A 109,843-nucleotide genomic window follows, 5' to 3' on the forward strand; every position below is an offset into this window, starting at 1 on the left:
AGAGTATGTTAGTTTTATAAGAATATGCCAATGTCTTCCAAAGTGGCTGAAGCATTTTTCCCCAGCTTTATTGACGTATAATAGATAATTAATTGCTCATATTTACATTGTACAAGCCAATGAGTTTTTTCAATTATAGTTGGCACAGAAAAATATATTATTCTATATAATATCTTCCCCCTTACATAATTTTTACATTGTTGACTATTTTCCTATGCTACCCTTTATATCTCCATGACTATTTTGTATCTATCCCTTTGTACTTTTTAAGCCCTTCGCCCTTTTCACCATCCCCCCAACCCTTCTTGGGTCTAGTAGCTCTCAAAATATCCTCTGTATCTATGAGTTTGTTACCATTTTTGCTATTGTTGTTTATTTTGTTCTTTAGATTCCACATGTACGTGAAATTATGTGATATTTGTCTTTATCTGACTTGCTTCATTCAGCGCTATACCCTCTAGGTCCATCAAGACAATATCTTTTTCCAACCCTTCCTTTTAGTCTGTGTGTCTTTTAATCTGAAGTGAGTCTCTTGTAGACAGCATATGTAGGGGTTTTGTTTTCTTATCCATTCAGCTTCCCTATCTTTCGGTTGGAGCACTTAATTCTTTTCCATTCGAGGTACTTGTTGATAAATATGTAGTTATTACTATTCTTTATTCATGTTTTTGATACATGTTTTTTCTTCTTAAAGAAGTCCCTCCTATATTCCTGTAATACTGGCTTAGTGTTGATGAATTCCTTTAGCTTATTTTGTCTGGGAAGCTCTTTATCTGTTCTTCGACTGTAAATGATAACTTTGCTGGATAAAGTATTCTTGGTTGTAGATCCTGGGTTTTCAACACTTGACTATTTCTGCCAAGCCCTTCTGTCCTGCAATGTTTCTTTTGAGAAATCAAATTCCAGCCATATGGGAGCTCCCTTATAAGTAACTAACTGCTTTTCTCTTGCTGCTTTTAAGATTCCCTCTTTGTATTTAACCTTTGGCATTTTCATCATAATGTGTCTCAGTGTGGGTCTGTTCGGGTTCATTTTGGGGGGGACTCTGAGCTTCCTGGGGTTGTATGTCTATTTTCTTCACCAGGTAAGGGAAGTTTTCCATCATTATTTCTTCAAATATATATATTTAACTTCTTGTTCTCCCTCTTCAGGTACCCCTATGACACGGATGTTGTTACCCTTAATTTTGTACCATAGGCTTCTTAAATTATTATTGTATTCTTGGTTACTTTTTTCTTGCCATTCTGATTGGGTGTCCTTGGCTCCCCCATCCTCTATTGATGGTTTGATACTCTTCTTCATCCACCCTGTTGTTTCCTTCTAATATACTCCTCATCTCAGATAATGTATTCTTCATTTCTGATTGGTTCCCTTTTATAATTTCCATTTCCATTTTTGTGTTTTATATTTATTTATTTTTTATCTCTTTGTTAAAGTTCTCACTGAGTTCATCCTGAGAGGGGTTCACCTGCTGGCCAAGTTTAGCCCCTCTGGGCCAACCTGTTAAGATTCAGCAAGCAGTCTACAGAGGCCGTGCTTATAGTTGACTCAGTGGCTGCACCATTTTGCAATCCCATCAGCAATGAATAAGAGTTCCTGTTGCTCCACATCCTTGCCAGCATTTGGTATTGTCAGTGTTCTGGATTATTCCATTCAAATAAGTGTGTAGTGGTATCTCATTGTTTTTTAAAATTTGTATTTCCTTAATGACATATGATGTTGAGCATCTTTTCATATGTTTATTTCCTATCTGCATAGCTTCTTTTGTGAGGTGTCTATTCAGGTCTTTTGTCCTTTTTAAAATTGAGTCATTTGTTTTTTTATTGTTGAGTTTTAAGAGTTCTTTGTATATTTTGGATATCAGTCTTTTATCAGATCTGTGTTTTGCAAATATTTTTTCCCACATTGGAGCTTGTTTTTTTCATTTTCTTAATGCTATCTTTCTCAGAGCAGGGTTTTTAATTTTAACTGAGTCCAATTTATCATTTTTTTTTCTTTTGGATAATGCTTTTAGTGTTGTATCTACACCCATGTTTTCACCTCTCTTTCCTGTGACTAGAGGGCTAAATCAGAGTGTAGGGCAATGTAAACTGATAGATTGAGAGGACATAAATTAACTCTTTGATCTCGTTCACAAAGCAATAGGCTCCAACTCTTGATATCATGTCTCAGTCAGCTATTTCTGTAGTAATGCCATGTAACAAAACAACTCTTAAGCTCCAAGGCTTATAATGTTAAGCATTTACTCCTCTCTTACATATCCACAGGTCACTTGGGGTTCAGTTGATTGAGGCTGGGCTCAGCTAGATTTAACTCCAACCTGTGGGTTGGGTCTACATCTTCTCCACATGACACACATCTTTCTTGGACCATGCTATTTTCAGGGGAAAAAGCTGGAGGGCAAGCTGGCCTCACAAGCACATTTTAAGCCTCTGCTAGTGTCACATCTTCTAATATCCCATTGGCTAAAGTGTCTCATGGCCAAGCTCAACATCAACAAATGGGGCAGGGCAATATACTACTGCTATGGATTACTGAACAGCAATTGAATGTACCACAATCATGAATTCAGATTCCTTTCACAAGATCCTGGTTATTGCTTTCAGATACCCAAAGGTACATCCCAAACCAGAAAGCAAGAGAGAAATTCAATTACTAACTAGGTAAGTTGAAACACTGATAGCTTTATTTTCCACTGTTCTTATACTCAGTTCTTAAGGTTAGACTCTGTGCTACTCAGGGGTACAAAATCAATTTAGTATAGGGTTCCATGGGACCCTCGCGGGTGCTGTGAAATAAATCCTCCAGGGAATGCAATAATACATAAAGGTGTCATTTGCTCTCCATCCCACTGTCACATGTTCTCATTGCTCCTCTGACAGCAAGAGCTATCTGCCAGGGACTTTTAATTGAGACAAAGTGCAGAAAGGGCCCACCACCACCGTCTTCTCTGCTTCCTTCCCAGGTGTCCCTCCCCTCTACCAAGAGCTTCCCATGCAGGGTACCAGATACTTCTCAGCAGTCACATTTCCAAACCACAAGATTCCTGCAGTATGAATAATACAACTGGTGGATGCAATATGAGTAACTTTGATGGCTTGTTGGCCATGAGAAATACCCTTGGTGCTGGGGGAGATCCAGACCAACCAGCACAGGAGAGTCAGGGACCCTGATCGTGAAAAATCATTCTTGTCATCCTGGCAGACCCAGCTCCTCAGAGACAAAAACCCATCCAGCATCCCAGCGGCAGTGTGATAGGAAGAATGATGCCCCCTCCCCCACCAAAGATATCCACATCCTAATCCCCAGAACCTGTGAAGATGTTATCTTACACAGAAAAAGGGACTTTACAGATACAATTAAGGGTCTTGAGATAGAAGATTAGTCTGGATTATCCAGGTGGGTTCAGTGTAAGTAGAGGGGCCCTTACAAGTGAAAGAGGGAGGCAGCAGACTCAGAGAAGGACATGGAGATGCAATGACAGGAGCAGAGTTTGGAGTAAGGAGCAGAGAGAAACCACAAGTCAAGGAATGCGGCAGAGTCTAAAAGCTAGAAAAGAATCCATTTCCTTAAATGGATTCTCCCCTAGTGCCTGTGAAGCATGTAGCCCTGCCAACCCAGTTCAGAATTCTGATGAACTCTGGATCTGCAAGATAATAAATTTGTGTCATTTTAAACCACAGGTTTGTGGTAATTTGTTACCGCAGCAATAGGGAACTAACACAGTGAGCAACTTTTTGGCAGCTGTTAGAAAATTTTCAGTATTAAACCTTACTTTTCTGTACTACTACTCTTGGGGAAGGAAGGGCCTTCCCCAATTCTGACTTGTCATCCAGCAAAAAGGCAAATAGATATTCAGAGACTGGAAGAAAAGCCAACCTATCGGTAAAAGCTTTAGCATTTGTATCTTTTATTTAAATATTTATTTCATTATTTTTAAAATTTCCCATCTAAACCACAGCTGTAACTGGAATCCAGCTGTCCCAGGCAATAGAAATATCCAGCTGGGGTCTCTTGAGAATGGTGAATCGTCCAGTCCAACCCACCCACTTGACAGGTGAGGAACTGTTGCTGGAGTGAGGGTGGGTGTCTGGGAGTGGAAAGGGTGAACAGGCACCGGGAAGATGGTGCTGGAGCTACCTCAGAGGCATCACCTAAGTGCCTGGTCCCACCCGTCACGGCTGCTGTTGGTACTGGCTCTCGGTGGCCGTGTAGAAGTCTTCCAGCACACTCTGGATATATTCGAAGGTGGGCCGCTCCTCAGGGCGGTTCTTCCAGCAGCGACTCATGATGTTATAGAGCTCCTCAGGACAGTGATCTGGTCGGGGCATCCGGTATCCATGCTCCAGTGCCCGGATTACCTCGGGGTTTGACCTCCCTGAGAAAGAACCATGGCATCAAAAAGAGAAGGATTGGGGAAAGGAGTCCAGGGATGGCAGATGCTGTTGCCTCCTCAACAGCCATCACTCCCCACTTCCTCTTGAGAGGTAAGCCCCTCCCACTGCGAAAGCTAGATACTCCCTTCCCCAGCCTCCCCTGCAGTGAGAGCGGGGCCATGGCACCTAGTTTTGGCCAATGGGAGTTGAGGGAAGTCTCCTGGGAGACTTCCAGGAAAGGTTTTCCTCCATGATGAAAAGAGACTTCAGAGGACACACACTTCCTCCTTCCTTTAGATACTTAGACAATGTGACCCTTGGAGCTGCAGTAGCCATCTGACCACATGAGGAAGACGACCTCAGAGAAACTAACCCAGAGTCCTCAGATTTTTCAATTTAGTATAGGGTTCTTTGAGACCCTGGTGGGTGCTGTGATATAAATCCTTCAGGGAATGCAATACTGCTGAGCAGCTGAACTAACCAGTCGCCAATGCCTTACTATAGGGAATGATAACTTGCCTATCACTTCCACCACTCTGAGTCTGTAAGTTTGTTACTTGCAGCCTAATCCATCCAAACGGATACAGGGTTCCAAAAGCCACTGCCTGGTGTTTCCTGGTGTTCCCTCACAACAAAACAGTCAGGTAGCCAGACTTAATGTCGCCCTATGTATGAGTTGGACCATTTCCTTGTTCAATTAAAGTTTGTTAGTTATCCTCAAGAACAACCATTTAACTGTCTGTGATCCCCAATTTTATATCACCAGTCTTGAACTCCAAATTCAAATATCCAAGTGCTTCTTCAAACGTCTTTACTTGGATGTCTACAAGTCACCTCAAATTTAACTAGACTAAAACAGAACCCTTGAACTCCTGTCCCTAGACCATCACCTACCTAGTCGTTCAATCAAACCATGAGAACTATCCTTGATTCTTTGCTCTTCCTCACCTTCCACATCAGCAAGTCACATCTTTTCTTCTTTTAAAATGTAGCACCAACCCATCAACTTAACCTCTGTTACCATCACCACCTCTGCCTGTGCCACTTGTGTGGCTGCCACCATGTCCCCAGCCCCAAATCTACTCTCCCCAATGAACCAAAGCAACACCGACAGATGGAAATCAGATGATGCCATGTCCCTGCCTCAAACTCTCCAATGGTTTCCGCATATTTAAGAGTAACCTCCATTCACTCTTCACCATGACCCAGGGCCCTCCAGACATGGCCCCTGCCACCCTCGTCATCTACCATCGGCTTTCATTCCTTATCTCCAGCTCCCTGGCTTCCTTACAATTCTTCAGGCACACCTCAGGCCATAAGAGCTAGCAGTGCCTTCTACCTGAAATCCTTTTTCTAGATCCTCATTCAGCTTTCTTTCAACTTAAACATGACCTGCTCTGACAGGTGCCCCCTGTCCACAGGACCCCCATGTCACTTTCTCTTGCATGCCTCTGCTTCGTTTTTTTCTCAGCAGAGACCGCCGGCTGAGACTGTGTGTCTGTTTAGTGTGTGTTCCTCCAGGCTAGAGCAGGAACTCCTTACAAGCAGGGACCTCATCTTTTACTGTGTCCTCAAAGCCCAACACATGGTAGGAATTTGATAAGTACTGTTGAATGAACAGTGTCTATATCTTTTTTTGCTAATCTTCATATCCACCTCTGCAAGATAGATATCATTGCCATATTTTTTTGAAAGGTGAAGACACTGGGGTGGAAGGGAAGTGAATTTCTCAAAGTGTAATAGTTCATACAGACAGGATTCAAATTCGAGACTGTTTACATGAAAGTCAAGGACTCTTTATATCCTCTTCCCACCTCTTCCCAGTGTCGTTGCTACATATATCCCAGGAGATGTCTCAACCAAAAAGGAGCAGAGAACAACATTTACTAAGTCCCAGGCAATCTATATGTTGGTTGTATCTTTGTATATCCATGAGGTCTACTCAGTGTAGGGTGCTGCCGACAGGCATGTGGATAAATTCATCCATTCCACAAATAGTTACTAAGAACCCACTATGTGCCACGCACAGAGGTAGGCAGTGCAGATACACCAGTGAGGAATATACACACGATTTCTGGTGGAGCTCAGAGTCTAATGGGAAAATATGAAACAAATACATACTGATCAATCGTGATAAATGCTATGAAGGAAACAGTGCAGGGTGTTCTGAACATACAGGGACATGTACGGCACTGTAGGTGACTGGGTGGTGGGGTGCGGCATGAGGTGAAACTGGAGAAGTTGCAGGGGCTTGATCATGCACAACCTGCAGGCCATAATTAAGAGTTTGAGATTGTACCCTACTTATGGTGGGAGATCATGAAAGAGTTAGAGGTGGAGAGGGACAAGATATGATTTAAAATTTTAAGACAAGCCCTTGGGCTGCAAGTAGAGATTGACCTATAGGAGAGAAGGGAGAAAGCAGGGTAACTGGTTAGTTGGCTACTGTACCATCAAGGCGAGAGATGACACTGGCCTGGATATGGGTAGGGACTGTGGAGTTAGAAGTGGACAGACTTGGTATGTATTTTAGAGTCAAATACCCAGAATCTTGTGACTTCTTGCATGTGGTAAGGGGTGAAAGGGAAAGAAAGGAAAGGCAGATTTTAGGCTTAAGAAAGTGGGTGGAAAAGGTGAAGGGATTAAGAAGTACAAATTGGTAGTTACCAAATAGTCATGGAGATGGGAAGTACGGCATAGGGAATACAGTCGATAATGTTGTAATAACTATATATGGTGCCAGGTGGTACTAAACTGATCAAGGGGATCGCATCGTAAGTTATATAAATGTCTAACCACTATGCTGTACACGTGAAACCAATACAAAATAATATTGAATGTCAACTCTAATTGAAAAATAAAAATAAAAATAAAGGAAACTGGGCGGATAGTGGTACCTTAACCGAGATGGGGCAGCCAAGGAAAGGTGTGGGGTGAGAATCAAGAACTCGGCCTGCATGGACACACTGACAAGAGAGGGGAGCCGGGCTGGGCCCAGGAAGCAGCCCCAAGCTGATTGATGCCCCCTTCCCTACCTGGATACGGGGTCCGGCCGTAGGTGACGATCTCCATCAGGAGGATACCAAAGGACCAGACATCTGACTTGATGGTGAAGGAGCCAAAGTTGATGGCTTCAGGAGCTGTCCACTTGATGGGGAACTTGGCCCCTGTGGAGTTGGACAGAGCAGAGTCAGAGAGAGTCTGGGGAGCAGTCAGGACTAGGTCACTGCTAGGGTGAGGGAACAGGACAGGGCACAGCTGCCCACAACTACCCCCCCCCCCACACACACACCCCGCTCAGCCCTGTGAACTGTGATTTCCCTTAAACCTGGCCTCTGTGGGAGCAAGGAACATCCATGCTGAGGCAGATGGCTGAAGTGGGGAGCAGAGAGCATAGGGGCCTGGGGAGCGCTGGGGCACCTCTCTCTCCGGGACCACCTTGTGTATTGAGCTGGTGCCCCTGTGACCTCCAATTCCTGAAGAGCGGAGTCCTAGAGGTCACAAAATCTTTGGGAATGGCAGGACTGCAGGGGGCCTTGAGTACAGGTTGCAGCTGATGCCTCACCCCATCACCCCTGGCAACAGGGGAAGATTTCGGCCTTGGCCTTTGAGGTTTCCACTGGTCACTGGCTACCTCCCCCTCTACTCCCTTCCTTTCATCTAGTTTGGGATGGATTTAGTTAATCTTTGGTTACTGATTACTATCTTAATTACACTGTGTTTGGTGAACATGGTCTATAGCAACGGTCCCCAAACTTTTTGGCATCAAGGGCTAGTGCTCCTATAAGAATCTAATCCCTGACCATCTGAGGCGGAGCTGAGGTGATGATGCCAGTGCTGCGGAGTGGCTGCAAATACAGATGAAGCTTCACTCACCTGCCTGCTGCTAACCTGCTGCTGTGCAGCCAGTTCCTAACAGGCCACAGACAGATACTGGTCCATGGCCCAGGGATTGGGGACTCCTGGTCTGTGGGATACATGCTCTTTGGAGTTTGGTGAGACCTGCTCTATGACTGAGGACATGGTCAAGTTTTGATAATGCCCTATGTGTTTTTTTTCTCTGTCCATATTTTCCTTGGGATTCAGAAAGTTTTCTTTATTTCTGCTTATCCTCTCCTAGTTTAAAAATTATACATTCTACTCTCTTCTTTTGGTGGTTGCCCTTAGTTTTGATATTTTTTTATTGCATCATAACAAACATGAAAGAAAGTGCACAAATTTGTCATATACTATTTGATGCTTTTTTTATATATGTATATACTTGTAATCACCACTCAGATCAAAATACTGTACCCCTTTGGTACCTCAGAGGCTCCCTCCTGTCCCCCAGTCAGTACCCTACATTCCAGGTAAGCACTATTCTGACTTCTTTCATCATAATGAGTTTTACTTGTTTTTTTTCCTTTAAAAGTTTTATTGAGATATATTCCCAGGTCATACAATTCACCCATTTAAAGCATGTAGTTCAATGTTTTTTTGTATATTCATAAAGTTGTGAATTTTAGAAGATTTTCATATATTCCCCCTCCACCCCCATCAAATCCATAGCAGTCACTCCCTATTTCTTTCCAACTCCCAACCCCAGCCCTAGGCAACCATTAATCTACTTTTTGTCTATAAATTTGCCTGTTCTGGACATTTCATATAAATGAAATCATACAGGATGTGGTCTTTATGTCTGCTTTCTTTCACTAACATGATGTTTTGAAACTTTACCCATGTTTAGCATGTGTTAGTACTTCATTCCTTTGTGGCTGAATAATATTTCATTGTATGAATCGACCACATTTTGTTTATTTGATTATCAGTTAACAGATATTTGGGTTGCTTCCACTTTTTGGCTATTATGAATAATGCTGCTGTGAACATTTATACACAAGTTTGCTTGTTTCTGAATTTTATATAAACGAAACCATCCAGCTTCTATTTTTTTGGTCTGAGTCCTTTCGTTTTAATATTATGTCTGTGAGAATCAACCATTTTGGTGTATGTAGTGTTGGTTTGTAATTTTTCATTGCTTATATACATTATATTGTGTGAATATACCACAACTTATATATCCATTCTCCTATTTATAGACATTTGGATTCCTGTTTTTGTCTATTACACATGAAGTTGCTCTTACACCTAATTTCAACAAGCACTCACCTAACTCAATCTGAATTCAGAGTCACCGGTGACTTTGCAGGACAGGACCCTAAATCCAGAAGGCCTCCCTCAAACGTGATAATACACAGCTAATGCTCAAACGTGATAATACACAGCTAATGCTGGGACAGGTACCTTTGCATGTTCCCCAGCAGTTCCACATGTCTCAAGACTCAACACTCACGACCCATCCAAGCAGGGCCCGTGGGCCCCTCAGCAGCATCCTTACCTTCCCGAGCCGTGTACTCGTTGTCCTCGATGATCCGTGCCAGGCCGAAGTCGGCAATCTTACACACCAGGGACGCGGAGACCAAGATGTTGGCAGCCCGGAGGTCTCGGTGAATGTAGTTCCTCTGCTCGATGAAGGCCATGCCTTCCGCAATCTCCACCCAAAACAGAGACACCCTCATCCTCAGATCTGGCCCAGCCCAAGGTGGGTCCCCCAAAAAGCAGAACAGGAGTGTCCCAGTGTGAGGAAAGAGAAGAACGTGTGTGCCAGCTACCCCTTTTTTGTGGAAGTGTCCTGAGCTCAGGCTAGCATTTCTCTGTTGACCTATCCAGGTTAGGGGGATCCTCGGGGCCTGGGTCAGTGTGGGGGCTTCTCTAGATTTCTGAGACTTCTAGAGATCACGTTAAGGAAAAAGCAATGACATTTTCTCTAGGACCTACACACCTTCACCAGGAGATGATGAAAAGCTTTCGTCCCCCACTCCCTTTCTGGGGACAACCTAGGCTCCCATCAAATTCTGTTGTATCTCATACCTTTTTCATCCCTAAGCCTGGGTAGGAAAAATTTATTCATTCATTCAACAAATGCCTACTGAATGTCTTGTGGGTGCCAGACATGTTACTTGAACAGGTGGTGAGCTAGGCACAGACCCAGAAAGTGATAATAACTACCATAAAGAAAGGATAAAGAGGGCTAACAAGAAATGAAATCTAGAGGGCTTTTTGGATTGGGTCATCAGGGAAGGCTGCCTTGAGGAGATGAAATTTAAGCAAAGATCTCAGTGATGATAATAAGTGTGTCAAATAAGAACATTCCTGGCAGAGAGAACATCATGTACAAAGGCCCAGGTAGGAAAGAGGTTCATGGAGCAGGTGGCTGAGCAGAAGTTGCCACAGGGACAGTGGGGCAAGCTAAGAGGGAGGTGATGGATCATAAAGGACATTGTAGGCTGGGATAGGCAGTTGGAGTGTACCTGAGTGTGATGGGAAGAGAGTCGAAGGCTTTGAACAGGAGTATGACATGGTCTGATGTATAATGTCATCATGGCTGCTGAGTGAATAATAGACTGTGTAGGGAATTCTTATTCATAACATGGCCCTGGGCGCATCTGACAGAAAGATGTGGAATTTTCCTTTGAGACATTTTCTACTTACAAGGATTTGTACATTAACTCTCATAAGGAGGTTTATGATCAACCCTCAGACACCCAGCAAAAAGCGTTTATAATTTACAAACTTGTCTTCAAGCTCCTTGACGCAGGTGTTCTCACAATCTCTGTTTTATAGAGGGCCACATTTTCCCCATCACACCAAGAAAGTTATGAATGTCAGACTCAAACCAGTCTGCGAGGGTCCAGTTCCAGTGCTCCATGCTCTCTCTAATTATTGCAGAACTCTAGTGCTCTGGAGGACTGCAGCTGGGTACAATTTGGTGAGATTATTTGGAGGGGCGTATGTCTGCCCAGACAGACCAAAACCCAGGCAGGCACCAGCCAGCTCAAAGTCTGAGTAAAGCGGGTAGTGCACTTGCAGGAAGTGGCCAGCAAGGGGCACCCATGACCGTTGGAATTAAGGTCTGAGTCTCCATACTTTCCAACAAAAACCTGAAAGACTTCTGATTTTGTTTGGGGTAGTTAGCTGGCTAGGGTTGGGGTGAGACAGGATCTTTGTTTGGGGGATGTGGGAAATTTATAAGGAGTCTTTAGAGGAACAGTTAACCACAATTATTACTTTAATGGCAGACATTGTAGCTTCTTCATTTATAGTAAGATGATAAATAAATAACTGGCCCAAGTGGAGATCAGGATTGGAACTCCAACAGCCGTGCTCAGGGTCCATTCACCTATCCATTATTACATCTGAATTTTTGGCATAGTGTGATGCTGGCAGTTCCCATTTTTAGTAGCCACTGGCAGATACTCACATTACTGATTTTCAAATGAGCTCAGTGGGACAGGTGGGACTCACCCACCTAGAATAGTAGAGGATAATGCCTAAGTGACTCTGGACTTGGACCAGCTGAGCTTGAGCCCCTCAGGTCTGTGATCTCAAGCAAGCTGCTCTGCCCCTCTGTGCCTCATTTTCTTCTGTAAAATGGGGACAACTGTAAAACCTGCTTCTGAGGGGTTGTGTGAGGATTAATCCTCTAAGCCTACATCAAGGACTTAGAACAGTGTCTGGCACATAAATATTCACTTCAGTGGTGGCTATTAGTGCTCCCTGTTGAGGAAAGTGGCACTCAGAGAGGTTAAGCAATTTGCTCAAAGCTATACGGACAGAGCTGGGATATAAACCAAAATCCCATGCAGCTCCTAAGCACATGTATACCCGTATGCATACAGAGCGTTGCTTCTCAAGATTTTGTCAACTGAATGAACAACAGACAAGTTTACTGGGCTCAGCGTTGGTCTAAGAATTGGGGGTTGATCCGATAACAAGATTTCATGACTACCAAGTGCTTCCATGATGTCGGGCATTGGGTTTCTTTTGAAAGTATCAGGGAATCACAGAATCAGGCTGAAGAGAGCCTCTGGGGATATGCCAGCTCTTCAAACTGAATCCTACTGATACCTCAAGGTTGTCTGGGGGTGGGGGAACAAAAGAAAGGCCACGTTTGAGCCCCACTTTCAAACAGAGGAGCTCCATTTTGACCTATTTTAAGATAGTCAGCTACCGTATTAAGATTTCATTTGGCAAACAGAGTTGCGCCTAAAAACAGGCTTCCGAACTTGAAAACCACAGATGTGGTCCCATTCCCTCATTTGACAAATGGAGAGACTGAGACCCAGAGTGGATCCGAGGTGGTGCCAAAGCCAGGTGGTGGTAGGTCTGGGGTACCCAGCACTGTGCCAATCTGCCTCTAGGACTGGAGGCAAAGACGGGGTCCCCGGACTGGCTGCTTCATGTCCCTGGGCCCTGAGTCCTCCTGGATGCCCAAGGGCCTGGCATCTCTTTCCCTCCCTCGGTTTATGTTTCCCCATTTGTGAAAGGGAGAGGGCGGCTCTTGGTTTAGTTGACTCTTCCCCGAGCAAGGTTTCTGCCAGTTTGATGGCTATAAGTTATCAACAGGTCAGACTACTTTCTCTGGGGATAGGGACCATTAAAATCAAATTGCCAGGCCTTGATTTTCATATGTCTCTGGCGTTCCAAGTTCTGAAAGGTAAGGCCATTTATTATACCTCTGACCCCTGCCCCCAATTTGTGTACTCAGATGAGTTCTGCCATAGGCATCTCCAGAAGGGCAAGCCGTAGGCCAGGGTACAGGTCTCTTAATGCCCACCAGGCTTCTGGCCATATGCCCTTTCGGTCCCTGGCTCCGGAGAGCTGATTAAGCCCAGCTCTTTTGTTTTTCCCCTTTGGGCTGTTTCTTCTGTCTAGCATACCCTTTTCTCTCTTTATCTGCCTAACTTCTACTAATTCTTCAGGGCTCAGCCAAGAGGCTACTTCCTCAGGGAAGTCTTCTTTCCTTGCTTCTGGACCAGGTTCAGTGCTCCAGCCGTGTATTCCCATAGTACCCCTTTCCTCCCTGTTTTCTCACAAATAGGAGAGAATGAGAGAGGATAGGGGTAAAAAGCACTCAGGCTGAGAGTGAGAGTAGCTGCAGAGAATGAAGGGAAGGTAAGAAAGAAAATGGAGTTTGAAGAAGTGTTTCTGTGATTTGTGTACACTATTATTTTGCTGGGTACTACATTCACTAAGCCAGGACTCTTGGCCCATTGCTCTCTAAGACATTCAGTTGTTCAATATCTGTCTTCCCATCTGGACTATCAAGTCTGCGGGGACAGAAATACTTTTCATTTTGTTCACTGCTGTATCCCTCAGAATTGACATAGTAACTTAGGCAAGCTACTTAACCTCAACGGGCCTCTGTTTCCTCATTTGTATTTATCTTCTTCTCTGTGTCTCAATTTCCTATTCCGTAAAATGGGATGGCACTTGTCATGTGTCATGGGATGACACGTGGCCCCCAATGGACTCATGCCCTTGGGCAGTCCCCTCCCTCACTGACTCTGGGCTGGGCCATGTGACCTGTTTTGTTCAGTGAGACATCAGCAAGCGTGGTGCAAGCAGAGGCCTCATCAGCACTCGCATATTAGGGCTTGGCCCCTTCGTATACTCCCTCTTGGAACCTCACCACCAGGCTGTAAAGAAGCTCTGGCCACGTGGAGAGAGACCCTGGAGGCTGAGCCGCCGTCCCAGACATGCTAGGCCAGGCAAGCTCTCAGCAGAATGCAGTCACATGAGTGACCTCAGTTTCATCACGTAGAGCAGAAGAACCACCCAGCCAACCCATCAATCAACCTACAGAAATAATAAATTGTTCCTAAGCTTTGGGGTGGTTTGTTACATAATAGTAGATAAAAAAAAGAAAATCCCATCCTAGGAGGTTGATGTGAGGACTAAATGAATAAGTATACTTAAGGCACATACAAAAAGGATACTTTTATACTAACCACTCAATGAATGTTAGCTATTATTGTTATTCTTGTAGTCTGTGGTCAGTAAGTATGTGCTGCAAAGTAAATCACTGAATGCCCTTTCCACCTACTTCCCAAACTTCTGCAGTAGCCTCTCACCTGGGCTGAGAAGTCGATGAGTTTTGGCAATGGCTGCTTGCTGCCTTCTTCACTTTTCAGGAAATCCAGCAGGCTTCCTATGGGGGAGGGGAAGCAACGTGGCTACTTTTCTCTACTTGATGGTTAAAAATGTTCATAGTGACGGGTTCAAATAAAAGTATTTATTCACCATTCCTAGTGTTTGAGAAATAGAATTGGAGAGTTTTAAAATAACTTTGTGATTGCTAGACTGGTTCTTTCACTGAGGCAGCTTTCTGAGCCTGGATGACTAGGGCCATGGTTTTATAAAGCGGGCATAACTGTGTATTTAGAAAATGAAAACAGTTTTAGATTTCAAATCACACTACATGAGGTTGGGTGACATGTTTCTATTAGTCAGCAAATGGGCAGGGATTAAAAATAGTTGTGAAATGGTGGCCTAAAAAAAAAATCCCCAAGAAATTCTGGATCATGGGTAAGCAGGGTTGGGGCAGCCTGGAATCAATGCTTTGCTGAATCTGTTTTCCAGAGCATTGGGCCATGAAGGGGAGGTGGGCGAAGGGGAGAGCTGCCCTGGCTTCTAAGGCTCACAGTGAACTCATAGCCTCGTTTCCCATCGCCAGGGGGGTTCTGCCCTACTCCCCTCTCCTGGCAGCTTCGTGTGCTCCCCTTCCCCTTCCCCTGCCATCATCTTAACATGGTTTCATCCCCTTAACCGGGAGAGCTGGGCGACTGCATATTAAGTTGCTCCTGACCAGATTGGGGGCATCTTGAGGTCAAGAACCATGTCAGAGTCATCTCTGAGTCTGCAGCTGACTTGTATGAGCCCCAGCCTGCATCCCCAGCCCCTCCATCACAGTACCTTTGGCCATGAACTCTGTGATGATGTAGATGGGCTCCTCTGTGACCACTGCATGTAGCTTCACTAGCTTGTCATGCTGCAGAGTTTTCATCAGGTTGGCCTCTGCCAGGAAGGCTTCCACGGACATGCTCCCTGGCTTCATCGTCTTCACAGCCACCTTGGTGTGCTTGTTGTAGGTGGCTGGAGTGGGACAGAAAGCAGGACAGGTGGTCAGACCCCACTGCTCTTTCCCCACAGCCCAGGAAGGCCCAGCTGCAGACATGCCTTCTCCAGAAAGTCTTTCCTGCTCATCTCAGCCCTTAGAGAGGGAAGGAGAGACACGGGCTTTGGTTCAGACGGATATGGGTTGGAAGGCTGTGGGCCCTTGGGCAAGTCACTTAACCTCTCTGAGCTGTGGTTTCCTCATCTGTAAAGTGGAAATAGTAGCACTGTCTTTGAAGGGCTATTGTAGGGTTTAAAGAATAACCTCAAAACTTCACTCAAATTATGTCTCACACACACATGCACACACACACACACACCCCATCTTTGCTTTAAATGCTTTCATCTTAACATTGCTGTCAAAATGAACATGAGTCTCTTCATGGTCTACAAGGTCCTGAATGATCTGGCCTTGCCCACCTTGCCAGCCTCATCATCCATCAAACTGCTCAATGCCTTTTGTACACTAATCCACCTGCATATCGTTCAGCCCCTCAAGCACCCAATCCCCCTCCCACCACAGGAACTTTGCATATGCTGTTCCCTCACCCCACTCCACCCCTGTTTCCTCTTGCTGATGATCTTATAGATCTCATCATTGCTTGTGGTGGTCCCATTTTTGCCTTGGCTGCCAGGAACCACTAATCCTGATTTGAGGTCTTCCTATAGTAAGAGTCTAAAAGCCTTATATAATATTTTTGGTTTTCTAACCTAATTACTCAGATCTGTCTTACCTTCCTCTCCATACCTTCTCTGCCACATTCTCTTATCCAGTGCCTAGCAGATAACAGGTTCTCAATAAACGTAGTAGGAGTACGTGGACTCTAAACCTCTTTTCTCTGGCCGAATTGTTTACATCTCTGTGAGCTGTCTTCACTCTCATTCGGAATACAGTGGAGTGTTAAACACAATGGGGTGCACCAGGTACTGGGCCAAACACTGCGTCTACCCCGCAATTCTGCAGAGCAGGCATCGCTGTTCTCAAGTTACGAGGGGCAGGACGGCAGGGGTGGGACGTGACGTTTTGGTGTCCCATGATGCCCTGGCACGACGCTAGGTACACGGCGGGCGCCCAGAGCAGCTTGCTTAGCAGTTGCCAACACTGAACTCAGCTGGAAATTTCTAAGTTGTATTTCACCACTCTTAATTTTCATCCTCCTAAGAGGCCTCTGGTTATCTCAACCCCAAACTGATAGACTAGGAATACATGAGGGAGTGAATTCCTAGTCCATGGCTTCTGCTTCCCAGAAGGAAATTTTTGAGCCCAACAGGCCTAGCCTCAAAGGCAAATCAGTGTTTGCATGGTGAGACAATTTGGTTTGCTATCAGAGGAAATGCTCCTTTATGGTTATTATTCAAATCTCTCAGGCGCTGGGTGGCATTCCCACTCTGCCTCGGGCTATTCCTGAAAGCAATGATCTCCCTCCTCTCTCCCTCCCCGCCACCCCCTGGCCCTGGATCCTTACCCATCCAGACTTCCCCAAACTGCCCAGCTCCAAGCTTCTTCTCCAGCTTGAGGGATTCCCGGGGGATCTCCCAGGCATCTTTCTCCCACGGCTTCTGCGGCTTGGGTGACACGCAGGGCACTGTCAGCTTCTGGCAGAGTCCATCGCTCCCCTCTGGAACAGAGCCCCTGGTCAGTCGAGGGCAGCCAGCTCTGAGCCAGCCAGAGGCTTCCCCTTGGAGGCCCCCCTGCCTGGTTCACTGCATCCGGCCCATGTTCTATCAGGCTGCCATAATCAGGGACATTCCCAAGAGAGCAGGGCATAATAAGATGCCACCTCCACCCTTCTGCTCAATAGGCCTAAGATTTCAGGAAAATCCAAAGCAACCATGTTTGGGGAAGGTCAGAAGAGCTCAGCAAGCCTCGGAGGCTGCAACATACCCTTGACCAAGATTCTCAGGAGATAGGCCCATCCAGTTGGGGTGCGGTCCTGGTCAGGACTTACTCTTGTAGTGGGCCACGAGCTCCTGCAGGGTGTTGAAAGTGTTCCGTGGGGAGATGTAGAAGCCCCCGTTGTCCAGGGTCCGGATCTTATAATGTTTCACTGCATCCCTGTGCTGGGGGTCGTAGTCTCGCACGGACAAAGAGTAGCTCCCTGCATCGGTCAGAGAGACACTGCTCAGGAGCGAGACCTCAGAAGCCTGCCGTCTAATGTCAGCATGCCGACACCCCTTCCTGACACCCCTGTCAGGCCACCACTGGCACCGGCCTGGCACCTGGGCAGTGAAGGGTAAGAGTGGGCTGTGGAGTCAGGCTGCCTGGGTTCTCATCCAGGCACCTCCATGTCCAGCTCTGAGACAGTGGACAAGTGAGTACATCACTTCTCTGTACCTCAGTTTCCTCATCTACAAAATGGGATTGGTCATCATACCTCCCTATCTCATCACATTGCCTGATAATTAAAAGAAGTAATGATTATAAAGTAGCTGGGATGTAAACAGTAAATGTTGGCTGTCATCATCATCATCATCATCATCATCATCATTGCCATTATTATTATTATTATTATTATTATCTATCTGTTTATCTTCTGTCTATCATCTATCTATCATCCATCTATCTATCTATCTATCTATCTATCTATCTATCTATCTATTTATCTAGATAGTGTGAGGAAGGCTGGGTCACCTTTGGTGGTCTCGCTGTCTCTGATCATGAAGGAGCCCAGCACGTTGCCAGGGGCCAGGAGTTGGCGCTCTGCATCCTTCCGGCTGATGCCTTTGAAGAACCACCTGGTGGAAATGGGAGGAGACAGTGCGTGGAGGAGGAGACAGCGCATGGGGGAGGAGACGGCGGGGGGTTGATACAGCCTGTAAACCCCCAGGGGATTGGGGGCAGTCCTGTTCGGCTCACAAGGGAACCAGGATACCAACGCCCTGGTTTCCCACAGCATCGATTTTCCTCAAAGACTCTTTTTGGAAAAACGACAATTTCTTTTGATATTAAAACAGACATTTTACTAGGGTTGAATCCGGTTCGCCAAGACTAAAACGCTGGGGAGCTTTCTTTAAGAAAAGTAACACAGCATTACAAATACAAAATGCCCAGGGGTCGTTCCAGTGCCACTCAAATGGGAGAAGTAAGGTGATGGCCAGAAGGACAGAAAGGCTGAGTGGGAAGATACAGTAGTCTTAAGCAGCTGTGGTCAAAATCTCACTTGTGCAAATTTCACAAGGATGCAATATTCCTTTCAGGGCCTCAAGGGCCATATGAGTTAGAGTCTGATCTCTGTCAGCTTCACAGTTTATGCCCCTTTGTACATACAGTATCGAATATAAGTTGGCATCAATTTCTAAGTGAATATGTGAGATTTCAAATAATTTTATACTTGGATATTTTCTTCATTCTCCCAGATACTTGGGATATTTGGTGGGAAAGTTTAAGCAGCATCAACTGAATCTATTTCCACCCTCCGTAGGGGGAGGAGTAGTTCATGTTCTGTAATGGAGAAAGGCCCAGACCGGAGGTTAACATGCTTTGACCTTGCCATAAACCTGCTGTGGAGAAAGATAGCTAACAGTCATCTGCCCCCAACTTATGGAATAATTGTCCTTATAATCCCCATTTTATAGATGAGGAACCTGAGAAACAGAGCTAGTAGATTGTCTGGCATCATACAGCCGGGATGTGGTGGAGGCTGGATTCAAATCCAGGCAGCCTAGCTCTAGAGCCCAGGCTCTTAATCACTATGCCACACTGCCCACCTGCCTTATCTGCTTTCATTTTGTAAAGAGGTTTACGTGTGGTACAATAATCAAGCAATGCTATAGGTACACAGTAAGAACTGTCTCCCTGGAAATTCCACCCCTAGGAAGTTATCTCACAGATCTTGCACAAGGAAGAAATGCTAGTAAGAAGTATTCAGAAGGGAATAAAATAGGCTTCCATAAGAGAGAAAGTCACAGAGGGGACCCACTTTAGACAGGGTGGTCAGGGAAGACCTCTGAGACTCAAAGGATGAGAAGGAGCCAGCTGAAGAGTCCTAGGAAGAGTGCGCCAGGCAGGAGAGATAGTGAATGCAAAGGCCCTGAGGCAGGAACAAGGTTGGTTTTGCTTAGGTTTCCTTCTGAAGGGCAGGAAAATAGAATACTTACTCCTCTGTCTCCAGAGAGTCAACGCGGGCGACATAGTTGCTTGGGATGTAGCCTTCTTTCTGGGTGGTCAGGCACCGAGCCTTCCACCATTCCCCAGATCTAAGAGACATGAGGGATCAAAGGGGTCAGGGGCAGAAGGACTCCCTCTGGTTCTCTTGGGCCCCTCAGCCTCAGCCTAGGATACCCCTTTGCTTACACCCCATGATCGCCCTGGGGATCTTTACAGTAGTTCTCGCCATGCATCCGAAGGTCTGGCATCATGGCCAGTCCTTGTATTCTCAGACCAAGGTCTTTGGCCCTACCCTTTCCCCCTGGATTTGTGGCTTTGGCCTTCCTAGCCATACCCAAGATGAGGCCCTGTGCCAGTGGCAGACTCATAGAATTTCAGCTGGGACCGAGAGCCCGAGGGAGTGGGCGCAGGAGTCTCACCAAGCATGACCACTGCCATTCTTGGGCCCTCGCACAGTACTAAACATGACACACATAGGTGAAGACTGGAGGAAATTGGAGGTAGCAAACTCAGAGATCCAAGGATTTCTGAATGCAAAGTCACCTCAGCAGGGTCTGGCCCATAGGCAAGCCTGTAGCCTGATCACGGGAGGAAGGCTTCCCTGAGAAAGTGCTTTCACTGGTTCATCCTAGTCTGGACATGCACCATTAGTAAGTACACATGCCCCTTTATTTTGGCTTTCATCCAGGTGAATAGCAAGCCCTTCTTCCTCTATTATGTTCAGGTTCTCATCAGTCATTTACACCTTAGGATAAGATCGTCTATTGGGTTCTTTATTGAAGCACAAAAGGGAGAATAATTGTATATTATAGGTAAGTATGTCTTAGGAGGAGTGGGATGGGGACTTACTCCTCCAAGACCACCATCTTGTCCCCCTTCTGGAAACTAAGGTCTTCATGGTGAATGGCCTCGTAATCATACAGGGCAATCACGATGACATCCTCAGAACCTTCTGGGAAGAGAGACACACGGGATGGTGAGGCTTTATCCGAGCACCCCCACAGCCCTGGGTATTTCCCATACCGATACTGGCACCCAGCCCTAGACCAGTCGATATGTGTCTGTCTCCTGGTATAAGCAAGCATCTTGCCATGCTGGGTGCGATTTTACAGTTTAAAACTAACAGTGTTTTTTCATGTTATTAAACAGTGTGATAGACACAAAATATCCTGTAAGAAGTACTTTAGGGGCAATTTAGGGGATTTTCAAGGGTGTTTTTGACCGTTTGGGATTTTTGCCTTAAGCTCTTGCCCGGAACCTAACCCAGTCCCCGACATAACACAAGACTTCGCAGCATGTGTTTGCCAGATACTTACCCCCTGTGGACCCTGGTGGGTTGCTGTTGCTGTTGTCAGGTCGCTATAGGGGAGAAATGGGAGAAAGCGATGAACCTAATAGTGTACGTGGAGCCAGAGAAGGTCTGTATCAAAAAGGATACCCAAGGGCCTCTCGGCCCAGCCTGTGTGTCATGGGAGGAGGCCCAGAGAGTACAAGAGACATGCCTGAGGTCACACAGCACATTAGAGACACAGCCTCCACAAGGATCCGGGTCTCTTGGCAGGCTCTGTCCTTGGCCTTGGAGGCCACTGGCTTGTCCCGTCCCTTGACATACAGTGAAAGGGGTTGGTCCAGACCTGTGTTTTTCATGCCTGGAAAAGCAGGCTGACGAGAGGTCAGAAACCTATGTTATGAGCAAGATGATTTAGAAGAAATGAGTGGGTTGGGACAAGCTCTTTCTCTTCAATCTCTACAGGCTGTCATGAGGCAAACGGAGTGGAAGTGTTTGAGGGCAGGGCTAAGGGGTCGGTTTGGGAACAAGGAAAGGAGTAAGGGTTATGGGGTAACAGGCCTTCCTTCAGTACCAGGAAGAACTTTCTAAGGGGCATCAAGGAGTACACGCCTTGGAGGCAGCAAGCAGAGGCTGTGCTTCCCTGGACAGCTCCGGATTGGAGCATGGACTCAAGGCCCCCAGAGGGGAGAGAACCCAGTAGCCGGGTAGAAAGACCTGACTCCGCTGCTTCCCAGCTGTGTGACCCCAGGGAGCCGTTTAACCTCTTTGAGCCTTAGTCACCCTGGCTGGAAAGTGGCAGAACTCCTGCCTCACAGCTTTTGGTGAGGATTAATGATGTCGAAACACTTCACTCCAACACCCGGAACATAGTAGGTGTGCAGAGAATGGTAACAGTTATTACAACTGTTACTGCTGCCATTAGTACTGTCGTCACAATTACTGGTCCTATTATTGTTACCTCCACCGTTACTACTGTTACTGCTGTCCCGACTGCCACTGTCACAGCTACCATTACTAATGGCGCTGCTACCATGACTACCGCGGCCACCATTACCATCACTGTTACCACCATTACTGCCCTTCTGATTCCTGCGTTCGGCCCCTGCCTATTACTCTTGCTCCTGCCTCTGGTACTTTGGAACATGCCCTGCCCGAGTTCGAATCCTGGCTCTACTTCTTACTAACCATGTGGCCTTTGGCAAGTTATTTTATCTCTCTGCTTCTTAATGTATAATGGGTACAATAAGAATTATGACCAACGATAGGATTATTGTGAGGATTCAAGGTGTTGATAACCGTAAAGCACTTAGGAGAGCCCTTGGTAAGCTCTGTAGAAGTAAAGACAAGTAAGTAAACACGTCTACCAGTATTACCACTTCTCTTATTTACTGTTTCTGCTATGATTCCTGCTGCTGCTGTTGCAGTACTCCCCCTAGCATCGTTGTTACTGTTCTAACTACAATTGTAATTACAATTATTGCTATGATGCTGATACTATCCTCATTACTGTCATTTCTTCAACTACTGTTGTTACTCGTCTGGTCACCCATATCTCTCAGCACTGCTTCTGCTACTGCCGAGGCTGGAAACTTGCCGTGCTCACTGGGACTTGTTCACTGCAGCCCAGGCTGATGGGCCAAGGCCTGCCAAGGCCTGGGCAACAAGACAAGGAGAAGGGATGCCCTTTGCCCTGGGTACTCAGTTCAGATGCAGAGTTAAGGTGCTGCTGGTGGCTGGTCAGCTCCATTTTACTCCAAACACACCTGCTCACCCTTGGGAAAACAGGAGGCTGTTAGGGCAATTTAGGGCAGCAAGGGGCAGCTCCCCAACCCCTACCCCTGGCCTCAGGACTACCCACCCCTCTCATCTCCCACTCACCCGCTTTCCTGAAGATGTGGGATCTGGCACATACACAGGGCTGTGTGTGTTGGCACTGGGCTCGGTTTTTGAGACCTTGCCTCTGTCTCGAAGGAACTTGGACTTCACACAGCCCATCCTGTGGCAGAGAGAAGGGAGGTGAGCCTGGCTGGCCCTGAACCCCACGCAGGGGAGTCTTCGATGCTAGGTTCTAGGCCTCCTGCCCCAGGCTGCACTCCCTCTCTTTCCCCATCTCACCTTCCCTGCCAGCCCCATTCCTCTATCCTTAACATACGGAGCTCACCCTGCCCTTATCACCACTGGGTTTCCCCACGTCCCTGTCAGCCATGCACCGCACAGAGCTGACAAGTTGTTATAATCATATTGCTGAGGACTCTGCCATGGGGGAGTTTACTTAGAGAGCAAATAATGAGGATCATCGAAATTCAAAAGGTAGAGCCGGGGAGCAGATTGGGTGGTGGGCACAGCTGGCTCAGCACAGTCAGAAGCCTGAGCTGACACTTAGTTTCCCTCCCAGCACCTCACTCAACACTCCCCCTCCTCCTCGTCTCAGTTTCTCATCAGCAGAATGGTGGATAATCATCAACCTACTAGCAGGGTGTTGGAAGCATAAGGGAAAGCATGTAGGTAGGGAGATACTCAGCTCAGTGTCAGGCTCAGAGCAAATAGTCAAGTAAAACTGTAATACAAGAATAAATTACCACTTTATACTGAATGACAAAGATGAGGTCAAACAGTCTAGCTAAATAATAGTCAAGGCACCATATTCCTCCTATCGTTTCATAATTGCCTTATAACAGCTCTCTCTCTCTCTCTTTCTCCTTCCCTTCTTTCTCAGATTTATTTGGTCATTCATTCATTCATGTACTCAGCAAACATGTGTTGAGCACTTTTTTAAACCACAAATAAGACAAGCAAGTTCATGCCCTTACAGAGCATACACTGAAGACGAAAGGGAGACACAGCAATAAACAGGTAAGTTAATAAATAACAAAATATATTTAGATGCTGGAAAATATGAGGACAATAAGAGAATGTGATAGGGAACATCTCAGTGGGACCCCTATAGACAAGGTGGTTGGGGAAGGCCTCTCTGAAAAGGTGACATTAGACCCAGAGCCTGAATGATGCAAAAGAGCTGGTCATGTAACACTCTGAGGGAACAGTGTTCCAGGCAGATGGAACAGCAAGTCCAAAGGTCCTGAGGCTGGAATGTGCTTTGAGAGAATGAGGCACCGAAAGGAGGCCAGCGTGGCTAGAGATCATAGGCAGGGGAGAGGATGGCATGTGACAGAGGCTGCTACATCTTGTACAGCCAGTGGGGAGTTTGGATTTGATTCTAAGGATAATGGGAAACCATGGAAAGTTTTAGGCAGTGGAATGATGAGATTCAACTTAAATAATCCCACCGGCTGCTGGGTTGAGGATAGATGGTGAGGAGCAGGGCAGGGAACCCTGTCCACTGCAGTTGTCCAAGCATGGGATGATGGTGGCCTGACCCAGGGTGGTGGCTATTGAGATAAGACGCAGATAGCTTCAGGGGCCATTTTGGAGGTAGAGCTGACAGATCGTGCAGATGGATTAATTAAATTTAAAGATACTTAGAGAAAATACATTTACCTGATCAGAGTCGAAACTTAATTTTAAAAGTGGCAGAAATATTTCATTTATTTTCTCAAAATGTGTACATGTATTTGTGGAGGAGACAGAATGTGAGCAGCCACATAAGGAAGTAATTGTTTTCCTCATCTGCACAATTGAAATTTTCTTCTAAAACAGAGCTCATTTATACTTAGCTTGTTAAAATAAACATGTATTAGTGGTTTAAGAAAAAAAAATTCTTAGGCTTAAGGAAGTGATTAAAACAATTTAAAAAAAATTTTTATTTACAAGAATGTTTCTGTCCTGGAGGGAATTGGGAACTATTTACCATCTCAAGACCTAAGCAATTTCTGCCTCATTTGCCTTTTGTGAGGAACCAATTCAGATTCCTGAAGTTCTGGATCATTGATTTGAAAAATTATCACAATTAATCGCTGCTTTATAATGTACTTGTAGGCATTAAAATTTTTTTATAGGGTTTATTTGAACCAGACTGATGAACTATGTTGGGGAGCAAGATCTCAAATGCTCCACCTGTATTTGTATGCATTTAAAACAGAAACCAACACCTCTTTGCTTTGTGATAAATATGTATCACAGTTCTGGGAGAAAAAACAGCATATTATGTGGTTTTGTAGAGCATAACATATTACATTTCGTATCTTTTGATCAGTAAGAGGGTGTTCTGGGAAGAGCACTGCTGTGTGATATGAGGCCCCTCCCTCCACCTCTCTGAGCACCTATCCAGTATCATTTACATCACAATTTACATATTCAAGATGGCCACAAGGTCCTGAGGGGTGGGGCCTCTGAAGGCACTGTGTTCATGTGTGATCCAAAGCCGCCTCTGAGAAGGCATGGTGGGGTTTTACCTCAGAAAATGGTAAGGATGGTAGTGAGCACTGAGTTATAAGTGTAAAGGTATCTGGCGCACAGTAGGTGTTCAGAAACGTTAACCATAACCATCTCTGTTTACTAGCAAGTATGGCCCTACCCTGGAGCATAAAGCAAGCACAAATTGCAATTCCTTTAGCCCACAGGTTTAGAGATACCACAACACTAGAGAAGTTAACTTTTAAAAATAGGGAATTCTCATTGGCTCAATTTGTGTTTTTTTTTTAAAAAAAGTGATATACCTGCAGGAGTCCAATTTGCATAAAATGTGATTGTCCTCCTGAACCAAGAGAACCATTCCACCTCTATGGTGCATGACTGCTCAACCTAGAAATGTAATGTGGGCCACGTATACAGTTTAAAATTCTCTATAGCCACATTTTTCAAAGTAAAAAGAAACGAGTGAATTAATTTTCAGGTATACTTATTTTCCCCAATGTTTCAAATTTCTAATTAATGGGTAATCAATATAAACATAATCAGTGAAATAATTTCCTTCTTTTTTTTTTCATGCTAAGTCTTTGAATCCTAATATGTATTTTACACATACAGCACATCTCAGTAAGGACTCGCCATGCTTCAGGTGCTCAATTGCTATCTGTGGCTAAAGCTACTGTAATCAAGGTACAGATATAGAATATTTCCATCCTTGCACACAGCAGAGGCTGGTCTTTCCCATGTCTGTGTCCTTCAGCACTTAGCTCAGGGATTCCCTGGCACATAGCAGGAGCATAATGCATGGTTAGTAGAAAAATGCATGCCCAGAACTGTGCTCTATGTAGTTGCTCCAACACAAAGGTGTCAGGACGGGGGTCGTGCTCCAGGACAGAGCTGAGAAGGGAAGACTGGACATAGAGAATTACATTCCCAAGTCATATACAAAGAAGCTGGCAGGGATTGGCACAGCCAGAGCCGTGCGAAGATTGCTAAGATACTTAGTGAATGAAAAAAGCAAACTACAAAACATGTAATATTGAGCCATTTTTGTAAAACGAATTTATATCCTGGTTCTTCCACTAACATGTGTATGTTTAGTATATTCGTAGAAAAACAACCTGTTTATAATAACTGAGCAGCAGGATGATGAGTTGGGTTTTGAAGAATAGGGAGGATTTCAATAAAAATTTGGGGAAAGTCCAGAATGATCCAAAGAAGTACTGACTTCCAAAAAGGATTTGAGGGAGCTTATAATATTAAACCATGTACAGAGCACTTCAAGGCTCATGAGGGTTATGCTACACCATTCAGAAAGGAAAGATTTCTAAACTAGAAGCCTAGGGTGTGACCGCTATTGCCACTGGGTACTAGATTTATCTCTGAGCTTCCTAGTAACCAAGATAAATATGGGAACTTGTACATTGTCATCATAAAATGCCAGGAAGCATGGCAATTTTTCAACAGAAACAAGTATTTTTTAAGTATTCAATTAAAAAAGAGAATTTATGATGTGGATCCTCGTATAAAGGTCACTGGACACAGTGGACAGTTTCTCCAACTGTGATATGGGAACAGAATAGGCAATATGTTAATGAGTGGTTCCCAAATAGATGGGGCTGATGTTTGGGTGGGTTGGGGAACCATGGAATGGGACACGAGTAGAGATGGGATGAGGGAAGAGGTTTACACGGCCCAGGACCTCTTAGTATGGTGGGGACTGCAAAATCCCTGTGCCAGGGTGGCTGGAAGTGACATCAGAAATGTAACAGAGTGCCTGGCTACTCTGAGTGTGGCCAGCATGAGGACCAGCATCATCATCAGACAGGAGCTGATAGAAATGCAGAATCTTAGGCCCGACCTCCCAGATCAGAATGTGGGTTTTAATAAGGCCCAGGTGATTCTTGAGCTCATTCTAGCTGGGAAGCACCCATGCAGGGAACATTCTTTGTGCTTGCTTCCTCAGCATCCATCCCTCTTCTGGTAACAGCACATGGACTTTCCTGAGGAAACCAGCCTTCTCCCATTCAGCACATAGGGTTTCAGGGATTGACAACTTGGTACAGGCCCTGACATTAGAGAATTTCATGTCCCCCTGGCAACCAACAGTGGTTGGTTTAGCTGTTGGCATGTATGTGATTGTAGCTGAGGCAATCAGATTCTGCCCTGAAATTTTGCTGGGAAAACACATTCTCTTTGTTGTTGATATAGATGTAGCTGTAGATGTGGGAACCTGGAGCTTTTGAGAGTCATCCTGATGTCACGAAGGAAGGGGCTGCCTTAGAATGAAGCTCCCACAGAGGGCAGATTGGTGAGCAATGGAGACAAAGTGATTTCTGAACACTTGTTTGAACGCCTGGATCCAGCTATGCTTGAAGCTTTTCGACAGTAGGATTTTTCCAGTTAATGAGCAAATAAATTCTCGATTTTGCCTAAGCCAATTCGAATTGGATTTCTGCCACTTGCACTCAAATGGTCCTCTGATTCTTGCATAGTTCTGAGCCATACTCCAGAAAGAATGAACCAGAGTCTCTCGGGATGAGAGCCTACAATCTGCATTTCTAACAATTCAGGAGATTCTTATGCACTAAAATTTGTGACCCACTAATGTGGTGGAATGAGGACCTAGCTTGGGGTAATAATCGGATCTGAATCTTGCTTCTGCCACTGATTGGCTGTGTGATCTTGGTTAAGTCATTTCCCTTCTCTGAGCCTCATTTTCTTCTCTGAAAAATAGGAGGCATTGGCTTCTCAGCCTTGACCTGAGGTCCTGTGTGACAGGGATGTGAAAAACTTTTTAAAACCTCTGAGAGCAGAAGTGGCCCCCCTGGCTCCATACTAGCTTAGACGGCTGACCCCTGGCAAAGACACTTCCTCAAGTCACTGCTGAACTCCTGGAACATGAAACCGGCTTCTCACTCCCTCAGCGGCCGCAGACACTGCACGGGAGGGGAATAAGAAAGGTCAGCTTCCTTGCCCTGGCTGCTTCCTATAGTCACCATGCTGGCCGCGGAGACTCAGAGTCAAGTCCAAGATAGAGAGGCCAGGTCCCTGCCTGATAATCCTGTGGAGTGGGTGGGAGATGGTCTGCTGGGAGCTTTTAGGCTCAAGTAGAGGTCTGCAAGGGCTGGAGGGTGAGGAGCCTAGCTTATGGTTCTACCTCTGCCACAAACTCACTGTGTGACCTCAGGCAAGGCTCATCCTCTCTGTGGGCCTCAGTTTCTCCAAATATGAAGTGAAATGTTGGATGGTAAGTTCACTGAAGGGAACAATTGTAGTTCTTTCCTGCATAGCATCTGCTTCCCCTTCTCGTAACAGCTCCCCAATTTTCCTCTGGAAGCCACCTCTCCCCCATTTCTCAGTTTGTGAATTGGGGTAGAGCTGACTTCAACCTCTAGTTGTAGAGGTTAGTCTGTGACTAAGTCTGGCCAATCAAAATTGCAGTAGTAGAAGCAGAGATGGGCATGTGACTCAATTCTGGCCAAGGAAAGTCATCCATTGGGCTTTGGCTGGAAAAAAAATGCTTGCAGTTGCAAAGCAGAGCCAAGGAATGGAGAAATACAGATTCTCAAGCCCTTGGATGTAGCCCTGCCCAAAGCTGATGTGCTCATGGACTTTCCAGAAACCTTCTGCTTGAGCCAGTTTGAATCGGATTTCTGCCCCCTTAAACCTCCACGTCCTGCCTGGTGCAGAGGAAATTCTTACAAGGGATTGCACTTCATACTTAGGTGTAAATGGCGTATGGCAAAGACGTCTCTGACAGCAGGTTTTGATAGAAGAGGATACTAGAATCATTAGAGTAGGTGAGGATGTGTCAAATCTGGACCCCACAAAGCTAATGGCACTGAAGCCATGTCTAGAAAGTGTCTGGCATGAATTAGGCCTCCATATACATTTGTAGAGTAAATGCATTGTGTTCAAATCTCTACAGGCCTTATCTACTTGGCTGAAGTCAGCAGGACCAGAATTATGAACCCAGTTTTCAGATGGGGAAATAGAGGCCCATGGCAGAGAGAGTCCCCAATCGGTCAGTGGCAGGTAGGATGAGAATCTATCTCTCTTGCCTCTCATCTTCCATGGGGATCAGCATTAGAGGTTGCAGTGGGGGAAGGGGAAGGCAGGATGAAGCACCCAAACAGGAAGTTTAGGATGGCAGACCGCTGGGGGCCCAGGCTGTCCAGTTAGCGGAACTTTCCCTTCTCGGAACAGCTCAGCCCTGGGGGTGGGGGAAAAGTCTTCCCCGATCAGGGGCCAATTCTTAGAGCCCTACAGCTCCCTCTCCTCAGGCTCCCTGGCTGTCTTCTAAATGAACTAACTAACCAAATCCTCAAGTGACTGCTGTCCCTAATGGACATTTAGGGGTGAGGACCTCTCCCCTTTTCTGACTCTTAGCTTCTTTCTGATTAAAGAGCTCAAAACTTTTGACTTTGCAAACAGGAAGGGATTGGAGAGACCTTCACTGTACAGATAGGAGCAGCAGAGAGGGCAAGTGTTGTGCCCTGGTTTACATAACAGCAAGTGACAGAGCAACACACTGAAGAGGAACTTGGGGCCTTTGGTCATTTGCCTGATTGGGGGGGAGGGTTGGTTCTGAGATGTCTGTGTTCCAGCCACTCGTTCCAAACACGCAGGAAATTCTTCGCATGTTGAATGTTACCACCGGATCACCCTGGTCAACTCTCGAATCCAAGGGCAACTGTGACCCTCCTTAGAATAATTTTATCCCTAAGGTAGGCAGGGTGCAGGGAAGTTTAGAAAATATAGGCTGGGATTTGAAGTTGGAAAAGAACTGGGTTTGAATCCCCATTTCTCCCTTTTACAGATAAGCAAGCAAGCCTTTTAAAATATAAACCAGGTCACATCCATTTTCTGCTCAAAATCTCCCAGTGCTTCCGTCTCACTTGGGATAAAGCCCAAGCGCCCCCTGTGGCTGGCAAGGCTCCATGATCTGGGCCCCCTCAACCTTACAGTCCTACCACCCCTCCCTTGATTTTTCCATTCCAGCCACACTAGCCTCTTGCTATTCCTCCTCAATGCATCATCCATGCTTCTACCGCAGGGCCACTGCACAGGCTGCTTTCTGGAATGTTCTTCACCCAGAAAGCCTTTTTCACTTCACCTAGGTCTCTTCGCAGATCTTTTTTTTCTCAGAGAAGTCTTCCCTCCTTGCCCTCGCTAAGACAGGAACTTCCAGCACTGTCTAGCCCCTTCCCAGCTGTGTCTTTCATGGCTTTAACCACCACCTACTGTGGTGACCACGAGGACGGGCCTCTCAGATCTCACCTGCATAGAACGGAATTGACGAATGGCCCCAGCTGCTGTTCTTTGACATCCATCAGCTGTTGCCATGGGCTGTTCACAGCCAATGACTGAGCGTGGCAGGGCTACTAAGGGCTCCTTGACAGCCTTGCCAAGCCTTCCGTAGAACTGCATTGCAGTCAAAACCACTTCCACGTCTACTTCCCTTCCTTCTTTCCCTCCTTTCCTTTCTTCTTCATTTGGAGTCAAACATGCCTTGCCATCTGATGGCTCTCTTAGCCACTCCTAGTTTCTCCCAAGGGTACTTCATCTAATAAATTTTTTGTATATTTAATATTTCTGAGAGTCTGCTTCTCAAAGGACCTGAACTAATGCACCTAATACACTACCTGTGGATTTATCATCTGTCTCCCCATAGAGTTTGAGCTATGTGGGGGTAGTGACTTGTTTTGTTACACTGCTGTATCCAAGTCCTATTAGGATACAGTCTTATTAGGACACAGTAGGTGCTCAATAAATCCTTGAATTATTGAATGAAGTCTGCTTTAGCTCCCTGGGTGTACCAGTTTTCCCCATCTCAACAATAGTTACGAATGTATGTTTAAAACTGAGAAGTGCTGTGTTTATCTGCTTGGAGAAGAATAAAGTTGTTCCTTGACTAAATCTGAGTGGAGTTTTCCCCCTTCAGACAGTCCACAGTGGCCAGTTCACCCCAGGGACAACTTTCCACACTAAGCTCCCACCATGCTCTAAGGTCAGCTGCCCACAAATCTGTCATCTGCAAATGGAAACCTCAAAGCTGCAACAATGCCCACTCTGACCCTCTTACAGTTACTTTTTTATAGCTGACAGAGCCTCAGTTTTTTTTTATTTTTTGGAGGATATGTATTTTCTTTTTAAAATTACCTTTTATCACCTAGTAAAACAGTACATCGTCCTTGTTAAAAATGAAAATATTACAGATAAATCTAAGGTACCCTTGGATTTCTCCCTGTACAGGTCCTCAATGGCCACCCCTTCCCCCTTGGGTAGCCTCTGCGTCTGCACTCACATGCCCATACACTGAAGCAGATGCTGTCAGTGGCCAGCCCCATCACTTCGCCCTTCACTCTTTTGGACCACTCCTACTAGGCTTCCAAATGCCAGCACCTGCATCTCTTTGCCTGAGAGATTTCTCTGTGGCCACTGGTGCCTGCTCTGCCCATGAGCTTGGCAAATGGAAGTGCTACAGATATATGATCTCCCCAGGACAGCTCTCAAACAGTGACTGACAGGAGCAGGTGGGTACATGTCCCAGTTCCCTCACCTGCTGAGTGGGTTCATGGCCTCCCAGAACTCCTAGTGGAACTGAGCTCCAGGTACCCACAGGGTTGAATGGCTTGTTAACACACCTCCATGGGCTGCCTTCTCTTTCCAGTCTTGCATCTCCACTCTCCTACTAGAATTTTCTGGGATCAATTCCCCAAAAAACTAAATAGTAAATGCATTTGAAATCTTGTCTAGGATTTGCTTCTGGGGAAACTCCAGCTGAGACATATATACCCTTGAAAAATATAGAGTGAGTGTGTGTGTGTGTGTGTGTGTGTGTGTGTGTGTGTGTGTTAAAATCAAATGAATTGTCCTGCATGGATTATGAGGTAGTATCCTTCTATTTTCATTTTTTGGATGAAGGAATTGAGACTCAGAGTGAAAGAATTTTCCCAATGCATCACAACTTGTATGGGACAATGCTGGCATTCCAACTCAGGTCTCCTGTGCTCTGTCCACTGTTCTTTGTTTCTCTGGCAGAGAAGAAGGAGGGTCTCCTATTCTCTTGGCTGGACCTAAGTCTCCTGGGCCAAAGGATTTCAAGGTGATGATGGGAGCTCAGACAGTTGTTTTAGGCCAGAATTAGGAACGCAAGCCCCAGTACAGTGCCATCCAGAGGGTGCAGTGACATGCAGAGGATGCAGCATGTGTGGCCATTGACACTGGCCAAGAACAAAGGCACATTTTACATGCAAGCAAGGCTTTCTTCTGCATCATTACTCATGCCTCTGAAAGTACACTAAAACTCACAGTCCTGGGGCAGAGGAAACTAGAGAAATGGGGCAGCGATCAAAGTGCTATGGGGGTTTGTTGAGCAACACAGAGGCTAAGAGAGATTGAACCACAAACTAGCTGTGTGAGTTTGGGAAAGTTATTTACCCTTTCTGGGCCTGACATTCCTTTTCTATAAAAGAGAGGATCTTTTAAGATTGGAGGGCAGGGGTTGAAAACTCAAATGACTGGAGGGGCCCACAGGCCATCCACATGAGGAAGGTGGTCCCGACAAGGGTGGTGCTCGCTGGACAGCTTGGGCAGTATGCAGGGCAGCCCCTGCTTGGCTTCACCAGTGTCGCCATGAGTGAACAGCAGAGGAGCATGGGAGATGGAGGTTCCAGCCCCATGACTGATAACTCTTCCAGATTTTCAAGAGAATACAGAAATCTAGATTTATGTGAGCGTTCTTCTCTCTAAACATTAGCAACCACCGAAAAAGAATTGCCATTTGAAGCCAAGTGAAATGCATCTGTGTGCTGACATATATCAAGCAAGGGAGGGGAGAAGTCGTTCAACATTCTTACATTCCTCAAAAATATGGAATGTAAGAATGTGCCAGATGCCAGGTGTTAGAGATACAGTGGTTCAGGAGACAGACATATCTGTGCCTCTTGGGACTTACTTTCTAAAAGAATTTAAAATCCAAGCCCTGGCTTGTCCTCTGAATGCAGAGGGGTAAGGCCCCCAGACAGCAGCCTATTGGGGTGAGATTAAGATTTATGCTTTTCATACTCACTAAAAAGGAAAATAGCAAGTGCTGGTGAGGATGCGGAGAAATTGGAACCCTTATACAAGGCTGATGGGACTGTAAAATAGTAAAAGACAATGCGGCAAGTCTTCAAAAAGTTAAACACAGAATTACCATATGACCCAGCAGTTCCAGTCCTTAATATCTACTCAAGTTGCTCAAAACAAATACACGTCAATGCATGTTCATAGCAGCACTATTTACAATGGCCAAAAGGTGGAAACAATGCAAATCTCCATCTGTGGATGAATTGCGAAACAAATGGTGGTATACACACACAATGAAATATTATTCAGCCATAAAAAGGAATGAAATACTGATACATGCTACAATGTGTATGACCTTTGAACACATTATGTTAAATGAAATAAGCCAGACACCAAAGATCACATGTTGTGCTATTTGGTTGTTTTATATGAAATGATCAAAATAAATTGATCCATAGAGACAAAAAGCAGGTTGGTGGTTGCCAAGGGCTGAGGGAGGAAGGCATTGGGAATAACTGCTTAATGGGTATGGTGTTTCCTTTTGTGAGGTTGAAATGTCTTGGAACTACATAGGGGTAGTGGATGTGAATGTACTAAATGCCACATTGTTCACTTTTTAATTTTATAATGTTTTATGAATTTCACCACGAAAGATATTACTACATAAAAGTGCTTTGCTAGGATTTAACAAACTATGATATATCCATAAAAAAATTCAAGGACATGGAAAAATGCTTACAATGTAATGCTAAGTGAATAAGTGGGATAAAAATTGTATATGCAGCATTTTAACTAATTACATTAAATAAAAAGTGCACAAAAAAGAAGACTATACAAAAGTAAACTAAAATGTTTGTGATTCAAAATGTTTAAAAATGCTCCTTGGTTTGAGTATCTACCAAGTGTCAGGCACAGTGAACAAGGTGGATGATCTTTGCCCTCCCACAGCTGAGATCAGGAGACCTGGGACAGTGGCCCCGGGTCTAGAGAAAGCTGGGAGGTAACAGAACCATATTCTTCTCTCTTCACTATCCCAGAACCCCTGGGTGACCCCTCAAGATCTTAGCCCTCTTCTCCCACAAAAGGAGAGGGCCACAAGTACCCTTTCTGGAGAGCCATCCAAGAAACACCTGCCCATGTGCCCAAGGCCACACATCCAGGATGGTCCCAGCAGTACTGTTTGTTGTAGTGAACATTTGAAACTACCTGAATGTTCATCAAAAGAGGAATGAGAAATAAGGTAGGGTGGTCACCTGTGGGGACACTCCACTTAGAAGGAATAAAATAGACCTCTTTTTCTCATCCTGGCTGGACACTGACAACTTAACTATAAGAAAGTAGCGGGGAGAACTGCAGATAGTATTTACATAGATCTTAAAAGACACAGAAAAGGATTCTATGCATCGTTTATGCATCCATAGATATGTAATAAATTTATAAAGGCACAGGCTGGAAGGACTGTAATTCATGACAACGGTTGCCTCTGAGGAGAGAGAGAAACAACCGAGAGGGATACGATGTGGGGAGGCTTCGATTTTATCTCCTAGTCATTTTATTTTTTAAAAAATCTGAAGCAAACATGACAAAACACCATCATTTGTTAATTTTGGGTGGTGGATTCCTGGAATATTTAATATATAATTCTCTCTGCTTTCTGTATTTTAACCCCCCCCCCCCACCCCAAATAAAAGGACAGTGAAGAGGAAGCCTTGGGATAACGGAACTGTTATTTATTGAGGCCTTTCTCTGTGCCAGGCAAGGGTTACACCAGTGGTTCCCAAAGTGTGGTTCCTGGACCAGTAGCATCAGTTTCACCTGGGAATGCAAATCCTCCAGGTCCCGCTCCAGACCTACACAATCAGGCACTCTGGAGTCAGGGCCCAAATATCTTAACAAGCCTTCTACGTGGTTCTAATGTACCGCTCAAGTTTGAGAACCACTAGGCTAGACCATGATAGCTATGACCATAGTTAACATGTATTAAGCATGTATACCTGTCAGGTGGTGCTCTAAGACAGCGGTCCCCAACCTTTTTGGCACCAGAGACTGATGCTCCTATGAGAATCTAATGCCTGATGATCTGAGGTGGAGCTGAGGTGGCGATGCCAAGCACTGGGGAGCGGCTGCAAATACAGATGAAGTTTTTTGCTAGCTCACTAGCCTGCTGCTTACTTCCTGTCGTTCAGCTGGTTCCTAACAGGCCAGGGACGAGTACCCCTCCTGTAACCCAGAGATTGGGGACCTCTGCTCTAAGAGCTTTTCTTCAGTAACTCAACCTAAATAACCCTTGAGGGAGCTGCTACTACTACTACTACTATTATTATTATTATTATTATTATTATTATTATTATTATTATTACATTCATTCTGTAATTGTGGAAGCAGAGACACAGAAAGGCCAAACCCTGGCCCAAAGTCCCACAGGCAGATTGTTCCCAGAAGCCGGTTCCTTAACCAGGACACTCAACTGTCTCATATGCAGGCGCTCTAACATACTCTAGCTTACTGCAGCCTTGGAAGAAAGAAAAGCCGCATTTGACAGATGAAGAAACTGGAATTCAGAGAGGGAGAATGACTTCACAAGGTCTCAGGAGGAGGAAAGTGATGGGGCAGACATCCCACAGTCTATCCAGGAGGAATTGGGGTTTGACCTAGACCTGCTGGGGATCAGGGCCCAGCGGAGAAAGAAGAGGAGGAGGAGGAGAGTCCCCAGCTGCACCCCTGCCAGGATGTGGCTCGCAGGTCACGCCTACGACCAGCTGTCCCTTTCCCCACGGCCGCTGCCAAGCCGCCGTGACCCGTCACCCACTCCCACCAGGGAACCGTAAAGGCCTCATGAAGCCCCATCCCTTCCTTCTCGTTTTTCTTTTTTTATTTTTCAGAAGGGGAACCTGGACGGCCCAGAGAAGTGGCGGTTCCAGCATAAAGTCACTTGGCGGCCCGAGCTTCCCCTTCGCTCTAGCTTTGGTAGGTTTGCAGCTGGGCAGTTTCGCCCCTCATCTGTGCACCCTTCCGCCTGGGTCTGCCCAGTAGCTCACCACCTGTCTGCCGCTTCCCCGACGGCACCTTCCCCTTGTACCCCAGCCTGCCCTTCCCACCACCTGGGCTCCCCTGCAGCCGGAGGACCTTCAGATTGAGCTCACTGGCGGGTGACCCTGTCTCGGGTCTGCGGCACTCACCTGGGCGCCCGCTCCTCGTCCCGCGGGCAGCCCGGATCCTCGCAGCTCGAGCGCCCCCCCAGTTCAGCAGCCCCCGGAGTCCCGGGTAGCCCGTGCCCAAGTAAGGCGGACTGAATGAAGAAGAGGTTAGGACAGCCCTCCGAGAGCGGGTCTTTTCGGGCTCCTTTGGCGCCGGACTGCCCGGATCCACCTCCCACTTGCCTCTACGCCTCCGCGGTGAGTCGGTGCTGGAACCCGGGATACAGTGACGCCCACAGGCCATCTGGGCGCCTAAGCCGAGCCCCGAGCGATGCTAACCCCGCCCCAAATCATCCTAACCCCGCCCCCGGAAGATTCCAACCCCACCCGTGAGATCCCAAACTCCGCTTCCACTTGCAGAATTCTAATCCCGCCGCCTAAGGATTTGCTAACACCGCCCATCCGAGGCTTCTAACCTTGCCCTCCAGGATCCTAACCCAGCCCCCGATGGATAATACCCCGCCCCCAAAATTTTAACTTCTCCCAAATCCTGACTCCATCTCTCTCCCCCAAATATGCTAACACCTCTCCTCATGAATTCTAATCCCGCTTCCCAACATGCTAACCTTGTTCCCAGAGGTCTTGAATCCCACATTGGGGTTTTAAAACTGCCTCCCAAGAACCCCAACAACCCGTCTCCTCCTCCCAAGATCCTCACTCTGCTCGAACTGATTTTGAATCACATCTGAGGGATCTTTAACTTCTCCCACTGGAGGTTTCTAATTCTACAGCACGGATTCTAATCTAGTCAATCGAAGGATTCTACACCTCTCTTCAAAGGAGTCTATCCTAGCTCTCAAGATTTATATAACTCTAACACTCCAGGCTTCTAATCTCGCTCTTGGGTGATCCCAGGCTTGTTCCCAAAGGATTTGAATCCATCCCGCGAGATTCTAATCAGGTCCATCCAAAGATTTTAGTCCTGCGCTCCAGGGATCCTATCTCGCTACCCCTACCCCCAATCAAAGGATTCTAACCCCACCCTGTTCACTCTGACTGGGTTCTAATTGCCCCACCTCCAAACATTCTAATCCGTTTCCCCCACCATTCTAATTCCCTCTTTCTAGTCAGCCCTTCCCCCACGCCGAGTCCCAAACCTTCCCAGCAGTTCTGTGGTCCACCGTTTCCGCTCCACAGGCCTCCAGCTATTCAAACGCCATGCAAAGTTCCTGACCCGCGGGAACCACTCTGGCTCATTCTTGGCCAATTTCCTGTTGGTTCAGAGGACTTCAAAAACGAGGGCAGCGGTAAATCCGACCTCCGGGAAGAGAGATGCGGGTTCTGGGGACATGAGAGGGTCATTATCAGCATCAGCTACGTTTTTTTCCTTAAGTCTGCCATTGTGATGGCAAAGGACCACAGACACCTGAAACAGTCTCCTGTTAACCAATTCCCCCAACCCCGGCCTCCCCTTGCCCTTCTTATTTTTTCTTTTTTGCCATTAAAGTAATGGTGTAATATAAATCCTTGTATATGTTCCCAAAGCTCCTATCAATTGTATTGTCAAATACTTTTATAAATAAAACACACCGTTATAAATGCTCAGCTTGATGAATTTGGGCAAATGTATATCCCTGTATAACCACCATCCCAATCAAGATATAGAACACTTTCATTACTCCAAAAAGTTCCGTTATACCTTGTTGCAGTCAACTTCTTCCACCTATTGCCTTAGGTAACTTCTGAATGTCTTTTTGTCATTATAGATTAGCTTTGTCTTTTCTAGAATTTACATAAATACAATCATACAGTATATTTCTTTTATGTCTGTCTTCTTTTACTGACATTGCTTTTGAGATTTTCCATGTTGTTACATATGCCAGCATTTTGTTCCTTTTCACTGCTGAGTAGTATTCCACAGTGTAGATGTATCACTATTTGTTTATCCATTTACTTTTTGATGGACATTTGGGTTGTTTTGAGTTTGGGACTACATGAATAAAGCTGCTACGCACATTCATGTGCAGGGATTTGTGTGGACATGTTTTGATTTCTCTTGGGTAAATCCTTAGGACTGGAATTGCTGGGTCATATTGTAAGTGTATGTTTAACTCTATAATAAACTACTAAATTGGTTTTTAAAGTGATTAAACCATTTGCATTCCCACCAGCAATGAATGGTTTTCAGTTTCTATATCCTTGCCAGTTTGATATTGTCATTGTTTTTAACTAAAAAAATTTCCCATCTAACTCATATTAGCATCAAAGAACATTGATTACAACTACAAATTTTGTCCTAAAACACTGCCTTACCACTCAGTATTTGAGGTGGTAAACCTTTTGTCCGTTCATTCATTCATCCAGTCACTATTCATTGTCATGGGGAATATAGCTGACCACAAAAAGCGGCACTAAATACTGCATTTTTGGAGTCAGACTAGAGTTCAAACCCTGGCACAACCATTTATCAACTGAGTGATCTTGCATAAATCATGTCATCTTTCTGACCTCAGTTTCCTAATCTGTCAAGTGAGAATAATAATAGTATTTACTTCGTGAGTCATTGTGAGAATCAACTAGCATCTTACTTCCAAGGGTGATAAGGATTATAAGAAAAACAAAGCAGGGCAAGGGGAGAAGTAGCAGGGGTAGGAGGAGTAATGGTGTGACTTGACACCCAGTCAGGGAAGACTTCTCTGAAGTGGGGATATGTGAACAGAGACCAACTGAACTGGGAAAGTACATCATGTGATAATCTGGGGGAAGTGTGTTTCAAGCAGGAGGAATAATAATAGCAAAGGTCCTGAGATACAAATACACTTGGTATGGTAAGGAATACAAGGAGGCTAGTGTAGCTGAAACAGAGTGGGTGCAGAGGAGGGTGATGGAGATGATGTTGGAGAGGTAGTGGTGTCAACTTGTGAGGCCGTGAATGTCTTGGTACTGATAGTATACTTTAATGGACATGAGGTGAGAGCCTTTGGAGGTTTTGAGCAGAGTAAGCCAGACTGGCTTGTGTTTTAACAAGATCTCTCTGGCTGCTGGATAGAGAATGGATTGGAGGGGCAAAGGATAGCAGGAAACCCAGCCTGAGCAAGCTGAGGCAGCCATCGAAAGGCAAGATAATGGTGGCATGGGCTAGGGTGGTGGAAACTGGCAATTTTAGAAGCTCAAAGAAAGAAAAATCAAAATGTTTGAGATTTCATGGATATGTAGGAGAGTCATTGCAGCACTGCTTTTATCAGGAAAGGACTGGGAATACTTAAATATCCATCACTTGGGGACTGAGAAAATAAATGATAATACAATAATGGAGTACCAAGCAGTTGTCAAAAAATATAAAGATGTAGTCTACGGCCATGCCACCCTGAATAAGCCTGATCCCATCCGATCTTGGAAGCTAAGCAGGGTTGGGCCTGGTTAGTACTTGGATAGAAGACCACCAAGGAAGACCAGGTGCTGTAGGTGTAACAAATAAAAAAAATTTTAAGAAAGGGATTATAAACTGATGAGGTCTGCATCGCGAAAGAAAGGGAGAAAAGAAAGAAAGATGTATAAACACTAATTGTATTTCTATACACTAGCAATGAACATTATGAAAGTAAAGACAACAATTTCATTTATAATATCACCAAAAAGAATAAAATACTTGGGAATAAATTGAGCAAAAGAAGTGCAAGGTACTCTGAAAACTAAAAAAAAAAACATTCTTTAAAGAAATGTAAGAAGACTCAAATAAAGTCATTGCATGAGATGGGAAAGATAACTCATGAAAAGACATCCCTTCGTGAATTGGAAGACCTAATATTGTGAAGATGACAATACTCCCCAAATTGACATAATCTCTATCAAAACTTTGGGTGTCTTTTTTTTTTTTTTTGGTAAAAATAGACAAGCTCATCCTAAAATTCATATGGAAATGCAAGAAACCCAAAATAGCCAAAACAATCTTGAAAAAGTAAAATACAGCTAAAGGACTAACACTTTCCAATTTTAAAATTTACTTTAAAACTATAATAATGAAGATAGTGTGGTATTGGCATTAGGATAGATGGAACAGAATAATTGAGAGTCCAGAAATAAACCCTCACAGTTATGGTCAAGATAAGGGTCCCAAGACAATTTGATTGTGGAAAAAATAGTCTTTTCAATAAACGATGCCGGGACAACTGTATATTTCCATGCAAAATAATGAAATGGGACCCCTACCTCACAATACTCACAAAAATTAGCTCAAAATGGATCATAGACCTAAATGTGTGAGTTAAAACTATAAACTCTTAAAAATAAATCTTAATGATCTTGGGTCAGGCAAATCCTTCTTAGATGTGACACAAGTGACAAAAGAAAAATGGAGAAACTGGACTTCATGAAAACTTAAAACGTGTGCTGTGAATGATACAATCAAGAAGATGAAAAGACAACACACGGAATAAAAGAAAATATTTGCAAATTATGGATCTGATAAAGGACTGGTATCCCGAATATGTAAATAACACAGCTCAATAATAAAAAGATGACATAATTGAAAAGTGGGCAAAAGATCTGAATAGGTATTTCTCCGAAGAAGCTATATAAATAGCTAATAAGCACATGAAAAGATGCTTAATATCATTAGTCATTAGAAAGATACAAATAAAAGCCACAATGAGCTACCACTTTACATCCATTAGAATGGCTATAATTTAAAAAAAAGATGGATAATAATGAGTGTTGATAAGAATATGAAGAAATTAGTGGCCTCATACACTGCTGGTAGGACTGTAAAATGGTGCAGTACCTTTGGAAAACAGTTTGGCAATTCCTCAAAAGGTTAAACATAGGGTTATCACATGACGCAGCAATTCCACTCCTAGGTACATACCCAAGATAACGGAAAATGTATGTCTACTCAAAAATTTATATGTGAAATTTTCATAGCACCATTATTCATATTGGCAAAAAGTAAAAGCAACTCCAGTGTCCTTCAAAGAATAAATAAAATGTGGTACATATATACAATGGAAAGTTATTTGTCAATAAAGAGATAGAAAGTACTTACACATGCTACAACATGGATAAACTTCAAAAATATTGTGTTTTATGATACACGCTACAATATGGATGAACTTCGAAAATACTATGTTTGATGAAAGAAGCCAGTTACAAAAGACCACATATTGTATAATTCCATTTATATAAAATGTGCATAATAGGCAAGTTTACAGAAACGGAAAGTAGATTAGTGGTTGCCTAGGACTGGGGGTTGGGGAGAAATAAGAAGTAACTGCTGATGGGTAGGGATTTGGGGATGGGTAATAAAAATGACCTCAAATTGATTGTGGTAATGGTTGTATAACTCTGTGACTATACTAGAAATCATTGAATTGTACATTTTAAATGGACGAATGCATGCTATGTGTAAATTATAATTCAATAAAAATGATTTTTAAAAAGAACGAAGAAACGCCTTATATACTATTAGGGAATGCGCTGGTAAGGGGTGGGGCAAGGTATACAATAATTTCTATTGTATTTTACTATTTGCATAGAAAAGGAGAACAAATGTGTGGGAATTTACAGCGTGTCTGGGCTGAGTCAAGAAGGGCACACATAAGAAACTGTCCCAGTAGTTTTTTGCGGGGAGGGAAACTGTGTAGCTGGGTGACAGAGGAGAGAGGGAGGCTTTCTGCTTCCAGTGTACCCTCTGCACTCTTGAACTTTGAGCTGCTTGGATATATTAACTATTCAAAAATAAAGTCAATTTAAAAAACTCAGAGACTTCATGGACAAGATAGAATTGAGGCTGGCCAAGATTTTTAGAGAATGAAAATAGTCAAGAAAGTTTCCAGATGTGCACTTGGCAGTGGATCAGGGGTGGAGGAACGATGGAAGCAAAGGTATTGAGGCTGCACTGACTGCCTCTCGCTAGCTGAGACTTCATTTTCTCATTTGTAAAGAGTATCAACCTCACCAGGTTATTGAATTATTGCACAAAAAGCTCTTATTATTGTGCCCTAGCTTACGTCACCTCATTTAATCTCTTTGAGATAAGTATGACTATAAATGGATGGCTCAGAGAGGTAAAGACACTTGTCCAAGGTCACATCGCCAGCAAGCAGTGGATGAAGCTGGGATTCAAACCCGGGTCTCCGAGTCTTCGGTGTGCTTCCAAAGGCTGTTCTTGTAATGACTACACAAATTCAGTGTTCTCTGGACATTGAGAAGTAGAGAAAATGATGCTGACTAGAGGACATGATGCAGGATTCAGTCCTGGAGGGAGGGCAGGAGCTAGGGGACACACAAGCTTCACTTTACAGTGGATCCGACGCTGGCTCTTTCAAAAATATATTTTCTTATTTCCCGGGGCATTTGCATTTCATACTTCAAATTCTTTAGGACCACTGTTGATTGTTCTATATTCAAAACAGGATGGGGATGGGGAAGAGAGCCACAATCATCATTTCAGGGTTCAGATATTTCCCCTTTTATTTGCAAAGTAGCCAGTGTTCATTTCACAGCTACACCCTCTCAGGCAGGAGGTCACTGCTGCCCTCATTTTCCAAGAAAAGTAGGTGAAAATCTGAGAAGACTAGCCCTTGAGAAACTCACAGCTGCCCCCGACAGGTCTTTAAACTCCTTTCTAAAAAGCCTTTCCATCCTCTATCTTCTCTAGCCCCTCCTCCTTGCCTTATTTTTCTCCAGAGAACTTGTCACCTCCAAGCACTATAGTACATATTTATATATTAAACTGTTTATTGTCTCTCTCTTCTACATGTTTGCAAATTCCATGCAGGTACTATTCTTGTGCCCATTCTACAGATGAAAAAACTAAAGCCGAAGGTTTATTAACATCCAGTTAATGATAGTGCTGAGAGCCACGCCTGTCATTCTTTGATTAATTCTATTAATATTTATTAAGGGCTTACTAAGCACATCTCTGCCAAGGAATGGGGTACACACACATGAAAAATAGACAAGATAGTCTTGGCCTTCAGGCAACATTCAATTCACTTATGGAGACAAAAACTTAAACCAATAACTTAGATACAGAGTGGAAAATGCTATAGTAGAGAGAAAGGCCCATGATATCAGAGAACCAAGTAGGAGGAACATTGGTCCAGCATTAGGAATTTTTGAAGTAGGCGCTCAGTTGAAGTTTAAAGGTTACTAGTAGAAGATCATAGCAAAGGGTATTCCAGACAGAATGGACAAAGCTTGAAAGTCTTGAGGGAGAAAAAGCTAGGCCTGTTAGATTAGTCACGAACCTTCTGTGTTGTTATGCCTGAAGCCCTGGCCATGCACAGAAGGAAGATGAGGCTAGAGACGGCAACAGTTGATAAGGAGCTGGGGCTTTCTCCTGTAGGTGAACAGGGAGATTGCCCTATGTGTGTCTTGGAAGCTAAGGTAGGACAGATAGGGTCCTAAAGGTAGCTGACCTCCTGTTGAGGGATATGGCGAGTTTAGCCAGGGATGGGGATGGTGAGGGGTAGTAGTACCCCGTGAAGTTGTTTTTCTGCCCCCAGCTGCAAGGCCACCTCCAGCTGACTGGTCCCCCCAGGGGAGTGAGGAACAGTTTAGTTTCACAATCTCCCTCCTCCCTCCTCCCACTGTCCCAGGAGGCCAAGAAAAGAGGAAGCACTTAAAGAACTTCCTCTTGGGTCTGGGTGCGCTGAAGCTCAGGCAGGTGGGAGGGTGGGGGGAAGGAGGGGCAGAGCAGGACCTGGCCATCCCCGCATTCCCTGAAGTAAAAAGGCCTGGGCCCCAGTCCTGCCCCCATTCAGCGGTGGCCTTGCTCCTGCAGGGTGCACTCAAACCTGGGAACTAGGAGAATGGGTTCCCGTCCCAGCAATTTTAACTTACCGTCCGTTCTAGGGCAAGATATTGTTTCTGAGCCTGGCAACTTGAAGGCACAATCTTACTCAGCAATTTAAAACTGAGGTGATGTATATGAATTAACATGGAGTGATCCCCAAGACGTAGGTGCATAATAGTTTAGAGGGTACATTCATTTTTTTTAAAATAACATAGTTTTGTATTTAGCTATATGTGTATGTAAATGCACAGAGAAAGGTCTGGAAACTAAACAGTTGACAATAATAGAGGTTGCCACTGAAGAGGAAAGGAATATTGGGATCAGGGAAAAAGAGATGACGACTCGTTCTCTATTTGTTTAAAAAATTTTAAACTAGACTATATTTATTTTTATTTGTATAATTAAAATACTAATTAATATTATAAATGAGAAGATTGGTACATATGGTTATCGAGGGTCCTTTTCCCAAACATTTTATTATGAAAAACTTCAAACGTACAGCAAAATTGACAGTTTTACAACAAAACCCCCATAATCACTATCTACATTCTACCATTAACATATTACTTGTGTTATCACTGTCCTTCTATCCATTCATCAATTCATCTTTTAAAAATGTATTTCAAAGTAAATTATTTCAGCAGACATATTATTAACTAGAGTTCAATGATTGTTTTATAGTATTTTAATGTAAAATTTACATACAGAAGGTGCACAAGACTGTTCATTTGCTGAATTTTTACAAATGTATATTCAGCTATGTAATTTCAACCTCATTAAGATACACATTTCTATCACTCCAGAAAGTTCCCTTTGCCCTACAGTGTATTTTAATTGCCAGCATTCTGTGAATTGGCATTCAACGCAGGGCCAAGTATATGATAAGGGCTCAATAAATGTTTATTGAAGGAATAAATGAGTCTAAGAATAAATGTGTACATGAACTGCTTCCCTGAGGGCAGGACCATAAGTTTTTGTCTTATATTCTCCACTGAATTGATAGGCAATAAATGCTTAATAAAGGTTTATTGATTGTATTAGTTATACATTGCCATGTAACAAATTACCCAAAATTTAGCATCTTAAAACATTACAAAGTTATTATCTCACACAATTTCTGTGGGTTGGGAATCTGGGAGCGGCTTAGCTTAGTGGTTCTGGCTAAGAGCCTATCATGAGATTACAGTCAAGGTCAGCTTGGTCTGCAGTCAACTGAAGGATTGAATGGGGCTGGGGGGTCCATTTCCAAGATGATTCACTCATGTGACTGTTGGCAGGAGACCCCAGCTCCTCACCGTGTGAAGCTCTCTATATGGCTGCCTGAGTGTGCTCATGACATGGCTGCCCCCAGAAGTGAGTGATCCAGAAGAGCAAGGTGAGACGTCAAATGGGTTACACAGGTCTCCCCTATTCAAGGTTGGAAGGATCTACACGAGAGCATGGATACCAGGAGGTGAAACTAATTGGGGTCTTTGAGAAGGTAGTCATCATGAATATGTATTCAACTATTCTGAGCACTTACTTTGTGCTGGGTGCTGTGTTGGTCTCCTAGGAGTGTAGGGATGGGTCGGAACCAGCCCCCCTCCTGCCCCTAACAAGGTAGGGGTGTGTGTGTGTGTGTGTGTGTGTGTGTGTGTGTGTGTGTGAAGGTGGGGGTGGGGAGGTCAGACAGACATAAATGCAGAGGTGTTATAGAGTACAATGAACACTACAATAGTGGTTTTTTAAAAATTGCTTTTCTCTAATTTATATTCAGAGCACAACATCATGAAAAGAAAGTTTATTTTCCTCCTTATTGTACAACTATACACTCCTCCAGCTTAGAGGCGACAAGCATCACTTGTTTAGTATATCCTTCCAGAATTATTCCATGCATATACACAAAGTCATTCCCCTTCACCTTTCAAAAGAAAGACAGCACTATGCAAAGTGTATTGTTCTGCACCTTCTCTCTTTTTTCTCTTGCTCTATCTTGGAAATAATTTCGTAATAGTGCATAGAGAGTAACCTCATTCTTATTTATGGCCACACACTACTCTTCTATTGTCTGCATGAGCCACAGTTTATTTAACCAGTTCCCTGTCACTGAACATTTTGCTTATTTCTAATCTCTTGTTATTAGAAAGAAAGCCATGATTTTTTCTTGCACACCCACTGTTTCCACTTGTGTGAATATAAATGTAGACATTCCTGGCAGTGGAATCGTTTCATCAAAGGATCTGTGCATTTAAAATATTGGTAGATATTGTTAAATAGGATTTTTATCAACTTACCCTCCCACCTACAATGCATGAACATGCCAGTTTCCTCACACCTACAAACTTTCCAACCTTGCCAGTCTAATCATTGAAAAATGGTTTTTCGATGTAGTATAAATTTTCATTTTTCTTATTACGAGTGAGGCTGAACAATTTCTGATGATGTAGGCCTGACTGGGTGGTTACTGCATCTGGATGCACGAAGTAACATTATTTAATAGTTACATAAACTTAGAATATAAGCTCTATGAGCCCAGGGTTCAAGTGCTAAAAAATATAGTTGTGGAATAAATGAATGAATGAATGAGTCTAATTAAAGCATGTGAGAGGCTGCTCTTTTCTGAGCTAGGAGAGAGCCCTCTTCCCCTCCCTCCCCTCTGGAGCTTGCCCTCTCCTCTTTCTTCCTCTTATCCCAACTAAGTCAGGTCTTAGCATCTCTTTATTTGGTCTTCATCTCAGTCCCTTGCCCCATTCCCCAGCACCCAGACTCTCCTCTGCTCTCCAGTTAACCCTCCTCTCCAAGCAGCTATATTCACTTCTGGAAAATGCAAGCCCATTGGGTCACTCCCCATTGCCTATTTTTCTTAGCCTGCCTCTGTTTAAAAGGCCTCCTCAATCTGTCCACTTCTCTGGTTTCTCCTCTGATTTGCACACCCCTCCCCCACCTTGGCCCTCACCTCACAGACCCTATGGTCCTTCAGCAACACTTACTATATATACTTTTGTATGGATTATCTTGTTTAAGCCTCACAATAATCTATGAGATCTATGAGGGTGATGCTATTATTATCCTTATTTTATAAATGAGAAAACCAAGACCCAGAGACATTTAGGGGTTTACCCAAGATTACTCAACTAGCAGATGTCAGAGTTGGTATTCAAAACTCATTCAGTCTGACTCTGAGCCTCTAACCACTGCACTGGTGCAAATAGTCACCAGTCTTAGAGTATGTGATGCTCCTTCCAGCCCCCTGGACTTTGCTCATGTTGGCTTCTCCTGCAGGGCTCTTTCTTGTGTTGTCTACCTGCCAAAAATCTTGCTTGGCCTTCAAAATCTTGCTCATAAGTCACCTCCTCTGAAAAGCCTTTTCCATCTTCTCCAGAAAGAGCTTTTTCTTACTGATTTTACAATTGAGAACCTTCTGCTGTGATTATTTGGGGACCTGCCTTCCCCCTCAGGGCAGGAGCCCCCAGTGGGCAGGGACTGTTTTGTATTTTCCTCTAGTGTCTAACAGCATGTCTGGCATAATATTTTCCTCTACTGTCTAACTGGTGCTCTTTAAATGCTTGGTGACTGAATGACAGTGGCCCCAGGACTCCTCCCCAACACACAGTTGTGAAAGGACTGTTAGGAGTCTCCAGTTGGAAGCTGGGAGGGAGTAGGAAGTTGCCGTGTCTCAAAATGAGAGGGGCATAGTGTAAGGAGTTGGGGGGACTGAAGACAATTTCACTAATTTCACCACTTGTCAATGGGGCAGGACTGTGCCCAGGGGATCTAGCTGGTAGGGAACTTACATTCTTACCCCATCTCGAGAAGCTTTTGGGAATCTGCTATGCCACCAATAGGGGTTTCCCTCTTTTTGGGTGCCAGGAACGAAACCATGATAGGAAGCAATCGGTAGGGACTCTAGATGAAACAGGAGGAAGTGTGGACAGAGTTCTCATGCTCAGAGCCTGGGTTGCCCCAGCCCGGGCTTTCGGACCTCAGTAACTAAAGGTTACATGGCTTTGGTAACGGGGTAGTTCCGGGGCGGGTGGGGACTTCCTTGGGGCGTGAGGGAAATTGCTCCATTGCTAGAGCTGCAGGGTAATAACTGCTTCTCAAGCAGCCCTATCACTGTGCCCTGGCTAGTATTGTGGGCAATTTCTGAGTTTGATCTTCTTGCAAAGCCCTCAGGCCTTTAAGAGGAACCTCTAGCTCTTTGGCCCGCCCCTAGCCAACTGACTCCTCCCTCTTACAGTTGCCTCACTCAGGAATTTACTAGGGCTCCCTGTAGCCTCAGGTCCAAATGCCTCAGCCTGCAATCACTACATCCATCCCCAAACTGGCAGACAGAAAAGCAGAGCGGTTAGAAGCATGGGCTCTGGGATTAGCCAGATAGAAGTCCAAATCTCAGCTGTGTGAGCTTGGGGGATTCACTTCACTCATGAGCTCCAGTTCCCTCATCCATAAAATGAGAATAAATAGACCTGAAAACGCCAAAATTCAGAATTTGTTCAAAAGAAAAAGTTTGTTCCAAAGAAAGCACCCAAGACCAGTGATTCTCAAAATGTGGTCCCTGAACCATTACTATCACCTGAATACTTGTTAGAAATGCAAATACTTCTTAGAAATGCTCTATTGAGCCAGAACCTTGGGGTGGGGTTCAGCAATCTTTGTTTTTAGCAAGCCTTCCAGGAGATTCTGATGCATGCTAAAGTTTGAGAACATTTCCATAGATAAACTTAACAGATGGCCAACGTATTGAGAGAAAATACCTGAAAAATCAATAGCTAACAAGGGATTAATACCTAAAATTTATATGCTATTCCTGCAAATCGGCAAGAAAAAGGAACCCCAAAAGATGATGGGCAAAAGATCTGAATAGGCAATTCACTGAAAGGGAAGCCCAAATACCTGACGAGTATGGGAGGAGATTCTGAACCTCAGCATTAACAGAGAAATGCAAGTTAAAACAACAATGAGATGCCACTTTACCAATCCAAACTGTAGGCAAATATTACAAAGTCAGATAATATAAACGTTGATGGAAATGGTAGGAGAGGGCATTCTTCATGTGTTGCTAGTGGAGCCATTCTAGCAGAATTTAGTGAAATTTAAAACCTATATGCCTTGTGATCTAGTAATTCTACTCTTGGGTATAGAGCCTAAAGAAAATTTTACATAGCCCCATAAGGGTCATGCACAAAGACGTTCATCACAGTTCTGTTTGTGATGAGAGGGAGTTGGAAACAACTTGAGTGTCCACCACTGGTAGAATGGATATATAAAACAGTGGATGCTCAGCTTAGAATATTTTGCAGCCATTCAATGCAATAAGCTAGATTTTCCAATAGCAACATGGGTAGATCTTTAAAAACATATTATGAAGTGAAAAAAGCAAGGAAATGAGAGCCTTTCCCAATACCATTCAAGTGTAAATATGCACACAAAGAATTTTGAATTTTTTCCCTCTCTTTGATTCCCCACCCCCACCCACTTCCACCCCTGACCTATGGATGTTGCAGTTTCCCCTTAAGAACTGGATCTCTAAAGGTGGGCATCTCCTCCCACATGCTCGTAGTGTGCACCCAGGGCCAGGCGCCCCCGGGGCCTGGTGCCCCTGAAGCCTGGCACCCCTGGCACACTTGGGGGGCCTGGAATACCCGAGGTATGGTCCATGGCTCCACCTGGGGTGTGAACCCAGGACCTTCTGCCTGCAAAGCAGACGTGCTAACCATTAAACTATGGAGCTATGGAATTTTGAATTTTATATCCAGGGATATATACTAACACAAAGGTGTGGGTGCCCAAGGTGGGCAGGAAGAGTGTAGGGAATGTGTGAACAAGAGGGAAAATAAAACACAATGAAATATCGGAAGGGCCTTGCACAGACCATTATGATGGGATGATCATTTGCCACAAACTGAGTATGAATCATAGAACTCTCTGGACCTGAAACCCTAATAATAATAATGATTTAAAAAATGGTGATAATAGTGCCTGCCTCACAGTGCACACCATGTGTTTGGCCATAGAAGGCTCTGTAAAGTTTTACAAATAAATTTTAGCACTTCTATGTGAGTCTCTTGCCTCCTCTCAAAGCTCATTCCTTTTAGCCTCCAAGCTTTTACTTGGGCTGTGCCAAGTGCTGCTCTTATGCTGACTTATTCCCCTCTTCAATCCTGCCCTCAGATTCTGTTGACATCAGACCCCTGAGATGCCGGTCTGTGGAGTCTCAGGTACTTTTTGTTTGGGGCTAGCTCATGAAACCAGGCTGCAATGGGGCTATGAGGTTCTATTTCCTCTTCCCAAACAGTGCTGAGGGCTTTCTTACATCTCACCCCCAACCACAATGTCCACTTCATTGCACACAGGATAAAGACAGGTAAACCGAGTTAGAAAGTGTCAGACATGGAAGGAAACCACATTTATTAAGCATCTATCATGTGCCAGACCCAGCACTAAGGTCCCGACCTTCGTTAATTCCCTTGACCATTTCTGTGAGGTAGGTGGAACCCACCTCATCCGACAGACAAGGAGATAGGAGGCAAAGAGGCTAGGACACTAACCAGACAGCAGCCCTGGGTCTGTCTGGCTCCAAATTCAAGATCTGAACAAGAAGTTAGGAGTCTTAGGGCCTAGACTGAGATCCAGACCACTCTCCTCTGAGTCAACTCTCAGTAGAGGAAAACCTCTACTCCACACTGATGATCTGATTCCTAACGCGAGGTGGAAAGACCCTTCCATTTAGAGCCTTACAAAGGCCCTCTACATTGTTTAGTATGGTCAGTTTGAGGTAATCTAAGGAGAAGCAGGAGATTCCTTCAAGGCCCTTTTCCTCTGTTAAACCTCTTTCTCAATCTACAGAGTAGGAGGAAGGAGAGATCTCTGGGCTCTCTTTGGGGTCTAGAAATGCTTTTCTCAGTCGGCCAGCAGGTGGCACCCACTCATCATTCCTCCCCTAAGCCTCGAGAAAGCTGCGGAGTCAGGGGAGAAGGGTGTATCCGGGGGCCGAGCCTCCGGGATAGTGCGACCAAAGAGGACGCAGGCTCTTCTCTGCTGGCTTAGGGGCCGGCCAGGCGAGCCCGGGGCGACTGCCCAGGACTTTAGGATCTCGCCCCCTACAGGGCATTCTCGATACTGCATAGACTGGATCCCAGAGGGCAGGGTGCTTGTGCCCTACGTGTGAGAAAGGGCCCTAGGGTTGGAGGCCCCAGGCAAGAGTGACTGAAACTCGGAGGCGGAGTTGCGGGGCCATGCCTTCCCTGCTCTCAGCCTGGGCCTGCGGCTACAGGTAGTTGTCTTCAGCTGCCTCGCCCCCGCTCGGGGAGTCCAGGTCATCTTCGCCCGTGCTGTCGTCGTCAGGGGCCAATGCCTCGATGTCGTGCGTGATGTCGGCCAGCAGCCGGTGGAAGGCCTCTGCCTCGGGCCGCTGAGCCGCGCCGTCGTAGCTGCGCACGGCAGACGCCGACGTGGAGCTCATGCTGCGCTTGATGCGGCCGAAGCTGTCAGTCAGGATGCCGCCCTCGCGGATGCCCACGCCCTCCAGGAAGCCCTCGAAGTAGCCAATGTCCTGGTCCGGGATGAAGGGCCGCATTCCTGCGGGCCGAGGGCCAGGTGACTCCTCGGAGTTCATTCAATCCCTTCCCCTCCCACAGAGGCATCACCTTCTCTGGAGAGTTCAAATTCCAGCCCCACCATTCACTGGCTGTGTGGCCTAGCACAATTCCTTGATTCTCTGAGCCAGGGAATAAGGACATAATGCTAAGCACATAGTACATGCTCACTACGTATTAGCTTATTATTATTACAATTGTTACGTTCCCATTATTAGTTGTGTTACCCTCATGAAATAACTACCATGAGCCTTACTTTCCTCCCTTGTAAAAATGAGATAATTGTCCTTCTCCCCATAGGAATGTGAGGATCCCCTCCCTGCATGCTAGCTGTGACTTCAATATTTGACTTTGTTTCTCTGAGCCTCCTGAGCTTCAGTTCCCCAATCTGCAAAATGGGGGAAAAATAATAGTTTCTACTTCCTAAAACTGAGGATATTCAATGAGATGATGCTTGGCACACTGTAACTGCCAAATATATGTTAGCTTATTAATATTATTCCTGTTGTTTTTATTAGCTCCCCTTACTAGTCGTGTGATCTTGAACAAGTTCTTTAGCCTCCCTGAACCTCAGCTTCCTCATGGGATCAGATGAAAAGAATCAGTCTCTCTCCCAGCTTTGCTGTGAAGATGAAATGGCTATACCAGTGCTCTGTTATTGACTTGTAACTGCAGGCAAGTCCTTCCCCTCTCTGAACCTCAGTCTCCTCATATGTTCCGGGGAACTCATGATCTTGGCCTTATCAGAGGCGGAAGGATAAGGAATAAACACTCTAGCCTGGTGCCTGACCAGGAATGTAATGGTCTACGAAGGGATCTTGGTTGAACCTTGGGGGGTGGGGCCAGGGGCTCACCAAGGAGGAGGAACTTGCGCCGGTCCCCATAGAGCTTCAGCAGGCCTGAGCAATAGTCCTGAATGGGCAGCCCCAGCCGATACTCCCGTAGCAGCACTGCAAACTGCTGGATCTCAGGGGGCCCCAGCTTACTCCGCAACTGTGGGGCACAACTTGAGATCAATCCTAGGAAGTAACCCCCACCCGAGCCCTGACTAAAACTCCCAGAGCCCTCACTGAGAGCATATATGGCCCAGCCCTCCTCTAGAAATGCTAGCTGACATTAGTTTAGGTCTTTCAACAGGCTGGCCTCAGTTTACTCTCCTAACCTCATGTCTCACCCTCACCTCTGGGGTCTTATGCTTCGAGCATGCTTAGGGTTATTCATGATTCCTGAAATACTCTATTTTTTCTTCAGCCTCCAGGCCTTTGCTTGTGCTGTTTGTACTGGTGCCCCAGCTCACCGTGACCATGTAATCCTGCAACTGCTCTAAGCCCAGGCCACTGTGGTCGCTGCCGCTGCAGTGGGAGCCATGGAAAGAGGGTGTGGATGTGCCGCTGTAACACGCTTCAAATGTGTCCTGGGAGCCATTGCTGCAGAGACAGGCAGAAAGGGGCCCTCACTCACCTCCCTCCACCTCCTCTGCAGGTGGAAGGTGGGAGGGTACAGCTACCAGTGGTCTGGGCCTGAGGCCTCATCCTAGGTCCTATTTTTTCTTCAAGGCCCCACATGTCTGGCCCCTGGCTGCCTCTTAAGCCTCTTCTCATCCTTGCCCTGTGCTCCAGCCTCTCTGTCTTCTCTCTTTTCCTCTAATTCTCCAAGTATCTCTTTACTTCTGGGCCTTTGCACGTGCTCTTCACTCAGCCTAGAACATCTCTCTCCCACTATCTTTTGCTCAGCTAATTATTATTCATCATTAGATCTTAAATGTCACCTTCTCAGAAAAAATTTCCCTGATCTCCCCAGACTGGGTTAGACCCTCTGTCAAATGCAGTCACAAAGTCTTTAAGTCTGCTCATGACATGCAAGGACTTTCCGGAGCTCCCCACCAAACCTCCTCTCTGACAACTTTCTTCCTCACGCCCTTTGCCACAGCCCAGTGGCCTCAAGAAACCCTATTTATGCATGGGTGTGAAGGGCAAGAGTGGGGTCCCCACCCAGCAAGGGTAATACTTACAAGGAGCTGCAGCAGCTGAAGTCGGCATCATAGGCATAAGTCCCATCGGTTCGGCAGCTGTCACCTGGGACCAGCAGACAGAGGGGCTGTTAGAGGCGGCAAAGCAGTGGGCAGCATCCCCGGCTTCTGAGGCCCCAATCTCAGCCCTGAGGTTGGGATGGTGGCTGGAGCACAGATGGCCTTGTAAGTGATTGTAAGGATGTTAGCTTTTACTGAGTGAAATAGGCAGCTAGGAAGGTTCTGACCATGGTTCCTGCCCCTGCAGCTCACTGACAACACAGCCAACTTTGAACAACTCACCTCCCATCTCTTGGCCTTCAACTTCTCCAACATTGGGACAATGTCACCTTCCTGCCTACCTCATGGGGGTCTTGGGTATAGCAGATGAGGGAACAGGTGAGGGAGAATTTTGTAAACTGTATGTGTTTGGAGTGGGACAAAACAAGGACTTTGAGAGGGCAGGAACTCAAAATCTTGATAGGAAAGAAGCACCATTTACAGAGAGCATGCTCTGTATCTTGCCCTGGCATCTCACTGAATCCAGGTACCAGCCTCACCTTCTGATCTTGGCTCATTCAGCGTCACTTCCTCAGGACACTCCTGACTTCCCAGGGGAGGTGGGTTCCTCATTACATGTTCTCATAGCACAGAGCGTGTGGTTGCATTGTATCTGTGTAACTGTTTAATTACTGTCAGCCTTCCTCAGCAATGCAAGCCTCATGAGGGCAGGGCCACATCTAGTTTTGCTCACCAGTACAGCGTGGTGATTAGCAGGGTCCTCAATACATATATATTGAATGAATGAATTTTCTTGAAATATTTGTTGAATTATCTCATTTACTTGCCTATCATCCCTGTGATAGTTGATAAACTATCCCAGCTCCTTATTGCTAGAACTATGCAAACAGGGACCATGTTGAGGTAGCTGTGACTGAGAATGCTTACTTAGTAGCCTTGAAGGAAGCATGGGGGGTTAAGTTGTTGCAGAAAGAAACTTTAGAATCAGACACACCTGGGTTTGAATCCTGACTCTGCCACTTACTAGCTGTGTGAACTTGAGCAATTTATTGACTACTTTGAGCCTTAATGTTCTCATCTATAAAACTGGAATCATAAGTCCTCAGAGAATTCTTTTACCCATTTAAAAAATATTTCTTGAGCATCTATGATGTCCCTGGTCCTGTGCTAAGCACACGTGGTACAGTGGCAAACAGGACAGACAAGGTTGCTATAAGGATTAAATAAGACTTGGCACACTGGTACTGTGCTTGGCACACAGTCGATGCTCAGGAAATGTTTCTTCCCATTCCAGCCCTTGATTACATTCAAGGATTGGTCTGGAAGTCCTGGTTTTGATCTATTGCCTTAGTGGGGCTAGCCAGTTCAGTAAACCGACAACGCACGTGCTTAGGTTTCTGCAAAAGCAGTGACGCAAAAAACAAAAGAGAGAGAAAAGTTCAGCTTGGAGGGGTTCATCTGAATCTGACAACTGGAATATCTATGAAGAAGCTAGGTTTGAGGTCATCATGAAAACTGTTATTTTTTATTTAACTCCATATAGGGGTACACTGTAATTGCAGTAGAGATCGGACCCCTGAAGGCTTTCATTGGCCCTAAGTTCTGGGGCATCCCCCTTCTCTGGCCTTTTGGGATGTTTCACAGGAAGGGAAGCCAGGAGTTTGAGTACTCACTGCGGCTGCAGAGCCATGGGCGTTCGGGCGTGGATGTGTAGTGGTAGCCAGCCCGGTCCACACACTCAATACTCTGGTCCCCATAGATGATCTGGAAGACCTGACAGATGAGGGCGCAGGACTCCTCGGCAGCATCCTGGCCCAGGGAGGAAGATAGAGCTCAGGACCCCTCCAGTGACCAAGATACCCCTGCTTCCTAAAGCACAGTGTAAGGAGGCTCACAAAGGTGTTCGTGCGTGGACCCACAGGTCTCTTGCACTCTACAGGGAGACCAGTCCGGCTGGAGTGGAGTGAATAAAGTGGGAAACTAGAAAGAGATAAGGCCAGAGAAGGAATGGGGATGGTGGTTAGAGCCACTACTATAAGGTGGATGGCGTTATAAGCAGTTGGAAGGATATTAGCTTTTACTCTGAAATGGGGAGCCATTGAAACATTTTGAGCAGTGAGTGACACTATGTGACTTAAGTGTCAACAGAACTGCTCTGACTATGTGGGGGAACAGACTGTAAGTATGGGCTAAATCAGTGAGGGGTGACTGCATGATTCAGATGATAGAAGATGGGGCATGGGCATGGGTGGGGACACTGGGTGGGGAGGTGCAGATGGGTTTTGGTTATATTTTAAAAACAGGGCTAAGAGGATTTGTTGATGAAGTGGACATGGGTGTGTGAAAGAGGGGAACCGAGGATCACTGCGAGGTTTTGGTATGAGCAACAGAAGGACAGAGCTGCCAGTAATCAAGACAAGGAGACCAAGGGAGGAGCAGTTTGAAGGAGAAGATTGAGAGCTCAGCTTTTCATGTGCTGGGTTTAAGAAGACCTTTGAGTGGAGAAACATATCTGGAGATTTGGTGAGAAATAAGCTGTGGGAAATTCTCAGTGTTTTAAATGCTCTGAGACTAGAGGAGGTCACCCAGAAATGAGTGTAAAGGAAAAGAAGAGAATCAAAGACTAACCCTGGTGCTCTCTAAACTTTAAAGACTGGAGAGAAGAGAAGGAACCAACTCTGGCTGTTTTTTTGTTTGTTTGTTTGTTTTTGTTTGTTTGTTTTGGCTATTGGGCATCTATTGCAAACTGAACATCTGAGGTATGAGAAGCTGACCCAGACCCATGCCTGTCCCTGGCTGGGGGTAAGGCAGTCTCTCCTCACCCCATAGAGGAAAACCAGGAGAATGTGGAGAGTGGGAAGCCAAGTGAGAAAGTGTTTCAAGGGCAAGTGAGTTAGGCCTGGAGACCGAGTAAACGGGTTATTATCATCTCTCCTTCTGGACAGGTATCATGTCTGTTTTGTTCACCATAGTTTATATGCAGAGGGAGTCGGGGCTCCCCGGGTCAGAGGAAAAGCTTGGAAGGCTCCAGGCTTGAAGATATCTGCTAGACTGTGAGCTCCCTAAGAAAGGACACCAAATATGTCTTTCATCTCTGTATCCACAGCACCTATGGATGTCTCAATGCATCCACAGCCCAATGTCCAGCACAAATTGGCGCTCAATAAACATGGCAAAATGAATAAAAGCAAGGGTGAATGTGGAGGGCGGGGAAGGAGGAGTAGGCAAGGCAAGAATGGCAGAAAGGCTTTTCTGCCTTGGGTGACTGACAGTCACCAAGAGTACAAGCTCTGAACTTCCTGGGTCCCAGTGTTGAAATCATCACCGGCTTCATGTGTGACCTTGCACAAGTTACTTAGCCTCTGGGTCGTGGTTTCCTTCTCTATAGAATGGGGATGGTTGAAATATTTTCCTCTATGGGCTCCTGTGAGAATGAAATAAGTTAGTGGTGGTTCTGTGTCTGGCACCTGCTGGCACTCAGTTCATGCTGGTGATGAGTGAGTGTCCTCATGATTATTTCTGTGATAGCGCGGATAGTGACGAAATTGGAGAAGGAGCAGGGATGAAGAAGGGGTTACATCAAGTTTGTTTTGGCCATTTTGAGTTTTCATCCCATTGGGACAACAAGGGGGAAGTGTCCTAGAGGGATCCAGGGCTTGAGTTTAGAAGCCTTTTGGCGTCATGGGCACACAGGTTAGTACCTGAAGCGCTAGGTAGGGCTGAAGGAGGGAGAAGGAAGGAGGGCAGGGTAGGCACCAGGAACCTCTTAAATGGGGCAGGGTCGGGGGTGAGGAGCGCAGGCACCCTCCCACCCCCTCAACGGGTGGGTGGGGCACAGCGTAGGGCCCGGGATGCGCTCAGGCTCACCCTGTTGGCCACAGCCAGGATAACGAGGTTGCAGTAGGCGTCCGGGCTGGGGTTCTGCGGGTCGAGAGGGTTGGGGCCCGGGTGGCGCCGCTCCCAGCTGCCGCCTCCGCCCGCCTGCCTCCGCTCCCAGCTGCCACCCGGCTTGCCCGCGCCGCCGCCGCCGCCGCCGTGCCGCCGCTCCCAGCTGCCACTGAACGTCTGCCGCCGCTCCCAGCTGCCCGACGCCCGCGCCCCTGCGCGCTGGCGCTCCAGGCTGCCGCCGCCGCCGCCCCCGGTCCGGGCCTCCGCGCCTGCGCCCCCGCCCCACCCCATCCGCCAGTCCAGGCTGCAGATGGTGTGGCGCCGCTCCGTGGTGCCCACCCGCCGCTTCTCCGGAGCCACGCCCGGCGGGCCGGGGTCACGTCCCGCGCCCCCGGGGCTGGCGTCTACACCGGCCGGCACCGGGTCCACGCCCAGACCTAGGAGAGGCCGGGGAGCCGTCAGCAGGAGATGGGGCTATCAGCCCCCTCCTGAGGCCAGCTGCGGGACCTCACGGCTCAGCCCGGGGGTCTCGCCGCGCCTGGCCGCGCCCCCGGCCTCAAGCCCCATGCCTGGCTTCAGAGATCTGAGGCCAGACCCGCCCCCACACAGCGTCCTTACTATCCCGCCTCGTCCCCGACTCCAGCCCTGGTTTTGGCTCAGCACACTGTTCCTACCTGCCCCACCATACCTCGGCGCACCTGCGGTCTGCGGGTGGTGGTCAGGCTGTCCCCTCCCTCTACGCCGGGTTCCCCTCAACTCAGCCTCTGACCTCAGGCCCAGCTTCTCGTTTGGCGTGATCTAACATCTTCCACCAGCTACCGCAGCGGCTTATGCTTATGGCCCTGTCCCCAGATCCGGCTCTGCGGGTCGCCGGACTTCCACTCTACCTTTGGAGCGCTGCGGCCACGCTTCACTACACCTTCCCTCACCACGTCCTTTAACTTTGCAACCTGCGGTGGCCTCAGGATTCTCAAGCTTCTCCACCCTTTCCCAGGCTTCCTTAGGACAGTGGGTCAGGCCACTCGCTCTTCAACCTCAACCTTGGGCTTGGTCTTGTCACCTATGGCCCTGGCCTACTCCTAGTTTCAGGGTATGGTGGTCAGGCCTTTCCATCACCCCATCACCCAGCCTCAAGCCCCAACCTTGCCCCAGGCCATGTCCATTCCGAAGACAAGACTTGGAACCCTTTCTCTCCCCCTTCACCTCCTGGTCCTGTCCCTCGGTAGGCCTCGCCCGCTGTACCTGTCTTAAGCACCAGCAGGTGCAGCGCGTCGTCCTGCAGGTAGGAGGCGGCAGCGATCTCGTGAGTGGGGATACGCAGGATGAGTTCCTCGTTGTCTCGCCAGGTGAGAAGCAGGCAGCGGGCTGACAAGCTCAGGATGCTGTCCTGCTCCGCCGTTGTCTTCAGCGGCAGCTCCTTCAGCTGCTGCGGGATGAGTCGAATCTCCTGAGTCCCTGGGGCCCTCGGGTGGGAGAGGGAGAAGGGGACAAGATCCTGCCCTCTCCCTTCCCCAGAGCCTCACCCTGGCCGTGTCCAGCAGCTGCAGGAGCTCATCTCGGCTGGAGGGGTTCAGTGAGGACGTCACCCAGGTAAGGTGGCCCAGGAACTGGTTGGGAAACGGGTGAGGTGGAGAGAGTGGTGGGAGAAGGGCAGAGAGAGTCACCCTGAAGACTTGGGGACCCTAACCTCACTGAGATAGAAATATCTGAATTAACAATAAGAACCTGACAAATAAACAAACAAAAAATATAAAAGATAAAAAAAGTTAAAAGAAACAGTAATAAAAACCTGGTAATAACCTATTGAGCTGGTCATAGAAGCCAGACACAGTCCTGAGCGCTTTATGTACATTCACTCATTCATCCTCACTATAAGGACGAGAAAACAAGGGCCCAGCAAAGGTAAACAACATGCCCAACATCATATTCCTAGAAAGGGCAAAATTGGCATGATCTGACATCTTCCACCAGCTACTCCAGCTGCTAGCTCCACACACGAGTCCACATTCTCACTGCTAGTTTATATTGCATTAATACATGGCTATTTAGATAGGACAGAAACAAAAGCTCGAAAGAGCTGACTACTCGTGAATTTCTGCTTGGCCTGAGGGGCTCTGTTCACCCCAAGCACCAGAGTCAACTGACTGTGCAAGTCACTTACCCTCTCTATGATCTTGTTGCAGAAGTCTAATGGAAAGGGACGAATGTTTTATGGAATTAGTATATAATTTTGTCAGAAAAACTATGTCCCACATTAATAAATTAATTCTTAATTTAGTCTTAATAACTTAATATTATCACTAAATTTAAGTGTTATTCCATCAATATAAGAATTAACTTTTTTCATTACTTTTATTCTTTTAGGTGAATTCTACTAATTAAACCTTTTCTCTCTTTTTTTTTATTCTCTATGAAATTTCAGTCCTCAGTTTTCAAGTGGATTTATTTGTTAGCTTTTCTTTCCACAGAGGGTTGCCAGATAAAATACGAAATGTCAGACAAATTTGAATGTCACATAAGTAACAAATACTTTTTTAGTTTGTTCTTTTAGTATTTTTAGTCTCATGCAGTATTGGGACCTATATTAATACTAAAAAAATACTCATTGTTTATCCGACATTCAAATTTAACTGGGTGGCAAATTTTGCTAAATTTGGCACTCCTACCCCCATATCAATCTTCCTTGGGTAATGAGAATCCTTCATTGCTCCTTCATGATGTTCATGAAATAGGAGTAAAGCCCTTGAGTGGCCTAAGTCCCCTGTGACTTGCTAAACTGGGTTCCTTTAACCTGGACCCTATTTGAGTAGCAACAATGTCACTGCAGTAAAGTCTCACAGGAAAGTAGGACTCTTCAGTTCACCAAGCACCCTCCCTGAGCACTCCCCTGGGGGTAGGTTTTGAGCCCTGTGTTGAGGTGTGAACACTGAGGCTGAGCAGACGAAAGTCACGTGCTGAGGGTCCACAGCACAAGGCAAAGTACAGGCTGCCCAGTCCTCTTTCACCTGAGGCTCCCTTACATGAGACAAGGCTGATCAGGGGTCGACGAGAGGGAGATGTAAGATCTCTCCTGATGGGATCCAGGACGCGCTACCCCAAAAGATGACACGTTGGCATACTGAATATCTTAAGCTGAAGGAGTTTGAGAAAATAGCAGATGCACGAAGATCACTCTGGCCTCCCCACTCACCCTTCTCTGAAAGTAGGAGATCAGTCTCCCATGTGAAATATCCCCTCTCTGTACCAGGAGGAGGAGACAGGATTTAGGCCAGAGAAGGCTATGGAAGCAAACCTTGTTACTTCACCACTCACTACCCCTGGCCCAAACCCCTCGTGCCTTGTTAATTCTTCACAAATTCATTGTTTCTTTGTCCAAAAGGTATAAATACTTTCTGCTCTGGTCACTTGTTGGGGTCTTTGTTTTCTTGTGAAGGCTCCCATGGATATGTAAAACTTTAATAAAATGTATATGCTTTTCTCCTGTGACTCTGTCTTTGTCAGTTCAATTTTTAGACCCTGAGACGGTTGAGGAGAACCTTTTCTTCCCCCAAGACTGTGTCCACCCCTTCTCATCCCGCACGCACCTTGACCTCTTTCTCCAGGTAGTCACACAGCAGAATCTGGGGGTCGATGAGGTAGTCAGGGGGATAAAGGGGCATGGAATGCAGGGGCCTGCGGCTCACACTGCTCCGAAAGGCTGCTCTGCGTGCGGCCTTGGGAAACACCAGCCTCCTGATGGGGGAAACGAAGCCCTGAGGAGGGTGGGGGAATAACATTGATAACTGTGACTGACTTTGTGGAGCACTTACTATTCTCGGATTTTACTTACATTACCTAATTTAATTCTCACAAAAACTACAGATGATCCTCGTTTTACAGATGAAGAGACTAAGCCTCAGAGAGGGAACTAGCTGATAAGGTCTCCAGCTTGTCATGGTAAAACCGGTAGTCTACCCTGGGCAGTCTGGCTCCAAAACCTCCATTCTAAACACCCAGGTGAGGGCGGATGCCCTGTCAAGGCTCAGGTTGGGGCTAATGCAGAAAAATATTAAGAATCCTTGTAGCTGAGTGGTGGGAACCTAGATATTTGTGAAGCTCTTCTCTGTGCTTTCCTAAAAATTAGAAATAGTTAAAAAATATATTTAAGTATAATTCAGTAGGCATCTGCATAAAAATGGCCTGGAATGAGGTTAAAGGTGTAAATCCCAGGGCTCCAGCCCAGCCCAACAGAATCTAATTCTCACAGAAGAGTTTGAGCACTACTCTAGAGCAGCTCTTGTCAGTGTGTAGTTTCTGGATGACGAGCAGCAGCAGCATCTTGAGAGAAGTACACATTCTCGCACTCCATCTCGGTCATAGTGGATCAGAACCCCAGGTAAGACCCAACGATCTGTGTTTTAACAAGTGATTAGGTGATTATGATGCATGCCTAGCTCAAGTTTTAAAACCAATATCATGGATCCTGGATGGGGTATATGGAAAGTCTGAGAAATGAGAACAAATAATCTCATTGGAAAGGCATTCCAGTCAGAGGGCACACAGCATGTGCAAAACCCTGGAGGCTTTAAGGACCAGATGAACATGAGCCTGGAGAAGCTGTGTGTAGTCTTGTGGCTGAATTATGAGATGAACATGTCATAGAGACCTTGACTGCCAGCTATGGAGCTGTGTATGTGAGTGTGTTTATATGTGTGATGGAGTAGGGAGGTAACTGTATTGTCTGTGGCCCTGAATGGTCCAGCCCTGCTCACCTCTCCAGCCTCATCTCATGCCACAGTGTTTCACTCCTTCCCTCCAGCTACGGGGACATCTTTCAGTCCTTCTTCCTTGCTATTCATTCCCACCATGGAGCTTTTGCACATGCTGTTCCTCTGCCTGAAACAGTCTTCCCTACCCCCTTTCCTTCCATCTGTCAGATTTCAGCTCAAAATGACCAGTCTACGCTGGGTCCCCTACTATCCAGTACTGAGTATGGAGCATTTTTGCAATATTGCATTAATTGCTTTGTTAAAAAAAAATTAGTAGTACCTCCCCCCCTAAACTGTGAGCTCCGGGGAGGGAGCAGGGACCTTGTCTGACTTTGTTCACCACTGCAACAACACCAGCATCTGGCATACTGCCTGGCACATAATAGGCACTCAATATTTATCTATAGAAGGAATGAATCCAGAGAAAACAAGCACATCCATCTCGACTCCCTACTGAGCCCTCACGATTCGCATGGGAGCTTTTTGGAACAGCCTGACCTAGGTATCCCTGGAGAAGAGGGCTCGGTAGGGATGAGGGTGGGAGTTGGAATTCGAGAGGGTCCCTGAACTGCAAAGACAATCAGAGAACCAGAGAACCATGGGAGCACACATCTTAGTGTTGGGAAGGGGTGGGGATCTAAGGGGTGGTGGAGATGACTCCTAGGCTGAGGCCTGAGGAGTGGGCCCTGGTATAAGGATGGGGAGGGGCAGACCAGATGGGAACCCAGTAGGGGAGCAAGTATGTGTCTGAAGCCTGAATAGGCAGCCCCATAGCTGAGCTCCTTCTGTCTGGGAAGGTAGGGAGCAGGGGGATGGATCTGTTGGATGTCCGCTCCTTCATCTGAGAAGCTACAGGAAGGAACCCCCAGGAACCCCAGGGAGGGAGGTGGAGACTATCTCTCAAACAAATCTGTTCGGCTGAGTTTCCCTGGAAGGTTCCTGTCTGTCTGTACATTCTGGTGGCCGCGGATGGGGGAGTGGGGAGGTGGGTTGGGGGGAGAAGGGATGTTAGGGTTAGACAGAGGCCGCTGAGAGCAGGGAGGACAGGTTAGTAAGTTTGGAGCCTAAATGTCTGGCTGCCCAAGGATAGGCAGGAAGGACTTTCCAAATGAGAAGACAGGCTATATTTACATCCCTCACTACCCATCGCCCCCACCCCAAGTTTCCCGCTTCCCCAGCACCGGGGACATTTCTGTGCCATGCTTCCCTCCCAACCTCCCACGTACCTTTTTCCCTTTCTTGACTTCATATTCCATGGTGAATCGTCCCTTCTACTCCTGCCACCCTACTGGCCGCCCTCTCCACCCTCTCCACCCTCTCGGTCCTCTCCCCCAAAGCAGTTCCTTTGTTCTTTTTCCTGCCTGATCGCCTGATCGGAAACTCCACCAGCCCTGGAGTTCCTGCCCCTCCTGTCTGATAGTGAGCAGAGGTGGAGAGGGCTGGACACAGCCTTGGAACCCTAACTTAGCCAGAGCAACTGACCTGGAGAGGAACCAGCCAGAGGCTTGCTGTTGAGAGGGCTTGGGAGGTGAGCAAGGTTGGGGTCAGAAAATTTGGAGTCACAAAATTCCAAATTCCACCTCTACTTCTGCCACCGACCTTACTGTGTGACTTTGGCAAGGCAAGTCAGCTAGTCAGTTACCCCTTTCACAGCCTCGGTTCCTTGTCCCCCGCACACTCTAAATCGGAAGTAAACATTGCTTCCCTCTCTGGGTTGCTGTGGTGAGAACTAAATGAAAGAGTGGGTGAGAAGGTGCTTCATAAACTATATAATACTGCGTCCAAGCAAGTTGTGATTTAAAAAATTAATCATTACTATTAAGGGTGGCAGTATGTATGGGCTTTGGAGATAGGCTGCCTGAGATCGAATCTTGACTTCGCCACTTACTAGGGTTATGACCTTGGGCAAGTCCCTTAATCTCTTGTGCCTCGATTTCCTCATCTATAAAATGGACATAATACCAATCTGACCTCATAGTGACCTTGTAAGGATTAAATGCACTTAGAAGAGTTCCTGGCACATATGAAGTGCTCAGTGAATACTAACTATTTACTTAGTTATGCATCTGTGTCCTGAGCAGTTTTACTGTCTCTTGGGAGAATATTAGGGCAGCAAGGCTCCCTTGGCAGTTCTGTGCTTCACACTTGATATATTTCATCTCACTTAGTCCTCATAACATTGAGGTGCCGTTATTATACCCATTATACAGATTTTAAAAACAGGCTCAGCTGCAGAGGCTGACCCAAGGGGGTCACACTGTGAATAAGAGGAGCACCTGGGATTTCTGCCGGGGCTGGATCTGCAGCCTAGTTCTTAGCTATAGGGCCATGGCCCCTTTGCATGGTCCACCCAGGACAATTGGAAAGGTTCTGATTGACCCAACCTCCCCTTGCCATAACACCTGGTTCCGGAGACACAAACTCTGGAATTGATTTGCTGTATGATCCAGGGCAGGTTATTTATTATAACCTCTTTGGGCTTCAGCCTTCTCCATCTCTCCAATGGAAGCAATAACCCTAAAGCTCTGCCCTACAGTTAGAGGTACGGCAAGAGAGATATCAGGTATCCAGGCGAGAAAGTGGTTGGAAATGGTGAAATGCAGGGGCCAATGCATAAGACTGTATTTTCTGAACTTATGGATGTGCCAGGTCAATGCTCACTGGAGCAAGGGTCAGAGCTCCCACTGCCTCTGGATGTGAAGGCCACAGGAGAATCCTAACCACCAGCTTTCCCTTCTTACCTCCTTCCCTTTTTCTGGGGGAGGGGAAATTGTCCAGCCTGCTTAGTATAAGCCCACACAGCCACTCCCTCCTGTTCCTCTACATCCTGCCAGTCACATCCTAGCAGCAGGAAGGGAGATCTCCATCAACCATCCAGCCAACAGGAAGAGGCCAGGATGTGTGACCCAATCTCTGACTGCTCCTGACATTAATACTCCCATTTAACCCCTTGAGCAAGCCCCGAATTCTCACCCTTGGGGAATTTCATTCCCTGGCAGCAGGGAATGAAAGGTGCTCTCTTGCTCTGGCACCTCCATGACTAGCTTTTGCAAGTCTCTTTCTCTTTCTGAGCCTCAATTTCCCTATCTGTAAAATGCAGACATCTATTATTCCTGGACTAACTCCAAACATCACTGAATGGCTAAGAATCTCAAAGAGGACAAGAAATGTTCTGAGTGTCACTAGAAACACAAAACTATCTGTATCCTCTGCAGTGCCCACCCCAGGGCCATGAACAGAACAAATGGTTAATAAATGTCCGTGGAAGTGGGTGGAGACTGGTAGACCTAGGTTCAAAAGTGTATGGCCTTGAAGAGTAGCTCCTCTCTTGGAGCCCAGAGTTCTTATGTGTCAAAAGTAGAATAATAATGGTGCTTGCCTCTGAATGCTGCTGCAGGGATTAAATGAAAAGAGAAGCATATGATGGTAGCATTTATTATTAAAATTAGCTTGTGAATCATAAAAGAGATGAATAAAACAAAGTCTCTGCTCTCAAACACTTAACAGTTGTGGCAAATAGGATTCATTTCTTTTGAGCTATCTCCAGTTGATTGGCAGGGGCTGCTTGGAGCTCTGTGTAGAGGATTATAAACACCAGACCAACTCTCAGCATGCAAAAGGGATTGATTGTCAATGCCTGCCATGGGACAGGAGGGGGAAATGTGGCAGCTGGTATACAGTGCATATGCTGACCCTGACCTGGTTAGAGAGAGAGACACATAGGCAAAGAACTCTGATGTAAAGCAAGTGACTAGTTTAGGAAAGGTAGAATCAGGAGCCGCTCACCAAGCTCATAGAATTCAAATCAAACTTTAAAGAGCACATGGAAGGAAGGTCACTCTAGGCAGAGGAAACAGCTCAACCGAACACACAGAATACCTGACTTGCGATGATTTTGGCTGCAAAGAATAGACTACCCGATCAAAGTTGGTTTAGACAATAAGAAAAATTTATTATCTCTTAAGACAAGAAGGCGAATAGTAAGTGATTTTAGGGCTTGTTAATTAAGCAGCTCAAAAATGGCATCGGCTTTCTTACATTTTCTGCTTTGCTGGCGTTATGGGCTGAATGGTGTCTCCCAAAAATTATATGTCAAAGCACTAACACTCAGTGCCTCAGAATGTGGCTGTTTTTGGAGATAAGTTAAAATGAGGCTGAAGAATGGCTGATAATCTAATCTGAGTGATGTCATTATAAGAAGAGGAAATTCAGACACACAGAGAGACACCGGGGTGCGCACACACACAGAAGAAAGACCACGTGAGGACACTGTGAGAAGGCAGCCATCTGCAAGCCAAGGGGAGAGGCATCGGAACAAACCAATCCTGCTGACACCTTGATCTTGAATTTCTAGCCTCTGGAATTGTGAGAAAATAAATTTCTGTTGTTTAAGTCACCCAATCTGTGGTATTTTGCTACAGCAGCCCTAGAAAATTCATACAGCTGGCGAGATGGCTGTCGCAGCTTCAGGAGTAATACACACATCATTATCCTGCTTTTGATGCCATCAACCCTTGATGAAGCCAAGGGTTTCCCCTTCTCGTGTATCTTTTTATTATGAAGGGAAACCTTTCCCAGAGAATCTTCGGAAGACTTCTCTTAGGAATCTAGGGGCCAAATATATTAGCCAGAATATAGTTTGGCTGTAACTAAGACCTAAATAATAGCGACTTAGACATAAAGAAGTTTATCTCGTCTATCATGTAAGTAGTCCAGGGCAGGTATTGGAGCTCCGTATATGCAGGGCCCAGGGGCTTCCTATCCACCATACTAGGGTTTTGCTTTCATCTTCAAGATGGCTCTCTACACAGCAGTAGTCCAGCCAGCAGGAACAGCCAGAGGAGAGCACATCCTTTCATTTTAAAGGGACGTCTGAAGTAGAACAAAGTTCTACTGCTCATATCCCATTGGCCAGAACTTGTTTCCATGGCAATACTTATTGCAAAGGAGGCTGGGAAATGTAGTTTTCTATTCTGGGCGGACATGTGCCCAGCTAAAAATTCTTGTATGGAAAAAGGGGTCTCTGTCTATGGTCATGCTACCCTGAACAAGCCTGATCCTGTCTGATCTAGGAAGCTAAGCAGGGCCAGGCCTGGTTATTACTTGGATGGGAGACCACCTAGGAAGATCAGGTGCTATAGGCGTAAAAAATAAAAAATAAAAAAAATAAGGGATTGTAAACTGACAAACTCCTTGCAATCTGTGAGGTCAGCCAAGGGTTGCCTCACTTAATAAAAAAGAAAAAAGAAAAAGAAAAAGGGGACTCCGCTCTCTGCTGTATGAGGATACAATGAGAAGTCAGCAGCCTATGACTAGAAAGAGGGCTCTGACTAGAACTCAACAATTTTGGCACCCTGATCTTGGACTTCCAGCCTACATAACTGTGAGAAATAAATTTCTGTTGTTTATAAGCCAGAAAATAAAAGGGGAGACATGGATACTAGGGGACACTTAACAGTTTCTGTCTCACAGCATTCGATCACAGGCCACCAATCTCACCAATCCTCAGTCATGGGAATTATCTTGTACCAATGGTTCTCAGATTTAGGTGTGCATCAAAATCATCTGGAAGGCTTATAAAAACATGCTACTCCCCATGCAACAGTGGCTGCTTCTGTAGGTTTGGGGTGGAGCCCGAGAATTAGCATTTCTAACAAATTCCCTGGTACAGCTTGTCTAGGGACCACACTTCAAGAATCAGTTTTAGTCCAATGGTGACCTGCTACTTGGGACCAGGTAAGGGGCTATATTTCCTGAGCACTTGTGATGGGGCACCTAGGAAATGAGCTCTACATGTATGAAAGAATGGTGAGAAAGGCCATTGGGTGACAACCAGGAAAGTCTCACAGAAACAAGATGAGCGGTTTGGAGAGGCTGTGAGGACTTGGGCAGGATAATGTTGGAGATGAAACTCAAGAGGTAATTCGGGCTCAGACTGTGAAATCTCATCAGGCAAAAAGGTTAAACTTATCCTGAAGACCACGGGGAGGTGCTAAAGCAAGGAAATGTCAGGATAAGATTTGTGAGAGGATGCATTAAAATAGTGGTCCTAAAAGTGAGGTCCTCAGATTACTTGCAACAGAATTTTATAAATGCAGATTCCCGGGCATGCTCTATCCATCCACTGGTTATGGAGATGGAAATCTGCATTTAAAACAAACCCATTTTACCCAAAATGTTTCTTTGCACTTTGAAGTTTGAGAACCTCTGGATTAGAGGGTTGAAGCCCCCTAAGGCAGGGAGAACTTTTAAGGGGCAAAACCCTCTAGAATGGAAACTTTTTATATCTTTCTCTTCACTGTGCCTGGAAAAGTGCCTGGCACACAGTAGGTACTCAATAAATACTTGTTTTAGTGGCCTTAGGAACTTCAGTCTGGGTCCTGATTTTGTCATGGACTCATTCTCTGACCTCTGGCAAGTCTGCCCCTACCCAATCTCTCTTGTTTTTCTTATCTGTAAAATAAGAGTTTGGAAATAATCCCTGAAACCTTTGGCAGCAAGATTCTGATTAATTGAAGCTTTGTCCAATCAACAGGGAGCTTTGTGAAATGTCCTAGCCTCCCCCTGCTGAATATCTTTGTCTCTTAAAAGAGCCACAGGGACTGCTGGCAAAGGATGCCCTTCCTCCCAGTTCTCTCCTTCTTTATCTCCTTCCTCTGGCCAGTACAGCCAAAACAATAGGACACAAACAGCAGGTACTGAAATGACTTTTAATATCTCATGTTGCAGCAAAATTAAAAATATACAAAAAGTTTGTGGTGTACAAAAGAGTCTCAGTACAGAAGCCCCAGCTTGGGGCCCCCTCCCCCTCCTAGGGGAAGCGCAGAGGGGTGAGTGGGGGTGGGGGACTGAGGATGGCACTGATGTAGTAATACCAGGAGGTGGGACAGGAATGGGAAACTGAAATGGGCAGGGGTGGGGGCCGATTAGTGAGGGAAGAGAGAACCTGGAGGGGAGAATCACCTGGAATTGTGCTGAGGGAGGGAAATTGACCCCTCGACCATGGCTAGTGGTTCCTGGAGTGTGTGTGTGTCGGAGGGCTAGAGTGAAGTGGGGGACTATCAGAGCTGGGGGTGTTCCCTGGGCACCCTCTGGTTCCACCTTGCCACCAACTCACTGTGTGACCTTGGGCTTTCTGGGCCTTTCCTTTCACTGAAACAGGGCACTGGGTGATTAAAATGCCGATTCCCACCTTGGGGTCCCAGGCCCTGAGGGCTTCAAAGGGAGGAATGGGAGCCCAGGAGTCCTCTTGAGAATTGTATAAACAGTCCAATAAGAACACAAATAGTCCCCCACTCTCAAGCCCCAGAAGCTAACTTGAGGCCTTGGCAGCATTTATCTGCAATCAGAAGCTCAGCTTGAGTCGATTTAATATGGGAAAATTAATTATTCTCTAAGAATTTAGGCTTATTTGGGAGAAATTCTCCTAAACTCTAGGATCCTCAGCTTCTAGGAATTATTTGGGCCTTTTTCAGCTATTTATGACCAGTTCAGAAAACCAAGAGTTTCAGGGCTATTTACAAGGCCCCTCCAAATTTGATGATTTAGCAGACACAGGCCTGGTTTGGATTCTGGGGTTTGGGCAAGAGGGAGATAGAGGAATGTCCTTGTCCTACGTGGTGCCTTTCTCACCCCCTTTTGTCAGGCTACCCTCCACTCTGGGATTATTGCAGGTGCTCCTGGGCCCCCACCTCTTCAGCCTGGCCTGTGGGTGCCCTTACAAGGATTGTGCATAGAATAAAAGGCCAGGATTGCTGGGGAGAGGGCAGCCCCCTCCTTGCAGCAAGAAGGAAAGGGTAGAGGGAAAAGGGACTGTATATGCCTTTCTGTTTGAGGAGGAGCTAGGACAGGGCACCAGGGTACCACCCCTGTCCCCCTGGGGAGTTTTCTGCCTCCAGGAACCAGGCCATCCCAGACTGGGCCTTCCTCTTCCACTTTCACAATTTTCTGCTCTTCCTCCCCTTGCCTCTACCTGCATACAGCAGCCAAAAACCCAGCAATGTCCTACTTCCTCCCCAAACAGAATGGCACATACGGTCCTTTTTCCCTCCAGCCCGTCTCAGAAGCCCCTCTGATTGGGAAGGATGTACTCAGGCCCCATCCCCCCTGCTGCCACATGGCTTGGCACTCACTCAGTCCCTTTCATTGAGACATCACAAAGCACATTAGTACAGAAATATTGATAGCTCCCCCACCCCTCCCCAGGCCCTATTTCTAGCTCTATCTGGGAGGCAGGGCAAGTGCTAAAGGGTAGCAGGGGCCAGTACGAGATCGGGGCAGTTGGGTTCTGGCTTTCAGTCCTCATCCTGTACCTGGACTGTCCCCCACTCAATGTATGTCGCTCCTAACCAGGTCTTAAACTAGAGAAGACCCAGCACCTAAACTAGCCCCCATAGGCACTGGAGGGGCCTGTAGCCCTTATCAGATAGTGGTTCCCAAATTAGGGATCCTGGGACACCCAGACCTCCCTTCCCTTTTCAACTGAGAGGACAGTGGGACCAGCTCTCAGGTGGCCAGGTGCTGGGGAGTTAGGGGTGAACTATAAAAGTCTCAGAGGAAACCAGGGCCTCTGTCCTAGACTTTCCCAAAGGGGTGTCCAGACTCTGCAGGGCTTCTAAGAACCTTCTCATTTTGAACCAGAGGTTCTCGAACTGGTGGAGTCATGGCCTAAATATGACTGTTTAGTTTGGCCAGCACAGGGTTTTTCAAAAATTTGAATTTTAGTGCCTATAGGCAGGGCATGTACTCTCCTATTTGACAGAGTCCCCACCACTCCCTATCATCTGGTCCATGACCTGTTAAGAACTGGGACACAGCAGGAGGTGAGCGCAGCTTCATCTGTATTTGCAGCCGCTCCCCAGCACTAGCATCACTGCCTCAGCTCCACCTCAGATCATCAGGCATTAGATTCTCATAGGAGCACTGGTCCCTGGTGCCAAAAAGGTTGGGGACCGCTGATCTAGCACCTCTACACCTCTCATTTTCATTACTTGAATGCTTCTGAATTTGCAACCCATGCACCCTGCCCCAGAAAACTTCCCACTGCTTCAGGTTTCTTTCAACTCTAAGCTCAGGTGAACTCTAAGGGAAGGACCTGTGGTACTTTGGCCCTTAAGAGGGCACTGGAGCTGCTAGGCAAGACCTTGCCTGGTTACTACCAGTCCCCTTAGCTCTCACCCTGAGACCTGGACATTCCCCAGGCCTTGCTCTCCCTGCTCTATTTACCCCAACTCTTAGGGCTGACACGTGCTTCTGTGGGTCACAAGCGTAGGAGGGGGTGAGGCAGATTTGAGGGAGACACAGGGATGAAGTGGGTGAGAGGAGAACAAGAAAGCCTTCATTGTTGGGGAACCCCTTGTAGGGGAGGGGTGGAGGTGTGTGCTGTTCAACCGGGATGACAGTTACAAGGCACGTGGTATGTCAGCATGTGGAGGGGCGATGAGGGGTGTGGTGCCTGGAGAAGTTTGGGGGACACAGTCAGTAGCCTGGGGGATCAGTTCAAGAAAACCAGGAAGCATGGGAATGGGGACATCAGTCTCCTGGGGCTGACGATACTAAGGGCGAGGCAGGGCCTAGAATATTGGGTACCCAGAGTATCTTGTTCTCTTCTGGTCCTGGCAAAATTAAGACAGACCCAACTGTCTCTTATCTCCAAAAGAAGCCTAACTCTGCCATTGACTTCCTGTGTGAACTTGGGCAAGTCCCTGGCCCTCTCTGGGCCTCTGCATTTCTCCTTTATGGAGGACTTGGAAGACAGCTGGCTTAGGGGACGCCAAGAATCCCGCTGGGTTGTGGTTCTGGAACCTTCTCTCACTGAAGGACTCTGTAAGGATTCTGGAAAGGACTGAGCAACCAGGCTGGGGTAGGGGACAGGGAATAAGGAGCAGGAATCAGGGATCCAGGGGGTCCATTTCTGGTGAGGAAGAGACCCACTGAGGTAGATTGTGTCACAGAAATGAAAACAAAATAACAGCTCAAATGGGATGGCGCCCTTCCCCAGTCTGACTCTTCTATCCCAGTGGAACAAGGGGATTGGCAGGGACAAGATGAGGTGGAGGATAGGCTGGTGGGAAGAAGAACCTCAGGCCTGGGAGGGTAAGGTTCTGAGCTCCCGGGGATGTGTGGGGGAGAATCCTTGAGGAGATAAGCTCTTTCCTGAGGGTAAGAAGCAGGAAGAGGTGCCTGCAGCCCCCTCTGAGGATCATTTCTGTTGCTCTTATGTCCTTGCAGGCAGAGGTTCCGAGGGAAGGTTTTATGATTGATAAGATGTGAGGGGTGGGGATGGAATAAGGTCTAAAAATGTGGCGATGGCTTCCCTGAGAACCTCAAGCCACTCAGCACGGCCAGCTCAGTACTATTTCCCAGTTCTCCGGTGTCTCCTGGAGCCCTAAGGACTCCCAGCTCCCAGGGAGGATATTTTTAACTCTTCCTTTCAGAGAGATTGGGGATGAGAGGAGGGGACCAGGCAAGAACTTCCCTGGTCCCCTCTTCTCCTATGAACCCCATAAGTCTAGAACTGGAGAGAACAAGGCAGCCAGATGGGCCATCCCAGGAGACTGGGGAATAAAATAACTTGTCAAGGGTGACCCTCTGTAAGATGGGTTGATAACATCTCTTTTGTAGGAAAGTTTCAAACAAGGTAAAGTTTAAGTGAAACAACACAGGGTGAAAACTCCTGGAACGGTCAGCCCTAGAGAAATAGTCAGGTGGATCTGGGCCCACAACCTCAAAACTCCCATCTAACAGAGGGCTTCAACATGTATGTAACTGGCCATGGAATTTGGCCTCCAAAGATGATATGGGCAGAGGACAAAGAGGATGGATGGATGTACCAGAGGGGGTCTGGGTCAGCTTTGGGCTTCCCTCACCATCCATCACCTTGAGGCCTGGTTCCTGAGGCTTCTTCGGGACCGGGGAAATAGGAGAGGAAAAAAAATCCTTTGTGCATTGGTGGGAGGGATGCACACACCCTCTTGGCGTGTGTGCCAGCTGGGTGAGGGGACTTGTGGCGTGGGTATGATGTGTGCTTATATGTATAAGTGTACGTGTATGGTCCTATCCCCTCTGCCTTCGGGGTCACCCTGCACCCTGAGTGTGGCCCTCTCCCCACATCCTCAGCAAACTCACTACCACCTATCACTATCCGACGGGGCAGCCAGGAGTCTGGGACTTTGTAAGATTAGCTGCCACTCTGGGCCTCAGTTTCCCATCTATAACTCAAAAGAAGCTGAACCAGAGAGCACTAAGTGCCCTTAGAATTTGCATAGTCTAGGATTCTCATGGTCCACCTCACCCCTAGCCCAGGTCTGCATCTGTCCCTAACATTGCCTGCTGTGCCCTTGTAGTGAACGCGCTTTAGCTGGCATGGGGGAGTGGGGATATGGTGGGAGGCGTTCCAAGCCTTGCTTAAAGGCTTTGTCTTTGTCCCCTTGCCCTACAGAACTGCCTACTCCTACACCCCCATACCTTATCAAGGTGGATAGGAGAGGCCCTGGGCGAGTGGTCTCATGGGTACCCTGGGATGTTTGGGCCATGGGAATAAACTACAGGTCCTAGAAGTTTTGAGCAAAACAAAGCACTTTTCCAGCTGCTGCCCCAGGGAGTGACATCTTCAGGGTGGCTGAGAGCCAAGATTTATGTCACATCCCTAGAGCTCATTTTTTTTTAGCTGGAAACCCATTGGCAATTGAAATGTATTGGAGGTTCTGAGGACAATTTCCTCTGTGAAAGAGGGCTGAGGACCAAAGTGGAAAGGGGCACAGAACTCCTATGAACCCCATTAGTCTAGAACTGGAGTACTCCTATTTCTAGAATATTTCTAGAGGCCCCTCCACCACCACCATGGCAGGAGTGAGAACCCCCCAGAGCATAGCAGCAGGGCTCCAATGCATTCACCCTCACAACAGAATCCGGATCAGCGACTCCCTAGGACATTTTCTCAGCTAAGTGTTCTAGAATTTAATCTAGAACTAGGAATGTCTTTCTAGAACAGTTCCTCTGCTAAATGTGCTAGAACCTCATCTATAACTGAGTCCAGAGTATCTTCCTAGACATATTTTCTGTTGTGTTCAAGACTTTTTCCTAGAAGAAATGTTCTAGATGCTCATCTAGAACAAAGAAAGGCTCCTGGAAACATTTCACCTGAGGTGTCTGGGACCTCATCCATAACAGAGCCCACAACAAAGAGCGTCTTCGAAGTTTACTTGGAGAACTTATTTTATGCTCTGGATCAAGGGTTCCCCTTCCCTAAACCTGCTACCCCTTCATGTTCTGGCCAGCCTGAACCCCTCAGATGTCCAGGGTTCTTCCTCCTGTCCAGCCCCAGCACTGTCAGCCCCCCACCCCCCAACTCCCCATCCTACTCTAACTCCCTCCTTTAATCCCTCTCTTGCCAAGGTTCCAGACCTTGGACCCCACGGGAACTGTACCCACCTTGTCTATATATGCTCTCACCTCACCCCACATCTTCCGCAGCCTCCTCCATCCTCAGAGATCTCTCACCACAGAGGCAGCCCTCTCCTAACACTGCCTCAGGAGCACAGGGCCCCAGACAGTGTTCTTTCTCTGAGGGGTCCACCAGGCATGACACATGGGCAACTACAGGCAGGGGAGAGGGTTTGAGGCCCCCAGCACCAGAGGTGGTATGGAGGCCTTCGCAAAAATGGGGCAGCTCATGAAGAGTGTAGCACCAGTTGATTCCCCGGACCCTGGTTCAAGGGGGTGTAGGAGATGGGCCACAGGGCTGAAAACAAGGCCTAGGGCTGGGGCCTCCACAAGGCTGCCCCCTCCCTCGATAGAACCCAATGATGGGGCCACTCTACCCTTGGACCAATAGATCCACTTCCCCTTAGCCTGGTGGCCCTGAAATTCCAGGCTTAACACTGTGGTCGATATGAGGCCAGCCAAGCCCATCCATTTTTGGAGGGGGATGGTGACCTACACCGTGGTCTCATACTCCAGCAGCTCCTGAGAGGTCCCCACGCTCCGGTACTGCAACCGGGGTGTGACGGGCGAGGAGTACTCCAGCGCCAGAATAGTCTTCCGGAGCCGGCGGTCAATAAAATGAGCATCCCACGCGGGGTACTTCTTACGAGGCAGGTCAATTCGAATGACAGGCCCCTCTGTCCGAAAGGTGCGGGCCACTGGTGTGGGAGGCAAGCCAGGCCTCACCTGGAAGACAGGTGGTGTGGGGGTCCCTGCACGCTCACCTCCCACAGAGGCTCCATCCCGCTCAGCGCCTGTAGTCCTTGGAAGGGACCTTGGGGGACTTGTGACAGCGTCAGCTGGTGGGCCACAGGGCTCCCGGGCCTCAGGGCAGATGCATCCCGGTGCCTGGGGCCCCAGCATGGGCCCATTGGGGTGCAGGAGGCAGTAATAGACACACATGAAGAATATGCCCAGTGCAAAGCTGGAGGCCACCACACAGACCAGGATGAGCGAGTGGAAGTCGGTGGAGAAGTTACGGCTGGAGTACCAGAAGCCCGTGAGTGCTGCGTTCTCCAGCAGGACGATGCAGTAGTAGAGGGTCATGCGGCGGCGGCTACGACCCTCCTTGACGTTGAACCAGCAGAAGATGTAGATGATGCCCACCACCATGTTGTAGATGATCTCTTCCCACTTGGACATGCAGAAGTCAGTCTCACCCTGGATGACCCAGAAGGTCATGATGCACCAATGGGCCACAATGAAGATGCCAAAGTAGAGCTTGTAGACGCTGGCGAAGAGCGCGAAGGCCAGGCTGCGGGCCGCAATGGTAAACAGGTGCCACAGCACCTGGGCCACGGCGCCCTTGTAGGACAGCGGCCGCTTGTCATCCCGCGAGTCCCGCAGCACCTTCTGGTAGGAGGCCAGTGTCCAGGCCAGGGACACAAGTGAGGCAGAAGTGGAGAGGGCTGTGGAGACAGGGTGGGGGTGGGGCAGGCTGGGTTAGGGGTGGGTCTGGGTTGGGGTCTGGGTAGAGGGGAGGGTTCCGGGTCAGGAGCTGGGTTCTGAGGGGGGGGGGGGTGAGGGAAGGATCTATAAATCAGGCAGGGTGTGGGGAAGGTATGGGTGGGTGGTCTTCAAGAGCAATGACAGGGGAGGGAGTAAGAGTACTTTTTCGGGGCGGGAGCAGAAAGGGAGAAGGTGGGTGATTTGGGTCTCCATATAAGAGTCAGATCTGGGTCTCTAGTATGGGGCTATTAGGGCTCAGGGGTCTTGGTGGGAGGGTAGGAAATTAGGGTCTAGGACTCTGGGAGTGGAAAAAGAGGTGAAGGGAGGGGTCACAGTTAGGGCATAGAGGAGCCAGGAGGGGACGATTAGAAGATATAGGGCGCCAGGATGAGGTTGGGGTGTGGAGGAGGATATCCACGCTAAACACAGCTGAGGGGATGGGAAGAAAATCTAGGGTGGAAAGAGTTTTGACTGGAGCAGAGAATCCCCCAGGGGACCTGTAGGTGGTGACAGAGCCTTTCAGAACACTGAGGACTGGGCAGGGTCCGGGCAGGAGGAACACGGGGAGCTCCAGGATCTTCTCTAACACGGAAGGGGTTGGCCTGGTCTGTCGTAGTTGAGTTGGGGCTGTGTGCATGGGGACCAAGATTAGGCCTGGGAGGGGTTCCCAGAGGGCTGAGAAGCAGCAAGAGGGTGGATGACAGGCTCTCTGGAAACTGACGGGCAGGTCTGTGAGGCAGGAGATGCAGGCTGGGATCAGGACAGTTTGGGGAATGAAGTGGGCAGGAGAGGTTCTGAGGTGTGATGGGGTCAAGGGCCTCTTTGGACTTGGCAGAAATGGGGTCTGGTCTGCCCTGACAATGGGGAAGGGAGGAGCATGGGAGGGCGAGGGCGGGATGGCCCAGGAGGCCTGAAAGAAAGCAAGAGGTGGAGGGGCCTGGTCTTTCCTAACACTGAGGGTAAGTGGGCCATTGCAGGGGACAGTGGGGGGTCTCCAGGGGCCTGGAGGGTGGTGAGAGTAGGAGTGGGGCCTCCAAAACCATGACAGTGAGTGGGGCAGTGCAGAGGAATGCACAGGACATCCCCAGGGGTCCTGAAGCAGGGAGAGTGGACACGTGGGGCAGTCAGAATACTGAATACTGAAGATGAGTGAGCCCAGGTTGGGGGTGGGGTTAGGGGAGCAGGGCATCCCCAGAGCCCGGGGCTGGGAGGGCGGAGGGAGCGGGGCTCACCGGGCAGCAGGTCGGGCTGGCCGCCTCGGTGCACCAAGAGGCTAAGCTGCAGCACGAGCTGCGGCGCGCTGCGCAGGAAGGTCTCCAGCAGGCGCAGCATGCTCACGTCGGCGCTCTCGAACAGCATCCGCCAGTAGAAGTGGCGCCGCAGCCGCTCCCCACGCCAGCGGCTCTGCAGTCCCAGGTACATAGCGCGCAGGTACCTACAGGAGGGACGTGGTGCTCAGGCACCCACTCCCAACCCGACCCGTGCCACTCAGCAAGCGCAAAGGGCAGGTGCAGCTGTGTTTAGCCCTGGGCAAGTCACTCACTGCGCTGAGCCAGCCTATTACCTCAACTGTTAGAATGGGCGTTTTGGAAGCATCACCTCCTGGGGCTGTTGTTGGAAGCTCCTAATGGGCTCTTTAAAGCCGTAACACAAAGTAAGTGCTTAATACAGCATTCTCATCACCATTATTGCTCTGGCACCATAGGGAACTGCTTTCTTTGCAGGGTTTCTGACACTGCAGTGCCCTAAGCTTGCCATAGCCCTGTTATCTCCAGTTTATAGATGAGGAAACAGACCCAGGGAGTTATATCATTAGTTCAAGGTCACACGGCCAGGAAGCAGGATTCAAACCCAGGCAGCTGGGCTTCAGGGCTCACATTCTAACCATTAGGCAACTCTGCCTCTCCCCCTATGCCGCAAAGAGTTCACCCCCACACAGGTTCCCTTGGGAACAGTCCCTGGTGCCAGCCCCCAGTTTTGTTGTCACCAGCAGCTTCCTGGCCTCTTCCCAACCCCACCTCTCAGTGCCCGGTTCTCCCCACAGGGCACAGGGAAACTGCTTATAGATCCCCTGGCATCTGAGACTTCGCTGCTTCTTCTCTTGTCACTTCTCCCAATGAGCTTCATGGCTACGGCTACTCTGCACAAGTCACAGATTTTAGCTCACAATGCCGTCCCTCACGATTGAGCTTTTGTACCTACTTGCTGTTCTCTCTGCCTAGAACACTCCGCCCTGTACCCCACCTCCACTCCAGCCTCCAGCCTGGAAAAACGCTTATTTTTCTTCCAAGACTCAGCTTACAAACATGACTTCTTCCAGAAAGCCTCTGCTGACCACCCTCTACCTGGGGTAGGGGCCTCTCCCAGGTTGCCCTCAACCCAGCACTTGTCACAGAGGGTTATAACTGCCTGGTCATGCATCCAAATTCCCTGAACTGTGAACTCTTGAGGATGACTAGGTCAGCTTGCTAAATGCTGTAGCCTTAGTTTTCAGCACAAAGTAGGTGCTCAGTCTGTGTTGGCCAAAAGAATGAATGTGTGTGCATGATCAAAAGTTTTAATTGAATGAAACTCTGGTAACCCAGTAGGGTGTATGGAAGAGAAACTGAAATCCTGAGTTCAATCCCTGACTTTGCTTCTTATTTACTGTGTCATCTTGAGCAAGATCCTTTCTGAGTCCTCTTTAATCCCTCCCAAAGTGGCTGTGAGGATTAAACGGATGAGAAGATACTTTGCAACTATACCCACTGGTGACAAGGGACCTGGCCACACAGATCTCTGCCCTGGTGCCTTGCCCAGCAGCTCTACCCCTGGCAGTTGCAGTCACAGACACTGGCTCCCAACCCCCAAATTTTCTGAGTCCTGGGGCAGGCATGCCCTTTGCTGAAACTGGAGAGGGCTTCTCTGGATTTTCTTCAGGGAAGAAAATCCCAACAGATTTAGTGATCCTATTGCCTGAATCTGAAGTTGAGGAACCAAGGATTTCCCAGATATGAAGTGCTGGCATTTTCAAAATGTTGGAGACCATCTGTATTCAACTGTGTTGCCAGTCCAAGGGAAGAACCACAGTGCTCCCTGGAATTTGGGATCAGCCGATACCCAGAGTTTCCTCAATGAGCATCCCAGTCTTAGCAATGATGCAGCCCTCTCTGGGCCTCAGTTTCTCATCTGCCAACAGGAGGGACGGGTTTGATGGCTCTGGAGATCCTTGCAGAGCTATGTTTTGGGACCTAAACTCTCCCTGAAAATGTGGCTGGAAATATCCCAAATGTAGACACACCCTCACCATGACATAATATGAGGATTGCCAGATGGGATGGGAATAGAGCTCTCAAAAGCCAACTCAAGAAATGCAAAGAGCCCTCAGTCTAACTCTCTCATTCAATGCTGGAAATCCTCCAGCATGTCCTAGCCCTGTGCATTTATACGCTCTGCTCTTACACTTCTGTGGTAGGAAGTTCCTACCTCCTGAGGCAGGGCCTTAGGGTTCTGAGCAGCTCCAGATAGTTGTATTTCTTTGTTGAGCAGGAATTTGTCTCCCAGTAGCTTCCATTCTCTGGGCCCCTGCCCACCCCCAACATAAAAATCCCTGCAGCCAGAATCATTCATTCACATAGCAAGTGTATTTTGATCACTCGCTATGTGCCATGTCCTGTGCCCTTAAGTATCTTGCAGTCCCATGGAAGAGAGACAAGAGCTAAAATAAGTGTTCTAGAGATGCTGGAACCCAGAGAAAGATATGTAACTTTAGCTGGGGGAGGGGTCAGAGAAGACTTCTTGGAGGAAGAGGCACTTGATCTTAGTTTTAAAGCATGGGTAGGCATTTGAAGCCACACAGGAGGTGGAAAGGCATTCCATGTGGAAGAACCAGTTGAGGCAAAGGCATAGATGCATGAGAGAACATGGTCTTTTAAGGGAATAGCCGGTGGTTTGCCAGCCTGAAGGGGAGGGTTTTCATGGGCAGGAGGATATGAAGACTAGAATTGTGAAGGGCATAAAATTCTGGACTGAAGAGTTTATATTTTTTCTAAATCTGAATTCTATCCCAGAATCAGGGATGATGCGATAAGCTCAGCGGCTTAGAAAGCTCGCTCTGGAGGCTGGCTTGGAGGGAAGCCAGGAGAGGCTGGGGTTTGGTCCAGGCCTGAAATGACAGGGCTGAGCTAAGGCAGGGCACAGAAGAGGGGCAGAGGACAGAGCTGGAGATGGTCAGAGATTGGGGGGCTAGGGAAGAGAACAAGATGGCCCCCAGAGCTTGTGAGGGCCCAGAACACAGGCCACCTTTCCCAGCTTCCATCTCCCCTTGACCCCATTCCTTTCCCCATTGCTGCAGCTCTGAGTTTGATCAGGAAGGAGAGACCAGCTGGTCCAATGTGAAGGGGCCTGGGGAGTTGGGGGAGGGCGACACCCTGGAAGTTTCTCTCAGGCTGGAAGACCATCTGTTTCCTGGCCCCGGTCAGCATGAGGGAGGCCCCAGCCCAGCCAGCATCCATCACCACCTGACAGGCTGCCTGCCCACCTCCCCGCCCACTCCTGCCCCATCCTCTGTCAGCTCCCAATGCCCCAAGCCCCCTAACTGCAGACAAAGGGTTCACCCAGCCCAAAGCCCAGGACTGCAGTGGGCCAGAGCAGGGAAGGGGGAGGGGAAAAAGGAAGGGCTCTAAGACTCCAAAACGTGGAGTCAGAGGAAAGTGTGGAAAGATCATGTTGTCATAGCCTAGGGATGAAAGGGCTTGGGTTCGGCATCCCTCTGCCTGCTTTGGCAACAGGACCCAAAACTGTGGCTGTTCCTTCCAGCCGCACTGCATGCTCATTGCCAAGGGCCTGCGAAATTTTTATGGGCCTAGGAAAACGTTTGAGGCTTAGGGGAAAAAATTGGCTCTAAAACACAGGGAAAAACTGAAGATTCAAAATTAATAAATGTTTAATTAAATGTCTGCAAAACAGAACATGATATCAGCCAGTCAACTGCAATTTGGCTTTTATCTGGTTATATACAATTTACATTTGATGCCTGAGATGGCTGTATTTTAATATGCTTGATAGATGAGGGGTCCAGAGTTCTTAAAACAGCCCTGTCCAGGACATGCATCCTAATTTCCCTGAACCTTAGTTTCACTTTTTCTAAAAAGGGGCCGGCACTTGTCCTCCTGCCTACATCACAGCCCCTGGGGGCGAGGATCAGAAAGGCAAATTGGCAATATTGCTGGGCTTGTGGGTTTGTTGCCCAGCCATACCCTGGATGCTGTGTGGCCTTGGGTAGTCTCTCTTCCTCTCTGAGCCTCTCTGAGCTACAAATGGTGTGAGCATTTGTAAACTGCAGAGGGATGTGCATATAGAGTGAGGGAACACATGCTCGGTAGAGGCCTCTGGCTCCTCCTTATCACCAAGCAGCCTCTCTTGAAATCTCTTCCAGGAAGCCTGCCCCATTCTACTCTATTTGAAAGAAAGTTGGAAGAAGTTGATCTTCACCACAAATGGGACTGATACCACCCACGGAGAAGGATGCTCCATCTCAGGGAAAGGAAACCGGCCATGGGAGGATGTATCTGCTCTCCCCCAAAATGCATCCCCAGAGCATTCATTCATTCATTCATTCATTCATGCCCTGCCACCACCCTGGTCCAGGCCACTGTCATCTTTTGCCTTCTTGGTGGGCTCCCTGCATCCACATGGCAACTTGCAGGGTAGTTTTAAAACCTGTCGACTCATGTCATTCCCCTTCTCAAAACCTTCAAAGGGCCACCCATCACACTTGGAACAAAATCTAAGCTTCTCTCCTTGGCTTGCAGGCCCTGAACCATCTGGCTATGCCTGTTTCTCTCTCCCTCTCAAACCACTGTTTCATTTGATACCCTGGGAGTTCCTCAAACCCAGTCAAACTTGTTCTTGACTCAGGACCTTTGCGCTTGCTACTTGCTCTGTCTGCTACGCCCCTTCCCCAAATCCTTCTGTGGCTGGCTTCACACGGGCTCCTCGTCACCTTCTGAGAGTCCTCCTAGGTCACCCATCCTATGTCGGCCCCTCCTTCCTCGCCAAATCTTTCTTGTCTATCACATTGCCCTCTCTTATTTTCTTCTTTACATCCACTATGAAACAACTTTATTTAATTTACACATTTATTTTCTATTTTACCACTGTGGCCTCATGAGTTGGTCACCACTGTATCCCCAGCATTAGCACATCTAGTAGGCACTCAATAAATTTGTTGAATGAATGAATAAATATGAATGTTTGCAGGTGTCTCCCTCCTGACCTTGGAGGCCCTGGAGCTTTCTGCCTGAGTCTGCATAAAGCTAGGACACCTTGTAGGCAACTCCTGTCCCCAATGACTCATTCTGTTTTTCCTTCTCCAGGAAGCTTTCTCTGATGTCCTTCAGCCTGGCTAAGCCTGCCCAACTTTGACAGCCCCAGCCTTAAGCTGCCTAAGGCCGGGCTGAGCCAGAACCTAACAGACAGCTCCTACCAGCCGCCTTTTACAGGCTAGGAAACAGGAGCTCAGAGGTTTCTTTTCAGTCTAATTCGCCGACTCCCAGTTTTGTGCTCAGAGAGGAAGCATGTTTGAGAAGAAAATGGAAGAGCAGATAGTGAGTATTGTTGAGAGAGAGGTTGGGAAGAAAAAGGTAAAAACAAGTCTAGAGAGGAGAGAAGCTGGAAGTTGGGGTGTGAAATTCCTCCATTCGAGGATCCAGAAAGCTGTCCCTTCTGGACCCCATTGCCTCTGTGAGCAGGCAGCAGGGTCAAGAATGGAGAAAGCTCATTGTCTTCTCCCAGGCTTAGCTGCCTTTGTGACCCAGGGACCTCTCAGCATCCCCCAGAGTTGGGGAGCTCCTCTCAAATGGGGAAGGATAAGGGCATCCCACATCCCTGAGAAACCAGAATGTTTCCAGGACGAGCATCTGGGTCATTCTTTCTCTCCTGTTCTTTGTCCATGGGTCACCCTAAGTCTCTCTGGTACTAGGTCAGAGTTTCTGGCCAGGGCCTCAGTCCCCATGCAGATAGCCAGACCTAGGCCTGAGCCTGGACCTGTCCCTTTATCTGCTTTAGATCCTGGGCCATTGTCTCTTCTGTCTGGGGCTCAGATCAGCCTGTCGTTGTGTTTGTCCCTTGAATTCAGGGTCAGCCTATATTTATCTTTTCCTCAATTATTGCTACCTGTCTATACCTTGGACTATGGATCATGCTCTCTCAGATACTATGTTTATTTATTAGCTATTCTGACCTAGGATCCTTGTTCCTTGTCTGTCTGCTCTTAGAGGCTGGGGATATCAGTTTGTCCCTTGGATGTCAGGATAGTCTATCTGTCCCCTTGGATAATGGGTCAGTTTTTCAGTCTGTCTTTTTGTCCGTCTTTTGAATATTGGGTCTCCCTGTCTGTCTGTCTGTCTGTCTGTCAGTATCTTGGCGGCTTGGTCCATCCGCTGGTCTGTTGCTCAACTCGTGGCTTGGAGTGACTGCCAGTTTTCTGGCTGTCCTCCCCTGTCTGATCCTCTCCTCCTCGACTCTGGGTCTCTGTCTGTCTGCGTCTCTCACATCCTCAGCTCCTCCATCTGTCGGTCTCGGTGTTTCTCGGTGTTTCCGAGTGTGTGTTCTCGCCCCTCTCCACTCCCCCTCATACTCTGGGCCAAAAACACAGCAGCTTCCAGTGGCGCCCCCGCTCCTGCTCCATCCAGGAACATCCCCGCCCCCACCACCCTGGCTAGCTCCCGGTCTCCACCGTGGACAGGTGAGCAGGGCTGATGGGAAAGGGTAGGAGACTCCATGCTGGGCCCATTACTGCTCTGTAGGGGGATAGTATCCAGGCGTTAATAATGATAGCTCACATTTATTGAGCACCAACTGCATGACAGGCCATGTTAAGCCTTTTTATACATATTGTCCATTCCTCAAAGTAAATCTCTGAGGTGAGTACTATTCTTATCCTCATTTTACAGATGAATAAACTGAGACCAGAAAGAGACCGGGGCAGGTAGAAAGTCACCCAGCAAGTTAGCGCTACACATAGGACTCAGACTTGGCTCTCCATGGGCCCCTGCACCAGAGAAGGTGCTTTGCTTACTTGGAAGAAGTGCGGTACCACTGCCTAGAAGGACCCATGTTGGACAGAGATGGACCAAAAAGCTTTGCTGGGGATTATGTGGGTTTAGAGAAAACTGCAGGAGGGGTGACAAATAGTAGTTGGAGAGTCAGAAGACCCAGGTTCAAGTCCTTCACTGAACTCTGGGGAAGTTTAACCTCTGTGTGGGCTTCAGTCTTCCTCTACAAAATGCACCCAAGTAACCTGATTCTTGCCATCAGGCCTGTATCTCCACCCATCCAATTCTGATAACATTAAGGCCCAGCAGCTGTGTCCTGAACCCAAGTACTTCTTTCCACCCTGTCTAGTGTCACCACTCTGGTTCAAACCAGCCACCCAAGCAGCACAGCCCCCCGTCCAACTGGTAGATTTCCTTCTTCCCATCCTTGCCTTCTTAGAGATCTTACTTCACACAGCAGCTGGGGGATCCTGTAAAATCCTACACATTAGGTCCTGCCCCTGCCTACTACTCTTAGAATAAAATCCTCCCTGTGACCTTAAGGCCCAATGCAATCCAGCCTCTGTCTACCTTTAGGACCTCCCTTCCTTCACCCTCCTTATCTCACACTTCTCCAGCTAAATTGGTTTTGCTGCTTCCTGAACATCCCGAGCTCATTCTCACCTCAGGGCCTCTTCCTGGAAAGAGCTTTGCCAATGCCTGGCAAATTCTCATGCTTTCCATCTCAGCTCAGTGTTATCTTCTCAGAGAGGCCTTTCTAGATCCCCCTTGCTCTCCTACCAAAGCACTTCTATACCCTGCTCTGGCCACTTTCTGTCATGTTACCCTGTTTTCTTAATAACACATGTCACACTCTGAAATAGTCAATTTACTCACATAAATGTTTATTGTATGTCTCTCCAATGGTATGGAGGCCATGGGTGTCCTGTTCTCTGCTATGTCCCTAGTGCCTGGCACAAAGTTAATGTTCAGTATATATTTATTTCTTGAATGAGTGAATGAATGAAGAGTGTAAATTAAAAGCTCCCCAAATAAAGGAGGTCAAATGCAGAGGAAAAGAACCCAGGCTTGGGTGCCAAGGAGGCCCAGGTTCGGATTCTGACTATTACTTACTGTCTATATAGTCTTAGGCACGTCACTTCCTTCTCTGAACTCCTCCACTTAATGCTCACCTTATAGGGTAGCTATGAAATCAGAAAGTGGTGATATATATATAAATGCCCAGCCCAATTCTGGGCACTTGACCAATGGGAGGTTTTGAGGAGTTGTTTGACTCAGGTACCTCAGCATAAAGAGGAAGACTTGCAGTTTTTAGTTTAGTTTCTGGTAGAGCTGAGACCTACTCCTAGGCTGGCTTTCCCTGGAGACAGAGGGTCAGAGAAGTCCCTTTGGGGCAAGTTCAGAGGGCGGAATCTTTTTGGGATCTATATCCTCCCTCTGAAAATAACTGCCACTCTCCAAAGACCTCTGTATATGTTTTAATAAAATCCTCGCTGTAGCCTTGTGAGGTTTCATGGGCATGATCCCCATTTTCCAGATGAGGAAACTGAGTCTCAGAAAAAAGGAGGTTCATTTGACATTTATTCACTCAGCTTTTTTGAGTACCTACAATGTATCAGAAACTGTGCTAAAATCCTGGTGGACACAATGGTGAACAAGACAGAGCCAGCCCATCTGGACATGAATGAAATCATCATGTAAACATGTAAAAACAAACATATTCCATGAGTTCCAGACCTGCTGCAAACAGAGTTCCATGCTCCAGCAATGAGGAAAGCAGTGCGCTGGAGAAAGGCTGGCTAGCAGTCAGGGAAGGCTTTCCGAAAGAGGTGGCTAGTGAGCCATTATCTGAAATAGACCAGGGGCCAACTAGGTAAAGGAGGGAGAGAAGGGAATGTCTGGCAGAGGAACATGGGCAAAGGTCCCAATATAGGAAGAAGTAGTGAATGGTCAAAATGGCTGTAGCTCAGAGAAGCAGTTAAGAAAGCAAGAGATGAGGTGGGACATAGCACAGGATTTGGTCTTTATCTTAAGAGTGAGGGGGAGCCACAGAAAAGTTTTAAACAAGGGAGTGACAAGCTTAGATAGCACGTCTGCATTTTAGAGGGAGTACCCTGAGTGTGGGGAACAGGCTGGAGGGAGGCAAGTGTGGAAGGTAGAAGACCAGTTACCAGGTGAAGATAGCTTGGATAGAAGGCGATAGACTCCAGAGACATTTAGTAGGCATTTTTAGAAGTGACTTGTCCAAGATCAACAGCCAGAAGCATCAGGATTGCATCTTAAATCAGCGCTGCCTGACTCCCTTATTTCACCACAGGGCACAAATCAAGCTGAGCGAGGCCCTAGGGACCCAGATGTTGTCTGTGGGTTCTTGGGGAAATATTGGGTGCCCAGTCATACATTACCTCACCTGCAATATGATCCAGGAAGCTCTTGGGTGGAATGGCCCTAAGGCCCCTTCTCCATCTGTCTGCCCCTAATGCTGAGCACTCCTGCACAGATTCAAAATAGGACCTTCCTGGGGTTGGCAGCCAAATGAGTCATAAATGCCAGTAAAGAATGTGATTTTACACATTCGGCCCATTTTGGCTCCCATTTTGTGTGGTGCTGGGAGCTGGGCTGTCTCCCTCCTCCTTAGCAGCCCCCTAGGGAGTCATAGCACCTCATTTTTTTGTGGAGCTGAAGCCAAACATTTTCCTGCCACTAATTTTAGGCTCAGCTAAAAGGTTGAGACCCTCTCTCAGCCCACCCACCACCAGCAGCCCCCAGCCAGTGCTCCTCTTTTTGCCAAGCAGCAAAGAAGTCAGGCTCTCTCCAGCAAAGCCTTTCAGACCAGGCTCTCTTATGTCCTTCACTGTGAGTGCAGCCAGATCTCCTCCCCTCTCTGGCTTCACTTTTCCATCTGTGAAATGGGTACAGAATGGAGACTAAAACCCAGGACCCTGTACTCTAGCCCAAGACTCTTTGTCCCCCATTTCTCTCTTCTCCTGATATCCCAGGCAGAGTTTGGGATGTCGCGAACCAGCTGAGGGAGAGGTAGTTTAGATTCCAGTCTCTAGTGGCTTTGGTCACTTCACCTGAGGGTACCTGGAGATTGAGGCAGGGAGAAAGCACCACTTCTAATTGTTCCTGGTCTGGGTGTGAGATCTGAGATGGTAGAGGGGTTAAGTTACTATCATCATGAGGGACTCTGGAAAACAATAGAGGGGTGCCCTGTCTAAAAATGCAGCTCCCCCACCCCCACTCCAGCTGATTGCTGCCCTGGGAGAATATGAGCCCAATACGGCTGGAATTTAAGTTTTTCAAGAATAGCTAGAAATTAAGATATTTATGCAAAAACATCACCCAATTTGGAAATGCTGGCAACTAATTTTAAAAATACCATATGAATTTTTAAGAAATTATTATTCCTTTTTTAGGTGTGATAACAGTATTACATCTTTTAGTTATATTTTTAAAAAGTCTATCTCTTTAGTGATGTACTGAAATATTTATGGATACAACGATATGATGTCTGAGATTTGCTTCAAAATAACATGGAAAGGAAAGAAAATGGAGTGAGGTCCAGATCTACGCTCTCCAACATTTATTTATCCTAAAATAGCCACTTAATATGATTATTTATATTTACATTAGTTAAAATTAAATAAAATATAAGATGCAGTTCCCTAGTCACACCAGGCACATTTCAAATGCTCAAGAGTCATGAGTGGCTAGTGGCTACTGTATTAGACAATAGAGATATAGAGCATCTTCATCACTGCAGAAAGTTTTAGTGGATGGTGCTGGCCCAGATAAAACAAGGTTGGCCAGGGTGATGGTACATGGGAGATCATATCCTGTTCTCTCTTCTTTTATGTATTTTAATTTTTTCCATAATAAAAAGTTTCATTAAACAGTAGAGGAGAAATATACTTTGCGGGCCAAAGAAACACGTCCTCAGGCTGGATTTGCCGATTTGCCAGTCAGCTACTGATTTGCAACCTGTGATCTGGCCATCAAGCATCATAAAGTGCCCAAGTTAGATCCACAGACTCTTTTAACTATAAGGAGCTTTAGAGATCATCCAGCGTATCCTCCAATCCATGTAGGAGGTCTGCTACAGCTTTCCTGCCAAAGTCGGCCACTTCTGCCTGTGCGTGCGTCTGGTGATGTGGCGTTCATGCCCTGGGGAACAGCCTGCTCTGATTCTGGACAGCTTGACTGTCAGGGTGTTCTTGCTTCTATTCAGCAGAGTCTGCCTCCCTTTAACCTTGGGTTCTTATCTGTCCTCACACCATCTCTGGAGCCACAGAACAAGTACCCATCCTTGAGAGTGCATCGGTGGAGAGGGTTAGGGAGTGTTAAGATGCTCCTCTCCCACCCCCTATCTTGTTACTAAGCAAGTAGGATGGGCTGCAACTTGGGTCAATAATAGTAGTAAATAGTGGTAAATAGTTTCTGAGCATATAGTATGTGACAAGCCCTGTGCATTTATATTATCTTCAGACATGTTTACAAGAACCTTAAGAGGTGGATACTATCACTATCCCCTTTCACAGATGAGACTAGAGCTCTGGTTGGTGAAATGATTTGCCTAGAATCACACAGTCGGAAAGCCATGGAGCCATGAGCTGTACCAGAGCCCCAGCCCTCAGCTTCTCTGCTCTCTTGTCTGAGTCCTTGGTAAACTCATCTGGGATTTTTAAGCTCCCAACTGGACTTTACACATGGGGTAACTGAACCCCAGACAGTGAAATGTGTCATGCTCAAGATTCTGATTTTGAAGATTCTGTTCAGTTCACATAAACATTTACTGAGCCCCTACTACATATGAGAAACTTTACTTCTTCCATCTCCTGAGTCAGCCACACCTCCATCCTTCTGGGAAATGAGCTCTGGTTATGCCTATTACATCTGATGCAAGTACCGATGCATTGCCTTTAGCCTGCATTTGTCCATGACAGTGTGGAAGGCTGTGGATGTAGGTCTAGCTGACCTCAGTGCTGTATCCACAATGGCAAAGGCTCCTACACTGCCTTAGCACCTCCTATATCAGCCACAGATGTAAAGCTTATTTCATCGGACTTCATGTTCTAAGAACCTGCTGTGTACCTCACCCGAGCTGGCTGGGTGCAAGGCTACCAACAACAACAGAGGGTCTGCTCTGGGCCAGTCACCATGGGGGATAGAGAGAAGAAAGGACAAGTCCTCAACTCCCCAAGGGCTTGTAATCTGGTAGGAAAACCAGACAGGTGGGCAGAGGATCACAACAGAATATGGTCAGGACTGTGAGGCTGAAAAGGAATGAATAATTGTGCCTGGAGGGAAAGTCTGAAAGAAGCCAGAATGTTAACAGTGGGTACTTTATATTGAAATAAACCTTAAAAAATACTTTTCTGATATTTTCCCCTCTTCCCAAAGCAATACATGATTGATGTTTTGTAAGTATACACTCAACTAGTGGAGGGCAGTATTGCTTGGTGGCTACACATGTGGGCTTGGAAGCCAGACTGTATGGCTTCAAACCCTAGCTTTGCTACCTACTAACTGGGAGGCTGTTAACTTTTCTCTGCCTCAATTTCCACTAATTCAGTTAGTGTTAGCTAGCATTATTGGCCTATGTTACAGATGTAGAAAGCATGTTCCATATATTAATTCAATAAGCTTTCACAATGGCCATTTGTATAGGGACGTTATTATCCTATTTCACAGATGAGGAAACTGAGGCCCAGAGAGGTCAAATGACTTTCCCAAGGTCACACAGCTCATAAGTGGCAGAGCCAGAGTTTGGGCTCCACTGTCCATATTCTTATCCCTACCTGACAGGATTGTTGTGAAGAGAAATGAGCTAATCTAAGTCTCTATAAATTGTAGCTATAATTTTCAGTAATATCTAACTTTTTAACAGGTGACTGTATACATGTATTTCTTGATTAATTAAAAACCAGAGTAAAATCTTCAAGCAGTACTAAAAATATCTAATTACTGAGTAGAAATCTCCCATAACCCCACTTCTCTGCCCCCAGAGATACTGAGCAGAGGGGAGAGTCTTTATATCTTTTCTGTGCTGCCTGAGGTTTCAACAAAAGTGTACAGCTCTTTTACAAACGAACAAAACAACGAAGCAATTTCCATTTTAGATTAAAAAAAAATTTTTTTTTTTGCCTAATTGAGGGAGTGGGAAGTGGGGTCCGAGGGGCAGAGGCTGGCATGTGTTGAGTTTGTTCAATGGAAGCGTCTCAGAAGAGGCAGCATTTGAGTTTGGCCTCGAAGGACATGCAGAATTTCACTGGGAAGAGAATGGGAAAGGGCGTTGCTGGGGGAAAGACTGACTCAGAGGTGTGAAGCAAAGGAGTGTGTGGCTTATTGGGGGGGGGGGGGGTGGCTAAAGCAGTAAGGAGAGAAAGAGTAGGAGGCAAAGGGCCCAATGGCCAAGCTAAAGCACTTGGACTCACCTGAGGGTCAGAAGGGAGGCAGTGCTGGCCCTCTGGCTCCAAAGTAGCAGGGTCAGATCTGAGCTTTAGAACTAGCATTCCGGCTGCCGGTGGAGGCGGGATGGGGTCAGGTAGGGGGAAAAACGGAGGCTGATAGAATTTCCCAGGGGAGGAATTCTGAGGCCCTAACAAAGGCGGAGTGGTGCATGAAGAGGCCAGAGTAGATCCTAACCCATCCTTCTTCCTCTCCCCAGGGACCTTCGCCCCAGCTGTGGGTTCAAAGCCATTTCCTGGCAGCCCTCCCTCCTCCCTCCAGGGCTTCTCCTGTGTGGTCTTTATAGATCAAACAGGGGACGCTGGGCCCAACTGCCGCCACTGTGTCTGTTAGGAGCAGCTCTAACGGCCTGTTGCTGCCTAATGGGCAGGGAGAGGAGGGTGGTGGCGGTGAAGTCCTGGAGAGGAGTCTCCCAGAAGTGGATGGTAAGGCTGGACTGGAAAAACCTTGCAAAGTGAGAGCATGGAGGAATCTTGTGGGTAATCACCATGTTCAGGGGGTTGTAAACATGTTTCAGCTATGGAACTGTCTGAACAAAATCTTAGACATGTAACCAACATGTCAAAAGAGAGAAACTCAAGAGATACTCACATTGAAATGATGGTGAGAGGGCCATGAAATATAGGTTGAAAATCACTATAGAATCCAACCCTTGTCCTGTTTCATAAATAATACAAATAGTAATGGCTAATGAGATTTGAGCACTTTCTGTATTCTAGGTACTGTGCTAAACATATACACACATTATTTAATTTACTACTCCCTCAAACTGTATGTGATAGGTTCTATTATTAGAATGTCCATTTCACAGATGAGAAAATCAAGGCACACATGTTATGTCATTTGTTCAAGATCACAGAAAGTGGCAGACACAGGATATGGCTGATTCCATAGTGTGGGTTCTTAACCAGTAACGTTCTAGCCTCAATGAGGAGATTGACCAGAGAAGAAAAGATATCATGTCCATCTTGCCTAAAACAGACTCCCATCCCTGCTGCTACTACTACTACTCTGGTTCAGCCCCCATCCTCTCTCACCTGGATCAACCAGCAGCCTCCTCAGAGCCTCCAGGCTTATCTTGGCCTCCCTCCAGTCTATTTTGCATCCAGCAGCCAGAGTATACGTTGTAAAACATGAGTCAAGGCCCTACGCCTCCTCTGCTCATATCTTCTTGGACTCTCCGATTCATGCTGAGTGAAAGCCTATGAGGCCCTGAGCGATCTAACCCCCCAGCCAACCTGTCCACCATGGTCTCCTACACTCGCCCACACTCTCTGCTTCTGGCACATAGGGCTTCTCTTTGTTCTTCTCCTTCCCTTTTCCTGGAACACCTTTCCCAAGACCTGACACAGCTTGCCCTCACCTCATCCAGCACCCCTATCACCCCCCCACGTCGCCCACATGCCACCGCCTTGCAGAGCCCTGCCCTGACCACCTTATCTCCTCCCTCAGCCTCTGTAGCCCCCTGCCCTGTTTCACTTTTTCTGTAGCACTTACCACTATCTGGCCCACTATATTTTATATTAGGCATACTGAAGGGGACCAAAGTTTTGCTATCTCAAAATATACCCTTTGAGATATTAATTTTAAGTTGGTTCTTTAGAAACAAAAGACTCAGAAAGAACTCTTGACCCTCCCACTTACCTGGCTAAAGGAATTCAAATAGAACTTGCTTCAGGAAAGGACTCCTAGGTATTCACCTTAGCATATTTGAATTAAGTGTGGCAGACAAGGACCTAAGCAAAATCTATTCATTAGATTGCCCTCTGTGTCCCATTGTTTCTGGGTTACTCAGCAAGAATTTGTTTACAACTTGTTGTCTTCCAGTGAATCACCTGCTTTCCCTTTGAAATCCCAGACCCCTGCCCCACTTCTCCTTTGTCCAAACCAGCTCATAAACCTCAACTGTCCGATGCAGTGGGTCTCATTTCTTCTAGCACCTTGCACATATATCTGTAATAAACTTTGGATATCTTGTTAATCTGTCTTCATTAAATTTGATTATTAGCCCAGCTAGAAGAACTTAGAAAGTGTGAAGGAAGTTTTCTTTTCCGTGCCCCCACAATACATATATTATTTTATTTTATTTTGTTTGTTTATTGTTTCCCCATTAGACTACTGAGCTCTATGAGAGCAGGGACTTTGTCTTGTTCACCACTCTATTCCCAGCATTTAGCACAGTGCCTGGTATACAGCAAGTGCACCATAAATATTTGCTGAATGAATGAGTGCAGATTAAATGAACATCCGCTCTGTCCTTATGACTTTAGGGGCCTTCAAGGCCCTCCTGCCCTCCTGCCCCATCCCTGGCCACCTGCTCAGTGAACAAACCTCCTTCTTCAGGGAACAAAGCCCAGGCTGATGGCACTAATCGCTGCCAATGGTTCTGAATATATAACAATGGGTCCAGCCCTTTGCTAAACTCTTTGGTACACATTATCTCATTAAACCCCAAAACAACCCAAGAGGTGTACATTGTGGTCCCTAGTTTACAAAGGATGAAACTTGGGCACAAAGAGATTATATGGCTTGTCAAGGTCATGCACGGAAAGCGAGAGAATCAGGATTTGAACTGAAAGCATTTGAATCCAGAGTCTTTATTGTTAACCATTATGCCAAAAATATGGCTTCCTAGAGAGGAGACCCAGAGCCTGACTTTTACACTAAGCAAATCACTAACTCATTTCAAAACTTGAGTGCAGGCTCATGAGAAGGCAGAGGAAACAGAACTGGGGCATAGACGCAGAAGGGAGGGATGGCTTTCAAGGCCTAGGTTGCCTTCCTCACTCCCCATTCTGGGATCCCCAGATCCTGACAGCCTGGGAGGAATCCCACGCCAGATCCTCTGCCACTAATTGGCTTTAGCAAACTGTGCTTATCTAGGCAAAGCTGGAGCCCAGTGAATTCAAGATTAAGGGAAGCAGGATTCATGGCTTACCGCTCTGCTGCCCACAGGGTCAAAGGAGACAGGGTTATGACTTTAATTGGCTTAACAGCCCTGAGTGGCTTAACAGCTCAGAGGGTTGGGGTAGGGGGGCAGAAAGAGAAGAAAACGAAGGCTGATGTCCCGCCCATAGCCAGCTTCATGTCCTACCATACGATCTGTGTGCTCTTCTCTCAGGGGTCAATCTGTCTCCGTACATGGGCATTGCTCTGTGACACCCCCAATGCAGAGCTTGGGCTTGGGAGTTGGGCAAAGCTGGGTTGGTACCTCATGTCTCCCCCACTTTCTTAGTGGGTGACCTTGGACAAGTTACTTGACTTCTCTGAGCCTCGTTTTTTTTTTTTAATCTGATAAATGGGTATATCAATTGCCAACCAAGGGCAGTTTTGAGGTAAAACAAGATCACGTGCCCGGAGCACCTCATGTGGGAACAGTTGGGACACAGTGGATGCATGGTGTCCATGAATTCATTCTCCTCCTCTTCCTCCTCAGAGCCTCATTTGTGTTTAAATTAATATCAGCACCCATTTTGCAGGGTTGTTCGGAAAAACAATAAGAAAGAACCTTATCAATTGTGAAGTGCTAAACTAGAGGTCACAAAGATGACAGGCCTACAAATGTGTTTCCTTTGGTTGACACTATTTTTAAAAATCTTAATTAGTAGTTGAAAATTGGAAGAATTCACACAAAAATCCCAATTTCCCATTTCTCTTGAGAAATCAAGACTTGACAAAACTGGGTCCACAATTTCTCATAGTACCATCGGCTAGAGCTAGGTATTGGTTTCCCCTTCTCTAGGGCACTGCTTACCCCATAATATCCTCTTAACTGACACCCGTGTACTGACACAAGTCGCCTGGCTCCTCAAAATATTTAAGCTTTTGACCCAGCATTGTACAAATATGAGGAGCTGAAAAATACTTTTATGATTCAAATTATTTTATTCAGAGTTGGGAGCATGGGATCAGAAGGTGAATGACTGCCCGGTCTCCCAGTTTTGACACTGAAGGGCTCAGACACACATCTCCTTCCTCGTTACACCAGAGTCCACCACTCAGAACATCTGCACCAAGTCCTGCTGAACAGTGAACCTGTTCACTGTGGGAACATTTCATGTGGTAAGCAAATGTGTTGTGCCAACATTGCTTAATTTCTAGGAATGCCACCCCTGCTGGCTTCTCTATACCTTGTTTGGATTATCCTCCATTTAGCCAGACCCTCAGTCATTTTAGAAGCCAAAGCTTTTGAGACAAGAGCCCAGAGGCTTTAGCTCTGATAATTAGACCTAGAGCTAAAATTCCAGAAAAGAGAAGGCTCTTAAGGTTATCAAATCTAATATTCTCATTTGTCATATAGGGAAACTGAGGCCCAGATGTGGGAAGAGCCTTGCCCAAGGTCACCTAGCAAACTAGTTACAAACTCTGATGAAGATGTAGGTCTCCTGATCCACTGCCCTCAGTCCAGCACTTCTCCCACGATATACACTGTCTTCCCATCCTTACCCACATAGCCCAACTCCCTCCCTCTCCTTTCACATTCTTATCTCAGTGCAGCAGAAGCCCTGACTTTCTATCATCCTGGAATCTTGGGAACTCAGACTCATAATTCTTTGAGCTTAGAAGACACGTTAGTGGCAGAACTGCAGGGTGGGTAAATTGAACTTGGGCTTTGAAGGCAGAGTTTTGAGTCCCAGTTCTCCTACCCTTTAGCTGTGTGACCTTGGGCAAGGATGCCCCTTTCTGAGCCTCCTCCGCTCCCTCATCTGTTAAGTAGGAATGATAATACAACCCATCAGAGGTGTCTTAGGAGCGATACAGGAGATGAAACAGGTAAAAAGGCAACTCACTTTGCACAAAGTGAGTGCTTAATAAAATAATTGTTATAGAACTGTAAATTAGGGCTCTCTTTCCCCTAAAGCTTAAGTGAAATGGTCAAGATGTTTTTAAAGGGACTGGAACCGGACAAATTGGAGCACATACACCCTACCTAAATTGTTAGGGGCCAAAAAACTGTTAGATTCCTTTTTTCCCCCCAATAAAGGCTAAGATTTCTGGATTTTCGAAATACTATACAAGCCAAACAAAACACTTCTGTAGGCTAGGTTCAACCCAAGGGCCATTAGTTTGCCATCTTTGCAAAATCATCTCATCCCATTCCCCTCATTTTACAAATAAAGGAGAGTGGAAATAGCTAGCCCTTTTATCCAAGAAGCCATGGAGCTCAATGGACCCTCAGCCATCTCCAGCCACTCCCCTGAGACCTCTACCTCCACCTCATGGTGATTTTTCTCCCAGTTCGAGGGAAATTCAACTTATGTTCAAGAAAGTATTAGTTTCTTGTAAGTAGATTCTGAACAAGTAAAGGAGGAGGGTTTGAGGTAGCCAGTGAGTCAAGGGGCAGTTGGCCCATTTTAGGCTGAAGGAAAAGGGGGACGAAGCTTTGGCTACCAAGAATAGGAAGTTACCATTTCAGAATCTAAAAATATCTTTCACCATCTGTCCACTCGGGCACAGAATGATAAATGCAGATTAGTTCCTGGATGTAGATGTGAATATTTTTATGTGTCAAGCTAATAATAATAACACCCCCTTGTGTGGATACAACTCCACTCCTCTTTTTCCCCAGGGCAAGCTAAATGGAATATACACATCAATCTAGACAAGGCATAGATGGGGAAACCAAGGCAGAGAGATTCGGCAACATAAGAAGGGTGACACAGCAAGTGAGCAGCTGGGACAAACCCTGGGTGTCCTGTTTCTAACCCTCAGCCCAGAACTGAATCTTCTGAGTTAGGCAGAATGTGTTAATAAGTAGCAGAATAAATATAAGAACAGCAATAATCACCCTTTACATCCTTACACTGCTTTGGCTTTTTCCATGCTTTCCCCACATTTGTGATAATCATGACAATCTATTACATTCCTAAAATACATTACAGTCTGCAGGACCTCCACACAGACCTTCTCTCACCTTATCATCCCACTAGGTAAGAAAAATGTGATGACAGACCAATGAGATAAGAAGAGTAGAGATTCTCCCACATTTCACAGGTGAGGAACCTGAGGTTTGGAGGGAGGAGGGGTTTTGCCTAAAATTACATAGTAGGTAAGTTCATTCTATCAGTGCATAGTAGAGTCTAAGCTACTACAGAAATCCTGATTCAAGGGAAACCCTAGGTTCATAGTCTCCCCTGTCTCCAATTAACTCAGCTGAGCTCAGCAGGCACCCTCAGTCCTGGCAGAGGAAGAAAGCTGGAAGTGGGTTGCTTATACAAAGTCTCAGTTTTATCTTACTGTCCTGAGATTAAAGGGCAGTTAGTAGTCAACTAATTTCAGATTCAAGATCCCATATCCTCTTGGCCCTGTTGAGGTGTGTGTTTGGGGTGAGGCACTGGGGGAGTCCTAAGAAACAGGAGCCAGACAGCTTTTCAGCTGAGTCCAGCATACCCTTTCCCAAAAGTCTAAAAAGTTTGGGTGGGATATTTATTTAGCTGCCTCAAATTCCATGTTTCTCCTGGGAGCTTGGGAATGGACTGCAATTCTGAACTGAGAATCTTTGAGAGCAGGGAAGGACTTCTGAGATTTTTCCTAAACCCAGGCTCATCGCTCAGGCAAAAAGGAGTGGGTCAGGGCTGGAGGGAGCCCTGGGGCCTTGTTCCAAGCTTCACACCCATCTTTATGAGCCCAGGGTCCTCCTCATTCTCACACCCCTGAGGATCTTTCTCTCTTTTCTTGCCCCATCCACTCCACCCTCAAAGGCCAGATCAGAGAGAATGGGGTTGGTCAGAGTGTGAGGACAGAGGTCAGGGAGAAGCTGGCAGAGAAAAAAAATCAAAGCTGCAATAGGGTGGGGCGGGCGGAGGTCAGGACTCGATGGGGGTCTGGAGAGGTCCGAGCAGGTCCGGGGCGGCAGGCAGCCCCTCGCCACCCCCACTCCTCATAGTCGGCTCCCTCCGCCTGCACTTTTCCTACCTCCAGACCTGGCCGAGCTGCAGGAGGTGAACGAGGGTCTGCAGCAGCCAGACGCAGAGGCGGCAGCAGCGGCGGCGGTAGGCGCTGGCAGAGGAGGGCGCGGGCCGGGTACCCAGCTCCGGGCTGCCTTCTTTGGTCCGGAAGGCGACAGCGCTGTCCTTGGTGCTAATGGAGGGCCCGCCGGTGCCGCTGTCCTTGGTGCTGACGGCGGGTCCCGGGGCCCCCGCGGGCTCCGTGTAATCGTAGACGAACCAGCGGAAGCTAAGCAGCTGCACTACAAGCGAGGGCAGGAGCACGAATAGCAACGTGAGGCCAAAGTAGGTGCGCTGACCCTGCAGGTAGTAGGAGGCTGCCAGCCACAGGTCCGTGGCGCCGTCGGAGAAGAACACCAGCAACGCGCACAGCACCCAGCAGCAGTCCCGCAGCTCGTAGCGCGGCCCCGAGCCTCCTGCTCCGATCACTCCCGGGGTCCCGGCCGCTGCCGCCACCTCCCTGTGCCCGCCCGTACTGCCCCGGGCTCCTCCGGCCGCCCCCTCCGGCCCCGGGCCGGCCGCAGCCGCCGCTCCATCAGACTTCGCGGCCATGTTGGCGGAGCAGGAGGCGGGGAGCGACTTCCGGAAGGCGGAGGGGGTGGGGTGCGGAGTGGGGAGGACCCTGCGTGGGTGGCTCCCGTCTCCTCCTCTTCCTCCTTGTCCTCTTCTTCCTCCTTCTTTCTACTTTAATTATTCATTTTCTTCGGCGCCGCCCTCGCCCCTCCCCCACCCTGCCTGGGCTGTGGCCGGATCCGGGACCCCCCTTGGGAGGGGAGATGGAGAGGGGAGGGGAGAGCATCCCAGGTCACCCTCTCCTTCCTTCCTCAGAGGTGTGCGGCCCCAACCACATGCTCTCTGCCTCTTACCCCCACCCCCCACCCCGCCCCACTCCACTTCCTTTCTTTATTCTTCACCGCCCTTCTTTCTATCCTCTCCTCTTCTATTTACCTCCTCGGTTTACCTCTAATGGCCTGAAGGGTGGGGGGAAACCAGGAACTTAGAAGTAAGGGACTGCTTAGGCGGGTGCCCCTGTAACCCTTTAGCCATCACGCGATGCTAACGAGCCACTTCATAGTTTACGGTGTTCACATATTGTCCCATCCCCTTCTTTGATCCTCAGAGGTCTCTTTTCTTATTGTCTTTTTCTTACTGTTTTCAAGCTGAGAAAACTTCGGTCTTGAGAGTTTCTGTCTCTTCTCCACTCTCCTCTTTTCCTCCTCAAGGACTGTTTTCATATGGCCACAGCCCTAGTAGCGTAGGGGCAGGGAAGGGGACAACAGGAGAGGGGAAGGGAAGGGAGGAAACACCAGGGGAGGAAAGAACTTGTGCAAAGGCCGGGGGGATCACAGATTCAAGGAGGAGGAAAGATGAGGTTGGAGAGTTCTGAGGGAGGAGATCCTAAAGAGCCAGAAGATATGCTTTATCTAGGAAGCAATGACGAACCACTGCATTATTTGACCAGGAGGGTAATATGATCAGGTCAAGAAATTTGAATGAAGACCCTGCAGCCAGAGGAATGAAGTGCTCATAGCAAAACAGCCTGGGGGTCAAGAGACCAGAGGGAGAATACAACGGTAGCTCAGGAGAGGGGGTAGGATTCCTCATACTCCCATCCTTTGCTCAAAGTAGATGTATTTATTATACAAACACTCATACAGCAGTCTCTCTTTGCCTAGGACTTCTAAGCACTGTACAATTACTAATTCATTTTATCCTCATAATTTGTGAGATACTTTACATTTTCCCTCTCATTTTACAGATGAAGAAATGAATCACCCAGAACAAATGAAGTTAACTCATTTGTTCAGAGTCACACAGAATGTGCTAGAGCCAAATTCAAACCTATAGTCTGGCTCTAGAATAGGGTTTACTACCTCTCAAGGGTAGGAGAAGAATTAGGAGAGAAAGTGAAGAAAGAAGAGGGGAGGAGGGAGGTTTGGGAACTGCTGTGCCTCAGAGTGGCAGGGAAGGAAAGATGAAGGGAGACAGCTGCCCTGGGTCGGGAAGGAGCAGCCATCTGCAGTCCTGCAGCCCAGCATCCCTTTTCATGTCCAGGGACTGTTTTGGTCCCAGCAATGCTCAGGAGGTTGAAGTGCCAGCTGTTGCCCAAGGCTGAATATGGAGGAGTTAAAATTGGAGATTAAAAGAGTTTTCCAGGCTCGATTCAAAGCTGACAGTTTCTCAGTTCTATCCATGGGCATGTATAGACTAGTGGGAGTTTTCGTGGACTGGGTTGGAGGGGAGTCTGAGTCCCGATGTGATTTAGGCAGGAGCAATATCTTTTTTTTCCTTTCTCTCCTACAACCATAGACAGGGAAATTCATGGAGTGTACAGAATACTGAGCGGAGGGAAGATATGACCCCAGACCCCCTTATAACCCTGGGCCAGTTCTGCATGTGTCTGGATCTTTGCCTTCTCACAGGTGCCTGGATGGGGCTTGACAGAATTAGGTTCTCACCTCTGCCTGCCCCCCACCTCCCAGTGGAGGGAGGCCTTCTACCAGCCATGCCTCTCTAAATCCCAGGATAGGCCTGTTCAAACAGGCAATTGAAGGCATACTTTTATATCTGAGACTCTGGAGCCAGGAAACCTAGGTTCAAAACCTACTAATCCCTTCCTGGCTCTGTGACCTTGGGCAAGTCACTCAATTTCTCCCAGCTTCAGAAAAGAAAGTATAATGAAAGGAGAGGTGATAACTAATGCTTTCCTCCTAGGACTGTGGTGATATAATTAATGCTAATTGTTAGCTGGTGTGATGTCTCCCACAGGAAGCCCTCCTAGATCTCCCACCCAGCTGTTCCCTGATCCCTATCCCTCAGAGAAGTCTCCCTGACATAGCTCTGTTATGAGTTTCCATGACACTGTAGTCTTTTCCTTCTTGACATCAGTATACTGGCAGTCTATCTTTTTATGTTTGCCTGTTTGGAATTGCCTGGGAGCTCCACGAGAGTTGGGACATTTCATCTTTTTTTCTTATAAGGTTTTTTCTTATAAGATTTTATTACTTACAGAGGGAAGGAGGCTTAGTCCTTCTTGGACATTACTCAGCTCTCCTTCTTGGCATGGATTTGTGTCCTTATCCTTTTCCTGATGAATTTGAGGGCTTGCTTGTCCTTGGAGACCTTGAGCTGTGCCTTGGCGTGCAGCTCACACAAGGTGAAGCTGCACACCTCTCAGATCATGTCCCACACAATCTTGGTATGCTTGGTGAGGCATCTGCAGTGATGGCTGTGCCTCAGCTTGCTAATGTTCCTGGTCACCTTATGGCCTGTGTTGTGGACCACAGCGATGGAGTAGTGCAGAGCCATGGCTGCTGCTCTTCAATGGCTGCCACAGAGGAAAGATTCATCTATTTTCTTCACCAGCAAATTGCCCAACACCCACTGCTGCGTGTAGCACTCAACAGGTATTCTATAAAAAATCACTGACTGAATGAATGAACTATGAATGAATGAATGAATGATCAACCTTATGAAATAGGTTCTATTACTTTCCTCATTTTGTAAACAAGGAATCGTTTCAGACAAGGGCAGTGACTTATAGAATTAACAGTCCCTTTGTATGTCAGGAGTCATGCTAAGACCTCTACTGATATTGCCACATTATTCTCAAACCAGCCACTTTTTGGGTAAAGAAACTGGGACTCAAGGAGGTGTTATCGCTTGCCCAAGGCCATTAGTTAGAAAATAGCAGAGCTGGTGTTCAAGAACTCTAGTTCAGGCAACAGGGCAAGGTAACACAGAGGAAGGATTTGATGGAGTGTTTAAAGTGTGAGTCAGGTGAAAGTGTGAGTCAGTGGTATCATATTGGGAACTCTGCCCTAAGCACTTTGGACTAGTGTGTTTTGAATAGCATGGGATCAGAGATCAGAGATTCAGACTAGGACCAATAAAGAAGTACAAGAGTAGTGTTCCAGTGGATGTAAGGGGCAGATGTTGCAAAACAGCTTGGGCAAAGGCTCTGTAATAGGGTTGAGCCAGGCTCATTCAAGGGTTAAGAAGAGGTTGGGTCTGTCTCGTGTGGAGGTAGAAGGTAAACCACAACTGGTCAGAAATTGCCAGGCCCTTTGAGATCTCATCCAGTTCCCTGAACCTCTCTCTAATTTGACAGATGGAGACACTGAGGCCCAGAGGGAAGTCCCATATCTATCAAGTGGCAGGAGAATATCTGGGAGCTTTTCCGCATTCCTCAAGGGCATGGTCTCTGGGCTTTGTTGAGAATCACTCGGGAATAACTCTCATCACATTTCCTCAATTAACTGAGAGCTCAGTCCATGCCTATTGCACCCTCAGCTTGGACCAGTTTCTAATAATATTCCTTTAGGTCCTATGCAAATGCTGTGTGAGATAATTGACACAGCATAGTTTATAACAGCAAATGCCCATCAGTAGGGGAACGGCTAAATCAATCATGGACTTCCTGACAACAGAATAGCATGTGGCAGTAAAGAAGGTGGTAAAGCCCTTCTCATTCAGAGAGGCCTCCATTGGGGAAGACAAGGGACAGGAGACAAAGCTGAGTGAAAAGGGAGAATATATACATGTTTGTATATGCATAAAGAAACTTTACAAGTTTACATAAGAAAATGAAATTACTGAAGGGGGCACTGGGAAGAAGGAAAACAAAGATAGGAGAATACTTTACTATATGCCAATTTATATATTTTTTCGGACTCATGTAAATGTATTTATCTATTAGTAAAATAATATAATAATGGGGACAGCTGCTTATCGGCTACTACTGAATGCTGTCATATGGGAATAGGCAGTTGGTATGGTCAGATTATTCAAGAGAAACCAGAAATCTGGATTGTATTGTAAAACCTCTTGATTTTGATTTTTAAACGTTGGTTCCATTTTTTTTCTCAAAACACTTTTCAGGCCAAGTAAATAGGTCAGTGGGTCAGACACAGCCTGAAGGCCACCAGTTTTCAGCCTCAGTGCTAATGGCTTCCCATCCCAGGGCTGGAGTTCTCAGCACCGCAGGTCTCCGCCCCATGTGGGCAGCTGCTGTCATGAAAGCACCTGTTCTGCCCCTCTCCTGGCACCCTCCAACTCTTGTCCCTTGGGGCTGTGACATTTGGGGCTTTTAACTCAAGATCTGCAAGGCAGAGAGGGGTTATGAACTCTCAGATAATTTTCTCTCCCGGGGCCCTGCAGGCATCAAGGCTCAACTGCCTTCTGCTGCCCGCCCATCTGTCCCTGGGAGGCGGGAACAGGAGTGGGACTGGCAGTGATGGGGGTGGACAGGAGTCGTTGCTTTGAGCCTCACATCATCTGGGCTCTGTCGAGACTAAGAATCCAAGAGAAGAAACTGAGATTGTGAGAAAAGAAAAACGGTGGCTTGGCTATACTTCCTTAGTGTGTGCTGAGATAATCCACCAAATTACAAACTGCCAGAGATGGAAAGGCCCTAAGAGACCTCTCATCCAACCTCCTAGTTGCACAGATGGGAAGACCTCTGCTCCCCACTGCACTGCCCCAGGCTATGCCTCTCCACTGTGCTCCTTGCAGCCCATCTTTCCCCTCCTACTGTTCCATCTCCACCATTAGCCAGAGGGGCCCTTTTAAAAGAGGAAATTTGATCAGGTTACTTGTCAGCTCAGAACCTTCTGACTACTACCTACCTCACTTTGGGCCAAAGTCCTCAGCCATGCCTACAGACTCTCTCTCACTCTCCTCTCTGACCACACCTCCTTCTGTCTCCCTTGCTCATTCTGTTCCAGCCACACTGGCTTTTTGCTATTCCTTTAACACTCCAACCTTCTCCCTCCCACCCAGCTTTTGTGACTTTATTCCCCAGGTATTCAGAAGCTCCATCTTTCTCTTCTCTAAAATGTTTCCTCTTCAGAGGGATTTTCATGATAATTTTCCCTTGACACTCTATCCCTTCATCTGCTTTATTTTTTATCCAAAGCATTTATCACTATATGATGTTATAATATGTATTTGTTTCTTATCTAGAATATAAAATCTGTGAAGGTAGCAATCATGCCTATCTTGTTCACCACTGTGTCCTTAGCACTTAGCAGAGCTTGGCACATCAATGTTTAGTGATTCTGAGCCAGCTGTGTCATGAAAGGACCCAGGTCTATAATTCAGGTGATAGCCACTCTTGATTCTGCCATTACCTGCTCAAGGTAACCTTGAGCAAGTAACTTTCCCTCCCTAGGCCTCAGCTTCCTCACTTGTAAGACAAGGGAATCACTAAGATGCCTTCAATTCAATAATACTGGAATGTCATCTCTGTTCTGATGTCACTTTCTTCCTTATAGAATCTAAAAGTCCTTTAAATAAACATGATTGTTTTATTTATTGAATAATTAATACATTAACATGGTTCGAAAATTCAAAGGTATAAAGGAGACACATTTGTCTTTCTTACCTTGTCAACACCCATTTTATAGATGGGTCAAGTCACTCATCTCCACCCAAGAGAGGAGAAGTCTTAATTCCATGTTCCTCTTTCCAGTAGAATGAATTACTCCTGAAAAGTTCTGTCTGGTAAAGAAGACAGACAGACAGACAGACAGACTAGACCCTTAATTCCCTCCAAGGCATGGTAGGTCATAGCCTTGCTTGGTTGTTCAGTTGACCTCTTTTGAGGCATCCTCTGAAGATCCCGGGTACCTGAAGGGAAGCCCACAGAGCTTCTGGCCTCAATGAGCTCTCAAGCCGATAAGAAAGCCAAAACCATAGCAAAAAACGGGTCTATTTCAAAAGAGGTAAGTGACTGATGCTAGAAGAAAAGGAGGACCAAAGTCCTGGAGAATATGACGGTTATCAACCTTCTTGAGGGGTCAGGTTAGAGAAGGAGGGTCTTCTAGGAGGAGGTGCCTTATGAGAGAAGTAAGCACACAGAAGTAGAGAAGGGAAGCAAAGGCAGAGGGCAGAGGGCACAGCCTGAGCAAAGGCAGAGAGGTGGTAAAGTCAGGGTTCTAGGGTTCAAGAAGGGTGGTGGAAGATGAGACAGAGAAGCTGAACTCACAGACAGGTACCAGGAGATGTGTTCCTGAAGGATCATTGCAGCAGCATCTAGAATCCCGAAAGATGGAAAGCAATTTAAACGTCCATTCACCTGAGATGGTTCGGTAAATATACCTCAAAGTACTACACTGGCGAGCCGTAGAAAAGTGGATAGTACCTAATGTTGGTGAGGATGTGCATCACTGGTAAATGTGTAAATTAGTACAGCTGTCCTGAAGAAGAACGTGGCAGCATTTAAGAAAAACAAGTGTATGCCTGTTCTGTGACAAGGCAACAGCATGCTAAGGTGTTTGGTGTGGCACTGTGTGTGCTGATGGAGGAGAAAAAGGAAACTCGAGCATCCACAACCAAGGGAGAGGACAAGTAAAATGTGAGGAAAGCAGTTCTGAGCTCTCCGGAGCTGCTAGGGGCAAGGAACTGTAGGTACACAGAGTACATGGATAGATCAGAGAAACACCAGGAGGAGCAAAAAAAAAAAGGTAGGAAATAAACATGACTTACAGTACAATAATATTTATTTGGATTTAGAATATATACCCAGTTTATCAGTATCTACTAAAACTGAACATACCCAGCAATCCCACTCCCAAGTATACGCACAACAGAAATGCGTACGTGTGTGTGTCCAAAGATACATATGTGATTATATCTGCACTCTGTGACAGCCCCAACCTGGAAACCACTACTTGCCCACCAACAGCAGAATGGTTTAATTATGGTGTAGTCATCTAATAGAATACGCCATTGAGAGTAAGTGATCTATGCTACATACAACAGTAGAGATAAATCTCGTGAATAAAATGGTGAAAGAGAGAAGTCAGGCACAAAAAGCACACACCGGGATTCCATTTGTACGAAGTTCAAGAACAAGCCAAACCCGTGCATGGTGTTAGAAGTCAGGGGAGTGGTTATTCTTCGAGTAGTGGTTAGGAGGGCTTGAAGGGGATACCCTTAGGGGCTGATGTTCTGTTGCTCGATCTGAGTGCCGCTTACATGGTTGTGTTCAGTTTTTCAAAGTTCATTGAACTGTACACTTATGATTTGTGTGCTCTTCCATATGTTATACCTTAGTAAGAATTTAAAAAAATACATAAACACATAAAACAACTACTATGCATTTTACAAGAAACTCAAATATTTCAGGACATATCAAACAGCAGAGAAGGTTTTAGCAAAGTCAGAATTGAGTAGGGGGAGGAAGAAGAAAATAATACAAACAAGAAAGGATCTTTGCGGACTAACTCGTGACCATGTGCTAAGAACTGAGAGGTGGGATTAATTCAACCCTCTGTACTTTAGTGCATGAAAAATAACTATAAATTTTGATTTATAAAGTTAGATAAGCAAATGAACTGTGGTCCCTACACTACAGAATATTTTGCTGCTGTCAGAAAGTAAGCGAGAGATTGAAATACCCCAATCAAAAATGCCCAAGAGCAAACAGGTAGTGGAGTGGGTTCATTTTAGTGCAATGCTCTCTGTCCCACCTTCCTATTCTGCCACGTACATAATAGTCTTACATATGTTCTTTGCGTTCCTAACTATGTCCTAAAATGAATAACATTGTTCTGAAAATACAACCCAACTATCATAGTTCTGAAAATACACACCCAAACTGAGGTGGGGGAGAAGTGTCAAAAAGAATCTTTATTTTTCTCTCTCATGTTTTCATTTTCAATAAGAAGAATTTATTCATGGAATTTAAAAGGAATGGATTTAGTATTAAAGGTAGTGGTAAAGACCAGCTCAGGGAGGCCTGAAATGTTCTGGGCTTGTATTCTCTTTGAGGTCAAACCTTGGGACCATCTGTTGCCTGATGAAATCAAGGGGTGGGAGTTGGGAGGCAGCTCCCCACCTAGCGTCCCCATCTGGCTTCATGACCTTGGGAGGTCCCATCCCCTTTCCAGGCCTCAATGTCCTCAGCAGCCTAATGGGAATCAGATTTCCTTGTAACTGGGGGCTGTGGGAGGATGAAGTGAGGGCATAAGGAGAAGCGCATGAATATAAAGGATTATTCTCTGGGTCAGGAGAGAAGAGGGAGTGGAGGCCTCCCCTCCACCTGCCAAGCCCACAGGGGCGCAAAGGAAGCAGAGAGAGGAGATGGGGACCACCCAGGAGTGCAAATAGCCCATCTGTGAGACAGGGGCATATTGTCAGCAGCTGGAAGGCCTGGCCCGGACTACTCACAGTCCAGAGCCCATGAAGCACCTCCCAGGCTGCCTGGAGAAATAGAATATGAGCTGGTTTCTTGCTGCTTCCAGCTCCAGTGCAGCCACAGCCCTGTCACCTCTCCAAGTTCTCATCATCACCCTCCCACCACTGACACGCACATACACACACACACCCAGAGGACTGTACCACACTTGCCCATTTTAGACCATCCTATCCACACAGAAAGACGAGGCTTTCACAAAGTAAGCCAAATCATGTTCTGTGCTTGCTCAAAACCTTCCAGTAGCTTCACACTGATCTGAGAACAAAATACAACTTCCTTATCTTAGTCAACAAGGCCTGCAGTGATCTATCATTTCCACCCCCTACCTCCAGCATAGGGGTTAAGAGCCTGGCCTCAGAGAGTATCTGCCGTGGTTACAATTCTGGCTTTTTCTTATTCATTCATTCAAGAATGTTTCTTGAGTACTTACTATGGGCCAGGCACTGTTCTAAGCATTTGGGATATATCAGTAAGAAATGAGATGAAGATCCCCACCCTCACGGAAAGTGATAAATGTTATTTTAAAAAAGAAAAGTAAAACAGAAGAAGTTGATCAGGAGTACTGGGAAGGGCAGGGGGTTGCATTTTGATTAGGGTGGTTGGGATAGGCAACATTGAGAAGGTGGAATTTAAGCAAAGATTTGTAGGAAATGAAGAAGGGAGACATATTGATGTTAGGGGAAAGTGCAGGCACAGGGAGCAGCCAGTGCAAAGGCCATGAGGTGGGACCGTGCCTAGCATGTTTGAAGAACAGCAAGGAGGTGGGGAGAGAGGTGGGAGATGCCTTAGAGAGGTAGGGCAGGTCATGCAGGGCCTTGTGGGCTTTGGTCATGAGTTTGGCTTTTACTGAATGAGATGGGAGCATTAGAGGGTTTTGACCATAGAATTGTAGAGGAGGCAGGACCGGGAAGGAGAGGAAACCAAGTAGGGCTTGCGGATGTCTTGTGGGTGTTTGCTTCAGCCTGATCCCACAGGAGACCTTGAGTGTAATTATACCTCAGAGTTATCTACCCACACCCCCGCCAGCTGCCCAAGCAGGGAAGGTGAGCTTTCATATCCCTGAAATGATAGGTTACAGCTTAGGGGGAGGGTAAGTTCCCTCAGGAGGTTCCAGCAGCCTGACGGCAGTCCCCTCCAAAAAAAGAAGTAGGTGCAGGTTACTGAACACTTACCAAGCGGGGTGCATAAAAGTAGTAAAAAGGAATCCAAGGGGAATGGATGAAGTTGGCCAGCCCCCACACACCAAAGCCCCAGCAGTCACCTCCTTTTTGGCCCAGGCTTTGGGTGGCTAAAGATGACAGGCATTCCCCCAATCTGACCAGGTTGAGTTTATCTGGTTATAAAAGACTTAATGGATATCTCCCCCATCTAAGACTGGGTACTTACCCTCTGCAATATCCCAACCATGTGGCAGTCCAGCTTATATACCTTCTGGGATGGGCAATCACTTACCCTTGAGTTAGCTTGTTCATCTTTGGGTACTTTGGATTTGAGAAAGTTCTACTTCATATTTAGTCCACTCATTCATCCTATAAATAATATAAGTAAATTATATTATCATCCTGAAAAGTGATAGATGTTATCACCTACCATGTGCCAGGCACAATTCTAGGTTCTAGAGACATAGCAGAGAACAAGACATAAGGTCCCTGCCTTGAGGAGCTCATAACTGGCAAGGGAGATTATTACAGAAAAAAAGGTGTTATGATAAGTGTAGAGGTGGGGGAAGCCTGGGAAGCTGTGGGGGCAAAGCCGGGACTCTTGACCTGCAGGGGGAGGAGACAACAAGCCGATAAGTGGGATATATGTAGTAGTTACACAGGTATAAAGGTGTGGGAGAAAATTAATCCAGGTTGACTGAGGAATGTGTGCAAAGTCCCTGAGAATTCCACTGGTGCTCACCAGCCCCACTGCTACCTCTGCTCCAGCAACCAATCTATATTACCTGGGTGATTTTAACAGCCTCCTCTTGGGTCTCCCACAGAAGGGCAAAGAGGCTGGGTTATGCAGCCACTAACTCCTTTCTTTTCTTGGTTGAAGCCCACTCCTGTGGGCATTAACTCAGCACATTCCCCACTCAGTTCATGAGCGAAGAGAAGCAGGAAGCCACAGGCATGCATGGCAATCTCAGCAGGTGACCTCCAAGGAGAGCTTTGCCAATTTGGGAAGGGCATCTGTAGCCCCTTCTATAGACCCGCATGTTCAGTGTCTCCTCCCCCTTTCTGTCCTCATCTCCTACCTTCTCTGCCTTGCTCATTCAGTTCCACCTACACTGGCCTTGCTGTTTTTCCAAGTTCCAGGGAATTTGCATTTGCTGTTCCCTCTGCCTGGAACGCTCTTCCTCCAGATATCCACATGGCTCACCTCCTCACTCCCTCTACCTCTCTGCTCAAGTGCCACCTCTTCAGAGTCTTCCCTGACCACCTTATCTCAAATTGCCCTTCCATCATTTCCTCTTTACTGCTCTGTTGTTCTCCAGAGCACTCATCACCACCTGGGCATGACATTTACTTGTTCACATGTTTGTTGTCTGTCTCTTCCACCAGACTGGAAACTTTCTGAGGGCAAGGACCGTGTTTGGTTCTGTTCATGGCAGAATCCCTATAACTGAGCCAGGGTAGTCAATAAATATTCGTGCAATCGATGGTTCAGAAACAATAGTCCTTTCAGGTCTGACGGTCTCCAAGTCTTGGACATGACCTCCTTCCCCAACATTTCCAGTACCCAGGGGTGCTCTCTAAGGGCCAGTCACAGCCAAGAAGTGACCAATTTGGCAGCCTCCCTCAACTCTTTCCCATCCAGGTCCATTGGCAGGGGGCAGGGGTCAGCCTAGTCCAGTTCTCTTTGGGCCCCAATTGGAGGAGACCCAGTTCTGGGGTCCAGGCTCCAGCGATGCCTGGTGAGCCCCATTTTTCCCTTGGCAAATG

The 109,843-nt window shown here is 46.8% G+C and overlaps 3 protein-coding genes and 2 pseudogenes across 5 annotated transcripts; 2 read left to right on the top strand and 3 right to left on the bottom strand.

Annotated features, from left to right (window-relative positions):
* Positions 1–2,664: 2,664 nt before the first annotated feature.
* HCK (HCK proto-oncogene, Src family tyrosine kinase) lies at positions 2,665–36,590 on the bottom strand. 2 transcript variants are annotated; one of them, XM_016148829.2, is made up of 13 exons: positions 36,334–36,590; positions 22,649–22,766; positions 20,796–20,838; positions 20,329–20,428; positions 19,470–19,568; positions 18,004–18,107; positions 17,321–17,470; positions 16,838–16,990; positions 15,171–15,350; positions 14,330–14,406; positions 9,754–9,907; positions 7,412–7,543; positions 2,665–4,378 (listed from the first exon to the last, which is right to left on the bottom strand). In XM_016148829.2, the coding sequence occupies exons 2-13, from the start codon at positions 22,763–22,765 to the stop codon at positions 4,176–4,178; spliced, it is 1,512 nt and encodes a 503-aa protein (XP_016004315.1). In that variant the 5' UTR covers position 22,766; positions 36,334–36,590; the 3' UTR covers positions 2,665–4,175. The 2 variants fall into 2 exon arrangements, with proteins under 2 accessions (XP_016004315.1, XP_016004314.1); XM_016148828.2 differs by having other exon boundaries at positions 20,329–20,431.
* A 3,050-nt stretch (positions 36,591–39,640) lies between these two features.
* Positions 39,641–39,759, top strand: LOC118610108 (annotated as a pseudogene).
* Positions 39,760–50,459: 10,700 nt separating this feature from the next.
* CCM2L (CCM2 like scaffold protein) lies at positions 50,460–63,646 on the bottom strand. 2 transcript variants are annotated; one of them, XM_036229535.1, is made up of 10 exons: positions 63,555–63,646; positions 61,165–61,332; positions 59,104–59,187; positions 58,823–59,006; positions 57,560–58,017; positions 55,366–55,501; positions 53,675–53,738; positions 52,961–53,090; positions 52,518–52,656; positions 50,460–51,646 (listed from the first exon to the last, which is right to left on the bottom strand). In XM_036229535.1, exons 1-10 carry the CDS (start codon positions 63,582–63,584, stop codon positions 51,336–51,338), a joined length of 1,704 nt encoding a protein of 567 aa, XP_036085428.1. In that variant the 5' UTR covers positions 63,585–63,646; the 3' UTR covers positions 50,460–51,335. The 2 variants fall into 2 exon arrangements, with proteins under 2 accessions (XP_036085428.1, XP_036085429.1); XM_036229536.1 differs by having other exon boundaries at positions 51,437–51,785.
* Positions 63,647–67,353: 3,707 nt separating this feature from the next.
* Positions 67,354–67,472, top strand: LOC118610434 (annotated as a pseudogene).
* A 7,261-nt stretch (positions 67,473–74,733) lies between these two features.
* XKR7 (XK related 7) lies at positions 74,734–98,266 on the bottom strand. Its single transcript, XM_016148830.2, has 3 exons — positions 97,683–98,266; positions 77,493–77,695; positions 74,734–76,220 (listed from the first exon to the last, which is right to left on the bottom strand). The coding sequence occupies exons 1-3, from the start codon at positions 98,264–98,266 to the stop codon at positions 75,265–75,267; spliced, it is 1,743 nt and encodes a 580-aa protein (XP_016004316.1). The 3' UTR covers positions 74,734–75,264.
* Between the last annotated feature and the right edge of the window lie 11,577 nt (positions 98,267–109,843).

The sequence above is a fragment of the Rousettus aegyptiacus genome, unplaced genomic scaffold, assembly GCF_014176215.1.
Source record: "Rousettus aegyptiacus isolate mRouAeg1 unplaced genomic scaffold, mRouAeg1.p scaffold_m13_p_12, whole genome shotgun sequence".
Lineage (NCBI taxonomy): Eukaryota > Metazoa > Chordata > Mammalia > Chiroptera > Pteropodidae > Rousettus > Rousettus aegyptiacus.

Excerpts from the sequence above, each read along its gene's own strand:
- HCK (XM_016148828.2), bottom strand. The coding sequence starts at position 22,765 with ATGGGCTGTGTGAAGTCCAAGTTCCTTCGAGACAGAGGCAAGGTCTCA. Across the intron at positions 18,108-19,469 it reads GACTCTCTGGAGACAGAGGA|GTGGTTCTTCAAAGGCATCA; the intron begins GTAAGTATTCTA and ends CATTTCCACCAG. Across the intron at positions 15,351-16,837 it reads GTTTGGGGAAGTCTGGATGG|CCACCTACAACAAGCACACC; the intron begins GTAAGGATCCAG and ends GTCCCACTCCAG.
- CCM2L (XM_036229535.1), bottom strand. The coding sequence starts at position 63,584 with ATGGAATATGAAGTCAAGAAAGGGAAAAAG. Across the intron at positions 58,018-58,822 it reads CCTGCTGGTGCTTAAGACAG|GTCTGGGCGTGGACCCGGTG; the intron begins GTACAGCGGGCG and ends GGCCTCTCCTAG. Across the intron at positions 53,091-53,674 it reads TTCAGCTGCTGCAGCTCCTT|CAATGGCTCCCAGGACACAT; the intron begins GTAAGTATTACC and ends CTGTCTCTGCAG.
- XKR7 (XM_016148830.2), bottom strand. The coding sequence starts at position 98,266 with ATGGCCGCGAAGTCTGATGGAGCGGCGGCTGCGGCCGGCCCGGGGCCG. Across the intron at positions 77,696-97,682 it reads CAGCTCGGCCAGGTCTGGAG|GTACCTGCGCGCTATGTACC; the intron begins GTAGGAAAAGTG and ends TCCCTCCTGTAG. Across the intron at positions 76,221-77,492 it reads CCAGCCCGACCTGCTGCCCG|CCCTCTCCACTTCTGCCTCA; the intron begins GTGAGCCCCGCT and ends CTGTCTCCACAG.